General features: G+C 39.6%; 1 protein-coding gene and 1 pseudogene across 1 annotated transcript; one reads left to right on the top strand and one right to left on the bottom strand.

The window, feature by feature from the left end:
• Positions 1 to 63,097: 63,097 nt before the first annotated feature.
• Positions 63,098 to 81,179, bottom strand: LOC109082192 (sodium- and chloride-dependent GABA transporter 1-like). The gene is made up of 16 exons (XM_042713957.1): positions 80,983 to 81,179; positions 80,586 to 80,805; positions 79,959 to 80,260; positions 79,712 to 79,843; positions 79,285 to 79,385; positions 79,039 to 79,148; positions 78,780 to 78,912; positions 78,377 to 78,511; positions 78,193 to 78,296; positions 77,673 to 77,797; positions 77,446 to 77,558; positions 76,601 to 76,732; positions 76,393 to 76,495; positions 74,535 to 74,616; positions 65,225 to 65,489; positions 63,098 to 65,128 (listed from the first exon to the last, which is right to left on the bottom strand). The coding sequence occupies exons 3-16, from the start codon at positions 80,191 to 80,193 to the stop codon at positions 64,835 to 64,837; spliced, it is 2,064 nt and encodes a 687-aa protein (XP_042569891.1). The 5' UTR covers positions 80,194 to 80,260; positions 80,586 to 80,805; positions 80,983 to 81,179; the 3' UTR covers positions 63,098 to 64,834.
• A 22,972-nt stretch (positions 81,180 to 104,151) lies between these two features.
• On the top strand, positions 104,152 to 120,475 carry LOC109058501 (annotated as a pseudogene).
• The last annotated feature ends 23,704 nt before the right edge of the window (positions 120,476 to 144,179 follow it).

Genomic DNA, 144,179 nt, shown 5'->3' with positions numbered 1-144,179 from the left:
TGTCATTTCATTTAGGAAAACAGCATTTAGTCAGCCTTCTCTATTAAAGCTTCAAAAGAATGGAACAATATTCAAACACCAATCAATAGTTATAATGTATTCCGCTCATCATTTAAACATTGGCTCCTTAACAATCAAACATTCCAGCACTAAAATTCCACCGCCGCTCTTGTAGGTCATTTTGCATGTTTTTCTTATCTAAATTTGATACTGCTGCATTTTAATGTTTACTCTCCCTTTTAAGTTTTGTATTATAATTGACTATTGTTATTGATTGTGTCCTTTAATATTGATTCTAGCTGTTTTAGGAACTGCTGCTTGTGTTCTTATGTCATGTCGCCTCCAGCTGCATTCTCGCTTAAGCTCTGTAGCACATGAACTCCTTGTTGCATTTTTGTTATGGTGTCTTATTCCTGCTGCTGCAGCAAATGTGATGTTTATTGTATTTTGCCATGTGATAATCAATTTGTTTTACCTATTACCTATTTCTAGGGTGCCTACTGTACATCTGGCCTAGGACTACAGATGAAAACTAGCCTTCTGGCTAACTCTGGCATATTTTACAGTTGAGCTGTTATGTTAATGTGCACTGTCCTTGCAAATAAATAAATAAATCGTAAATCGTAAGATCTGATATAGTCTCCTGCCCCTTATCCCAGGTATGACTGTCATGGGTAGCACTCGAAGTAACTGTTCCAAGATAATGAGTTCTCCGACCTCCTCTTTGGTATGCAGATCTGGTCTCACTCAGTGCTGGTAGAGATTCCGCAGACGATTATACATTTCTGTTGGAGACTCCCCCCCGGTACTGTTTCTGCCTGTTGGCGGTAAGTCTCTGGGGAAATATTGAATATCTGCAGAAGTGCATCTTACAGGTTGACATAGTCATCTGCTTGCTTCTCATCCATGGCGAGGTATGCCTCCAGTGCTTGGCCAGTCAACAATGGTACCAACCGACAGCTCCATTCCTCTCTTGGCCATCCCAAGTCCTAGCCAGCCACTCAAACCGCCAAAGGTAGTTCTTGAGGTCGTCCCCCTTCTGTAAAAATGGCAATGGCATCTCCATTTGACATGCTGGCGAGTACTGCTGAGTAGTAGCTCTGGGTCGGAAGGTTGGATCAGTGCATTGTCTGTGGGCACCCTTGGTAGCGCAGGTGTTGAGAGCTCCATCTGCAAGCTCCCGAGGTCACTCGGGGGTCAGTGGTAGAGTCTGGACCATCTGCAGAATCGATTCTTTTAACCCACGGAGCTCCAGAAGATACCTCTCCACCCTTAGACTCTGCACGCTGAGAAACTCTTTCATAAGACTCACCATCCCCTCACTGGAAGCTGATGGGGCAGCTCCACTGGATTGAGCTAGGCCTAGCTTGCTCAGGGCCCTTGGAAGCTCCACTGATGACTCATCCTCTTCCTTAGAAGATGTTCCCAGTGTAAATAATGGCTCAGCCTGTAGATGCACGGAAGTGCAATGTAATGTTTATTTACAGTGCGTCATTGAATGGAAAAAGCAATCCAGTACTGAAATTATTTACATAAGTGCTCACTTCAAAATCAAAGTACCATATACATACACTCACCTAAAGGAATATTAGGAACACCATACTAATACAGTGTTTGACCCCCTTTCGCCTTCAGAACTGCCTTAATTCTACATGGCATTGATTCAACAAGGTGCTGAAAGCATTCTTTACAAATGTTGGCCCATATTGATAGGATAGCATCTTGCAGTTGATTTGTGGGATGCAAATCCAGGGCACGAAGCTCCCGTTCCACCACATCCTAAAGATGCTCTATTGGGTTGAGATCTGGTGACTGTGGGGCCATTTTAGTACAGTGAACTCATTGTCATGTTCAAGAAACCAATTTGAAATGATTCGAGCTTTGTGACATGGTGCATTATCCTGCTGGAAGTAGCCATAAGAGGATGGGTACGTGGTGGTCATAAAGGGATGGACATGGTCAGAAACAATGCTCAGGTAGGCCGTGGCATTTAAACGATGCCCAATTGGCACTAAGGGGCCTAAAGTGTGCCAAGAAAACATCCCCCACACCATTACAACACCACCTCCAGCCTGCACAGTGGTAACAAGGCATGATGGATCCATGTTCTCATTCTGTTTACGCCAAATTCTGACTCTACCATCTGAATGTCTCAACAGAAATCGAGACTCATCAGACCAGGCAACTTTTTCCAGTCTTCAACTGTCCAATTTTGGTGAGCTCGTGCAAATTGTAGCCTCTTTTTCCTATTTGTAGTGGGATGATGAGTGGTACCCGGTGGGGTCTTCTGCTGGTGTAGCCCATCCGCCTCAAGGTTGTGCGTGTTGTGGCTTCACAAATGCTTTGCTGCATATCTCGGTTGTAACGAGTGGTTATTTCAGTCAAAGTTGCTCTTCTATCAGCTTGAATCAGTCGGCCCATTCTCCTCTGACCTCTAGCATCACACAAGGCATTTTCACCCAAAGGACTGCCGCATACTGGATGTTTTTCCCTTTTCACACCATTCTTTGTAAACCCTAGAAATGGTTGTGCGTGAAAATCCCAGTAACTGAGCAGATTGTGAAATACTCAGACCGGCCCGTCTGGCACCAACAACCATGCCACGCTCAAAATTGCTTTAATTACCTTTCTTTCCCATTCTGACATTCAGTTTGGAGTTTGGAGATTGTCTTGACCAGGACCACACCCCTAAATGCATTGAAGCAACTGCCATGTGATTGGTTGAATAGATAATTGCATTAATGAGAAATTTAACAGGTGTTCCTAATAATCCTTTAGGTTGGTGTATATATATACAAAACATTTGGTGCATATTTATGAAAAACATGTTAATAAACACATAAACATCATCAAACATAATTATCACACAAACAGAATAATTTGTTGCCACTATGAACTAAGAATTATAGTATAAGGCTGCAAGCATATCAAAATGTGAAAAAATATATAGTGTCTGAATACTTTATGAATGCACTATAAGTTAAAGTATCAGTATTGTGTAAAATACTTATTCAGTTAAAAGTTATAGTTTCTAACCAAATTTACTTGAGTGAAAGACAAAAGGGTTACCCCATTTCATAAATATATTTATTAATTTTTAAAACTGATGGATGAAATTATGATGGTGGAGATTTTCCCATTAATGTAATTTTGATGCACAAAGGTAGCTTACTGCATTGTTGTGGTTTTTAAATAAGTATGATTCTGTTCTTTGTATGTTGATACTTTTTGATACATTATTTTAAAGGGATAGTTTCACCCAAAAACAAAGATGAAGGATCTGGAACACAAGGAAACAAGGATGTACAAGAAGAAAAGAAAAGCACCCTGTATTAGATTTCACTAGGTTACACTATTTACCCAATTGCCTGAATGAGCCAGCAGAGGTCAGTATTGACTCATTCTTTCCAAATATTAAACAAAGTAGCCATCACCTCATTTCGAGCTTAAACATTTTGTCAAAATCCACCAAGTGTTTACAAATCATGCATCATGGTGTCTGAATGAATAGCTAATTTACACGGTTTGAGGTTTTTGGTGTTATTATATATATATATATATATATATATATATATATATATATATATATAGTGAAATTGTAAATTATATTTTAAGAAATTGTAAACTGAAAACACATTAAAACTTTTTATATACTTTTGAATATTGAAAAGAAAAAAAAATCTTTCATTATTATTTTTTCCCACTCAATGAACAAAATGACTACAGCCTCTCCAAAATCAAAACTGATCCAAACAAGCTTTCCTGTGAAGTGTGCTATCTGAGGATTACCCAGCAGGTTTGCTCATTTTCTCACTTCGTTACAAGATTCTTTACAAGTTTACAAGGGACAGGCTTTGGCACATTTCTGCAAAGGACATAGATAGACAAGCTTAAAATGGAAACAACACTTTGGGGTCATTGAAATTCAGGCCCATGTCTTTATATACTATAAAATCTAGACAATGTATTAAAACACACACACACACACACACACACACACACACACACACACACACACACACACACACACACACACACACACACACACACACACACACACACACACACACACACAGGGTGGCAATCCACTAAACTACTTTATTAGTGTTGTGTGTTATGAAAGCACACTGTTAATTATTAGAATGCTGCTTGTAATTTGAGGATCGCCTAAGGTTTTGAATGTACAGCTTTACTATCTCATCATTTCCAGGCTGAGACAGCAACTGGATTTGCATAATTCCTTGTAGATTATTTCAGCATTATCTAGCATTTTGCACACCCCCCTTCTGAAGAGGATGTGGCCCCATCCTAAGGGCAAAGCGAGTCTAAAATAGATCATATAAGTAAGTGCAGTACATGCAGAAATGTGGGACTGTGCCTGCAGAAAATCTTGAGTCATGCTGGCAAGATCAGACTCCTGCGGATGACAGCATACCGTGCCCTATTGCTAAACACATCATTTCCACAGCTAGCTGTGGTCACCACTGCTGGAAATGAAAAAGAAAGGTTCACAAACCTTATGTGTTGGTGTATACAGGGAAGCGTTGTGAGGTTCTTAAAGAGGACTGACCTGATAAGGAACTAGAGCTTCATTCATTGTGTCAGCCCCACTGCTGGCAATGGCATAACCTCTACAAGACAACACGGTCAGTCCTGATCACAGTCTAACCATGCACACAAACAGAACCTGTCAGCCCATCTTAGCATCAGGGTTGGTTTCACCAGGCGTCACTGTCCATCGGTCATTCTTCATCCACTCTCGTGCCATATATTTTAGCATTGGGCATTTGTGCAGACTACAATATTTTATAGTCATAGACGTATTGATTGAGCTATTTTGGATTATATCATAGAGATCAAAAGCATTAAATCTTCCTTTCAAATTTTTCACATTTTGTTGTGTTGTAGCCTTTCGTTAAAATTGGTCGACACTCCATACCCCATAATGACACCACATTAAACAGACTGGTGATAACTTTATTACAAAGATAAAAAAGGTAACACTTTAGTTTAGGGACCAGTTCTCGCTGTTAACTAGTTGCTTATTAGCATGCCTATTATTAACATATTGGCTATGTATTAGTACTTAAGCATTTATTCGCCATGACCATATTCTACAAACCTAATTCTACACAACACCTAAACTTAACATCTACCTTACTAATTATTAATAAGCAGCAAATTAGGAGTTTACTGAGGCAAAAGTCATAGTTAATGGTTTGTTAAAAACCAAAATCGGACCTTAGAATAAAGTATGACAAAAAAAAAAAAATTATCTGGATCAAATTCAGATGACTGAACATGATTTGGAAGGCTAATACCTGTCTATATAAGGTCTAACAGCTAAAATGTATATCATTAAACCATGAGGTCAAAAGAAATGCCTACAGAGTTCAGATATAAGACTGTGTTGATCTGGGATCTGGGAAAGACTACAAAAGAGAAGGAAAGCTGAACAAAGCAAAATAAAGAGATAATATAGAGTATAATGACCCTAAGCACACAGCCAAGACAGTGCAAGGGTGGCGTAGGGATACTGTAGCTCTGTGAATGTCCTTGAGTGGCCCAGCCAGAGCCTGCACTCAACCCTAATCAAACATCTCCCCAAATCCTACCATTCACCTGCAAAAATAAATAAATAAATAATTATAATAATAATAAAATATAGGCCTGGTTTCATTGACATGGCTTAGGTTAAGACAGGATTAGGCAATAGTTCAATTAAGACATTGAAGTAGTTTTTATAAACATGCCTTATGAAAAAAACAAACAACAACAACAACAACAAAACAATACTGGTGTGCATCTTGAGACAAAACAAAGGCACTAACATATTTTAAGATCAGTTAGTGCAAGTTTATTTCAGTCAAAACAGCTCAGAATTACATTTTAGTCTGGGATTAGGCCTAAGCCTTTTTTTTGAAAACGGGGGATAGGAAATTTATTGTGGAGTTACTTTCAAGTAATTATGAGACCAATTCTCACTATTAACTTTTAATAATGACTTTTGCCTCAACAGACTTTGCTGCTTATTAATTGTCAGTAAGGCAGTTGTTAAATTTAGGTATGTGTAGGATTAAGGGATCTAGAATACGGTCATGCATAATAAGGCATTAATATATGCTTTATAAGTACAATAAACAGCCAATATGATAGTAATATGAATGCTAATAAGCAGCTACTTAATAGTGAGAATTGGTCCCTAAACTAAAGTGTGACCTATGAAATTTAATCATCTTTTAGTACTTGACATTGTTGTGCTGTTTCAAATTGCATTTTTTTCCTTCTGAGAAACAAAAGATAATTTGAAAACTTGAAAACATTTTTTTCATACAATAAATGTATGAATGCTTCCATCTCATTATGTGTATGCACCCAAAAAAAATAAATAAAATAAAATAAAAAAATATATAAATAATAAATACCTTTTTTAAATAAATTTGAATTTTACATTTAAATTAAATTGACTTTTTACAGATTCTTCTGCCTTTGACATGATATGTTGACAGGATACATGCAAGCGAAAGTCTTGTGCACAACCTTGTGGTGCCATCATGCAATTGTGATAATATGTGATGTTTATTGTCAGAATACAAGATGATTATTTAACAGCAGATCAATGCTGGCTCTGCTTTAAGAAATGTTCACTATCCAGCAAGCTGGTTAGTGTTGCTCCGCTTAACACTTCTGATAAGGAAAGTGACCCAATGCCAATATAAGCAGCAATGTTTCTCCTCTCACATCTCTCTGTGTTGTCTTCTGGCAGTCACACACTCGGGCATGTGTGCCAAAGATGTTGCATAACCCATTCACTCATCAAAGACTCGCTGTACAGCAGGAACACGCTGCTCTTGTCAGCTTCTTCTGCATTTATTTACCTCATTACAGCACTAAAACAAGATAAACACCCAGCTGTGCTACAAAAGCATGCACATCTATAAGATACACACTGTATGTAGTTGTATTTTTGAAGATTTTAAGTAGCACAATTAATAGTTTCTTTCATTTGTGCTCAAAATAGTTTGACGTGTGAAGTGTGAGTCATCTAATGCAGTGTTGTGCACTAAATTAATGTGCAGTAAGGTAATGATACGGCATTATAGTTAATTAATAATGACAAAGAATTTGTAATTTATTTTTCACTTGTGTGGGTACTTACACCCACCATGAGGTACTCAAATTTCTTAATTACTCCTTTTATTGACACAAATTCTTTAAAAAAAAACACTTCCATACATCCACACTCATGCATGAAAGGGCATAAAGCAAATAACATATCCTTTAAAGAAAGAAAAAAAAAATCAAATAAACTCCAAATAATATAACCCAATAATTCAACTACATAGGACCAGTGTTGGGCAGTAACATATTACTTAGTAATGTGTTACTGTAATTTGATTACTTTTTTAGTAACAGAGTAATTTAACGCGTTATAATTTTCAAAAAAGTAATTAGAGTATAGTTACAAGCCAAGGTCTCTGTATGTTACTGCCGTGTTACATTGCTGACAGAATGCAGTGTTTTATAATCTAGAGATTGTAAAAAGAATGTAGCACACGCAGTGTGAGTCAAGTGCCAGGGAATTAAAGACCTGAGCAATGCAGTGCTGAAATTTGGATGCTCACGAATCCTTTCATTATAACACACGAATTGTAGACATTATGAAAGATTCATTATGCATATATTTGTTGTGTTATAACAGAGATTTTTGAGATTGTGAAGAACTGAGATGTCTTTTAGAGATTATAAATGCAGCGCTCTTGAGATCATGTGACCCTTCGACAGTGGTGCATGCACGGTCCTCCGCTCTGTTCACTCTGTCAAATATTCTACAACCCTGATAGTAAATTTCGAACCACTCTCTATCTATTCCATCATGAGTACTTCAACAGTCAAGGACAATCGGAAAAGAGTGATTGAGCAATCACCAATAAAGAAACAAATTAAAAGATTCCACCATCAACAAAGAGGATCTCGACGCCGCCATTGCTAATGGTATCAAGCTAGCACTTAAAGAGCAGCAAAGTACTTTGGATTTGGTTGTGGCCTCAACAGTAAGAGATTCTATAGACTCTGTACTGACCCCGGTATTTCGTGACCTACATACGGACATACAAGCAACCAACAATTCTGTAAAAGAGCTAAAAGCAGAAGTTGAAAAGCTAACCATCGCAGCAAAACAGACACGTGACTGGGTCAATTCCATTCAAGCAGCTGCACCTTAGGATAGGAGGACTGTCATGAACCTAAGAAAGCTGCTAGAACAACTTACCGATAAAGTGACGAACATGGAAGATAGGAGCAGGAGAAATAATGGATAACTGGTGGGGTTGCCAGAGGGGGCGGAAGGCTCCGATGCAGCCGGTTGCCAGAGGGGACGGAAGGCTCCGATGCAGCTGGTTTCCTCAGAGATAATCTTTCCGAGTGGATTCCTGCACTGAAAGGACCCAATATTGAGATTGAGTGGGCTCATCGCATCTAGGACAGAAGAAAAAGTACTCTTATCTTTCGTGTGCTGAGATGGCAAGACACATTGTCTAGTGACTGATAAGCTTTGAAATCTTTTCTTGGAGCTAATGGAGAGAAGGTTTGATTACTAGTTCTTGACACTGTGGGCTTTTTGGGGACATGTTTTGCATTGGAGTGGATCGGTCACGTATCCAAACATTTTTCTATTTTTTTTTTTTCTTTTTTAGGCAGACCTATATTCTCGGTAATGTGCGGTCTGTATTGGTTCTTGTTCAAAGTTGTTTGTCGTTCCTTTTTTTGTGCTACTTTTATTTTATACAACAGACATTAATATCTTTATTTCATTTGAAAGGATTGCGAACTCGGGTGGTTTGGCATATAGATCTCTTTAAGGAGATCTCATTCTATGCGGGATTGAATTGCGCCATCTTCTGGTCGACCATCTGTTTCCTTGGTGTGTGTGGTGGAATTGTTGATCACATTACAACGCCTTTCTCTGTCAAATCTATTTGGAATCGGGAAATATCTGACCTTAATTTGTCTGTCGACTTGGAAGAAAGTGTGGTCTAACATCAGTTTAACCTCTAAAAACTTGGCTCATCGTCTTATATATTTCAAAGTTATTCATAGAGTATGTATAATAACTCCTTGCAAAAGATTCAAAATGAAACTACAACCAAATTACAATTGCCATTTATGTAATACTGCATCAGCAGGTACTTTTCTTCATATGTTTGGGGAGTGCCCTATTCTGTTAATAATCTATGGACACATGTAAACTTTATTTTATCCTCGTTACTACACACTGATTATATGGTTAAGCCAAGTTTATGTCTCATTAATGTACAGCAGCACAAATTGATGGGGCCGAGCCGTTTGGGCAGTGTTCTTTTTCTAAAGCACTGGATTATATAGAGGATGTCTGTTGTTGTTGTTTGCTGTATGTATAAAAATAAATAAAAATTTTATCACAAAAAACAAAAAACAAATGCAGCACTCTTTGCTGGCATTCTGCCATGCCAAACCATGCACTCAACAGCTTTAGTTAAAAATAACAGTGTTCTATGAATGTGGACGCTTTAATAACAAATATTTATCAGGAGCGTGTATGCTGGGATTTCATAAATTTCATGTAAAAAAAAAAGGACACGTAACAAGTAACGTAACTAATTACTAATTACTTTTGAAATAAAGTAATCAGAATAGTAACGTGATTACTTTTAAAAGGAGTAATCAGTAATCAGTAATTTGATTACATTTTCAGAGTAACTTGCCAAAACTGCATAGGACATATTAAATCAAAACCGAGGCAATCTGTTAAAACACCATCATTACACTCTAGCCGCTCTGGTTACTAGGGTTCTCAGAAGTGCTCGCAATCTATTAAAACACCAATACTGGGGTTTTCAGGAGTGCTTGTAATCTTATTCTCTGTCAGCGCTGTATTTGCGTGACGTCTTTACCACATGTTTGGTCCCACAAGTCAATTCAAGTCAAGTCATCTTTATTTATATAGCGCTTTAAACAAAAAAGATTGCGTCAAAGCAACTGAACAACATCAATTAGGAAAGCAGTGTGTCAATAATGCAAAATGACAGTTAAAGGCAGTTCATCACTGAATTCGGTGATGTCATCATGCAGCTCAGTTCAGTTTAAATAGTATCTGTGCAATAATTTGCAATCAAGTCAACGATATCGCTGTAAATGAAGTGTCCCCAACTAAGCAAGCCGGAGGCGACAGCGGCAAGGAACCAAAACTCCATCAGTGACAGAATGGAGAAAAAAACCTTGGGAGAAACCAGGCTCAGTTGGGGGGGCCAGCTCTCCTCTGGCCAGACGAAACCAGCAGTTCAATTCCAGGCTGCAGCAAAGTCAGATTGTTCAGAAGAAACATCTGTTTCCCGTGGTCTTGTCCCGGTGGTCGTCTGAGACAAGGTCTTTACAAGGGATCTGTCTCTGGGGCTCTAGTCCTGGTCTCCGCTGTCTTTCAGGGCTGTAGAGGTACTTTCTAGGCGCTTATCCACCATCTGGGCTGGATACATACTGGATCCGGGTGACTGCAGTGACCCTCTGACTTGGATACAGACTGGATCTGGTGGCTACGGTGACCTCGGAATAAGAGAGAAACAGACTAATATGAGCGTAGATGCCATTCTTCTAACGATGTAGCAAGTACACCGGGTGTTATGGGAAGTGTTCCCGGTTCCGGTTTACCTAATTAATGCAGCCTAAAAATCCTTTAACGGATTTGGATATTAGAAGTGTATTAGTATGTTATGTGTAAGCCAGGTTAAAGAGATGGGTCTTTAATCTAGATTTAAACTGCGAGAGTGTGTCTGCCTCCCGAACAATGTTAGGTAGGTTATTCCAGAGTTTGGGCGCTAAATAAGAGAAGGATTTGCCGCACGCAGTTGACTTTGATATTCTAGGTATTATCAAATTGCCATAGTTTTGAGAACGGAGCGGACGTGGAGGACTATAATGTAACAAGAGCTCGTTCAAATACTAAGGTGCTAAACCAATCAGGGCTTTATAAGTAATAAGCAAGATTTTAAAATCTATACGATGTTTGACAGGGAGCCAGTGCAGTGTTGACAGGACCGGGCTAATATGATTATACTTCCTGGTTCTAGTAAGAACTCTAGCTGCTGCATTTTGGACTAACTGGAGTTTGTTTACTAAGCGTGCAGAACAACCACCCAATAGAGCATTACAATAGTCTAACCTTGAGGTCATAAACATATCAAATAGCACACCTAGGTTCCTAACTGATGACGAAGAATTGACAGAGCAGCCATCAAGGCTTAGACAGCGTTCTAGATCATTACATGCAGAGCTTTTAGGCCCTATAATTAACACCTCTGTTTTTCAGAATTTAGCAGTAAGAAATTACTCGTCATCCAATTTTTTATATCAACTATGCATTCCGTTAGTTTTCCAATTTGGTATGTTTCGCCGGGCCGCGAAGAAATATATAGAGCTGAGTATCATCAGCATAACAGTGAAAGCTAACACCGTGTTTCCTGATGATATCTCCCAAGGGTAACATGTAAAGCGTGAAGAGTAATGGCCCTAGTACTGAGCCTTGCGGTACTCCATACTGCACTTATGAACGATATGATACCTCTTCATTCACTGCTACGAATTGATGGCGGTCATATACGTACGATTTAAACCATGCTAATGCATTTCCATTAATGCCAACAAAGTGTTCTAGCCTATGCAAAAGAATAGTGTGGTCAATAGTGTCGAACACAGCACTAAGATCCAATAGCACTAATAGAGAGATACAACCACGATCAGATGATAAGAGCAGGTCATTTGTAACTCTAAGGAGAGCAGTCTCAGTACTATGATACGCTCTAAATCCTGACTGGAAATCCTCACAGAGATGCCATTTTTCTCTAAGAAGGAATATAATTGTGAGGATACTACCTTTTCTAGTATCTTGGAAAGAAAAGGGAGATTCGAGATCGGTCTATAATTAACTAGTTTCTTTGGGGTCACGTTGTGGTTTTTTTGATGAGAGGCTTAATTACAGCCAGTTTGAAGGTTTTGGGGACATACCCTAATAACAATGAGGAATTAATAATAGTCCGAAGAGGATCTATGACTCCTGGAAGCACCTCTTTTAGGAGCTTAGATGGAATAGGGTCTAACATACATGTTGTTGGTTTAGATGATTTAACAAGTTTATACAATTCTTCCTCTCCTATAGTAAAAAAATGAGTGGAACTGTTCCTCAGGGGATCTATAGTGCACTGTCTGATGTGATACTGTAGCTGATGGCTGCATGGTTACAATTTATCTCTAAACAGTATCGACTTTAGAAGTAAAGTAGTTCATAAAGTCATTGCTGCTGTGATGTTGAGAAATGTCAACACTTGTTGATGCTTTATATGACCTGCTCTTATCATCTGATCGTGGTTGTATCTCTCTATTAGAGCTATTGGATCTATTGAACACAACATTCTTTTGAATAGACTAGAAAACTTTGTTGGCATTAATGGAAGTGCATTAGCATGGTTCAAATTGTACTTATATGACCACCATCAATTTGTAGCAGTGAATGAAGAGGTATCATATCGATCACAAGTGCAGTATGGAGTACCTCAAGGCTCATTACTAGGGCCGTTACTCTTCACGCTTTACATGTTACCCTTGGGAGATATCATCAGGAAACACAGGGTTAGCTTTCACTGTTATGCTGATGATACGCAGCTCTATATTTCTTCGCGACCCGGCAAAACATACCAAATTGAAAAACTAGCAGAATGCATAGTTGATATAAAAAAAACTGGATGATGAGTAATTTCTTACTGCTAAATTCTGAAAAAAAATGTAAAAAAAAAAACACAAAAAAAAAACACAGAGGTGTTAGTTATAGGACCTTAAAATTCTGCATGGTATAACCTAGAACACTGTCTAAAACTTGGTGGCTGTTCTGTCAATTCTCCGTCATCAGTTAGGAACCTAGGTGTGCTATTTGATAGCAATCTTTCCTTAGAAAGCCACGTTTCTAGCATTTGTAAAACTGCATTTTTCCATCTCAAAAAAAAATCTAAATTATGACCTATGCTCTCAATATAAAATGCAAAAATGTTAATCCATGTGTTTTATGACCTCAAGATTAGATTATTGTAATGCATTATTGGGTGGTTGTTCTGCACGCTTAATAAACAAACTCCAGCTGTTCCAAAATGCAGCAGTTAGAGTTTTTACTAGAACCGGGAAGTATGACCCTATTAGCCTGGTGATTATTTCTTATAAAGCCCTAAATGGTTTAGCACCTCAGTATTTGAATGAGCTCTTGTTACATTATAGTTATAACATGGAGTCAAAGGCGTGCGGATCCATTTGCAGCTTTAAGCTTTATTTAATCACAGTCAGAAACAGACAAGATCAATCACCAGCGTCAGGGATAACACAGATAATCCAGAGACATAGACGTATTCCAGGCAGAGGTCGGGGCAGGCAGCAATCAGCATAACAGAGTCAAAACAAGAGCAATGGTACAAGGGGCAGGTGGCAGAGAATCACAGGCGGTACAAACAATCCAAGATAATACACGGCAGGAACAAACACAAGGAAACTGCTCAGAAATGTCAGACTAGGCTAAACAAGACTTTGCAATCACTGAGAGTCCAAACACAGTATATATATAAGGGAGTGGAAATGGGGAACACCTGGTGGTGATCAGCCCTAAGCACGGGATTATGGGAAATGGAGTTCAGACACCAAATGCAAGAGTCCTGAGTGGAGTGCCCTCTACTGGAGTTCATGGGCACTCCAGCTGACGATCATGACAATAGTCCTCTATGTCCGCTGCATTCTCAAAATTCTGGCAATTTGATAATACCTAGAATATCAAAATCAATTGTGGGCAGCAGATCCTTTCCTATTTAGTGGCCAAAACTCTGGAATAGCCTAGCTAACATTGTTCGGGAGGCAGACACACTCCTTCAGTTTAAATCTAGATTAAAGACCCATCTCTTTAACCTGGTTTACACATAACACCATAGACATTTTTAATATTCAAATCCGTTAAAGGATTTTTTAGGCTGCATTAATTAGGTCAACTGGAACCGGGAATACTTCCCATAACATCGATGTACTTGCTACATCATTAGAAGAATGGCATCTACCCTAATATTAGTCTGTTTCTCTCTTATTCTGAGGTCACCGTAGCCACCACCAGATACAGTCTGTATCCAGATAAGATGGTCACTGCAGTCACCCAGATCCAGTACATATCCAGCCCAGATGGTGAATCAGCACCTAGAGAGGACCTCTACAGCCCCGAAAGTCAGCGGAGACCAGGACAACTAGATGAGCCCCAGATTTCCCTGTAAAGACCTTGTCTCAGACGGTCAACGGGACAAGACCACAGGAACCAGTTGAGTCCTCTGCACAATGTGACTTTGCTGCATCCTGGAATTGAACTGCTAGTTTTGTCTGGCTAGAGGAGAAACTGGAGGCTTCTCCTGCAGTGGTCCACAACGGCATTAACTCCAAACAATGCCCATTCTTTGGGGGATGTGATCGATCCACTGGAACTACCTTATACACTGCCTTGTCCGGGTCCAATTTTTCCAACACACAGTTAGGCAAATCCTCCCAAACATCCTGGATTTTATTTCTTCCTCTCACTCTTCTATTACACTTTACACCACATTACCTGGATTCAAACCTGCATCTTTGACTGCCCCTTTGTCGTCATTGTCTCTGTGTCAACCTATATGTCTGTTGCAGTTTTGCAGATGTTCAGTCACCCAGGTCTCCACTATACCTTCTCCTCTCTTGTCCATTTTACCACCACTCAAAAAATGGTCAATTGGGAGGTGCGGGCTGCTGCCAAACCTCAAAAAGCATGGAGGAAAATCCAGTCGTAGCATTTTGAGTAGTATTATATACAAACACTACTTTATGCAAGTACTCATCCCACCTAACTTTCTTTTCAGGAGGAAGGGCCCTGAGGAGGTCAAATTAAAGTTCTATTTAAAACGTTCAACACTGCCCGTTAAAATTGGGGGGTGAAATGCTGTAGTGTTTCCGGCTCTTCTGTATGCCCTAAAATTTTATACAACTGCTGCACAACTTCAACCTCATCTGATCACAGCGTCCTCCATCCTCCTGTTGTTTAATGTTGTTCTTCTTTGTTAACGCTGTTGAAAACTGCATGCTTTTTGAGGTTTGGCAGCAGCCCGCACCTCCCAATTGACCATTTTTTGAGTGGTGGTACAATTGAGAAGAGAGGAGAAGGTGTGGGTGGAGACCTGGATGACTGAACATCTGCACAAACTGCAAACAGGCATATAGGTTGACACAGAGACAATGACGACAACAGAAAACCAGGTCTCCACCATACCTTCTCCTCTCTTCAGTTAACGTTGTTGAAAACCGCAACACAAATGACATCGCTGTTGACCGGCTTCCATCACGCCCTAGTAACACTCTCAGTGCGAATGCAACCCTTTAATGGGTACTGGGAAAACAGTTCACGCAAAATCGTCCCAGTACTTTAGTACTGTGCATTTAGTACTGGAAACTAAAGCGGAGCTAAAGGCCCCTATTGAGGGAATCCATTCCTTGATCAGCATCTTTGCCACTGTTATGGCGCTCTGATCAGCTGTAAGTAGGGATACTGTGATTTTAGTAAATACATCCATTATAACAAGCAAATCTTCTTTTGCACTTTGATAATGTTCCAATACCATAACAATCCAATGCCAACAGCATCCAGGGGTTTGGATGCTTTAATACTATTCATCATTGTTCTTACTTAAGCTGAAACATCCTTAGATACAAGTACATCAAAGACCATTTTTGTAGAAATCCTGAACATCCTGGTACATCAAGGCCAATAAAAAGCATTGACGTACTACTTTAAATGTTTCAGTCAATCCCCTGATGACCTTGATAGTCATGCAGCTGACTAAGAACTTCTTGCTTTAAGACTTCATGGTAAGACCAGAGCTGTTTTACAGCCCCCTCTAGCATCTGCAATGACTCTATAAAAGATGCATTCATGATCTTCCACTTTATCACACTGTTTTAACAGCGTTAAGTGTGTCTTTTGTCTCCTCTTTTTTTTCTTTCTTACCTGGCTCGTCCCCTTCACTCCAATAGAAACTTAAACTGGGAAAATATCAGGATCCTGTTCTTGCAAACTTCGCAGATCTTATACCTGAAATTTTAGGGAAAACAGGAAATTAACATCCACTGTAGTTACTACAGATTGTAGTAAAACACCCCATTGACCCAATCTCCAGTCAGTGAAGTGCAGGGGTCACTTAACTGATACTTCTACACTGTCCTCCTCCTGCCAAAAAATTTGTCAGCGATTTCCATTATTGTTCCCATTTCAAAATCAAACATGGCCAACTGCGTAGTACCCCATCGCTGCTCCCACAGCCCCAAATTTTAGCAGTGGGTTATTATCAGGAAACCACAGTAAATTTACTCACAATTAAATAATCTCAAAATTCTCTGTTACTGCCCATAAGGGTTAGAAAACTCCAGATTCATGTACTGTAATTATCCTATTATGTTCAGATACCCTCAGAGGACTCTTCTACTAGCATAGGGCCACTGGCCTCCGCTCTACCTCCCCATGTCCCCGGGAAAAGCAATGCTCTGAGTCCGTATGGCTGGATCTATTTCAAGCAGAAAAGGGCATAATGACAGTCAGGCTAAGCTAAACGGACAGGAGCAGATGTTCATTTCATTTTCAGTATTTGAAAAGCTTCTTCACACTTGTCATCCCACCTCTGTATGAATTGTTCGATACCCTTAATTATACTCTTTTCTTTTCTTCTTACCATTTGGTATTTCCCCAATGAAGGCCAACTGATTGTAGCGGTGCTTGCTGCAATCCTGGCGATATCCTTGAACCAAAACAACATCTGTAATAGCTTGCAAATCCCAGGAAAAGATCTTAAGCTCTCTACTAGGTCTGAGATTTCGCTTATTCTGGCCACTGGCTTTAAATCATCTCAGGGTCTGTCACCATCCTATTCATAGAAATGACATAGCAACGCAGGTAAAATATCAATTGTTGGAAAAAAAAACTACATTTTACCATCTGGCATTAACTTTGAAAGGCCATGATGCTGAACTTGTTGACACAGACTTTGCCCGAGTCTCTCCAAGTCGGTGTTGCAGACTACTGTTGACAAAAATACAAACACATCATCCAAAAATAAGAGCAAACTGGACTGAAAGCTTGATCATCACTGCATATACGTTCCCTTCAGGCATGGGAAAGTACTTGGCCCATTGGATACAAACCATTTATAGTAAAAGGGGTATATTAAATCATGGCCAAACAGGGTACAAAAAAAGCAGTCTTTTGTTTATGCTTTTCTGCCACTGCCAAATTGATATATCTGTTTGCCATGTCTAATGTGGGAACAAACCCAACTCGTAGAACAATGTTTTGCTATGTTGGGAAGAAGATGCAGCGGGAAACCGGGCGAACATTCAAAACACTTTAACATAAAAATAAACAAAAACACAAATAAAGTCCCAGGCCAAGACTGGTCCTCTCACGCGTCAACTCCGTCACTTTTAGCCTTCACAAGAGCTACTGACGTGGGACATTGAGACCGGGTGAGTGATACACCCGGTGAGAGAATCCGGCATTACGCATTTGACTACCCCCGGCCATCAGCGCATCTGGTCACTAAAGGCTCTCGGCCCTGCCCCTTTTGTTCACATACCCCCATCACCCCTGCAGGCACAGGGGGTAGAGCGAACAGACCAGAACGAATGCTGATGAGAAAAGGAGACAAGAAGGGGTGAAGAGAGACGGATCCCCGGAGAAAAAAAAATAACAACTTCTTGTTACACAGATCCAAAGATCCACACTGACCACTCACGAGCCACTCCCCCGCAGTGAGAGGAATACGAATCATTCCACTTATTATATTTTTATGTAGCAAAAGGCTTACATTATTCGCTAAGCGGCCAACATTATAAAAAAGTTCACTTCAAGAACATCAACCGAAGGCAGATTATTCACTATTGACTTCGGGTGGCCTTCCCTGCCTGGTTTCCAAATTTCAACACTTGTCAGTAAAAAACAGAACAAACTTTGTTCTCCCCGCGTCCTTAGTAAAACTTGAAATGTTGAGTCTAGGAATACCCACTGTTTTCCACGTATACACTATTAATCGCTTCTCTCTTGATACAAATATTCCACATCGATATCTTGTTTGTGTTTCGTTCAGTGCCCCACAGTCCATTTAATGACTTATGACCAGTGCTTTACGTGACAGTCTCTCATTGTTCAACTGGAACCGTTTTAGCCTTCTTTGCTTGCTCCACCGTGGGTCTTTCTCTATATCGGTGTCCCCGAATATAGTGTCGTAATTGTTACATATAGAACTAGAGTTTGTGTCGATATGGTTGACCTATGTATATAAACTGGGTTGACCCGTTATCACAAAGTAGGGTTATATGAGTTCTCTTCTTCGGTGCGTTAGACAGACCGAAAGATTATAAAAACAACAAGGGACTCCTGTGCAGTTTAGTTTATAAGAAATTTTAAGTAGTTGTCTCCAGGATGGACCCGACTATGTCACACGTGCACGTTCATGACAGAGATAGGAAGATTTCTCATTCGCCTGATTGATAGACACGGAAGCGGGACACGAGGAAACATGTACACCTTATAGGGACCCATAGCTAGCATGGAAATTCCTTACCTAGTTTGGTGGTTCAACGAATGCTAGTAAGAGAGGTCGTTTGTAATAATAAAAAGCTTGATAAACTGATATATTTTCGCCACCCCGTTTTATATGATGTTTTCTTATTACTCTCTGTTTTGTGTAACAAAGGTGTTAGCATACAGTAAAAGTTTTATGGTCAACTCCTCATAAGTAATACAGGCGGTCTATAGTCTTGCGCATAATTTGAGTTTAAATTTTTACCACCTTACATCAAGGAATATTTTCTAGTTCATCTTCTACTAAAATGTCTTTGTGATGGTGGATATGTCGTGTGGAATGAAATGAGTGATGCTTCTTTTGTAAAAATTGAATATCGATGAATAGTATTCGATGTTGACCACAGGACAAGAACGAAGCACTACTTCTGTATATGGAATAGAACTGAAAATGATTGAGATCAGTAAACATAAATAAAAACAAAAGCAGAGACTAACAGGTCTTGCCAGCTAATCCGTAAAGTCTCCTCCATTGTGACCCTCTGTGTGGGCTGAGTAGAAAACACCAGGTCCATAGCCCATATTTGCCAATCTTGCTCTGTCACAGTTAACTAATAAAAAACCCTGAAAAAAAAAGAAAAAAATTAACCCCTACATTCGGGATTTTACCACATGCCACCTTCGTCAAAAATGCTGTTGTGTGGGTAACTTGCAACTGTCACAACATGAGGTGTAATCCAGATTGTACATAATAATGCATTCCTTATATCTGACACACATAATTCTTTACAACCCCCATATAACAGAACATTCCACCACACATGCAGGAAGAGGCATAATACGCAACAAACAACAATCCTTTAAAGGATGTAAGAGTGAAAGAACTCATGGGCATTATGCCCACGTATAGGGGTAAACCCCAATACTCACGAATTGGTGTTGCTGCATTTAAACCGCGATCCGACGTGACATACGCAAGCAAGGCAAGTGAGTAGCAGAACATGAACACCATGAGACACACACGCGCGGAACCGAGGGCAAGTTCTGTGCTCCCACGCCACCGGGATCTGAATTGGGGGTTCTAGCGCCTGGGCCAAGGCGCGCATTTCAGCCTTGGATAAGGTCGAGGGGGCAGCTGGATAGCAACGAGTTCATTAACTCCCACGTCCCTGCCGGCACGCAGAATTCAAACCGCTGCGGAACCTTCCGGTACCCAAATCCAACTGTCTCTACACCATTAGGCCACCGTAGCACCCTGAAAAGGAAAAGGGGGAGGAACCTACCATTACAAATAAACTAAGATAGAAAAATAAATATAAATAAAGATACACAAGCAAAAGACAAAAAAAAAAAGTAATAAGGGGTCTCCTCCCCAAACATCCTCTCACCCCCCAACTCAAATCAGCTTACCTCACTAGGCCACAAATAAATCAAGATACCAGGGGCAAATATGTTTTAAAAACACCAAAATGAGTACACTCTAGGCCGATATGGTTAACCGGGACGATCGAGACTTAGGGACGCGCAAGCTTGTCAAATACTATCCTCACAATATCAAAGCATGTATTTGCCCTGTGGCGTTCTTAACCGAAGGTGTTTAGGATTCCCTCAAATGAAAATAATATTATGTGTGCCGCCCATTAAGTATCCGCACATAGTTCGTGCCCCGCAACCCTGCCTAGCCAGAGCTCATTGCCACACACTATAAATAACTCATTAGTGGATGTAATGCTAGTAATTGTTTGTCCGGAAATAACCGCATTGTTGGATCTGAGGCGTGGAAAAATGCCAATCTGTAGTGCTGTGGTGCTCCAAGGATGGTCTGGTGGGCTCACGACAGTACATTGAACTCGGCATCAGAATGACAGAGGGACTAAAATAATTGGACGATAGATGGCCAACAGTATTGCTATACAACTGTTTAGCAGGTGTAATATGGGAATGTGATGGTACAAGAGACAATTCAAATGACGTGAAACAGAAGACTGTTATGGGAAGTGTGACCGCGTTATGGGGTGATTCCTACTATACGGCACCACTAACACTGCCTACCGGATGTTGATATAGAAAATGTAAGTTGTTCGTTGTGTCTAGTCTGTGTGTCAGGTTAGAGAAAAGTGGGTGCATTAATCTACGAATGTCACAACCTCACAGCGTGAATGTTCTGGCCCATGCCCAAAAACATCGCTAGGGGATGGAATCGGTTCCATTGTATCCTGAAATGTGCAGAAAGCGTAGACGGAGCCGTCATGTCGCAATCGTCGGTCTTCGCATCCCACTGGGAAGGTTCATTCGGATCAACCCGAGTCGTCCTCTCCTTTCCCGCCATACTAAAAAGTCTCGTTCATTTTTCCTCCTCCTCCACTTGCACGTTTGCTGGGGGGGCGGTTAGTAGGCATGAACCGTTCTTCCCGCTCCCCCCTGTCGCAAATGAGAATTATTCCCCTTAAGCACCCTCTTTACTTAAGCCCCCTTCTGCCAAAGCACATTCTGCTACTAGAATCATTGGCCTCCCGTGCCCCTGTATCCCCACACACTTTCACACCCAAAGTGTGCACACGATTTCACTTGGGGATACTCACGTATGAAAAATTCTAAACTTGACACATGGTCAAATTCAAATTTACGATATTGAAGAAGAAGTGGAAGAATGGATGACATTTTTCTTAAACCTTCGTATATCTAACTAACGGGTTCTCCCACCATGCCCTCCAGAGATGTTCACCTTTACCGAGTTGTGTGCGATTCGGATCTTCGTGATTAAAACATGCAAACAACTCACACCACAGACACCAACATTGTTTTTTATATGGCTAGACTCGGAGAATTGAGTGCACTAACCACCACTGCATAGCTGACTCCAGGTACTGCAACAAAACTGCCCTAAACCAGGCAACATACTGCTACCGCATAGAAAGGCTTTGATCATTTATGATGCACACTCAGATAATGAGTCTGCGATGGTATGTTTTTAATTTGATAACTCAGAATGCGTTCATTATTTAGATTTATTTGGATGGTTTTTTATAGAAACAAAATGAATAAAAAAAGATTTAAATGGCACACTTGGGATGACAATTGTATTTTTTGGTTTTTTTATGTATAACTTTTTTTTTTTTTTTTTTTTATTAAAAAATGTTATATAGTTGTTCCGGTCTAAATGGAACTCTCTATGACCGACAGATACATACAATAGATGTGACTAATGTCCCAGCATCCTTCGTTGAAAAAGAATATATCGATATTTTAGATATGGGCAGTGCAAACAACAAGTGTATTATTGGTTATTTTAAGCTGGTCCTTTCTAAAATGAAAAGCAGTAGACTAAGACAAACTAAGAAGACCGATTGATTTTCTTACATGCTCATAGGATAATGGTGAAGAACAGCCTGTGAAAAACGAAAAAGGGTTGATGTATTATCGGTGTAGAGATGGAACTGATATCACGTTCTAAAGCACTGGACGAACGAGTTGGGCATGGAGCCAGACAGGTCATAGTTGCAATAGCAGAAGGCACATTGGTACCCGGCAGAGTTATAGCATATGAACCTACAACTAACTCTTTATCACACTTGAACTATTTTCTGTTTGGGGGGTCAAGCCTGCAACACACCCTAACGCATCAGACCACTGGGCGCGAGTGTAATGGGGACATGCATGTCTGGACGAAGCACACTTAAACCAAGTTGTGTGTAGATGTGTGCTTGTAATTGACGATTTATGCAACGGAGACGAGACCACAGTGGTTAATACCACCAGTTCTCGGGTTTCTGTGGTATACATTTCTCTCAAAGACTACAGCAAAAAAAGCAGCGGAGGTGCCCCTCAGAGACGTGATATGACAGCTCACTCAGTGTTCTTTAAGTGATACACATGATGAGTCAAAGTCAACACAGCCCAGAGACCACAACGTGGACCATGCTCCTCTACAGTATTTGCACATTTTTTTTCTATTCTCATGTATATCCAGTTGTTTCCATTGTGTATGTCCTATCATGCACAAAATAACCCGCATTAACACTTGAAAAATCTAAAAAGTATTTTTAAAGAAGTTGTCTTCCACTTTCACTTTCCCTCTTCGGGATAAGGCCGAGCACACCAAAGGATGTATAATCAAGAGCATGATTTGAGTATGGTTCCAACGAGAAGGCAATGCAAAGCTGATCTTCTGGTTGATACACCGGAGGTTAGTGTCATTTACCACAAATTCCACTTACACTATGTTACAGTTGTTAATGGAGCTTGCGTGGTGGACTTGACTGCTGGTGCTATGTACGGTCTGTTATTCACTAGCGTTGCCATAAGCCGTACCGCTCTGTTATTCTACAAGAGGAAGAACAGCAGACCTTTCTATAGCTAAGATTCAGTACAAAGGTATTGTTCATACGATGGCAATGTGGAAATATGAATGCTATCTGCACAAAAATAGCGAAAACAATGCATGAATATGCAAAGACTCTAGACAGGGTGGGGCTCTGGTGTGGCAGGGAGGGAGAGTTGCTGGCTGACAGGCTCTGACTTACACACAAGCAACGAAAGCGTACTATTTAACAAGGTTGACACCAAACAAGCAGGTTTTTACGCAAACGAGTTTAAACACAACATTCTTGAACAATATGCCTCCATCTTTTTTCTTTTTGTATTTTTGTTGAAACACTATAAACACTAATCCATAACTTCCACTCCAATAGACTCCATAACTCAATTCCCCACACTTACCTATTTTAAGGTCCAAAAATGAAAGCGTCAAAAACTAAACCCAACTCACAACTCCAACCCGCAAGGTCAAACTTGCCTGAAACAAAACCAGAGTTTGTCGGGTCTCAGACAGTGACACACACAGGCTCTCCGCACAGTACCAACCATTCAAGAAGTGCACCACACACACACACCACACACACACCCACCACCCGACCCCCCCACCAAACCCTCAACTCAACAGCAACCCTACAACCCAGTTAACGTCTATGTCGGTTTCAATCATCCCCACAATACTACAAAAAAATGGACCTAAATTATAAGATTACGAGATTGTAAGGTTCTTGGCTCATATACTTTTAACCTGTGTCAGCAGACAAAAAACCACGCACGACACCGTCTATTGGGAAAGGGCGAGTATGCGGGCCGCTGCACACGCATCCCCCGTTCAAAAAACCCTGGGTTATTGCGTAAACCAGTCACGAACCAGTGCGCAGAGTGCCGCTAACATCTCATGCAAGTTCCCACGGAGGAGACACGATTGCGCCGACCCGCGGGGCCATTATGCGTCTGTTCCTTCCATATTTCTTCTTACATTGAAGTCAAGATAAAGAGCCCCGAGCCACTCATCAAAAAAAGATAGATCTCATGGGGCAAGCAGAGGCTTCGGCCTTAATGGTCTACAGATATTTCTCTGCCAAACAACATTACTATACACGCACATAGAGGAGGTATGACTATATGTCGACAGACAGGATATTTTTATAGTGTAACCAAAATGCGCAAGCCCACCACGTAGCTATATTGTAAGATCGCACGGTAGCAGTTGTACGTGGACAATCAAACATGAAAACCACACTAGCCACTACACTTTACCATTCACAGAACAATGATAAAGCTGAAAATATTCCCAGATGAGTTAGGTCTTTGAAACAAGAATTTGCTTTTGTCATAACTGCAGCCCCCAAATATGCCACTGTTTCATCCTGAACCTGGCTTTCGGCGGGAACCAGTTGCGCATCAATTGATGGAGATTCCTGATCCATTTATCCCTCTAAAATGGTTGAATTGTCTTCATCATCGACGTCCTGTTGAATCGTATGCCAAGCAGAGTACAATTGTTGAGCACAATGAACCAATGTTTACCAGCTTAGCTTTCTTGCATCCTTCTGAGCCAAAAACCGCGCTTTGCCTTGGCCTTTACCAGCGCTGCGCTCATGATTCTGTGTCCTACACAAAATTGAAAGTATGCGTCACATGGTAACTGTAACACACATCCAGAAATATATATCTGTATGTGAGGGGCCAATTTGATTGCAATTCTTTTTATTACACGAGCACGTTATAGTGCAAAACACCCCCCAGTTACAGTAAATGCTATATGTTGTATAGCAGAACAGAGTTACAGTACGCTCAAACATCTATCAGTGATGTAGACCAGGTCTGAAATCACACTGTGCATGCCCCTCTTGGTAAGATTCGCACGACATCTATGAAGTGTGAGTAGCGAGGCGACGGTAAAAGTTTGGTTTGGTATCTCGGAGCCACCAGCCTCCCCTCTAATAAGACCATGACCTGGGACAAGGGACCCGTAGGTCAACAAGAGTGGTGATGCACTCATTCTGTGACTCTTCTTGCTTCATGCACCTCGCCCTTCCCATTGCCTGCTTCCTCTTTTCATGTGTCTCATCAATACAATCATCCTCCCTCTCTGAGGGTGTCACATGCACAGCCCTTCTCTTTACACAATACTCTTTGAAATCTATGTTATCAACAACACCTGAGTAATTAGCTGACTTTGGCCCTTTTATCGATCAAATAGCGAACGGTTCTGGATTTGGTCCAGCAGATTTGCCTTTATACAACAGTAGGAAAAGATTAGCACCACTTCCTGTGCCAGAGACAGAAGCCACCCAACTTCATTCGTCCACAGCGAATCTGTTCTCTCCACAGCACTGGAGCTATATATAATGACGTCTCCTGGCAGGCCCTTCCTGCAATGTAAACTATCAAAAAAGCTAGAACAAAACTGATCAGAAAAAGAATGCCTAGCAGTGAGGGTTGGATCTTCAATGAGCCAACAAAAAGAATCACGTTACTTCTGTACTCATGTCAGGTACCCACTGGGCTACCAGTAGCCGCCTCACATCAAATGTCAACTGTACCGATGCTGCTCTACAAGACGACCACTGGCACAAGGCACCAATTATACCTAAACTCACTAGTTCAAAACATTATGCCCCGCCAGAAGCTTGCGGTTCTGGCAAGTGAACGGTTGCCTTGTGGGTGCCAATGCCCAACCCAAAGAGGTTTCACAATAACTCGACTTCTCACAGAACCTTTTCCTGGACTGTTGCCTGGCTGGTGGGTGGAATGAACTCCCACATATCAATTCGAAACATCACGAGTCTTTAACTCATTTTCAATAAAAACATCTAAAAGACTACAAAAAACTTTACGCACCAGGCAACTTTTGGCCCAACTCAATACTAGCACTTACCTTTTCTTTTCTTGTCTATCCTATTCTTAAAAACTAATAAAATAAAAATAAACACCTTGCTATAGAGTTCTGTGCTAGACCTAACTGAGATGGTCAATGGGCACTTGGTATACTGTTGTTGTTCTTTCATTGGTCTGACGCTGCTGCTATGTTCTCATTGGTAAGTCAGATTTGGATTAATAAGCGTCCTGCTAAATGATTAAAGGATAAATGTAAATGTATACATGGTCTGTGATAAATCAAACTGTGCTGACTTGAGTGAAACAAATATTGAATGTTGGTGCTTTCTTAAAGGATCACATGGTGTTAAGCACTGAGAAACGTAGGGATTTATGTAGGTAGAGTATTTTGCAAGAGTAAAGTAACCGTCTCACGCAAATTGGAGCTCATGTGTCAAAGCATGGGAAATCGCATTTATAGTTTAGGGAAATGGGTGTGCTTTTGATAAATGGCATAGGTTCTTGAAATTTTAGTTCAAAAAGCCTGGTTATAGTGTTTTAGCAACCTGTAATAATTTAGGTACTGGCCAGACCTGATATGCATGTTGTTGCTGATACGTACTCTACACAAATAGACATACAGATATACCCCCCAATAAGGCTGCCGAGGACAAACAAAAGATAGGAGACGTGAACTGCCCAAAGGAATTATGAAACACCTGTTTACTATCACAGTTTGCTTAAACATCGCATTATGTACTGTAGATTTTGTGCCGACAAGGTAACTCACCATCAACTTGTCAAGTACCACTCAGCCTCTGTGTTCCACTTCAGGATACTTGCTTGTAGGCCAGTTGGCTATCTAGTTCAGCGCCCAGAAATATGCAACACTGTAATGAGAGATTCAAGCTGATATTAACCCTTGCAGTCGGTATTTGGAAGAGTAAAGTCCGCCTTTCGTCCGCACTTGCCCTTTTCCTGAAGAATTGTACGACAGTGCCAAATAGAGAGATTAGGTGATCACATTTCAACAATAACTTTCAGATAAAGACATGTACGCATTTGATGATGTCATGTCATATGGTCATTTCTCATTGGCTATCAAGACCAAAGGGTCTCTTAACCTCTACATTAAAAGAATAAAATAAAAATCATAATAAATAATAATAACTGTAATCAATACACAATTTATTTTGTATATAACACTTTTTATATTTCCATATGGTTTTTTATATTAAAAGTGGGTGAAATAATTGTTTTCACCACTTTAACAGTCTTTTTTTACTCGTGTTTCTTACACATTGCAGGGTCCTAGGGACGTGAATTTTCTAGTGAAGACAACTGAATAACTGTCAGTATTAACACAATGGGAACACAAGGGAAAGATCAGTATAACAGCAGGTTTATTGAAGGCAGTGGCTAGGAGAAGACAAGACACAGCAGCGAGACGGGAAGAATCCAGTAGTGAGCAAGAGTATAGAGTAACAGTTAGCTTGGTGGTTTATTACTTTCTTCGCAGGTGTGATTCCTGCTGAGCAGAGGCTTGTGGATCGCCTGAAAGAACTGGCAGGCTAAGTACACATATACTTGCATAGAGTGAGTAAAGCATCAGGAACTGCTGGACGACCCATGGAGCAAATAAGGCAGTACTGTGAGCTGTAGTTGATGTTCTCATTATAGGGACGGCTTGAGAGGTTGGCAGGCGACAGGTGAGGAGGATTTTTACTGATAAGCCATCAGATGTCTAGCGATTAACGGGGAGTACAGGGTGAGGTGGCAAGAGGGAGTACTGGGTGTGACAAAATTGAGTAATGTAGGGGTTGATTATTAATAAATTATTTTAATGTTAAGCGTGAGATGAACCGAGACCCTTGTCGACTACGGCCACCCTAAATCAATCAGGGAACATAGTTCAAAATGAACCGCAGCGAAGTTAACACATCAGGGCTCACACAGGGTTTGTGTGTGCAGCATGCCAAGGTCAGATGTGCATATCAGCCCGAATCAATATTAGTAATGGGGTCCTTGTTATTTGACGTTACAAAATAGTTCAAATAAGTATGCTTCTTTAAAAAACGCCCACTCGTAGACAGCTACATGTACAAATATATGGCAAATTTTACAAAGAAGAGAGATGTATCCACAGAGAGGGCAGTATGAAATAGGGCCATTAACAGTTTCACACACGGCGTAGGCTACTCTACAAAAGTGGTCACGCCACGAGCAGCACCAACAGGCAAAGCGAAGGTCACATAATCCGCCTGTGCCACGTCTCAGTCATTCCTGTGTAGAGGAAAACAATAAACAGCTGAGCATTTGGTGTAAAGACTCCCCAAAAGATAAATAAGCAAAGAAAGTAGCACAAGCCAAAATACAAGTATATAATAATCAAGGTCGGGCGACAACACAATTTTTTTTCAATAAAATAAATAAAGTAAATAAATAAAAAGTACACAACTGAGTTTTAAACTACAGAGAAAAGCAAAAAAAATAACAAAAGAGCTTGGACAGCACACACACACAGCGACACGACCACACACACTTGCTCTCGTACAACTAACAGGCAGTTGTCAGTAGCTTTTTCTATCACTCTAAAAGGAAGTAGAACAATACAACATCCTGTTAATTTGTTAGCTGGCCCAGCACTGCGCTAATCCACAGTGCAGCGTGCGGAGGACTGCGCGCAAGAAGCGAACCTGTGGTTTGTCAAGGTGGACTCAGTCCCAATACAAAGCACCATGCACTGAAATTTAAAACGATGGGGAGATCATGTCCTAAGACCAGAAAAACGTCCCCTGGAGGGATGAGACGGAAGAAGACCCACCGCCTCACGAATGCCAAAAAAGAAGTAAAGGGATATCACCCCATGTATACATTATCCCACAGGCTACTGTTTTAACAGGCATATATCAAAACCGCTGTCATTAACTGAAGGGTCAGACGACCCTAGTACTCATGAGCTATCAGGGTTCGTGAGATGCACCCATTCGGAAAAGTACTGATGGGAAACCAAACCAAGAGACGGTAGCTACACTACACTGTGGCTAGAGTGACGCTACGCTACAACCCATTGGTTCGTGGAAGATGGTGAAACATTTCTGAATGCTTGACCTAGAATCTCGCTACTCCCTCACGTCCTTCTTTCTTACTCACTTCTCTACTCCACTTTCACTAATCCCAGAGACGCTGGTGGGAGGGTGGTACTTGAGGCGAGATGAGAGAGTCTGCCTTCCAGCTTGTCAAATGGGTACTCCATATGACCTTCCTCCAGGTCTCGGAAGAGGCTATATACCATCCCCCCGTGGAGGGGGGCGAGGGCTGTCTAGACCACCCATCTGTACAGAGAGTCTAGAGAACCAGACAAACAAGTTTCCCCCCCTCTCGGCTTTTCCCCCTCCGGTGGTGGGGACACTCATCCATATCCGCTATAAAAACCCACGAACTATCATCAGTGCAAAGTCAGGGGGAGGAGGGGATACATACACGAGGCCGAGTTTTCAGCAGCAGGATCGGTGCACAATGTATTGCTCAACCCTTACTCAATCATCCATGAGTGCAACCAGTAATACACAACACCGCCTTCCCATGAGTGCATATCCAACACATGTCTCAAGACCAGAGCGGGAGTACTCTAACCCAGCAAAATCCACAACCAAAATCTCGTATTAGGCAAATAATAAATGCCCCCCCCCCCATAAAACTACCAGGGGTGGGCTGATGTAGCCTTAGCCCACTGTCGATACCCGCTCCGTCACACTCCTGACACCAACGATGCAATGTCTTGCGACATCCCAGTCCAGTAACAGCGCTGACCGGGCACCAGCTGTCCTGTGCATTCCATCCCCTGGTGCCCATGCTGGAGGCTTGATAAAGTTGAGTCGCCACCAGCAACAATACTTGGAGGATCTCCTCACCGGAGCCGTCCGGTGAAATACCCACAGTAGCAGCACTCCCTCAATCTCCATGAGGCAATCCCACTGCCGAAGCAGGACCACGGCCAGCCTAGAAAGCGCCTTATGATCTTCAGAGCTCGGAGGCATCCCTGTCTTCTCCAAAATACCAACAGCTCCTGGATGGGTTGGTCGGCCTTCTGTTGAGGCACTGCATATCACTCACAGAATGACAGGGAAACAGAGTCATTTGGTTTACCCTGTGTCACCTGTTCCACTTTGGGCGGCACGACTGTAAACAAGGCTGGGGATCAGTGACTCGTGCCCAAAACAAAAAAGAACAATCCTGCCCTCTTCCGGAAACAGAGTGTATTGGGCGCTGATAGACTCATCGCATTTCCGTTGGCTCCTTCCTGACCTATATTTGAGCTCGAAATCAAAAGCTGCCAACTGAGCAGCCCAACGCTGATCCAATGGCACCTAAACTTCGCTGGCATTCAAGTAGCTAAGAGGGTTATTGTCGGTAAACACTACACACTTATGCCCCAGGAGGTACTCCTGGTCTCATGTTTTTTCGGTTCATAAGCCACACTGAGCTGCCAAAAAAATCCAGTTTCATTGAACTGTAAGTAGATGTATTTACGCTCAGTGGGCTTAAGGCTAACGGCTACCATACGCTATGGGACTACTGTACCTTGACCGCTGTCTATTCCTTTGAAAGTGACTGCCCCTTAGGCTAGCTGCTATAGCTGGCATCCACCTCCAGATAGAGGGAGTGAAGTCAGCATAACGCCAGAGCACTGGGGCAGTGGTGAGTTACTACGTTTAAACATCAAAGACCTGACTTTCACACGTCCTCAGACAGCAAGCTCTAGCAAAGCCCTCCTGCCATGTGGCTTTATATTCGGAGAGGTGCCAACTCCGCACCGAACCGTGATGCGAAGGGGCCCCCGCCAAACCTGGAACTAACACGCCTCCAAAAAGCGGTGGGAGTGCAGCGTGAGCAAACACCCAAAAATAGCGCAACTCTGAAACACTAGTTGGGACACACTCTCATTGCGCAACTCCGTTGATCTTATCCAGGGTCTGTCGAGACTAGGAACCCATCTGGAGATATCACATGCCCCAAATACCGTACTTACTGGAAAAGGCACATTTACCTCATTTTGACCTTCAACAACCCCTTCTTTCTGCATGGCGTTTTTAACACAACCGCTATATTGACGGACAAGAAGTTTGCCTAACCAGAGGAGGCAAACACCAATCAAGTGTGTCCATCTAATCTACAACACTGCAAGGACTGACAATTACATTGGTCCACGCAAACAACGCTGCGTCCATTAGGCCACTGAAAGGATGCTAGGAGCATTGCACAGACCCAAATCGGCATCCTAATGTTTCCATTCGAATAGGCCAAACGTTGTACAGAAAGCAGCCATTAGGCTTGTCTAAGCGAATCCAATGTTCTCCTCAATAACGAGTAAGAGGAATGCATCCCGCCTGGTCTTCAGAATTTACAATAACAGTAGTCTACACACAAGCGCAGACTACCATCCTTCTTCTCTGACCCAGGACGATAGGTGAGCGCATAGGACTACAGCTTTCTCTCAATCAACCTGTGTCTCCAACAACTGACTGATTGTGCACTTGACCACACCTGCACTACCTCTGAGGTACACGAATCCACCTATAATGCTGACACACCAGAAACATCATCCCCAATAGAGGAATGCCATGGGAAATAAGCTAGGTGCAGCCCAAATCCCCATCATGCATCCGGAAAACACAGACAAATACTTCTCCAGCAACGCCCACAGACCTTAGCCTGTTCTTCCAAAGGTAACCACAACGACAAATCAATTGAACCTTATCTTTTCCTTGTTCCATGAGAGTAGCCTGTGCGACCCGTGCACTCACCCGGGCAGTAGACGATGAAAACTTCACCACCACTCTGGGGTGTAAACTGACCATATGACATGGTCCAAGGAAGGAGATTGTCAGTACCCATAACCGTGCTTGCATAGCGTACCACAATCTGCTTGTACCAACAATTACCTACGGGCACATAGACGGTACCATAATTTACTAGTTCACCAGAGCAGCCAGAACCACAGCAAACCATCTGGGAGGCCCTGACTCTACTGGTTCAAAGGAGACAGCACTGTTCCAATTGCGAGTACTGGACAGAGCATGTTGCAGTGCGACCAATTTTCATGGTGCCGGTACCTGGAATGCGACTAGCAACCCGACGTCCACCGTAGTCTGGTTACAGCTCACGCCCCCTTGGTTCCGAACCTGGCTTGGTGTCAACGACGATGGCAATAATGCAGGGCCTGAGTCACACACAGAACTAGGTGCCTTGAGACACAATGGTAAATCAAGAAAGATCGGCTAGGTGCCATACTGGCCAAAGAGTTTCCCGATAGCAGCGTGGCTCAGGATGTTCTGATTCCCAGAACCCCATGGACCTGAGCACACAAACCCCCATGGGGGTCTTTGAACGCACCAGCACCCCAATACAGCCAAGACCAGCCCCCACAAAGTTCTATGTCCAAGTGTTCTAAATAACCAATGCAATGGATTGAGAGGCCATTTTGCAGGCTCGGACGTTGTAACCAGTGGCACGACCTGAAAGCTGTGGTCCTGGTCCCAAGATCCAAAATTTTGTCCGCAAAACAACTCTCGCGGTAATGGTATGTTGTATGACCCATATAGAACCGGGTGTCGACCAGGCAAGTTGCTGAACCATCTTGTGACGCTCGCCCATGGGATGCGCAACGACGCTCTAGAGTGACAACGTTGACATGGACAAAGCGAGACATAAAATCTGAACCAGTTGAAACACGACACAGCAATGTAGCGTGTTTCCCGCAACCAACAGTGCGCCCTGCCAACTTAGATGGGGTCCACTGTTTTTCTGATTGAGTTGCTCCAGACTGAGACTGCCCACCCCTCAATGGAGCTAAACCTGCACGAGCTCGGCGGAAAGCCGAGAAGGTCTACGCTTACCTCCCTAGTCACACATCACTGGCAAAATGGCCAGGCCGTAATGTGACAACGTCTAGCAAAATAATTTGATTACCCTTGTGGGATCGAGTAAGTGACTGGAGAATTTGTGGAACGTTGGACCGATACCTTGGGTTAAGTGGTGATTCAATTGCTTCACTGTGTGTTGGTTTCATCAACATTTCTCTGGCCATTCACAGGTTCAATTTAAACAGCCCTGTCGTCCTGCTGGTGCCCCTGTACCCCATACTGGACTGCCATAAGCAGACTGGAAAACCTGATTGGCTTAGAGCCGCTCTAAACCCCAAGCGGTCCCTTTCCCACTGAAACCCGCAAATTGTCTCACTACGGATATCCAACACATGGAGCAGTGGGCTGACGACGAACTAATTGTTTAGTGTTCACGTGTGGCAGAGCACCATCACTCATGTACTCAACAAATTGATCACGCAGTAAAAGTTTAGCGTTAGGCAATAGCCATGAGGCAATTTGCGCTTAACCTTTTCCAAGGATGTTCATTTAGAGTAGGAGAACTAACGTCCATAATGTGTTTCCCGCCTCCTCGCTGTCTGTCTCCCTGGGGAAAAAAAAAGACTCCTGAAGAGGCTACCATATGATTGTGTACACCCATACAGATCACGCACTGCGTAATAATTTGTTGTGGTCCCCCATCTCTTCCTCCGACCTATATCGAATCTCCTGCCTTGCCCTCCTCTCCAAGAATCGACAAACAGAGTAAATGCCTGATCAGTGATAGAGGTGCGAACCCGCATACACCTGGGCCTGCCTCCTCCCACCCACTCGTTGATTCTAATGCCCAAACCTACCACTAAATTTTTGGCCCTTTTGGTCCCTATGGTGGTTTTTCTGCATGTTAATAAACAAACTTCCACTGTCCAAATGCGCAGCTAGAGTGTTTCTTACTAGAACCAGGAAGTATGAACCATATTAAGCCCCGGTTCTGTCCACACTGCACTGGCTCCCTATTAAACATTGTATAGATTTTAAAAATCTTGGTTATTACTTATAAAGCCCTGAGTGGTTTAGCTGGCATTATAGTCCTCCATGTCCGCTGCGTTCTTAAAACTCTGGCAATTTGATAATACCTAGAATTTCAAAATCAACTGCCTATTTTCCTATTTAGAACCAAAACTCTGGAATAACCTACCTAATATTGTTCGGGACTTAAACATAACACACTAACACATTTTTAATACTCAAATCCATTAAATGATTTTTAGGCTGCATTAATTAGGACAACTGGAACTGGGAACACTTCCAATAACACACAATGTACTTGTTACATTGTTAGAAGAGTGGCATCTACACTAATATTAGTCTGTTTCTTTCTTATTCTGAGGTCACCGCAGCCACCAGATCAAGTCTGTATCCAGATCAGATGGTCACTGCAGTCACCCAGATCCAGTACATATCCAGCCCAGATGGTGGATCAGCACCTAGAAATGACCTTGACAGCCCTGAATGTCAGTGGAGACCAGTACAACTAGATGCGCCCCAGAGACAGATCCCCAGTATAGACCTTGTCTCCTAGATGGCCACCGGTACAAGACCACAGGATCCAGATGAGTCCTCTGCACAATGTGACTTTGCTGCAGCCTGGAAATGAACTGCTGGTTTCGTTTGGCCAGAGTAGAACTGGCCCCCCGACTGAGCCTGGTTTCTCACAAGGTTTTTTCTCCATTCTGTCACCGATGGAGTTTTGGTTCCTTGCCACTGTCGCCTCTGGCTTGCTTAGTTAGGGACACTTAATATTCAGCGATATCGTGGCCTTAATTGCACAGATACTATCTAAACTAAAATGAGCTGGATGATGACATCACTGAATTCAATGATGAACTGCCTTTAACTGAAAATTGAGTGTTTACGATTGTCATTGGGCATTATTGACAAACTATTTTTCTATTTTATATTGGAAAGAAATGCTTTGACACATTTTATTATTAAATGCCCCTATATAATAAAGTTGACGTTGACTTGTTTGAACTTGGACTTATGACTAATTGCAGATTCTTGGGTGTTAACTTTATGACAAGATCAGGAGATTTTCTGAGCTCAGTCCTGGAGAGGAGGATCTTGGCTGAGCTATGGCATGAGAGCCAACATGGCGTACATGCTCCGAGGCCGAAGCCATAACTGTGCTCAGTAGATTAAAACTGTGTCCCTGGCACTGGTGTTCAGGAACAGAAGGCCCTCTCCATGCTAGACTCAGGACCTGGAACATTCTCAGGGTATACCTCAGAACCTTGACAGCCAGTTCTCGCCGAACTACGGTTCACATAGGAAATAACTGGTGCAGGGTGTTAGCAGGTGGTTGTGCAACACTACAGCGCTGCGCGTGTGGCACACTTCATCTCCAGCCCGATACATAGGCGAGTTGGGCACAAATTAACGCAAATTAAATAGCAATATCAACAAAAGTGCAGTAGATGGGGCCTGTAGCCTGCGAAAAAAAAAAAATAAAAAAATAGAGTGGAATACTAACCAGAGTGTGTCAACCTTGCAGGGGCCTAAGTGCAGCAGGCGCTCGAGGCCCGGATATTGGGGTGCACATGCGCGGCAGAGGCATAGATGAGGACGGCCCGGCCATTGGCTGGATTAAGCCCTACTTGTTATTGCGTCGAGGGTCAAAGTTTTGGACACCCTTGCCTATTACTATGTACCATACTCGCAAGCACCCGGGGGGAGGCCCCAAAACAGCAAAACAAAATTTGCAAAACATAATGGCCATGGAATTTCTTATTCGTTTTCTATTGCAGAATCCCTTGCTGATTACAAAAAGTCATTTTAATTTTAATGTGTAGTAAAGCGACCTTTAATATAAAGGGTCTTTAATATGCCAGACTAATGCAGTATGAGAGAGAGAGAGAGAGATTAAGCATGAGCAAATTTACAGAGTACTGTATGTCCTCTCAGCATTTTTGGTAGAAGCATTTCTATAGTGAATCTGTTAGCTTAACTTAGTCAAAAACAGCGACATTACTACATAGCTAGTGAGAAAATGTCATGTAGCATTCCAGCTGCAAAACTATTTTACTGTTCAAGTTGCCGGTCAGCGCTGACAAGTTTCTGGTGTGCATGTTTTGTGTCCACGTGTGCTTGCGATGATGAGGACGACATACATATTTATTTTGTCCTATGCTCCTGAGTCTCCCAACGGTTTCTGTACTGTATGCGTTTGTAGGAGAGAGTGAGAGAAAGAAATAAAGAATGGTGGTGAGAGAGAAATGGGAGAAAGGACAGTGTGCTTTTCATAGGTAATATAGTAGCCTAATTTTGTGGGGAAAATAACATATTTCCAATATGTATTAATTCCCGATTCCAAACAGATTTGACAGAAAAAAGGCATTGTGAATGCGATCACAATTCCACACACACAGAGGAAACAGATGGTCAAAAAGTAACTCAATATACTGTACTAAACCACCCGAGTGCGCAAACCTTTTTAAAATTCAAATGAAATAAATAAAGCTATTAATGTCCATTTGTATAAAATAAAAGTAGCACAAAAAAGGAACGACAAACAACTTTGAACCCGAAACAAGGCAGAATGCACATTACCGAGAATATATGGTCCGCCTAAGAAAAAAAAGAACCGAAAAATATTTGGATAGGGTGACCGATCCACACCACGTGCAAAACCTGTTCCCCAAAAGCCCAGTGTCAAGAGCTAGTAATCAAAACCTTCTCTCCATTACCTCCAAAAAAATAAAATAAAAAATAAGATTTTCAAAGCTTATCAGTCACTAGACAAAATTTGCAGGATAAAAGATCACAAGCAGAAAAACGTAAGTGTCCATGTCCCCCTTGTTATTCTCCTCGTTCTGGGCATTTAAGATGCTTCTTCTGTGGCAGTGAGCTGATAAAAATCCTCCACTTTCTAAGAAGAGTCGAACATAATCTGCTCACCATTGTGCCATATTTTTGAATTATTGCCAGATGAGATGAGAAACAGCCGCAGACACCAGCGCTGCCATCCTCCCAAGGGTAACCGGTGCCTGAGGTTCCCCCTCCTAGCAGACGTGGGCTGGACTGAAGTCAGGAAAAAACAACAACGTGAACATTATCCTGCATATATTTTACACCGGGTATGCCTGCCGTGCACCCTTCAGGATCGCCGATTCTGTCCCATGCCATCTCAGCACACAAAAGATAAGAGTATGCTTGGAGTTACCTTTGTCTTCTGTCATACACGCGATGAATGCCCGCGCTCAGATCTCAACTATTCGCGTCTTTCAGTTCAGGAATCCACTTGGAAAAGATTATCTCTGAGAAAGCCGGCTGGATCGGATCCTTCCAACCCTCTGGGCACCCCAACTATGAGCACATTATTTCTCCGTCCTCCTATCCTCCATGTTTCGTCACTTTATCAGTAAGTTGTTCTAGTTGTTTTCTCAGGTTCGTGACTGTCCGCCTATCCTCACATGCAGCTGCTTGATACTGAAATCGACCTGTGTCTGTTTTGCCATGATGGCTAGCTTTTCAACTTCTGCTTTTAGCTCTTTTATAGAATTGTTGGTAGTATTTCCATATGTAGGTCACGCAATACATTCAAGTCAGAGAGTGTCTATCACATCTTTTACTGTCGAGGCCACAACCGAATCCAAAGTAATTTGCTGGTCTTTAAGTGCTAGATTGATACCATTACAATGGCCCTGTCGAGCTCTTCTTTAGTGATGGTGGAATCTTTAAAGTTTTTTGTCTTTATTTGCGATTGCTCCAATCACGTCTTTTTCAATTGTCCTTGACCCCTGAAGTACTGATGATGAAGTAATAGAAAAGTGGTTTCGAAATTTACTATCAAGGGATTGTAGAATATTTGACAAATTGAGCAGAGTGAAGGACCATGGCGTGGCGCCGAAAATGAAATGTGACCACCATGTCCTCAGTAGTCTATGGAGACTCCTATGTTCGTTGGTGCATCCCAACACACATGACAGTTTTAATGGCTCCTTTAGCATTGACATTGTATCTCCAGCAGCTACAGCAAGAAAACATAAATGGCGCACTACTGCTTCTCTCAGTCAGGGACTGTGTATAGGGCAGAGAGCATCACAAATGGGCGGGACTTTTCCACAGAGTATGACGTCATAGTCTGGAACTGTTTCGTGTGGAGCAGACTGTTTTATGATTTTTTTTGGGATTGTAAAACAATGAGCCTGAGCGGATTTTTACCATTATAGGCTGGTTGTGTTTTCCACACAGCGGCCACACAACTGTGTTCAACTTCACCTTATAAAAGTGATTTTTGCTTTCTATGGCACCTTTAAATCCCTTCATCCACCCTTCCTTCTACTCAGTCTGCTCAAAATGATTACATGAAAATGCCAATGCAAGTGAACTAACAGTCATATCTGGTATCATTTGAAAATGTGCAACTGGTACAAATGGTCTCATCTTACACAGAGGAGACTAAAAGATATTACAGATCCTAAGAGTATACTATATTTGCTTACTGTTACTGGGAGAGCCCTTTCCCAGGGTCTTCCATGCAAATTACCTTCTGTTCCCATTCAGGTGTAAAACGCATATGCAAATGTTTAATGCAAATTCCAATTGTTTGTACATGCTGTCCATTTTTGGATTGCAGCAAATGGGTCGGCGCGATTCTGTAGCCAGAATGAGCCCATAGTCAAGTTAAGTCACCTTTATTTATATAGCTCTTCAAACAAAACAGACTGTGTCAAAGCAACTGAACTACATTAACAATTAAGGAAAACAGTTGTGTCAATAATGTCAAAATGACAGTTAAAAATGCAATTCATCAATTGATTCAGTGATGCCATCATGCAGCTCAGTTCAGTTTAAAATAGTATCCATGGCACATCATTTGCAATCAAGTCAACGAAATCGCTGGTAAGTGAAGTGTCTCGATCACCAGCTGCAGTATGGAGTACCGCAAGGCTCAGTACTAGGGTAGGCCGTTACTCGCACACTTTACAATGTTACCCTTGGGAGATATCAATCAGGAAACACGGTGTGTGTAGCTTTCACTGTTATGCCTGATGATACTCAGCTCTATATTTCTTCATGGGGCCCTGCGAAACATACCAATTGAAAAACTAACGGAATGCATAGTCGATATAAAAACTGGATTGACAATTAATTTCTTACTGCTAATAAATTCTGAAAAAACAGAGGTGTGTAATTATAGGGCCTAAAGCTCTGCATGGTAATGACCTAGAACACTGTCTAGCCTTGATGGCTGCTCTGTCAATTCTTCGTCATCAGTTAGGAACCTAGGTGTGCTATTTGATAGCAACCTTTCCTTCGAAAGACACATTTCTAGCGCATTTGTAAAACTGCAGTTTTTCCATCTCAAAAATATATCTAATTAAGGCCTATGCTCTCATATGTCAAGAATGCAGAAATGTTAATCCATATGCGTTTATGACCTCAAGGTTAGACTATTGTAAATGCTCTATTGGGTGGGTTGTTCTGCACGCTTAGTTAAACAAACTCCAGGTTAGTCCAAAATGCAGCAGCTAGAGTTCTTTCACTAGAACCAGGAAGTATGATCACTATTAAGCCCGGGTCCTGTCAACACGTGCACCTGCACTGGCTCCCTAAGTCAAACATTGTATAGATTTTAAAATCTTTGCTTATTACTTATAAAGCCCTGAATGGTTTAGCACCTCAGTAGTTTGAACGAGCTCTTGTTTTGACATTATAGTCCTCCACGTCCGCTTCTCGTTCTCAAAACTCTGGGCAATTTGGATAATACCTAGAATATTCAAAGTCAATCCCTGCGGGCGGCAGATCCTTCTCCTATTTAGCGCCCAAAACTCTGGAATAACCTACCTAACATTGTTCGGGGAGGCAGAGACACACTCTTGCAGTTTTAAATCTAGATTAAAGACCCATCTCTTTAACCTGGCTTACACATAATAACATACTAAATACACTTCTAATATCCAAAATCCGTTAAAGGATTTTTAGGCTGCATTAATTAGGTAAACCGGAACCGGGAACACTTCCCATAACCCCAATTTACTTGCTACATCGTTTGAAAGAATGGGCATCTACGCTCATATTAGTCTGTTTTCTCTCTTATTCCGAGGTCACCCGTAGCCACCGATCCAGTCTGGTATCCAAGTCAGAGGGTCACTGCAGTCACCCGGATCCAGTATGTATCCAGCCCAGATGGTGGATAAGCACCTAGAAAGGACCTCTACAGAGCTAGAAAAGGACCTCTACAGTGTTCGAACGCAGCGCTAAGATCCAAAAGCACTAATAGGAGGACATACAACCACGATCAGAGGATAAGAGCAGGTCATTTGTAACTCTAAGGAGAGCAGTCCCAGTACTATTACTATATGGTCTAAATCCTGACTGGAAATCCTCACAGATACCATTTTTCTCTAAGAAGGAATATAATTGTGAGGATACTACCTTTTCTAGTATCTTGGACAGAAAAGGGAGTTTTGAGATCGGTCTGTAATTAACTAGTTCTTTGGGGTCAAGTTGTGGTTTTTTGATGAGAGGCTTAATAACAGCCAGTTTGAAGGTTTTGGGGACATTAATTAATTAATAATAGTCAGAAGAGGATCTATGACATCAGGAAGCACTCTTTTAGGAGCTTAGATGGAATAGGGTCTAACATACATGTTGTTGGTTTAGATGATTTAAAAAGTTTATAAAATTCTTCCTCTCCTATTGAGAGAATGAGTGTAATTGTTCCTTAGGGGATCTATAGTGGACTGGTCTGATGCGATACTGTAGCTGACGGCAGCATGGTTACAATTTTATCTCTAATAGTATCAATAGAATCGCGCATTAAACTAGAGCACTTTCATCAGGTTTCTCAGGGGGTGCTTTACTGAGTGGAGAGAACCTGTTTAATGTGTTTTTGATCGAAATGGAAGGATTTTGTTTTTTGGTGTGTTGTTTGTGACCGAAATGCGGCTATGCCACCGCGGCTCACAGTCAACCAGTTGCCCTGCTGCAGAGGCGCTGTTACCAGAACCAAACAATGTACAGGACTCCCTGAGCTAGTCACATCCAAAGCCGTATCTGAGCACTAACATTCTTACTGTAGTCAATTAAAAGTTTGGATGCATGTCTCTAAATTCTAAAATTCTTCTCTGTCAGATTCTACAGAAAAACAAAGCTACACGGAAGCTTACTGATCACAAACCCGCAGCACGGCAAACAGGAAGCAGGAATAACACTGTCTGTCAACAGCGACACCGGCAGGACGAAGTTTCCACACACTCCCATTATGTATTTTTCTAAAAGCCAGGTATGCATCTTAATCTTAGATTCTTCTTTGAGACGTTGATGTCTTGGTATTGATTTGATATCTTTTGAATGTGGCTATCTGTAATTGGTCATAAACATAAGGTACCTGACGGATGAATAAAATTGTTACATTTTTCATTCTATTTTTGACTCGTACTTTGAAAACATATTTCTCAGTAGATTAAGTGAAGGTATACTGTTCCGCATATCTGCGGTCCAGGGTTAAATGCATACTAAATCTCTCGGGTTAGATAGAGCATAAGGCAATTCAGGTGAGGTTTTAGATTTCTGACTTAACGCTCGTCTGGACTTTAGTTAATTTGTTACTCCGTTGCAATCCCTGGGGGTGAGGGTATATGGGGGGTGGGGGAGGTGCTACTAGTCATAGCACCTGGGTCATAACTGCTGGTTATTGTCTCAGCTTTTATACATTTAACTTTCATGCTAGACAAATATAGCGCTAGGCAAAACTGCGATTGTTTTCACGTTTTTTGAATTATAGTTTTATTCAAGTTGTACGTAGTTTTTTCGAACTATTGGGGGCTAGACAAAAATACTATTGAAATATTGACATACCCTCTGATTATGGTGTTCTCGGCTTTAAATTGTTACATGGTTATAATAACTGTTGAGGGCTAGACAAATAGTACCTAGCATAAACACTGATTGATTGTTTTGAGCTTTAACGTTGTACATGGGTAACTGTAGGGGAAATAAACAGAAATTACTACTTAAAGAACGGTAAGAATGGGCGACCTATTAAAATAGCATTAGTCATAAAACTCTGGCTAATGAGCAGACTGGAAAAGTTTTGATCGTGGAGACCCACATAAGTGGCTGACGTGAGGCACTCTGAGCAACAGATTTCCTAATGAATTAGTAAATATAAAAGTAAAGGAGTTAACTAGAATAAACAAATATCAGAATAATAATAAAAGACAGACAAGCAACCAATTTGCCTTTCAACCCCTAAATTCGGGGTCATACTAAAATTGAGTCAGATTAGAATCAAACTTAAAACTGAATTACGTCGAGCCACTAGAAAAGACCAAACATGCAAGAAACCTTAAGTCACAACTGGATACCTATGTGTGGATCAGTGCATGGCCCTTAAGGTTTATAGTGAATGCCACTATAATTTTTCAGTTTGTTTTATACTTAATCCTTTTTTACTTTTTTTCTGTTCTGAATACTGCTAACTTTAAAGGATTTTGTTTTGTAATGAGGGGAATATAAATAAATGTTTATAAATATTTAGTTTATTTTACAATTTCTGAATGAAATGATAATGTTTCTTATACATCACTCAACTTCCACAACACCAAATGCAAAACTTATCCATGTCATAACAGATGCTTCAAAAAATAAATAAATAGAGATGGTACAAGAATAGAAATCTGCACACAATGTATACACAGCACGGAAGCGACAGTAGTAAACATGGGGGAGTGAAAAGTAATTGTTGAGAATTTAAAAAAAAAACGGTGTGTGTTGAGTTACCAACACTGCAAATTTTAGCCATTTAAAAAAAAAAACACATTCATTGTTATAACATATTTTTCCTATGTGGACCCCCTCTCTTAAATTCAAAAAACTTGATTTGGCCCTTGAGTCAAAAAGTTTTGACCACCCCATTGTGTTAGAGCCTTCTCGACTCTGGTCTGGGGGCTAAGAGCAAGCTCTTGACTCAAAAAGATTTTAGGTCCTTCCCTATACCGTAGCTGAGTTCTTAAACTCTCCAGTTCTCAGGATAAAACTAGGTCCTCAGGACAGCATTCCTTGGAACAGATTCCTGGACGGGGCGGCGCCATACCAGATTGTAGGAAACGGATATAGTTAGAAGCCTTCTGGGCCAAGACACAGGAATGTAGGCCCTCCCCCCCCCCCCCCCCCCCCCCCCCCCCCCCCACCCCGGACTAGCTAAGATTCAGGATCAGGAGCTGAACTCATGAGGGGACCGACGCACTTTTCCTTTGCCCTCCATCTTTGGAGCTGAGGTATAATGAGGGCAAGGCCTGCTAGAATGGACAATTGATGGAAAACTGAAGCAGATCTCATGGCTGAAACAGGTTATAGATTGGAGTCTGAAGCAAGAATCCTCCCATGGGGCTGCGGCGATGGCGGCAGGAAATTCACTAGGGCTATTTGAGGATTGAGGTTACCAGGATGCCATGCTGCTCACACCAACCCTCAACAGTAAGGATCTGCCACACTGGACATTAGTCTAGTTCTGCCTTAGCCCAAGTTTCTATCTTACTCATGGCCAGGGCCTCAGGTGCAACGGGTCATTTTGGCCAGGGGAATCCAGATGAATTCTGAGGCAGGAGGTGGATTTGTCACTGGCCTCTGGCTACCAGGATCGACTGATTACTGGACTACAGGGACTGGACGTTGGGGGCAGTTCCGGAACTGATTCAGGTGAAGACACACTGGAGCGGACACTGATTGCTTTCTTCCTCCTTTTGGCAGAGGTAATAGGGGCGCGAGCAATGGTCTCAGAATGTATTCTGGGCTGAAAGCCTAAGCAAACATATGGACTGTAGTTGGACTCTGGGAATAGAGACTCAAGGCATAGACGCAGACATGAACAGGGTAGCTAGTGACAGAGTGGTGATGGGGGTTTTTTTCCATCCAACCTCACCAACGGATGAAGGAGGAAACTGCACAGCCAACGTACCACACAGTCAAGCTATACTGAGCGACTGTGGTGAGAACAAAAATAGCTACTGTAGGTACTGACCAACAAGATATCGTCATCGAGTTCCAGCCAGAAAAAGAGGTCTTAATACATCATTCCTGGGCACCAGGTGAGAGAGTCCGATAAACTCTACCACATATTCCGATAGGGTAGCCATCTTGAATACTAGTGAGTAGAGTAGGTTTCAGCAGGAATCCCATTAAATGGAGCTCCTCACTGCTTGTGGTTGTAGGTTGTTAGGTATGGTCTTCTGTCAGCAAACAAAATGGGAACCAAGGGCAAGTCAGTATAACAGCTGGTTTATTGAAGGCATTGGCAAGAGAAGACAAGACACTTTTAGCAACACAGGAAGAAACCAGGTTAGCAGATAGAGTTAGAGGTAGCTTAGCTTGGTAGATTTACTTAGCCTTGGTGGACGTCTTCCCCCCAGGGTTTGATTGCTGGAGCAGAGGACCCATGGGAGCACTGGGAGAACATGCCAGGTTACGTAAACATAGACTTGGCTAGGTGAGTAAAAGCATTGGAACTATACGAGACCAGGACTATAAGCATGTGGAGTGAGTGTTCTCTTATAGAGGCTGATTGGCAGCGATTGGTGATGCAGGTAGTGTGCAAGAAGGATAGTGGGAAATGTAGTGCAGAGGTGAGAGATAGTGGGAAATGTAGTGCAGAGGCGTAATGACAGTTAAAGGCAGTTCATCATTGAATTTCAGTTGATGTCACTCATGCAGCTCAGTTCAGTTTTAAATAGTATCTGGTGCAATAATTTGCAATCAAAATCGCTTGTAAATGAAATGTCCCCAACTAAGTCAAGCCAGAGGCAACAGCGGCAAGGAAACCAAAACTCCAATTGATGACAGAATAAACCTTGGGAGAAACCAGGCTCAGTCAGGGGGGCCAGTTCTCCCTCTGACTCAGACGAAACCAGGCACAGCTTTCCCTGTGGTCTTGTCACGGTGGTCGTCTGAGACAAGGTCTTTACAGGGGATCTGTCTCTGGGGCTCTAGTTGTCTGGTCTCCGCGCTGTCTTTCACGGCTGTAGAGGTTCCTTTCTAGGTGCTGATCCACATCTGGGCTGGATACGTACCGGATCCGGGTGACTGCAGTGACACTCTGACTTGGATTTAAAGGACTGGATCTGGTGGCTACGGTGACCTCACAGAATAAGAGAGAAACAGACTAATATTTTTTTAGAGTTTTAGATGCCATTCTTCTAATGATGTAGCAAGTACATCAGGTGTTATGGGTAGGTGTTCACCGGTTTCTGGTTTACCTAATGAATGCGACAAGACTAAAAATCCTTTAACGGTTTTTTGGATATTAGAAGCATTATTTAGTGTGTTATGTGTAAGCTAGGTTAAAGAGATGGGTCTTTAATCTAGATTTAAATGGCAAGAGTGTGTCCTTATAACAGTGTTTAAAATGACAATAAAACAGTGTTAAAAATGTCAAGCAAGCAAACTCATTTGGCTGCAGACTAAGCAGAAGCCAATCAGCTTGCACTATGTAGGTATACAAACATTATTGCTAGAGTAGAAAGAAGTTACATGGCACAGAAGTATCCTGACTGAACTTTGGATCCAATTCATTAATTAATTAATTCATTCGTCTAGGTTGGGATAGGGAGTATGTGAAACAGGTTAACTAAAGCTGATAAGGGAGACATAATGGAAGAAAAAAAAAATGCGTAGAAATCACTCCAGTCTCTTCTGGTTTCAGAGAGGTAAGATAAACACCATGAGTTGGCATGTCTTCAGGAGAGGTGCCTGGCCAAAACAGCAGATAAAACACAGGCAGCTTTACTAACAAGAGGAGTACTAAATACCTTTCAGGTAAAAGAAAAGAAATCAACAACAAAATGCTTTCCTTAACTCCCGCTCTTAACAAAAACAAGGGATAAAAACTTGAGTACAAATCATAAAATGGACCCTCTCCCTACAGCTTCCAAATTAAGCATAAATACTAACAAACCACAAAAGTTACAATACCTTGATCTTAACAAAATAGAAAGTTTAAGTAAAAATCACACTACCCAAGATAGCACACATCTGGAAATCATCTGCTGTGTACCAACATCTGATAGACGTCTTTGTCAGTTTGACATACATTCTAAATCATAAAACATCTTGAAGACATTTTCTAAACGTCTGTTTGACATCTAGGGAACGTCGTATAGACGTATTGTAGATAAGCAAATATGTCTTGCATATGTAATTCAGATGTCAAATAGATGTATCCCATGATTTGCGTGTGCTATCAGGGATATTTGTAGTTTCAGCACAACACTGCTGGTCAACAGGAATACACTGTAACACTCAAGAGTTATCATTCAATGGGTAAATATTCAAATTTGCACCACATGCAACAGATAAAGATTTAAGAGTTTGCACACAAGAGAATCACCAAACTCAAGTCTGGAGCAGAAGAGAAGTGGAACCTCACTCCACATTGTTTCTTCTGCTCTTTTGTCTGGCTTGAAGTCTCTGCAGCACACTCTCTGATGAGCACCACCTGCCAAGCACAAGAAGAGTGTGAGAGAGATAGAGAGAGAGAGAGATGAGATGAGGAGAGGAGAGAGAGGGAGACGTTAGGAGAGAGAGTAGTGAACACACATGGAAACATAATTAAACCCAAAGGGCTGGAAAACAGGCCTCAACAAGAATATGAATAAACGTAATACATCCATCCGTAGGATATAACAATTGCATGCTTTCATTCATCTATCCATCCATCCATCCATTCATTCATTCCATTTTGAATCCCAGATACTCAATCTGTAATGCATTTCAGAAGTGTGGCATGTAATATTATCCTTAAATGGAAGAGAAGGTCAACATATTTTGCTCACTGTCTATAATGGAAGCTCAAGTCCGAGACTTCAATGTGAAGACCTGGACTTACTTTGAATAAAGTTAGTTAGTATAACTAGACCATGAGAGTGAAACTGCGATGGAGGGAGGGATACTGAGGTCATTGAAGAGGCAGACAAGAGAGCTTATATATGAAATTTCATCTTATATAGTTCGTTCTAATTATTGGGGGTGGGGGGGGGGACTCGTCCCCCTCAGTGTCTGTGGGTGGTTACAGTCCATTATGCATAACAACACATAACAGTTTTTAAATCAAGATTAACAATAAGAGCAAAACTAATCAATATAGTGTGAATGAATATTCAAGATGTGTATAGCTTTAATTCGCTGAGGAGAGACTGCTGGTTTGTTCCCTGACTCAATGAATGCTGACGTCAGCAGGGATAGAGGAAGGTTGGTCCGAGCACTGTCACCACCCCCCCCATCAGTGAGTGCAGATGTAAAACACACTGACAGACAGGAAGAGAATGCGTCTCACTACACTCACAGCTCTTATTCACTGTGCCTCCAGTGATGACCTGTCCACAGTGTGTGTGTGGTTGGTTTGTGAGGATCGATGCATCTTTCGAAGTGAAGTGTGTATGTGAGTGTGTGTAGATTATTTGAAACAGCCCTGTGCAAGTGTGTATGTGCAGTATATGGACATTTTATACACAATCCAGTGACTATTGTGACACAACTTATCTTTCTAATGATTTCTAAGATCATTATAACTATTTAAAGAAATAGTTCTCCTAAATATGAAAAATTCACACTTTTTACAAAGAAAATAAAAGTTTCTGTTTATTGTATCAGGTGTAATCAGTAAAAGGGTGACATTATTATAGCTTGTCAAGCAGGGGCGTAGTTTGCAGGGGGGTGGAGGAGTTAATCACCTTATACTCTCACGCTTTCCACCAGTGCACTCGAAAATTGTGATACACGAAGCTGATGGTAAAATGTGTGATCTATTTGAATTCCACTGAGAAACTGCCACTTTAAAATGCTACGGAGAAACATGTCGGACGTTATCTAAAAAGGCACATAAACTAAAAAGACTGGTGAAAAGAGGAGGGGGGAAAAAAACATAATCTTGGCACCAGCACTAACATATTACAATCTTTTTAAATGTGCTCTCATGACCACCTTTTCTAGAATTTTATTCACCTTCATCAACGTTTTATTGTAGGCTTATTTATCGTGGTAAATTTTGTCTAGCTTGTTTGCAGAATTTAATAACAGGTAATCTGTTAAGGTAATAAATATTTCCCTATAGATTTATATTAAAAACGTGGCTTGTAGCTATTTTTTTTTAAATGTGTTGTTTTTCATAACAAATTCTATATATACAATTGATAAAAAAAATATATAATTATGGCCTGGTACTGATAATTGGCTAGCCTTATTAATAACAAAATGCTGAAGTTACGAACTATGGTACATTTTCATAAGAGGAAGCACAAGTTAGAATTTAGAGCCATGTGTAAAAAATGAGGTCTAATGATAAGTGATGGACAAAACCTGGCCGTAAGATATATCTAAGAATGGCATAGAGATGGCATCATAAGACCCTAATGAACTGTTAAGGAGTAAAAATAGCACAATATAAAATTTAGAAAATAGGCTTGACTTCCCATGGGTAAGTTGAATTAGAATATCCTGTGCACACTATATTGTAGCCTAATGAGTGCCTAAAAATATAAAATACATTATGTATCCTATATGTAAACAAGTAATTGATAACTAGGCTAGTAATTTTATTGCAGTTATGTTCTTAACCCAACCATTGCAGGTGTGGAGATATAACACAAAATATCATTTTACAAAAATAAACAATATAAGCAAACAAACAAATAAATAAACCTTATCAGGGATCATGGCCCGGGACTGTCCACTAAAAACAGCTCCCACTTCAACCCCCCAATGTTCAAAAACCAAAAACTACACCCTTGCTGTCATGAGCAAGATTGAACAAACATTTTCGGCACACAAATCATACAGCTTAATATTTTTTATAATAGGCTACTTTTTTTTTTTTTTAGCTTTTTTTTGAGCTTGAAAGCATTTAGTTCCATTCCACTTTTTCATTGTAGGGGAAGAGAGCAGCTCAACATTCCTCCAAACATCTTTGTGTTCCCTGAAATAATAGTGAGTCATATATTTTGGTGAAAAACATGGTGAGTAACTCATAACATTTTTTTTTTTCCCTCTCCTCTCTCTAAAAGGTTTTCTTTTCATGCTCTATTGGGTACATGATTCAGTTCCAAGCAAAATTATTTTCTAGAATAATGATTTTGCATTTATTAGCCATGTCTTTTATAAGGCTTTTTTTTCAAATTAATTGTTGAAGCTTGCTTTTTCCCCTAAAAACAGAGTTGCTCATTTCTTTACACATTTCATCTGCCCATCATCATTCTGCAGATTCCGCTTCATATATTTTCTCTGATGATACAATGCTTTTTATTCAGTCCTGCATCCTTTCTGCAGTTACTTCCTGAGCCTGTGGCATTACGTGGAGACATTATAAGCTGTGACACTATGAGTTCAAGCATTAGCACTCAAAAGGTCCACTGCGAACAGTCCACTAATTAATATAGCGCTATTGGAAACACGATATTGCAATTGATGAAATGTGTTTTTAGAGTCAAATTTTGATTGGGGTGAGAAATACATTGAGAAGTAGTTCAGTATATTTCATTCAAATAGGTTGTGGCTTTGACTGAACTGGACTTAAAATAACTCTAATCTGGTTACTTATCCACTACATTACACTGTACATTAATGGTACAGTGGAGTATCTTAATATTTTTTTTGGTTTCACTGATACTGACAGAGGGGTGCTGGATGTACAGTGAAACAGCTTGATGTCTCAAGAATGTGATGGCCTGAGGAAAGTTCTGTCCTTTATTTGCTGGATCACAGAGAAAGAATGGTCAAACACCCCCCAATTATAAAACACAGAACTATGCAAACATCAGTACAATCCCAAAAAGGTATAGGATCATGATACAGATTTGATACAGACTTTTTTAAAACCCATAATATATAAGATGTTCAAATCAAGGCATGATATTGAATGTATGTGTGTATCAATATTATAATTTTTATTATATTATTATATTATATATATTATTGTAAATTTTGTTTTCAAACAAGCTTGTCTTAATGGCAAATTTAAAACATTAATTAGGCTGTAGTCACAATACTGCATAAAACCATCATGTCAGTTTATGTCTGAATGCAGTTCAGCACCAGTATATATGCAGTATATCGTGGTAATGATAAATTGGCTTGAAAAATGATGGACTGAACAATAAAATGCTGATGAAAGAAAGACAAAAGTTATAGTAATATATGCTTAATTAATGATGCTATGTCTTGTTACATTTAGTTAATGGATTGGGAGGATGAACTATTGTAGGATAAGCTTCTGGTATCTCATCATGGATCAGTAGTTTGTCTTGTTGTGCCCTCTCCTCCGGTCTCACTGCAGGCAATTCTTCACTTTAAAAATAGGGTCCTCCACCACATCAAGGAAATGCTACATAATGAACCGTGTCCCTCTATTTACATTTTCAAATTCCTTTGCTCCCGGCAGATTATCTGACATTATGCAATAGACTAAGCCTCAGTCATTTATGCCCCTTCTTAATGTGGAATTTGAATGTGATTATTTGCTGTCCAAATGATTCGCTTGTGCACTGTTTTTGAGTGTTGGGGTGGTGTGTGGTGGGGGTTGGGGGGGCAATGCGCAACAACACTAAAACCACCGCTTTTCAAGGCTAGAAATGTATTTAACAAGAATGAAGTCATAATTCAGCATTTTATATGAGAATGAGTTGAAACTTGGATCAAATCCTACTGGGTATGGTAGGATAAAAGTGTTTGGGGGAAGAGACACTAAACCAGCAAATTAGAACCTTAGAAGTTCTAAAGTGGCTGCAGATCCTGCAGAATTACTAGTGATCCTGACCTGAATACCTGGACTAGCTGGTTCAGCATGTTTAATAAAGATGGGCAAAAACAAAAGGTTTTCAAATGGCTTAAAGAAATCAGGGCTTTCTTAACTCTGTATAATTAATACAAGAAATTAATTTAAATTCTTTCCATTGTCATACAGTCAATAACAGAGCTTTTGCATAAGTATGTCAAGCCGGATTGTTTAAAGCCATTGCTAGACTGTATTCAAGCATGATGGATGGTGTCAAACATAGTTTACTTTTTAATCTTAGCTTTTGATGCTTATTCCATAGGATTTACGCTCTTCTCTGTACATGTACAGTACACATTGCAGTATGCATATTGCAAGGATTTGCACTAAATGATCTGAATACTTCAAAAAGTTGTGTGAGTGTGCAAGTGGCAACGCCATATGCAAATTCAAACTTGAGTCAAGTCACCTTTATTTATATAGCGTTTTAAACAAAAAAGATTGCGTGAAAGCAACTGAACACATTAATTAGGAAAACAGTGTGTCAATAATGCAAAATGACAGTTAAAGGCAGTTCATCATTGAATTCAGTGATGTCATCATGCAGCTCGTTCAGTTTAAATAGTATCTGTGCAATAATTTTGCAATCAAGTCAATGATATCACTGTAAATGAAATGTCCCCAACTAAGCAAGCCAGAGGCGACAGCTGCAAGGAACCAAACTCCATCCCATGACAGAATGGAGAAAAAACCTTGGGAGAAACCAGGCTCAGTCAGGGGGCCAGTTCTCCTCTGACCAGACGAAACCAGCAGTTCAATTCCAGGCTGCAGCAAAGTCAGATTGTGCAGAAGAATCATCTGTTTCTTATGGTCTTGTCCCGGTGGTCAGTCGTCTGAGACAAGGTCTTTACAGGGGATCTGTCTCTGGGGCTCTAGTTGTCCTGGTCTCCGCTGTCTTTCAGGGCTTTAGAGGTCCTTTCTAGGTGCTGATCCACCATTTGGGCTGGATACATACTGGATCTGGTGGCTACGGTGACCTCGGAATAAGAAGAAACAGACTAATATGAGCGTAGATGCCATTCTTCTAACGATGTAACAAGTACATCGGGTGTTATGGGAAGTGTTCCCAGTTCCGGTTTACCTAATTAATGCAGCCTAAAAATCTTTTAAACGGATTTGGATATTAGAAGTGTATTAGTATGTTATGTGTAAGCCAGGTTAAAGAGATGGGTTCTTTAATCTAGATTTAAACTGCAAGAGTGTGTCTGCCCTCCCGAACAATGTTAGATAGGTTATTCCAGAGTTTGGGTGCTAAATAGGAGAAGGATCTGCCACCCGCAGTTGACTTTGATATATTCTAGGTATTATCAAAATTGCCAGAGTTTTTGAGAACGCAGCGGACATGGTGGACTATAATGTAACAAGAGCCCGTTCAAATACTGAGGTGCTAAACTATTCAGGGCTTTATAAGTAATAAGCAAGATTTTAAAATCTATACGATGTTTGATAGGGAGCCAGTGCAGTGTTGACAGGACCCGGGCTAATATGATCATACTTCCTGGTTCTAGTAAGAACTCTAGCTGCTGCATTTTGGACTAACTGGAGTTTGTTTACTAAGCAGAACTACCAAGCAATAGAGCATTACAATAGCCTAACCTTGAGGTCATAAACACATGGAACATGTTTTATGTTCACACTGTAATTTTTTTTATAACTTTTACAGAAAAGAATATATGTGTGAATGCTACAGTGACAACCTGTTAACTGTAAGATATCTTACTACAGGGATCTCCAACCCTGTTCCTGGAGAGCTACCATCCTGCAGACTTCAGTTCCAACCCACCTGTCTGTAATTATCAAGTAGGGTTGGAGACCACTGTCTTACTACATACAGTGAAAAATGATTGGGGTTGGAGCTGAAATCTGTAGGACAGTAGCTCTCCAGGAGCAGGGTTGGAGACCACTGTCTTACTACATACAGTGAAAAATACAATTTACAGTGAAAAACAGTTAAAAGGACGTTTGTAGAAGTTCTTGTGTGGCACATCATCAAATCTGATTATAATTTATTTAAATAGTTTTGTATCTTATCAATATGTTCATTGGGCTGTTTTGCGTTGCATTTTATGTTATTCAGTTGAAGTTTATTGCAATATTTCAGTGTTATATGTGTTGCCCTGATGGTGTTTTGTCTGAGTGTTTTAACCTTCTGCACTGTCTGTATAAAAGTATTGGCCTTGTTTTACAATGAATTTTAATTTATCATGTGTCTTTACAACCTGTATCACCATGAGGATAGTCAGGTTTAGACTCTGTTCCATGTTTTGTATGTGTTTTGCTTCCTATGTGTTTCCATGCCCATGTTTGGTTTTCCTGTTCCTGTTCCTGTTCTATTAGATCCACCTGTGTTTATTAATTATCCTCATTAGTTCTTGGTTACTTAACCTTGTGTCTGCCCAATGTTTCTTTGTTGAGTCTAAACGTCATTCTGTGTTTGTTTTTCTGCGCTTCTGATGTTAGTGTTCATTTCCTTTGGTTTCTTTATTTAAAGTCTATCTCGAGGAAGTCATCTCCTCGTTTCTCTCAACTGTACCATTACAACAAACTCTACAACCCAAAAAGATGACTGCAGTTGAGGACGCACTGTGGGGTTTGCGGCAGGGCGGTCTGAGGTTGGAGCGATATGTGGAGGATTTTCTCAAGCTCTCTAACCGGGTGAGCTGGCACGACGATGCTCTAGGTGTGTGCTTCCTGCTGGGATTGGATGACGGGGCAATTCACTGCGATCTTCCCATGTGACTTTTTTTTTTGTCTTTTTTTTTTTCTGATCGAGCTGATTAATCTCATCCTTTTCTTAAACCATTACCACCTTGAAGTTGAAGAAGTAATGGAACATCCCAGCTCCCGCTGAAATGCACCGCTTCTCCTCAGTTCACCCAATGCTGAGAACCCCCACATACCTTTCCTACAGCTCCTACCGCCTGCCCAACCTCAAAATTCCCCAGTATCCTTCGAAGCTCCACCCTCGTCATCAGTCCAGTATGGCCGGCCGTGGCTCACTCAAGCCCACCGGCCGCTCCGATGTCAAGGCCTCTGGCCGCTCGGAAATCAACATTGCCAGCCCCCCCCCCTACCTCACTCAAGCCCACCAGCCGCTCAGCAGACAAGCCCGCCGGTTGTTACAAAGTCAAGCCTGCCGGCCCCCCATACCTCACTCAAGCTCGACGGATGCTCCGCAGACAAGCCCGCCGGCCACGCTATTCACCCGCAAATGGAAGGAAGAGAAGGTGGCAAAATGGATGGCTCTCGGCCCTCATCCTCACTCCAGTGTCTTCTCCAGCCCCAGAGCTCGCTCCAGGGATCCACCATGGCTCCCCTAGCTGCCTGATCCACCATGGGTCCTGGAGCGTCCACTCCACCACTCCGCTGGATGTTGTGTAGCGCGAGGATGCACCTGCTCGGAGGGGGAGGGGGAAGTAATGTCAGACTCAGTTCTGTTTTGTGTGTGCATTTTGCTCCCCATGTGTTTCAATGCCCATATTTGGTTTTCCTGTTCCCATTTGATTTCTATTAGATCCACCTGTTAATCATACTCATTAGTTCTTGGTTATTTAACCCTGTGTCTGCCCACTGTTTCTTTAAGTCTAAACGTCATTCCATGTCTGTTCTCCTGCAGTCCTGATTGTAGTGTTCATTTCCTTTTGGTTTCATTTAAAGTCTATTTTGTGGAAGTCATCTCCTTGTCTCATTTCCCTCCATAGTACCATGACAGTAACCAAGCTCATTAAATAGATATGAACACATTCCTTATTAATCAAATGCCTTATATGCTGAAAATATTTATTGTCTAGTCACATTTACAACCACATCAATATATTTATCAACATTTGACAACCACCTTACTAAGCAGTAATAAGGAGTTTGAGACAAAGTGGTAGTTAACTCTTTCCCTGCCATTGAGTTATCTCATCATTTCGAAGATGCTTCCCCACCAAAGATGAGTTTTTATGGCTTTTCTTGTTTTCTTTGTTATATACTCAGGGGTGCTATTACACATCTTCTGAATGAGTACAAAACCTCCCGAACAAAAAAACACATGTGAACAGGATGGGAAAAACTAGCGATCTCTTATGTAAACATGCATATGATAAATAATGCGATCATCAGCAATAGAAAAAGCATATAAATGAAAACTGCATGTTATGGAGTAAAATGATGATCCAGGAAGTGGTATATGCCTGTGCAAGCTTTGGAGGTGTTGATGGAACTGATTTACTGGATTTATGTTTTGATAATCGTACTGAATATTATCCAGATGGAGTTTTTGATAAAAAATATGATTTTCTCACCTTTTTGCTCAAAACTATAATTTTTTTTATGAAACCTACCTATATTCAAGTGTTGATAAAAAAGCATGCTTTAAGTGCTAGAATAATGCTAGAATAAAACAGATTTTTTTTTTAGAATAGAGGCTTTGATCTTTATTTTGGTTTATTGCATATTCAAATATTCATACAGCAAAATATACTGTAGGGCATCAAATTTTTGTGAAAATCATCAAAATCGCTGGCGGTGGCTGGCAACTTTTTTCAAAAACGTTGGTGGGGAAAGAATTAATGGTTAATTAATAGCAAGAATTAGAACTTAAAATAAAGTGTGACCGTAGTTTGCATCACTGGTGGTGCAATTTAGCAATCTTTAATATTGGGGGGGAGGGAAGAGATGGGGCACAACTGTATACACTTAATGAGTACTGTTTGTGACTATGTAAGTAAAATGATAACAATGTAAATATATGTACTCGTTAAGGTATACATGAAAACAATGCTGAATGCACAGATATCCTAAGTGGTTTGGGAAGTAATTAATCCATAGGTATAAAAACCTAAACTCTTCGAACTGTGAACTTTAGACTATGCAAATACAGCAAGTTGCACACCAGAGTGATCATACTGTGGGCGAACAGCCAATCATGGCACTGGAACTTGAAGGTGCCAAATTTGCAAGTTTTTGAGCGCTATGTGTTCAAGGCTGTTGAAATGGAATCCAACTCCTTTCTCTCTGTAACGTGTATATTCCTGTTTTGGTTTGTTTCTGTTTTTGTTATATGCTTGTGTGTGGTGACCTGGTTTTCAGTCTATTTATTTGGTTGTTCATTATGTCACACCTGTGATTCATTAGGTTCTTAGTTTTTAAGCTGTACGTTTGGTTCTGTTCATTGGTCTGGTTTGTTTTTGTGTCCTGAGTCTTCAGTGCATTCAGTGTTTTGAGTTTTTTGTTTAATAAAGATATTCACTTCCTGCAGTTAGATCCAGCCCCATTTATTCCACAATTGCAACCATGATTGTTGTGACAGAATAGCGCCTAAATTCTGGAATAACCTACCTAACATTGTTCGGGAGGCAGACACACTCTTGTAGTTTAAATCTAGATTAAAGACCCATCTCTTTAACCTGGCTTACACATAACACACTAATACGCTTCTAATATCCAAATTCATTTAAGGATTTTTAGGCTTCATTAATTAGGTAGACTGGAACCGGGAACACTTCTTATAACATCCCGATGTACTTGCTACATCATTAGAAGAATGGCATCTACGCTAATATTACTCTGTTTCTCTCTTATTCCAAGGTCACCATAGCCACCAGATCCAGTCTGTATCCAGGTCAGAATGTCACTGCAGTCACCAATTATGGATCGAGTGGCGGAGAACACCGTCCTTTCCTCAATGGATGTTTAAGGAGTATGTGGACTGGGTACTCTCGTGTAACAGTTCCCCCTTTACCATTGATGAGAGTGAGGAGAGTACCAGTACTGTTATCCTTATGGCTACACTGGGTTTCCTCATCCCTCTTGACTCTGCCTTGGTCAATTGTTGATGGTTCCACCTCGGTTGCTCATCTCTGCAGCTCCACCCTGCCCTCCAAGACCTTCAGTGTTGCCCAGTCCTGTCAGCTCTTCAGCTCCGCCTTGGTCTCCACCACCACTGGCTCAGTGTCAGTCTCTCATCGCCCTGGTTCCAACGGCAAATGTCCACCATGGCTCCTCTCTTCCTCAACTCCACCTTGGGCTTTCATTCTAGGATATCTGCTGGGGGTCTACTTTGCTCCCTCCTGTCTCTGTGTCCACCCTGGTTCCTCCCACCTTCATCTCAACCCTAGCCCTGCTTGTCCAATGTCCCTGCTCTGCTTCCCCCACCTAAGCCTCATCTCTTCCTCCTCAGTTGGACTACGGTTGCAGTGTGAGGACATGCCTTCCAGGAGAAGGGTGTCCTGTAACGTGCATTTTCCTGTTTTGGTTTTAATACTGTTTCTGTTCTATGCTTGTATGTATTGACCTAGTTTTCAGTATGTTTACCTGATTCTTAGTGTTTAAGCTCTGCGTTTGGTTTTGTTCATTGGTTTGTTATCATCATGTTTTACCCAGTTGTTCTGTATCCTGTAAGTTTTGTCACAACATTTAAAGTGTCAGACGACCCCTTCTCCTCAGGACACCAGCTAAGGATACAATTTGCACTCTGCACCACTTTACCTAAATTTACTACTTCAGACTTATGTGTCCTCTAGAAACATGGGTTCTGCAAGTCAACGGCACATCCCAAACAAGCACAAAATCACTTTTACCGACTTTTACATTAACTGTTTTCTCCGGGTGGAATGACCTGCCCAACTTAATCTGAATAACTAAGTCCTTAGCCATCTTCAAGAAACACTTCTCTTCCATCTTCGTTTGACCCTCTAACTCTAGCACTCTCTATTCTAGTTCTAAGAAGAAACAATAAAAAACACTTGACCCTCTAAAACTTGCACTCTCTATTCTATTTCTATTCTAACTCTATTCTCTAAGTCTCATATCCAAAGAGATATTCTTTATAAAAGTTAAGAGTCAACCTAAAATGGCTCATTCTAACACGCCCCCACATGTTTATGTCACGATGTGGGAAGATTTGCATAACACCTAAATGTTCATGCAAAGAAAGGAGACTTTCTTTGATTCTAGCTGTAGTATTGTTACTGCTTCTGCTGCCATTGTGGAGACGCTGTGTGTTTCATTGTGAAAGCGAAACTACTTTGGCCTTCCAAAAGTGGACAATATCTGCTTCATCATGCCTAGAGCTGATCCGTGCTGGTCGCTGAGAAAATACATCAACTTCACGCTGTGAATTGGCGGATCGGCTTTCACTGTGGACAACAAAGCGGAGTCCAACCTGGGGTTGTCACATGTGGTTGCTAGCCAGCCGGCCGCTACTTCATCGAATCCGCCGGCTGCGCCATTCTCAAGTCCACCGGCCGTTCCTCACTCTAGGCCGCCATCCGTTCCTCAGTTCCAACTTTGCAAGGACAGTCTGGCACTTCTGACTCACAGCCTGTAAGTTTTTTATTTTTAAAGAATTTGCCAATGATGATTCAAACACGAGTTTTGAGCAGTTGAGAGTGGCGTTTGTTGTTTGTCGTTTCTCCAGACATGGTTTTATGTATATGCAATGCAACTCGTAAAAAGACAGTAGTAAAAGTCATTATAATCAGTAATTATGTCACCATTGGATGCAACAAATGCCTTGTTTATAATGGATTTTATTGTTTTTGTCTTGTCACACTGGGACACAGCGCATCACAGTATGCTAAGGGGCATAACATTTCCGTCACACGCTTGAGGTATTCAGCCAATCACAAACGCACTGGATAGCTGGCCAATCAGCGTACACCTCGCTTTTCAGAACGATGATCTTTGTAAAAAATCAATGCGTTTCAGAAATGCGGGGCATAGAGGAGCAACAATAATGTACATTATGTGGAAAATAATGTTGTTGTTTTTTTACCTTAAACCGCATAAACACATTGTATTACAATAAATACACAACATAATATTCTTTTTAGCAATGTCATATGACCCCTTTAAAAAAAGAGAGCCTCTGTCACTAGCATTCTCTATTCTTTTTTTTATTATATCTTCTTGTCACTTAGTAGATCCACGCGTTTAGGCAAAACAGCCTTCTTCAGGACACATAAATTGCTCAAACAGTTATTCTTAAACTAGTGTTAATTAATGAATCATCAAAGACAGCTGGTTAATATGCTGATATGGCTAAGACTAGCCTCTTCGTACAAAGAGAGAGAGAGCGAGAGAGAATGAAAAAAGGGGGAAAATGAATAATAATAATAATAATTTGATAAAAAAAAAATAATGTGAGAGAAAAAGGGAAAAATGAATAATATATAATAATTATGTGAGAGAGAAAAAGGGGGAAAATAAATAATAATTATAATGTTAGAAAAAAATATGAGAAAGAAAACAAATATAAGTGAGAAGAAAATAAATAATAATAATAATAATAATAATAATAATAATAATAATAATAATAATAATAATAATAATGTGAGGGGGAATAAAACGTATACAGTGTAGATATAGAATTGAGCAAACAGTATAGATATAGAACTGTACATCATCAATAGTGCAAATTAAAAAAAAAATAAAAAAAAATAAATTTCTTCATTAACTCTTGGAGATTTAGTCACCCAGAGCATATGAATCCAAAAAGTCTCTTGTTGTAGAAGCTGTTTCTGTCTATCTAAACCTCTTATTGAACATTGGATAGATAAAATTCCAATCATTTTAAGGGAACTCTCAGTGACATGACCCACCTCATTATAATGCCTCGCCATAGGATTCAACATATTTTTCACACGAATAGTACATTTGTTACCCTGGACCACAAAATCAATCTTAAGTCGCTGGGGTATATTTTTTGCAATAGCCAAATAAACATTGTATGGATCAAAATGACTGATTATTTTTTTATGCCAAAAATCACTGGGATATTAATTAAAGAGCATGTTCCATGAAGATATTTTGTAAATTTCCTACCGTAAATATATCAAAACCTAATTTTTGATTACTAATATGAATTGCTAAGAACTTCATTTGGATGACTTTAAAGGTGATTTTCTCAGTATTTTGATTTTTCTTTTTTTTTTTTTGGTACTCTCAGATTCCAGATATTCAAATAGTTGTATCTTGGCCAAATATTGTCATATCCTAACAAACCATACATCAAAGGAAAGTTTATTTATTCAGCTTGTATAAATCTCAATTTAGAGAAATTTACCCTTATGACTAGTTTTGTAGTCCAAGGTCACATTTGTGTTCATCCACTCTTAAATGCAATTTCCTCTTTGTTTGACCTACATAAAAATATCCACACTCACGTTCTAGCCTGTAGACCTCATACAAGGAATTGCAATTAAGAAAAAACTTAATTGGATATACTTTCCCAGAAGACACATCAGTAAAAATATTTGTTCTTACCATATTAGCACAATGTTTTCACAATGCTTAGATCATGGAGGATTGATTAAAAAAAGTACATTTGAGGGAGTTTGTCAGTTGAAGGATTTATGAGATATTAACTTGTATGTCCTCTTACTGTATTATCAACACAAAGGAGACTGTCATAAAAGGAATCATATTAACAATAAGACAGAGAAGAGTAACTAACACAACTTTTAAATACCATTAATGGATAAGGAGGTAAAGTACACAAGATTGATAAATTGATAAATCTGATTAAGTTGTATGTTACTATGGCAGTTACATCTTATGGGGAGAATGACTGCCGTTAACTGATATCAATTAAACATCTAAGGTAAATTAGGAAAAAAAAATACCTGGTTGCAATTGTTGAAATGGTGTTAGATCTAAATGGTGAAAGTCTTTATTAAAGCAAAGCAAAGCAAAACAAAGAAAAAAGGCACTGAAAACTCACAACATTATTTAATGCCACATTTATTACAACTACAGTATACATAATTTGTGAACAATAGGTTGTGAAATTTACCATGAGTTTAGAGTTGTTCTAATACATCATAGACGTCTCTATGGTCTGAATCTTTAGTGCAACCTTTTGATCCCTTGCAGTTGGGCAAACACAAACTTTTTAGGTACATGAAGATTTGTAATTCTCTTTTAAATAAAAGAAGTGGGGTGGCTTGACACCATTCTATATCCTCTCTATATATCTCTACATATCATAACATATCTTCTCTTCAAGCATCCTTACTACTGACTTGTTTTTACTGTACTAATGTCTTACAGATAGAATGAGAGCATTGTTAAGGAGTGGAAAGCTGATGTAAAAAAAAATGCTATAATGTTAGTAGGGGTTTGTAAAAAACAGTCGTGTCATGTCTTCAAGTAGTATTGAGCTGCTCTGTTCCACTTTTTCATTTAAGAAAATGATTGTGAAAGTGAAAAAGTAAAAGTCGTGACATTTGCCAAGTATGGTAACCCATACTCGGAATTGGTGCTCTGCATTTAACACATCCAAGTGCACAGACACAGCAGTGAGAAGTGAACACACCGTGAACACACACCCGGGGCAGTGGGCAGCTATATCCAGTGCCTGGGGAGCAACTGGGGGTTCAGTGCCTTGCTCAAGGGCACTTCAGCCATGGGTATTGACCCCCAAAGATAACTCTGTTCATTAATATATATATTCCCATCCTTAAATTAATCAATTTCCGACAGTAGTTTTTTGCAATCTTATCCAGTTATGTGGGGTTCAGCAATAAATCGTCATCACTGTCCTGCATTCTTGTTGGCTTTTTCTTTTCTTTTTCTCTTTTTTAATTTCCTCTTTTATTGTGAATATTATTTTTATTGTGAATCAGTACTCTTGTCTGTTTGTAAAAACAAACTGCCAGTGTAGTTATTGATTAAAAGTTAGTTAATTACTGAATTATTGATTGATTTGTTTTGTTTTGTTTTGTTTTGTTTTCTAATTAATCAATCAAATGTTTAGTTCATTTCATTTAAATTTAAGCCTGATATCTTGTCAAAATGAGTGTTAAAATGCCCCAATATATTGTTACAATTGTACAAGTAATTGGGAGAACTGTAAAAAACTGCTTGTCTTCAACCATTCCATTTTTGGTAGACAGGTAAATGCATGTTTATTTTAGCCATTGTTTGTGTACAAAAAGGAAAAGAATATTAAAAGACTAACTGTACTCAGTTGTCCCTATATTTTCTCCTGAATTTTTCTGCACATGTCTGCTCTAGCTTGTGTATGACTCTGCTTTACACTAGAAACCAAGTGCATTGTACTGCGATGCGAGTATCACTTGCTCTTATGATAAACTGCTTGTGATGCTTTTCATATAAAAGTTACTTTGGATAAAAGCATGTCATGAATAAATGCAAATGTTACCACTACTTGTTATGGTCACGCTTTATTTTAAGTTCCAATTCTTGCCATTAAAAAAACATTAACTTTGTATTTTGCTTCAATAAACTCCTAATTTGCTGCTTATTAATAGTTAGTAAGGTAGTTGTTAAATATGGTCATTCTTTATAAGTACTAATGAACAGCCAATGTGTTTATAACAGGCATGCTAATAAGCAACTACAATTAGTCCTTAAATTAAAGTGTTACCCTTGTTATCTTATTTTACTATTTATGTCTTTTTTTATATTTAAATATACAGTATTAGGATAATACTTGTAAACAGGGTGTTTTTTATGTTCTACTTTGGCTTTCTGCTCTGTCTGAGTGTGTTTGGCAAACGTAAATTATAAAACATTTTGGTGAAGCTCTTGACTAGTCTGTTCAATTTACAACATTTCATCCACATGACAGTTTTTATCATGAATTTTGTACGACAAATGCAGATATTCCCTTATCACAAGCACACAAAAATACATGATCTTGTCATGTTTATTGTCACGTTTTTTTTTTTCTTTTTTTGTATCTCCATTTTTAATATCCTATTTTTACCCATTCAAGCAACAAATTTTAATTAATGAACCTGATATGACTTAGAACATTTTTTTTTTAACAAAATCTTTTTTCATCAGACTTATTAAACTGAACTGTTCAAAATAATTAGTTTTTAACAAATGAGACAGCATTATTACACAGTACAGCTAGTTTAGCAATCAGCATGGACATAAACTTGAATAAATGATTTCTTGACAAAACAACATATTTAAATTATTTTAAAATGAAAGGATGGATTATACAGTATTGCATCATTCTGCCACAACAACTGGGTCCCTCTTTTGTGAATAGATATACTGTATAATCAACAAAATTACGTTTGGATATATAATAAACTGAATCACATACAGTACACTCTGAAAATACATGGTAACAAAATGAAAATCACTGATGTTATAAACTGACAGTGTTAAATTCACTGACTTCCAGAGAGCATGGTTCATTTGTTTCGTATTATATTTGATAACTGTTTAACTGATCAATGCATTTGCTGAAACCTAAACACTACTCTTTAATCTGTATAACCTTTCTAATAACAGTTCCTCATGGGATTTTGCAGGTGCAAAACAATAGAAAGAGCTGGGCTGCATTTCTCAAAAGCATCGTAAGTTGATCATAGAGACCATTGGTGGCTTCTACGATCTACTTAGGGTTACAATGCTTTTGGGAAACGCAGCCCTGAAGTTTATGACTTTGGCATGCCCATTCATTAGGACCTCTTTATTTTAACATGTTCATTGTTTTAGTCCAGCTAATTACTGCTTGTTGGTTATTGTAGTGCATTCTTTTGTGTCTTTATTTGTACCATTTTTAAAGGGATACCGTTCAAAACAATAAGTTTTGAAAATTTTAAAATTCAGGCTTATAATAAATGGCTTTTAGTAAAGACTGAAAATCAACACAGATTATAGACTACGAATATTTTCTGTTTATTCATTCATTTTACATAACAATCGTGCTTTTTTGTATGACACCATTTAAATACGTCCTATGTTATAATTTTAGGCAGTGTAACAGTTAAAAATATACAAAACAATATTATTTCTTACGAGACATAAGTTCTATTTGTTTATAATCCTTTTTATAATCATCTTCACTCATTATTTTCATTAGATATGTGCTTCAGAGATCAAAATATTATTGCAGAAAACAGCAATTGTTTTTCAAATGTCAACATTTAGACAAAAACATAATGGAGTACAGACATTCACGGTTACATGTTTCACACAATACAATTTTACAATAAAGTTCCAGATAAAACTGCAATAAAATAACTTTGTACAAAATTCAAAGGACATTTCACATTTTATGTAGGTACGTATCTCCTCTTAGTAAACATGTTTAACATGTCCAAATGCTTTTCACATTTAGCTGCCTTTGATGCAAACTGTCACCACATCATTGCCCTAGCGTTGGAGAAGTCTCTGTACTTTTAAGTTTTGTGCTTTTGGGGAAGAAAGGGCCTAAACCTATAACTAATATACCACAGAGATATTTTGTATACTTTTTCAAAAAAGTATGGCACAATAAAATAGTGTAAACCGTTGTTATGGAGTGGCCAGTTTGTGTGCGTTTCTGTTTTGTTTTAGCAATGCACCTGTTCAACATTTTGGCACATGAAGTAACTAATGGTCATGCAAATCACGACGACATTAATCACATACCTAATGAGCTGATATGCACTCAGGGTCAGAGACATATCTTTTTTTTTTCCTTTTTTTTTTTTTTTTTTTTTTGGATATTCCTGAGGGCACATGTAAACAGAACACTGAATTGACAGTACTCTTCAATAATCTGTATAATAATCAGCAAAAATGGTCACCTTGTGTTTTGTTGTGTTTTCATTTTCTGTATTTTTGTACCCTGTGCTTTACAAACTACACACTGGCAGGCATAGATTTGGTTTTGCTCAAGTCTATGATTTTGGTCCTTGGTTTCAACATTAAAGTACAAAGCATTCTAAAAATAATTCTTAAACTGTTTTAATCACATACAAGTATTTTTTTTTTCTTCTTTATCTCAGAAAAGAAAAAATTAAATAGTAACAGTCTCTTTCAACAAAAATATTCAACAACACGTGATGGGTCATCCAAGGGCTCGACCGATTAGAAATTATTTGTGCTTCAGACACAGGGCTTGCTTGATACACCCTGGTTTTCCCAAATGACCCAGAATGTAACATACTCTTGCCCAGTTTGTCATTGATACTCATGGATTCCCGCTTTGTCCCCAGTGCAACATAGAAACAGTACATACCTGACATAAATAGCTTATGCACTGCAAAACAATGCACTGTCCTTAAATCTAACTCACAGTATAACCTTAGTAGAGACAAATTCACATAATACATAGTACAAGTCATTTAACATTGACACTCTTTGCTTCACATTTGGAAAGCTTACAGAATTTGTGTCAGTTTCTCAAATGCAAGTGTTTTTGTGTGTGTTTTAATATATATATATATATATATATATATATATATATATATATATATATATATATATATATATACTTTTTGCTTTTTCATGTTTAGTTTGATTATGTATGACCCCTGGAGGTAGATGATTCTATTACTGTATGAACATGGAAGTCTTCTGTGTTGTTAATCTTTGATTGCTCTCTGCTGGGGTTCAATTCTACTGGTTTTAGACATTGGCATCATTGCCAGGTTTAGTTGAAGAAGAACTATCTGCCTGCACCTGCGGCTGTGGCTGCGGTGGTTGTTGTGGTGATTTTGGTTGCTGTGGTGCTTGGTCTGGTTGCTGCAGTTGCTGCTTTGATTGTGGCTGCTGCTGTGATTGCTCCGGCTGCTGCGCTTGTTGCGGTGATTGCTGCGGTGATTGCTCCGGCTGCTGTAGCTGTGTCTGCAGCTGCTGTTGGTCTGGCCCGTTCTCCTGAGCACGCTTGACTGCTGGAGGCTGCAGCATTATCCTGATCCGCTGAAATGAGCCCAGAACCAGCTCCAGTGAGCACAGACACACCATCTATACCATTCGTTATTGTATTTAATTTCAGCTCTAAATGAAAACAATTACCTCCTTATATGTGCCCTTCAGGGTGAGGAACATGTAGCCCATATAACCAGGTATGAGAACCATAGAGGACAGAGCCATGAGCCAGCCCACTCCTTGCCCCCATTTAGGGAATACATAGTTGTTCATTGTAAGAGGAACCATTTGCACCGCGCTGAAGAGGAACACGCCCTGCAGAGAAGCTCTGTTTACAAATACTGAAGTTTTCACATAATTACACATAATTACAAATAAAAGTGTTAAAACACTGGGATCAAATCTGGTAGTTTGAGATTAAGGGGGGCCCATAACAAAATCAGTGCAATGGGCCCAGAATTCCTAGCGACTGCACTGCTATCAGATGAGAACACAATTTTAACTGAATCGAGCTTGATAATGACACTAACTTTGCAACACTGTCAGGGCTATTCAACTGAACTGAATCAACATTATCTGACTTGAGCTGAAGAATGAAACTATGGACATTTGTAGAGCTGCCCTTACCAAAAAGAAGCATACTTCAAGTCTATTTCATTAAGTATACTTAAGTAAAGTTGAAGTATATTTTTACGTATACTTTATATAGTAAGTATATAAATATCAGTGTACTAGTAGCATACTTGTAAGTGTACTATTTCAATACTCCTTGAGACTAAATTGGCCCACTTTCTAGAATTTAAAAGTATACTTTTAAGTATACTTTAAGTATAACAGTAGTAAACTTTGAGTACAATAGAACTAGTTTGCATCTATGTTTTTAGTTTGTACTGCAACTATACTAAAAGTGAACTTATAGGTATTCTGATGTTTACTAATTAAATACTTGTAGCATTTTTAGTACACTCTGAAGCAGTCTCAGTAAATTACAAGTTTAGTAGTTTTAAGTAGTTGCAAGTATACTCGTAAGTTTTAAGTGAACCTTACATCATACTTTAAGTATACTACTATGCTGACTAAGTCAAGTATACCTAAATGTCATTTTAAGTATATTTCTAAGAAGTACATAAAGCACATTTCTGAGAAGTACATAAAAAAGTAGACTGAAAGTACAATATACTTTCCTATTTTTTTAGTTTAAAAGAAGTATACTAAAAGCACACTTGTATAAATTCTTTTTTGTAAGGGTGCTTATAGCTAAATTGAACTTGTTTCATAAAAGATAAACTTTGCTAAATTGACAGTTATTTTCCTGTACATTAATGTTACATTGCTCTGAGAAAACAACAAAATAAAAAAAAATAATAAAAAATACATGTATTGTAATAAAGCACTATATAAACAGAGGTGGACATAAGTGTAAGTGTGGAGCAGGTGTGCATGCGCGACCAAAATAAAAAATGGATACCGACATTGACAGCTGTTAATGCACAGTTACCATTTTGATCGACAAACTGTAAAACTGTATAAGATTTCTATTAGAAATGAAAGCATAAATCTGCTGCCGTTTTCAAAACACAATGCAAAACTGTGACATTTCACGAGCCGGACGACAGTCGCACTTTTAAACACATTTTAGTTTTGCTATAGAAAATCTACAAATTCACACTCTGATTACACAGAGCAACAGCAGGAAGCACGTGAGGTTGTTATGGCAACCAGATACACTGAATGCAAATTAGGGCTGCATTTCTATTTTGTCACACTAAACTTAGCAATAAACACGTTGAAAATAATGCACAATAAACATGTCTGTCAAAACGATCTCAAATGAGGCTTTTATTAAGCAAATCAAGGAGTAAATTACTCATCCACTGCTTTAAAAAAATAAAATAAAAATAAAAAAATAAAACCTTTAGCTGAGTTTCCACAGGCAGGAACATAATTATCTACAGTGTATTGAAGCCAAAGGATTTTGGGTTAAGGTTCATAATGTTGAACATTTATAACATTGTATGCTGTATGTGCATAGGTAGCTAGCAAACAAGGAATACAGCTGTTAAGCTAATAGTCACATTTAGCTGAGTAAGATCATGATTGAGAAATGTACAATGTACAACCCAGTGCATGTATACTATTTATTATTTTAGGTTTTTTTTTTTTTTTTTTTTTTGCCCCAGTGAAGCATTTCTATTAATACAACTGATTAAGTAGTCAAACTAATTCTATATCAGCAAAATAGTGTGTTACAGAAGGTCTATGTCCATAGAAAATTTTCTGAATGAATTATGTTACTGATACCTAATGGCCAAAAGCAATAGCAAAAGTAAAAGGTCAATGTTATTAAATTGCAGACAAAGATTTTGAATAGCTAGGTTGGCTTGTACACTATATTGCCTAAAGTATTGGCACACCCCTTCTAATGAACAGGTTTGACTAATTTAGTAAATTCCAAAAAACTTAATGTTTAAGCATATAATGATATTCTAGAGAATTGTGTGCTTTAAATTTATACCAGTAGTTTGGACAGGACTCTCTTCTCTTCTATTCTAACACGACAAGGTTTAAGGGGGTCATATGATGCTTTTTTAAAGATCATTATTTTGTATATTTGGTGTAACAGAATATGTTGACATGCTTTAATGTTCAAAAAAACTTTATATTTTTTCAAATACTGTACATTATTGTAGGTCCTCTATGCCCCGCCTCTCTCCAACATGTCGTTTTCTACAAAGTACCTGCTTCTGACAAGCGCAGCCTGCTCTGATTGGCCAACTGACCCAGTGCATCGTGACTGGCCGAACACCGCAAGCACTCGTTGGAAATGTAATGCCCCTTTCCATAATCACGAGCTTCTTCTTTCAAAATAAATGTAAAGACTGTTAGTAATGTCCTTAGTTTTACCATCAGTTCAAGCCCGAAAGGGGAAAGGAGTCGCATGCAGACACACTCGTATGTCTCTGCAGTGCACAAGCCACGGACGGTTAAGACAGCTGACTCCTGTGTGTTACCCGAGCGGCAACCTCGCGCTCTTTCTCGTGAAGCCAACAAGGAAGTGATTAAAACTGCAATTCATCGACTGGCCGCTTGAGGCTGGCTGCAGAAGGGAGTCAGTCCCATTGACTCCCCGTGTTAAAATGCCCAACTTTACAGCAGAAAAAAACATGTTTACAGCCTGGTGCAAAAAATATTTTGGTCTATATAACTAATTTTGCCCTTCATGACAACTGTGAGGGGAGTGAATTTTTTTATAACTCATCCGTTTAAATTATATTAAGCCTTAAAGTTCTGCATAATTAAGGGCGTGGCCACGTGAGTGACAGGTGGATTGCCGCTGCTGACTACAACTATCTGTAAATGCTGTAAATACTTTTGTGTTACTTTTTGTCACCTGGACTGAGCTTGCTTTGTTTTTTTTTATAACAAAATAATAATAATAATAGTAGTAATAATAATAATAATAATAATAATAATAATAACAAAAAGTTCCATTTTTGGCAACTATAAAGACCCTTACATCAAAACTGAAATTAATAAGCTTCAGGCAATAGGAAGTGCCTCTGCATGTTACTCCCAAATTCTCTCAACATGGGGAAAGGAGAGCTGTCAGTGAATAAATGGGAAAACAAAGGAATTCAGATATTTCATTGTAAATTTAAAAGTAATGCATAACTTGAAAAAAGTAACATGATTAAGTAACTTGTGTTAACTGTAATGTGTCACCCCCAACACTGGTCAAGTTTGTCAGTTGGCATTGCTAGCTGACAGATTTATGGAAAACTGAAATCTGAGGATAATTTTAAAATAATACAAGCACACAAGCACAAGGTGTGATTCTGATGCTAATACATGTACAGTATCTATCCATCTATCTATCTATCTATCTATCTACAGTAGGTAGACATCCAAAACGTCGTTTCTACCGCCGCTCGTACCGCCGCCGCGGCGTCTGCAAAGTGCATTTGCAGCTTTTGACCGCTGAGTGGCGCTTTAATCACAGGTTTTCAAACAAGCGCATCAAAGCACATTTTCGCAAAAAGACGTCAGCTTTGCCTCACCGAAGTGTTATATTTGATTGCAGTCGGGGAAAATGAAAGAAAAAAATATTTAATATTCACAGATGAAAGTTTAGTCCTTATGAAGATATGTGCGTTTCTTAGAATGAATTCAAGCAGGATAAATGTCAACCCTATGAGCCTTCGCTTATATTTTTCTCTACACCATATTTTAGATTAGACACATTTAAATAGTGTACAGTATTATTAATATAATATGAATTATGTGTTATATTATTAAAAAGAAAATGTGGTTTACTTTGCATCGGAGCATTAAAAGTGGTAGCCTATTGTGAGCTAGGCTTGCGTGTTTTATAAATTAGTTTCTTTATTTTAGTAAAACGTAAGGCACTGTATAATTTCGCTCCCATTATTTAGGCCTAATTAAAACAAGAAACGAATAAATTAAACCTGCACGATTTAACTAAATCATTGCAACTCTAAAGAATGGATGGATTAATAAAACGTCCTCACTTATCAACAAAGTGCACACGATGTAAAAAAAAAATAAATAAAAAGAGCTTCATTAATTGACAACTTCAGTGATTTTAAATGGAGTCTTCTTTGCTTGCTTTCATATAATTTAAGTAAAGTAAAAAATAAATAAATAAATAAATAAATAAATTGCAGCCGCATTTAAATGCAGGTTTGTATAATATTCTGTAAAATATCAGTACAAGATTTGCTCTGCATGATGCTGAGTGCACGCAGCATTTATTCTTATTTGTCTACATATTTTATCTTCATTACAAATCTTGTTTTGGTTTTTATTTTGGATAATTGCATGTAAAAAAAAAATTTACTTTGTAATGCATATGCAAAATGTGAATTATTATTTATATTCAAGTGTTTGTGCAAAAATTATTAATGCGCATGCATGACAGGGAGGCGCCCTCTAGATCACGTAATTTTTTTACTAATAATGAAATAACTGAAAATTGTGGCGTCTTACATACATGAGAAATATATCTACAGAAAGCTTAAAATGTATTTTAAACGAATCAATTCAAAACGAAAGCATTATGTAATCTGTGAAGGTTGTATTTCTGTTTAAAGGCGCGTCCATGTGGAGAGAGTCAGCAATGTGAATTTCATCTAGCAGCCGACAAGAAAAACATTTGTTTATTAATAAATAATTAAAATGTCTCCTTTTCCATAATTATTAGGCTACTTCTGGCTGTGCTTTGTGACGAACTTAATGCATGTTCTTGAGCGTGGAATATATTAAGGATGGATTATAGTTGTAAATTTAATATAAACTTGCGATTAGTTGGATAATGACAAATGAACGACTAGTAACTAGAAAAATCTTACGTGTGAAGCAGACCTATTAAATACCATCTAGACATCTCTGTTAAAGTTTTTAAAGAATTTTATACGCATTTGCATAAATTCTTCCTTCAGAACGGTCTGTAATGGATAGATGCCTTACTGATTTTTCCTCTGAAACACAAAAAAAACGAAAATCGAAATAAAATAAATATTTAATGTTTTTGAGAATGATTGGGCTCAACCCTCCCCGCGGGTTTGAGACACGCTGCCGAGCAGAGTATGAGCAGTGCGGTGTTATTCTGACTGAAGAGGAGCGGATTTTTTTTAAAGTCAGGAGCGTCATGGTTTTCACTCGCTCCAGCACCGCTCCATCACGAGTACAAGTCATGCCAACAGCCCGTAATATAACTGCATATTTAGCAAGAATTCACATGATAAACATATTTAGCTATAGCTTGATACTCATAATCTCTCCGATCAGAAGACTATAATGACGGCAAGTCGAGCGGGATGTTACAGGCTAGTTCTCAAGGAATTTGTCTTCCTTTTACTGATTATTTTCGGGTTAAAGCATGATTTAAACAGATACATCACATTCACACTTAATCGATCTGTAGATAAAATAACTGATTTAAACTGTTATTTTCATCACAAACAAAATTTGCACAGCAGAAAAGCAGCAATTATACCTTTTAATGCTGACAATTTTATTAGTTTGGCGTTTGGAAGGACAAAAAGTTTGCACACAATAGCCTAATCCCCTTTGAAACTCTCCTGTAATTTTATTTATTTATTTATTTTTTATTTTTATAAGCTATTATGAACATAACATTTCAACTTTAGCCACGGAGTGAAGGCGGAGCAGTGTTTTCTGGTATCAATGAACCGCGGAGCTTAGTGATTATTAAATGCTCGGAGCGCGGAGGGAAATTGTTGCCGCTCCACTCTCACATACTCTGCTGCCGAGTGAGAGAGATGTGTTTCGCCCTATATGAACAAGGGCCGTCCGGTGTAGACACAGTTAGACAGTGTCTGCTATATTTACAAATAATTGATATAAGAAATAAAAATAAATAACATAACCTAAACCAGCGGCATAACGAGAAGAAAATATAGACTAGAAAACTGATTTAGGCCTACACTTGGTCTGTCCTCCGTCCATGACACTGATTCACTGCGGAGCTGCCAGTTTTTAATCTGAACAGCTCTTAACGCCGAGCGGACATGGCCATGATGGGCTAGTATTAAAAAATAATATATTTTTAGATTTTTATTGAACCAACTTGTTTTTTTTTTCTTTTTTTTAGAACAATGTTCTTTGTCCGTTGAATATTGATTTTAAGTAGGGAGGCAAAAAAAAAAAAAATAGATTTAAATTGTAAATCGGATTTTTTTGTGGGAAAAAAAATCGGGGGGATTTTTTTTAGGCCATAGGCCTATCGCCCCGCCCTAATGCAACAGGTTTTTTTTTTTTTTTTTATGTTAAGTGAAGGCACCTTCCTCTGAAATTAAGTTATATAACTAATAAACTTTTACTGCGCTTGTACAGTAGTCAACATTTTGAAGTGATCAAACTTTCTTTAAAGTTGTCCTAAAACCTGTTCGCAAGTTTGAAACTCATACGACTGTCCATACAAGAGTTGATGTACGTAAACCTTTGGCTTGATCAAACCTTTCTTTAAAGTTGTCTAAACCTTGTCCTGCAAGTGTGAAACCCCTCATACGACTGTCCATATGAAAGAGCAAGAGATTCACACCTTTATCTCGACCTCGACCACAAGTTATATAGAACTACCCCAGCCCCCTCCAGCTGAACCTGAACTCGGTCTTGTTTTTAAGCTGTGAGGAACGTGTGTTGTCATGTTACTGGGTTGAAACATGCCTGCACTCACAGCAGCCCCTTCTCTTTTTATTCATTAATTTCCCACAGCCCATATATTATTCACTAGACCAAATAATAACAAAAATTATCAATTGATAATTAATCAGTATTTTTGCCAAAATCATTGTTATTTGTGAACGTAGGCGTTTGCGGAAGGGCTTTAAGGACCAAGACGGAATCCTCCGTCAGCTGCTCCGCTTCACAGAGCACGGGACCTCGCGCAAACTGACCCAACATTTAGCAACAGGAAAACCTTCTGCCTTAAGGAAGGACGTATTTAACAGTTACAAATCAAGAGTAAAAAAAAAAAAAAAAAAAAAAAAATCCACCGATGTAAGGCTATGAAGGGAGCTCATTATATTGAAGTACAAATCCAAACACCCAGAAAGCTACCACTCTCCACTTTTTAGATGCAGGCAGATATAGCCTATATTATTGTAGATTACAAATTCCTTAATTTTATTAAAAAAAAATTTTCTTCAAATAAACATTATAAATCAATAATTTAAAGAAAAAACATTAATATCCTTAGTAGTTGTAGGATATCGAAGCGATTAAATTTAAAAAAGAAAAAAGTGGGTGCTTTGGTTTCAGAAAATGAATACAGCTCGTAATAATGCTATGATGAAAAGTCAATGCTAACTTATTAATTCATCAGAAACAATTTAAATTAAAAAACTGTTTTTCGAGATTCAAGCCTACAATACTATTAAACTGACTTTTAAAATCTCAAGGAGTTTATAACGGTAAAATGTCACAGTGCATGCTATCCTAAATGAACTTGTATCTGGTATAGTATCCCGAAGACCTTGATGCATGTTACATAAAACTAACAATAATTTTTTTGATTTGATTTTTTTTTTACTGATTGTATAAAAACAAGCAACCCTTTATATCACTATTTTGAAATCGTCCACAGCTGAGTCATCGCGGAGGCAGATCCTGAAGTTATATTTGTTTTGTTCACGAATTGAAATGTGATTCACAAAGTTCATTTTTAGATGCAATGAAAATAAAGCTGGATAAAAACATACACTAAAACACTCTAAAAATAAATTTACATTTGTGAGGTTGCATTTTTATTACTTGCAGAAATAATAAACGGCAGGCCCTATAATGCTAGGCTAATGTACCAACAAGGACATTTAGTTCCCGTCACCTTTACCAACAAATCCCTTTAAATTTAAACAATTATCAGAACAGAACAGGACATTACAACTATATAATTTCTAAATGGATAAATATAATTGCAGCAGTCTATTATATATAATAATATAGGCTTTACACACAACAAAAATAATAATAATTAAAAATACTTTAAAGCGATAGGCTACATTATGTTGGGCTTATCTCTCTTCTTTCGGGACAAATCCCAAACCATGTTTTTGCACAATTTGAAAGCTAAACCTCTTATGTCATTAGGTAAAAATAGGCTTTGGATTTCCCACACATGTTTTCAGTAATCGACGAAAAAAAATAATAAGAATCATAATTAGCCAAAATTATTCCAAAGTTGGCCCTCTGGCATGGCTCGGATGAAACGACGGCTGTTTCCAATGAATATGTTGTGCATGAGGCACCAGCGCGATCAAAGTCACAAATTCACATTTATTGGTCACACATAAAGCATATATTCCAAAATATCCAAGTGTTAGCATTTGAAAAAATCAAGAATAATAACAAGTTAATAAAGTTATTTGTAAAATGCTGGACCGTTCTCATTTCGCTCTGGCAAATGAACCTGAAAGATTATATAGTATTATTATTATTTTTAAACCAGACCATGAAACCGAAATGAAAACATTTTAATCCGTAGTATATGCTATAATAGATATATATAATTATAATGACTGTTTAAAAAACATAGCAGCATAAGAGGCCTTTGTGTAAAGTTTTTGGTTTTTTTTTTATTTTTTTGATGAGTTAGACCTGTAGCCTAAGACTCTCCCTATTTTTAGGGGGCTTTTAAGGATGTTATAATGTATATTATAATGTTTTGTTTTTTTTTACGTGTCTTCCTTTCATTCTACAATTAATTGCATTTCGCAATCCGTCCGCTTTTCGCCACCTGGCGTTAGTTTCGCCGAATGATTTAACTAACACGACGACTGGATGGCAGTTAACGCCGCGGCCCTGCGGCGGCGGTACGCGCGGCGGGGCAATACTCAATTTTGGTTTGTCCTACCATCTGTATCTATCTTATCTATCTCTAATGTTCACAGGGTGAGGGACTGCACAAATCCACTACAAGAAAACCCAGCAGAGTTTCCACCATAGACAAGGCTTGTATCCAATCATTTCCTGGATGTTATCGTAAAATTTGTTCACACCTGAAATTAGATGAAATTTAAAAGGGACTGCATTAATTCACTGCAACTATGTTACAACAATGGGATTGATGGAATAGACTGGAATGCATCTTGCAACTTTCTATCTGAAGCAGTACAAAGGATTCAAGGGTAATCAATTAAATCCAAATCACTCCTAAGTGACTGTGTAACATATGTGTATAAAAGCTTGAAATGATTGGTTATTTTAAAAAACCGAATGTGTTAAATGTCTGCAACAGAACCGTGTAAAAAAAAAGCAAAAAGATAGCCAGAACCTTCACTCCCCTTCAGTTCTTAACTGTTGATGTGTGACATTTGAAAAGGACGATTGACAAGTAAAACATTTGAATGCATTTGAACAAGGAAAAAAAACTGTACAGACATGCACAGAGATGCATTTATTTTTTCTAAAAGGAGCACCAAACTTTGTGTTTAATTTGTACTGAGATGGCTGTGATTGTTAAAGAGTGGTAACATTATGCACCACTATAAATCATCAAAGCATATGCAAGTTCACCCATAGAACATGGAGGTGATAAAAAAAAAAAACATATCCAGATGAGAGAATCATATTGGGTATGATGTTGTGTTGGTAAATGGACCACAAAGACTTAAACTTGAGTACCCCTGATCTAGAGCAGATACGGAAATGTAAAGAGGGTAAACACATAATAAGGACAGAAAGAGTCGAACTAGATTCCAAATTGTGAAGGCTTCATCACATATCAGACACGCGATGAGCAGCCAGTACAGTTTCCCAGGCAGCTGCTGATCCAAAGATTGGACTAAAATTGTAAAAATACAAAGATTTTCAATGGAAAAACAGGCCCTTCACTGCAATATCACACAACCAGACAGTGAAGGTGGCAAACATTGAGAAATCAACTGGCTTTAGTTTAGGACATATAGAAAACAGAAGCACTAATGACAGCAACAGACATAATGAGGGACATGCTGTATACAAAGTCAACAATGGTTACTCAAAAAATTACTCAAGGTCCAGACTCTAAAATAAAGCAGAATGTAACTAACACTACATTCACAACCAAGTCATCAAGAATAATGTCCAGAAACTGGCAGAAAAAAAAGGCAGGGATAATGTATCAATCCCAAATGATAGTAGCATCACCAAGGAAAAAAATAAAAACTATAGGCAAACCAAGGTCAAAGTAGATCTGCTAATCTGCTTTGCCATAACAATGACTGACATAATCTTCAACACATATTTGCAACCTAATCTTCTATAGGAACACAATTTTTATTTTATGGTTGTGGTTACTAACTTTAGTTTAGGTTTCTGTGTCGTACATATATGTTGATTGCATTATATTGGATGATCGACAACCCTATTTTTTATTTAACCCTAAAATTCATCACATGCAATTAGCAAAAATAGCTCAAATTAAAAGTAAAAGTAATACAATTGATTGTTCTTCATCGTTAATGCAAGCGTTTATATATATATATATATATATATATATATATATATATATATATATATATATATATATATATATATATATATATATATATAGCAACAGTAATGGCGTTGTTGTCATTTTACGGGCCTGTCCCACTGGATACACTTTTTATTTTTGTAAAAATATTTTATTATAAAATATTTTTTTTTATTTATGTATGTTTATTTATGACATGATTATTTATGACTAATTATGACTAACCAAAGTATTTCTGTCAATTTTTATAATGCTATGCAATGCTAAGTACGAGCACAATGCAAAATACAGATTTTAAGAGGACGTAAAAAAGACTCACCGTAGCACCAGGAGATTGAGATACACTCAAAGAACACCAGGAAGAGCAGACACATTCCACTGGCTGAGTAATAATCGAAGAGCTTAAACACATAGAGGCCACCCTAAAACAAAACAAGAAAATCAATACAAGGCCCTGCAGCCTGCAATCATATTAATATGCAACCTCTGGTCAAACATCTCATCATCTGCTTCATTCATTGATTTACCTGTGTGATATTGGACAGACCAATGGCATAGGATACAATGCAAACACATGCAATGAAAATCTCTCTTCTTTTCCTGAGCAGCCGTGGGAATTCATCCACCAGAGCAGTGATGAAGCCCTCCACTGTGCAGAACTGAAAACAACATCAACAATGTTGTTTTGATATGGCCTCTTTTTTTTTTTTTTGAAAACATTGAAACATTCTGTAAACTGATGGTTGCATGAAGAAAATATAGCAATACCATAGATCATGACTGAAAATTCATTTTGTTGTTTTTAAACATAAATGTGAAACCAATTTTCAATAAGAAATAAACAATAATAAATATCTTGAGCAAATTAATCACAACAAACAATTAGGTTGCGTTCAATAAATCTGTAAGCACAGGTGTGTGTGTGTGTGTGTGTGTGTGTGTGTGTGTGTGTGTGTGTGTGTGTGTTTCAGTTATTCCATAACAACACTGAATGTGGCTCATCCAATCAAAGTTGGTTTGATATGACTTTGCAAAAACACAATTCATTAAGGGAGAGGACATAAAAGAAGTACTAAATACTATATTTTTTGGTGCCACAGGGCTGGTATCAATACTACCCCAGTTTGTTTTTACAGAAAATGTAAACATTGCCACTAACATCAGTTTAAAATCATCAATGCACATAGCCATAAAGGCAGAAATCATGATCAAAAGATTTTATTGGGCACAAGGCCAGTTGAGTGTTTTTAATGTTCCTTATGTTTCCTTGGTCACCAGGGACTCCGCCACTGATGCTGGCAGATCTGAAGTAACTACCAGATCCCGCTTACTTCTGTTTCTAGGTCAGAGCTTGAATATGTGATATTCTCACCTGACTGTCGATTCCCAGCATCAGCAGCATGGAGAAGAAGAGAATAGCCCACAGTGGTGAGATGGGCAACTGCGTCACAGCTTCCGGATAAGCTAAAAATGCCAAACCAGGACCTGTGTAAGCCATGAAAAAAATTAGTTATCTGAAATGAACACATTAACTGAAATATCCATACTTCAACTGATATAAAAATTTGAAATAGCAAAACTTCAAATTGAACTGATTACCTGATGCAGCTACATCAGCTATTGATCTCTTTGTCACATGTGCCATGAAGCCCACAATAGAGAAAATCACAAATCCAGCAAACATACTAGTGAAGGAATTTATACAGCACACAATGATAGAATCCCTGCAATAAAAGGGGGAAAAAGGATTCTGTCTCAAATGTGCTATAAACGTCTTTGTCATACTCCTAACTGATCTGAAAGCTGCGTATTATTTTAGCATTTAAGGAGAAGATGGATTATGTAAGTGATATAGCAAAACTTCAAATCAAATTTGATGGTAATTCTCGCTATTCATATGCTAAAATGTCAAGTCTGAAAATGGGCACGTAATCACAGTCAAACACAATTAAAGACATGGCTTGTTCAGACAAACATCATTCACAGCATCCAAAAAAAAAAAAGAAAGAAAAAAAAAAGAAGTTCAAAGTTCAGGGGCCTGAAACACTGAAACAGGGTTGAGTTTTCTAACTGATGAAATGTTGTTTTTTAAAAGATTATGTCACTGTATCATTCATACCTGTACACATTGTTATTGAAAGGGTTGTAGCTGCCTAGAGCAATAAGAGACCCTAGACCCAAACCATAGGAGAAGAAAATCTGTGTTGCAGCATCCAGCCAAACCTGAGATGGAAAATGAAACTGTTTAGCAGCTAGATTTAGTTTGTTTGATCCTGCTTAAATGAATAAACATGTAAAATCACCTCAGACTCCTTCAGCTTCTCAAAATCAGGAGTGACATAAAACATGATTCCCTCTTTAGCCCCAGGCAGGGTCACTCCACGGATAAACAAAATGAACAACATGAAGTATGGGTAGGTGGCAGAGAAGTAAACAACCTGCAAAAATAAAATAAAAAATAAAAATTGATTTCTCTATCAAACATGTTCCCATGTGCATTTGTTCAGCATGAGAATGTCTGTTAAAAAATAATGCAGGAAATATTGCACATTCCTTTCATAGGACAAAAAAACCCCACAGAGCATTTTTGCTTCCTCCCACAAAGTTAATCGCAACCATGTATGCTTTACATTCAACGTGGTGAAATCTTTACAAACTCACTTAAATTCCAGACCGAATCCCCGAAGACCAACAAAGACATCTCACCTTTCCAGTCCAGCTAACACCTTTCCAGATACAGAAGTACACGAGGACCCAGGCAATGGCCAGTGTTATTGCAAGTGGTACACGAATTTCACCAGGTTTTTCTAAGCCATCAGTCATTTGATGCACATTGCGTCTGTATAAGCACATCATGCAACACAATTACACTTCACAACAAGACACTTACCGGACACATGTATTATGTATTTTCATGTACAAAGATTAAAGAAGGTCATGCACATCAGTTTGCCCAAAATCTTACTCCCAAAACTCCATGACAGCGCTGGTGAGATTGGTGGTGTCTACAATGCTGTAGTTTGTATAACATCTGTCTGAGTTCCATGGATTGTTACAAGTTTTCCATGGAAGCTCCTACAAAGAGCAGAAGAATGCTTTATATTTTTGTATTATTATTTAAAAAATACCCCAAGAATAATTACATAAACATTCCAAGTCTTCAAATGACTTTTTTTATGGCATGAAAGCGCATGTGACAAAGAATGCTTACAGTGGTAAAGGAGTTGTACAAGTAGTACAGGGCCCAGGCAATGATGACAATGTAGTAAATGTTCAGCCAGAATGAGAGAACAGCAGCCGCAAGACCAACACCTGTAGTTATGACAGTGTGTTATAATTTACATTCAAAGCAGCATGTGAATAGCCTGGTCAAAATGTCCTTTATTTGCAGACTACTTTATTGCATAATTGTTCTTCAACTTTGAAGATCAGAGGGTACATTAGCATCTTCAGAAAAACATATCAGTCATAACAAACTTTCAACACATAGCCCATGCCTTTAAATCTACTCATCCAATTTTGCATTTACTGGGTCTCACACAACACCAACATTGCATACTTCTAGAAACCAAGTCGTATTTTCAGCATTAAGTATTGGGGCAGACAAGAAAGAAAGGTGCTGAACAGAAATCATATACCTTTAAACATTGGAGCTAGTTTCCAAACCCCAAGGCCGCCAATGGATGTGTATTGTCCAAGAGCGCATTCAAGAAAAAATAGAGGAACTCCCGCAAAAATAAGCGTCAAAAAATAAGGAATCAAGAAAGCCCCTGGAATCACAGAAATACATGAAAGCACCCAGTGGAGCTGTGCACAGCAACACAAAGCACACATACATCCTGACACAACATCTCAGACTCTTGGAGAAGCTCAAGCTGCTCTTACCTCCGCCGTTTTTCCCGCACAGATAAGGAAATCTCCACACGTTGCCCAATCCGATGGCGTAGCCCACACATGACAGGAGAAAATCAAATTTCCCACCCCAAGTTTCTCTTTCTGGAATGTCTTTCTTCTTTTTCTCTGGTTTGTCGTCCTCTCCTTTGGGTTTGTCGTTAGTTGTGATCTCGTTGAGTTCCGTCACAACTTGTCCATCGTTGCTTTTGGTGTTGTTTGTCGCCATGTCTCTGATTTCAGACAGCACCAAAGATCCACCACGCAAACACGCGATCGAACCCGACACAATTAACCTGAAGACACCGAATCACACGAAATCATTGTTTTTTCCCCCCGTAAAGGCAGTCCGAAGGCGACACACAAAAAACAATAAGAAATCTGCCGTCTCTAATTGAGACAGAATTGTCTGTCATGACAGTCAATTTAAAGATATGTATTATTTATTTATTTTTTCGATCGAATGATCTGCCAGCGTGTCAGTTGTTTCAAAAGTGTTTTGGTGCATTTACTATTGTTATACCCATTTTATTAAATGCATTTACACACACACACACACACACACACTGAAGACATTTTAATGAAATTAAAATCATTTCTAACATTCTCGTATATACTTACAGTGAATTTGGCTTCTTTCCCAAAAGCAATATACCCGTGCGTGATGCAGTGAGGTATCCGTAGATTCCTCTCCAAGTTGTAAACTTCCAGAATCACTTGGCACATAAATGAGCCTTCTGTCCATGTAAAGCGGTCCTGCGGGAGCTGTCCACGGGCGAGTGGTGCTGAATCCAACGAGCAACGACTGTCTGAGATCAGCAGCTACTCAACATTTCCAGAGCTTCAATGTCATGTGAAAGTCAACACCCCCCAATGGAGACACACACACACACACACACACACACACACACACACACACACACACACACACACACACACACACACACACACACACACACTTTCAGGTCAGGCACGCAAATCTTTACCTTACATGTGCGTGTGTTAACATTATACTCACGTAAAATTAGTCCGATATCTGTGGAATATTCATGTTTCCCTTTCTAAAGGAAAAAAAAAAAAAAAAATCTAAACCTGAGCACAATTCTTAAGATGCAACAGCATATTAAGAACATGGGCTATTTCTTAGTTCTCTCAGATGAGAATGAGGAGCAGATGAGGAGCAGAACAGATAAAGCCTGACACAGCATCAGGTGTGAGCAGGAAATATCATCTCTCATTTGAAACTGATGTCACTTAAAGAAAGAATGCCTCAAGAAAAAAAAAAGTAATTCTTCTGAATTACAGATTTGTCGATGTCTGTAAACACTTGTTAATGAAAAGTTAATGAACCCAATGTGGGATTTGGGTCAGAGTGGTATAGATTTCACCTCCTCTCAAAGCTTGGCTCAGAGTGGAGAACTCAATTGGAAGCAGATGGTGAACCAATGAGGGGTGAACTAACCTACTAATGATACTACACAAAATGTAACATTTGCACTCCATCTGGCTGCATCTCCATTTGGTTACGGGCTGTGAAAACATGACATATTTATGCACCTGCTGTGGACACTTGAGTACTTTTGGCTTGCTGATGACACCCATATTATTCCCAGATAGGCTAATTTGAAGAGATACATGCAATAATCAACATGCTATCAAATACATTTAGAATAATTATTTAAAATGAACAATAACTGGTCAAACTGTGGTAGTTTTGGAACATGTTGTTTTGTGTTCTGAGAATGTGTTTGAAAAGACTGATGAACAAGAAGAAACTGGTTTTACCTGATTTGACTAGTCAGGTTTATTCAGTCATATGAATTCATTCTTGTGATATTAAAAAGAAAGAAAGAAAAACTGTTAATTTCGATGTTACCAAAAGAAGCATAACAAACTTTTATTTATTTATTTTTTTTTTTAATTATTATTTGTTTTAAATATAATTTAATGCTTCCAAAAAGGCTGGAAAAGCTGGAAACTTGGGCTTGATTTTGTTTTAATTGAAATATGCAAATCCTGTCAGTTATAAGAGAGTAATCAGCCCTTCTTGTGTCATTACTATTTGAGAATGCTTGTGTTCAGTGTCTCTTACTTTGTCTTGAAAAATTGACAATAAATGGTTGGTTACGAGTACATAAGAACCGGGTTGTTTGTGAGCACTGCAGACCTGCAGGTGGGCTGTATAAAAATATACATCCCTCAAAGCAGTATGGGGCATCTAAAACGTTTTAAAATTTTGTTCAAGTGTTGCTAGGCAACAGCAAAATGGTCTCAGTCTCCTTGTTATATTAGTGTTTCTGCTGGGGTTTGCTCCCATTGATATCTTCCCTTTTTGTATCCTTTTATAAGCAAATATAACATTTTAAATTTTTCTATTTTTTTTCATGCCTCAAAACTGCACTTGAGTTACAGAAAGGCCTAAATGTTTAAGCTAGCATTTAACTGGCTTTATTGTATATTCTTACAACAAAGAAGAACAAAGAAGAAGAACAAATTCTTGTTATAGATATTTATGCAAACAAATCATTGTACCCAAACACATATAGTGTGTTTAATTATATTAGACTATTATTCATTTCTAATTAACCACTAAAATGTAGACTTCTGTTCTGAAGATACAAGCAGATGCACAGAACACTATGAGCACAGTGTAACACAGAGCAGTGTAACATACGTCACATTGTCTGCAGTCTCTCCTCACTACACTGTGCTGCTAATCTTCTGCATTCGCCGCAATCACTATGGAAACTGACTTGACACAGCCGCTACTGAAACAGACATGCAGCAAATGCTGTCAGCGATTGTCCACTGACATATGATTACATGGAGGTCTGAATCAGTGTTTCTTGTAGACCAAAGCAAAAGTATATTTCTGTTCTCTAGTTATAACTACATGGTAAATTGTCCAATAAATCCTTCAGTATAGTAGTGTAGCATATTTTAAGGCTGAAATTATTTCTGTGCAAATTCTAAACAAGATCCACAAAGTAAATTTGACACTGTAGTCCACAGACGAAACAGCAAGAGCTTTGTTATAGAGGTTTGGACAAAAAGAGTACTTAGCGAACACATCAAAACCCTTTTAATCTAACCACCTGCCTGTAGCTAAGATGTATGAAAATGCTCTTCATGGTTTTAATGGGCTTATCTGCTTCAAAGACGGAGGGCTGACGCATCGCTCCGACCGTGCAGTCCTCGAGCCCTGGAAAGAATGCGCTCAAGCCTTTGGACAAGTTTCTGAGCTCAGCCCTCATTCAGGGGAAAGTGTTCTTTTTTTAAATCTTTACATATGGCAAATTTACATGTGCTGATGATTTCAGCTCAAATTCAACACACCACTTCCCCCCTCAAAAAAAAAAAAAAACAAACATTCACAAAAATAAAGCATTTTCCTCTTGAGTACAAAAGACAGTGAATCATGTCTGTCAGAGATGTAGAATGCATATTATACTGTAGCATCATTGTTGTATTTGGGTTTTATGTGTTATTGGTTCATGATTGCAGTGTAACACAACAAAATGCTGAATGCAAATGGAAGTGGGGGGAGGGGGTGACTGCTAATAGATAATTCTGATTGGTTATAAAATGGCATGTGTATATAATGATAGTGTTCCGATTTTTGGAATAAAAGCACAAGGGAAGCATCCTAAATCTGAAGAGAAAATGATCCTTCCCACTTTGTGCATGTTGCTGTCACCCCAGATCTTTTCATAAAACCACCACGAGCGTGCCTCGCATTTGAATTAGGCTGATGAGTGGAATCTGTGCCCACAGAGAGGCCAGCGGCAGTTTCCAATGTTACATGATGCTTAATTAGGGATTCTTCTACATTATAGGGCTGGAATTCTGCCAAATGTGTATCAGTTGTTTCAGTCAATGCACTAATCATTACGCTCGCTGCCTTCTGAGGTGTATCGGGGCTGCATTCTCTCAGACAGAAAAAAAAACCAGCAGTCGAGGCTGTGTCGAAACAGCCTGTGAAGGTAAATCTAATTTTAGATTTGAAGTTCACTTTGATGATTATTTGAATACTTGGATACGAATCTCTCACTCTTCTGTAAACAAATGGCGATAGTAACCAGCAACATCTTGCTTTTTACAATATAGTGTAAACAAACAACACTTTAGAGAGCTGGTTGCACTTCTCACTTGACAGACAAGGAGATGGTAATTACCCTAAACATCTATTATGTGGGTAATGGGATGGATTAGGAAGAATATTTTTTAATGAGAAAAATTAAATTTGAAAGGATTCTACAGTCATTATTAACTGAAAATCTCCCCATCCAAAATAGCTATAATTTGATCTGTGTTTCAAAAATTTTCGACGTACTGTACAAACTGTACAAAGAACCAATGGCATCTGGAGTCAGTGGTGTGATGTGACGTGGCATGGTAAGTTGTAATCTTGCATAAAGCATAAAGTCACCGTGTCACTGCTTCTGTCGTTAGATGCTCTGGTCCCTATCAATCTTTATCCTACACCCTATGACCTTTGCATGAATTATGGGAGTAACTTCAGTTAAACTGTAAACAATCAATGAAAGGTTCCCTCTATGAACTCAAAAGAAGCATTTTCAAAAAATGGGTACAGTGAAGTGACATTATTCTACTAAGCCTTCAACCATCAAACAATAAAAGGAATTTTTTGAAACGTGTAACAGCTTTAACAAATGACTTTCAACAGACAATGAATAACCCTAAAATTTTTATTATTTCTACAGCAATATTACAAATTATATCAGTTAATATTACTGAAGTAATATATGTCTATGGGTATATTATGTAACATATGATGCTTAAATAAATACAATTATGAGTTCCGTCAAGTGAATCCCAGGAGAAAATTACATTTTAAATCATTCATGTGAAAACAAACTTGCAAAGAAATTATTTGTAGAGAAAAACAGTCAAGATTCCTAGAGCATTCAAGTGAATTATTCATGAGAGATGTTGTAAATTAAATCAGGAGAGCAGACCACACATATGCAATGTATGCTGTCTTTTTCCATACTGTTACAGCAGGGAAAAAAATTAAAATAATAAAATGCCAAGTGTTACGTTATTCTACTGATGTCTGAAAATAGAACATGAAGAAAAATGTACAGCTAGTTTAGTCAAATTGATGAACAAGGATTATGTGTAGTGCAGCCTTATGATTTGAAATAATTGGTTTCTGTCTTTTTGAGTGGAACGTCCCCAAACCGGAAATGCCTCCTACAGTTCAAAACACAGTAGGCTTGTTATAAGAAAAACAACAGTTGGTGCTATGAGACTACAGTAATTCATGATTTTCTTTTTTATTTAGAAGATGGGATTTCTTACCCCATATTGCTCTGTGCACTTTTCCTCATTCATAGTAATATGAGTGAACCACCTTGGTATGTATACAGTCTTTGCAGTGACTTCATTCGTAGTAGCCATGGTACCAATTACTGTGGGTGTTGTGTGTGGAAGTGAATAAAATATTCATTATAAAACATCAAATTATTGGTAGGTCTTAGGTCTTAGTCTGTGTCTCAGAGGCTATAGGCTTTATCTGAATCTTGGTGGGTCTGGTCTGGTCTACACTTCTGGGTAACACTTTTATGATAACTTTCAATAATAAATAATTAGCAAACATTATGTAATGCTTAACAGATCATTAGTTAATATATATTCACATTACTTATTATTACTAATAAACTTATTAAACATTACCTAATGATTAACAGACCATTATTTAATGTAAATGAAAATGCTTACAAATGTCATTAAACTTTCAATTGAATATGATCATGCATTAAAAAAAAAATCAAATGATTTTGTCAGAAACTATACATTGATTGAAAGCTTATTTGAATCTTAACTTCAGTTCACATATTACCTAATGCATTTTTTTTGTAACATTTATTAATGTTGGGGGGGGTTTGATTAGGGGTTGATTAGTCAGGTTTCTCTTTGTGAGGTTTGGTTAGCAGTGACTGAAACGCAGCTTTACACACAACTGTCAGTCTGCATGGAGAGGATCTTGAGGCACCAGTAGCTTCAAACGTCAAAATGTTCAAACGTCTTCTGCTCAGCAGTGGCTTTTTTACAGCTGGCATTAAAATACAGTTCATTTGTTTGATAGAAACTTTCCTTAATAAATCTTTATCTGACCAAGATCTTCTGTGCTCTCAAGTCACTCAAACATCTTTTGACGGTGCAATAATCTCTATTTGCTTTTCACAAAATAGTGTTTGTTTTGATGCCTTTTGCCTTTTACTTTTCATCTTCAGAAAGATCTTTCTTCCTCACCATATTTCATGAGAACTGTGACTTGCTTAATAATTTGGAACAACCTCTTTAAGTAGGGTTTCCATTTCCCCAAGAAGACCTGGCAAACTATTGAACAAACCTGTCTGAGATTGATACCAGTTATCTAAAAACCACACAAATAAAAATCTGACACTTTATTGTACCAAAATCCTATTGATATATCACTTGCATAATAATTTGGGTAGGTAAATAAATCAGCTAAATTCTGAAAAATCCAGAAATAGAAAAAATGGCTAATGTTAGAGTTTTAAAAACAATACGTGACTGTACAGGAAGCCAATGCAAATTATAAAGCACGCCTGTGATATGCTGACCTGATGGAGTATATGTGAGAATACAAGCTGCTGAATTCTGGATATACTGCAGGCGTTTGATTGATTTAGCAGGTAAGCCAATGAATAGTGCATTACAGTAGTCAATCCTGGAAGTAACAAATGCATGAATAAGCCTTTCAGCGTCAAGTGGAGTGAGGAAAGGCCTAATTCTTGCAATGTTTCTGAGGTGATGGAAAGCAGATTTTATAATATTCTTAATGGGAGAGTCTAGTGTCAGATGAGTGTCAAAAATCACTCCAAGGTTACGAGCCTGAGCAGATGGAAGTACTACACTGTCATCCATAATCAAATTAAGATTGCTACCCTCACGCTGGTGTGCCAATGAGTAGAACCTCTGTTTTAGAACAATTCAGTTTTAAAAAGTTATGGTGCATCCACGTTTTTATTTCCAGCACACACTCTGAAAGAATTGTTGAGGTGAGAGTAGGATCAGACTTGGAGCTGATTTAAATTTGGGTGTCATCAGCATAAAAGTGATACCCCAAACCCATATTTCCTAATAATTTGTCCCAAAGGAAGCATATACACACTAAACAATATAGGACCCATTACAGATCCCTGAGGAACACCATGACAGACCTGTCCAAGTTCAGATTTGTTGTTTCCCAAGGCAACAAATTGGGTACGATCAGTGAGGTAGGATTTAAACCAGCTAAGAACTGTACCAGTGATACCAAGCCATCTCTCCAGCCTGTTTATCAGGATAGAATGGCACACTGTATCAAATGCAGCACTAAGATCCAACAAGACCAGGATGGTGGAGGCTCCAGAGTCAGCTGAGACAGGCAGATCGTTCATAACTCGAACCAGGGCTGTCTCTGTACTGTGTCCCTTTCTAAACCCAGACTGAAAAGGTTCAAAAAGCTTGTTGGACGACAAGTGTGAGTGGAGTTGTGCCACAACAACATGTTCCAAAACTTTAGCAAGAAAGGGTAAGATAGGTCTGTAATTAGATAGCTCTGACTTATCACATCCAGGCTTTTTAAGGACTGGTGTAGTAGCTGCAACTTTGAGGGCTTTTGGAACTGTACCAGTAGTGAGGGAGGTGTTCACAATGTTCAAGATGAGGGGGACTAATTGAAGAGAGACACCCCTTTAGAACAGATGTTGGGATTGGGTCGAGAGTACATGTAGTTGTATTCATTGCCATCACTAATTTCAGAATACAATCATTAGTGACTATGTTAAAACTAGAAAATGCACTTTCAGGAAAACTAGGTGGAAAGATCACAGGAACTGCAGAGCAAGGTACCAAACTGATAAACTTATAGATATTTTACATTTTTTCCATGAAGAAACTAAGAAACTTAGCACAGAGGAACAAATTGGTGACTTGATTGGTGCAAGAAGGCTGTTGATCGTCTTAAAAATCTTATTAGGGTTTGGAGCACCATCACTAATGATAGATGAATAGTACTTTGTTCTTGCTGCTTTGAGTGCTTCAGCGTATTGACTCAAATGACCATCATATATAAGCTTATGAACAGTTAAACCTGATTTCTTATATTGGCGTTCAAGCTGCCTGCTTTTCATCTTCATAGCCCTTAACTCAGTGGTGTACCAAGGAGAAGATTTACCAAATGAGACAACACGTTCTATCCTAGGGGCTAATTCATCCAAAGCAGATGACAAAATAGAATTATAGTGATCAACAGTTTCAACAGCTGAGTGCTCTGAGATCAGGCAGGAGAGACTGTCAAAGTTAAGATTCTTGACATTTCTAAAACTAATGACCCTTGTTTGAGTACCACATAAAAGTGGAACATTTAAATTAAAAGTGAGAAGCTTATGATCACTGATACACAAGTCACTACTATCTAGTTGATCAATGTCCACCCCAACAGAACATCCCAGATCAAGTGTGTGACCTTTATTATGAGTGGGAAATTTCACATGCTGAGTCATGTTAAAACAGTCTAATGCATCCATGAAATCAACTGTTAGATTACTATTAGAGTTATCCACATGAATATTAATGTCTCCAGTCACAATCATTGCTGGACAAACAGCACTAAGAGATGTAAGTAGCTCTGTGAGTTCAGTAAAAGTTCAGTTTTGGAGGTCGATATATGAGCACAGTAAGGTCAGGTGAGACACCGTTCACTTTAAAAGCAATGCACTCAAATGATGATACACAGGGAATGGTAATTTCCGTGACAGATATATCAGCTCTGTAGATAACAGCGAGACCGCCCCCTTTACCACTTAGACGTGGCCTCTCAATATATGTATATCCCGGTGGAGCACTCATATTTAAGTTTATAAAATCATTTGGCTGGTGCCAAGTCTCACAGATACAAAAGAAGTCCAGAGCATTGAGAGCAGTTTCAATTCGCATTTTCTGACAAGTCAGTTGCTGATAACACAAGTTTGCATGCCAAACACCACGTAGAGAATGCTTTTGTGTTTCAGAGTCCTTGGATAGAGAACATAAAACTTTAATGCCAGTCCCAGTAGTATGAACATTCCGCCGTGATCCTCTGTGTAAATATTTCGGCCGACATAAAAGCCGACATGATTTCAAGGTCTTTTGAACACAGACGTCCGGAAGTAAATAATGTTCCAATGAGAGAAGTTCAGCAAAAGAGTACCTTATCATGATGAAATCCAACTGTTGTTGAAGGACCCGCTCTCCACGAAGTCCAGACAGGGTCAAACTAATGATGATGATGATGATGATGATGATGATGATGATGATGATGATGATGATGATGATGACAATGCAAAGCAAAGGAATCCGCATGATAGGAGCAGCACTATCCAAATTGAGTAACTTGAAATAGAATCCAGAGGCCTTGTTATCACACTGCAGCATATGAATAGCTATCACACAGGGCGCAACGTTCCCAGTTAGCAGGATCAACAATGCTAACGATGTTGTGTCCAAAACCACGAGAAACTCCACAGTAGAACTCCAGTGTCAATAAAACAGCATACAAATACCAAATAATAAAATCTCTGCTATTTAAAAACAAACGAATGAGGTAATAAATTAAAATACGGACGGAAAAGCGGCAGCCAATGTGCGCCAACGTTCTCTCCACCGGATGTCACATATCTTAAAGTGGAAGTGGACTCTCTAATCAAAAGAAGACCTTAGGTACTCTCCACACTTCTGAACATTTTGCCGAACATTACCTGCATAACCTGAGGCATTTCCTTTCGAAAGGGAACTTGCGCTGCGTCCCCTAGAGGGCTCTATGGGTAACGGTATACCCACGCTGCGATGCTGAAGAGATGAGTGCCTTATTGGCTCAGCCATAGACTCAAAGGAGTCCTCATCCCTGCACCAGAAACTCGATCATAGACCGGAGCTTTTCAAGAATGGAAGCCTCAACAGGATAGAGGAAGCCTAACTATGCTCATATTCAGACCAGCGTCCAAGGATGCTCTCATACCGCTTTTCCACCAGAGCTGGTGACAGAGCCGGAGCCCAATTGAGAACCGGGCTGCACTTTTCCACTCAAAAACATCCTGGGCTGGTGCCCAGATCCTGGTTCCGAACCAGCCCCGAAACCTTGCTGGTCTCAAACAAGGGAACCTACTGTATGACAATAGTTGGAGGAGTTTCCACTACCGACCTCAGTTTGAAAGGCAACATTCTTAAAATCCGTTCTGGGTTAAGGTAAATTAACAGCCTCAGCAGTAGCTGAGGAGGCTCAGAGAGAGCCTGAAAACCTAGCTAGCTACTGGCCAAGCTCTAGGAGCGGAGGTCTTAACATGACGACTCTCTAAACAGAGAGGACACCTAACCCTGCCCCACACTCAGGATATTTTGAAAGGAGGCTAACAGAGAGCGTACTACTTCCTCTTTTTTACAGTTAAGATATGAGCCTGAAATAAGAAGTTCCAACATAGCAAACAGTAACTATGGAGGCTTACTCAGAGCCTACTACTTAGTATGCCATTCACATCGCTAATGCATTCACAACCAGCCCCCCTTTGTTTATTTATTTTTTCTTCATTGAACCATCAGTGAAGCAGATGATGGAACAAAAGCATGCTGCCAGAAAAATCATCGGTTCAGTGTAAATTGTGGCCATACATAATTTCAGGATGGGACCAGTGTGGTATAAAAGTTTTAAAAGCTGCGGAGTGCACCTTTGCCTCCCAAACCTTCCCAACCACTTTCTCAACAGATGTTCCAAAGAGCTCATAAGGCGAAACGAGCATATCGAGGAGAATAATTTTCTCCTTCTCCCCGATGTCAGCCAGGTTTACCCAGAGATGTCTCTTCAAAGCCACCATGGCCACCATGGATCTATCAATCATGGCAGCAGTTTGTTTGTGGCAAGGAGAGACAAATCTGTGGTATGGCACAGCTCCTCCACCGCCTTTAGGGGAGCCCCTCACGCTGGTCCCAGGTCCTTCAGCAAATCAACCTGGTAGGCCTGCATCACAGCCATTGTGGGTAAAGCCACCCGAGCCTGACCAGCTGCCACATATGCTCTACCATTCCGCCATGATGTAACATGCAGTGGCTTAGTTGGCAGAGACGGGGACTTCAATGCAGATGCCTTACGCATAAACGCATAAACATATTCCCGCATTCCCTCTGCATCAGCATAATTAGCTTGTGACAAGTGAATGTGGGCAGAATATGGCTTTCCCTAAGATCTCCGCACCTCAGTGTGAAGATCTGGGAGAAAGGGAAGACTAGTATGGGGTGGGCATTTATGTCTTTTTGAGTCTTTAATAGTTTAAGTCTAGTTTTAGTCAATGAAAAATCATTGAATTTTAGTCATTACTTTTAGTCAAATTGCAGTTACCAACATTCACTTATTTTGGTAGCTATTTTATATGTAGTCTTCAAACAAAAAGACTACATCCCAAAATGAAAATTTTGTCATAAATCACTTACCTCCATGTTGTTCGAAACCCGTAAAAGCTCTGTTTGTCCTCGGAACACAATTTAAGATATTTTGGATAAAAACCTGGAGACTTGAGACTGTCTTATAGACTGGCAAATAAATAACAGTGTCAAGGTCCATAAAAGGTATGAAAGTCGTCATCAGAATACTCCATCAGATGTGCAATCTGGGTTATATGCAGCGACGGGAACACTTTTTGTAAACTAACAAAACAAAAAAAAAGACTTTATCCAATAATTCCTTTGTCAACGGTCTCCTCTGTCTCTCATTATCACCGTATGCTGTGTATGCTCTTCTTTGTCATCCACGCCACAAGGAAGCACTGTTTCTATGTTATCTTAATGAGTGCTGTCCCTGTGCTGTGATGCGGTCGGAAACCAGACTGTAAATTGTCCAGGTATCCATTTCAGTTTAAGTATTTGTTCAGCTGATTAAAAACTACCTTTTTTTATAATTTTGCCTATAAAAGGAAGATTTGATATTGGTCTATAATTGCTCAAAATGGTGTTATCAAGATTGCTCTATTTCAGGAGGGGCTTAACAACTGCATTTTTTTAGGGAGTTTGGAAATGTCCCAGAAAGAAGTGAGGCATTCACTACTTCTAAGAGATCTGCTTCTAAACAGTTAAGCACACTTTTGAAAAAAGATGTCGGAAATGTGTCAAGATAGCAGGTTGACGATTTTAGGTGCTGCACTATTTCTTCCAAAATTTTGCTATAAATTGCTTCAAAAATAGACATTGCAGCCGAATCTGTCTGACCACTGCATTACTTGAGGATGTGCTAATAGCCTTCCTGATATTGATGATCTTCTCAGAAAAGAAGAAAGCAAACTCATTGCATTTGCTGTCGGAGAGCATTTCACTGGGAATCTGATTTAGGGGGTTTGTTAGTCTCTCAACAGTAGCAAAAAGAGTGTGAGTGTTGTTTAAGTTACTGTTTATAAGGTTTGAGAAGAAACTCTGTCTAGCTTCGGCTAGTTCCACATTGAGAGCATGAAGGCTGTCTTTATAGATGCTATAGTGAATTTCAAGTTTTGTCTTCCGCCACATCCGCTCAGCTTTTCTGCATTTTTTTTTTCTTTGAACTGCTGTTGATTTTCTCCAAACTGATTTGTCTGCTAATTTTCTTATTGACTATTACAGGAGCAATATCATCAATAACATTCTTAACTTTTGAGTTAAAAGAATCAAGGAGAAGATCAACAGAGTCTGCAGATATGCTTGGTGTTAAAGATATAGCCTACATAAATAGCACACTAGTGTTCTCATTAATGCATCTCTTTCTGACAGAGACAGATCTAGATATAGTGGTAGCAGAAATCAATAAATCAAAGAAAATCAGATAGTTCTACGTCCTTAATAACAATGGATGAAATGTTTAGACCCCTACTGATGATTAAATCTAGAGTGTGTCCACCTTTGTGTGTGGGTCCATGCACATGCTGAATCAGGTCAAAAGTGTTTAAATCATTATCATTTCTTTTGTAGTTTTGTTTTCTGCATTATCTATGTGAATATTAAAATCCCCTGCAACAGCAAAACAGTCAAACTCTGAGGAAATCATTGATAACATTTCTGTGAACTCTTCAACAAAGGCTGGAGAGTATTTTGGAGGCCTGTAAATAATGATAAACAGAATGCGTGGAGCACCTTTCAGCACAATCCCTAGATATTCAAAAGACAAATACTGACCAAATGACACTTGTTTGCATTGATAGACATCTTTAAATAAAGCAGCTACACCTCCACCTCTCCTTACAGTCCCGCAGACACTCATGAAAGTAAAGTTAGGAGGGGCTGTTTCATTGAGGACTGTTGCACTGCAGTTGTCTTCTAGCCATGTTTCATTTAGAAACATAAAATCCAGATTGTTTGTGGTTATTAAGTCATTGATTAGAAATGATTTATTTTTAGTGAGCGAATGTTTAAAAATGCTAACTTGATGGCAGTGCTTTGTGTCTTTACAGCAATCTTAGTTTAATGCATAATAGGCCGCAGATTAGATGAGTTAGCCCTTCGGCTTGAGAAAGCCTTAGACTTTCTACCACATAATAAAACAGAAATAGAGAAAGCTACAGGCACACTGGGTTCCCGCTTGTTCTGTAAACATTTGTGAATGTTGCTGCTATTATAGCGGGAAGCCAACATATATCACTGAGAGTTGCTATCAGCTGTTTTTGGTTTACCTACAGCAGATGGAAGGTTTGGGCCCTGGCGTTGTGGCAGCAGTCGGAGAGCTCTCACAGGAGCAGGGTCCACAGGCTTTGGTGGTTGGGGGGCCCGCTATTTTTTAGATATCTGGGGGCTTGCAGCAAAAGAGTGGGAGAGTTTGGTCCCAGCATACACCAGTTCCTCATTTTCTGTGAGAAGCATAGAAGTGGAGATGCTGGAGAGAGGGATAATGTGTCTGCTGAGATGGGCTGTGTTTCTGGTGGCTGTGATATGTTGTCTTGGCTTCCCTGGCTGTATTCTAGAAAGTCATCCTTGGTTGCTGAGTATTGGAGCTGTTTTGATACGTCACAGTCTGTCTGTGATGAGCTTTGTGGCCAGGGCTCAACCGGGATAGTGTCCATGAGCAGTGCTTGTTGTGGCTGCGTGATGTTATCAGTGTCCTTGTAGGATGTGTCAACCACATGATGACTCGGACCAGGAGTGTGTGTGCTGAATGGATTGAGACACTCTGCTGAAGGATGACGGAGGGAGAAATTGATATTGTCCTTAAGCACTCTAGCACCAAGTATGTTTGGGTGGAGGCCATCCGGTTTAAACAGTTGTCTATGGGCCCCAGAAAAGATTGAAGTTGTCGATGAAATTCACTCCTTTTATTGCAAGATCTTTGTAGCCATGTGTTCAGCCCAAGCAACCATGAAAACATATTAGTTCCCCTGGCTGGGAGTGGTCCACTGATGAACTGTTAGTAGCGATGTTAGCAGCTGGCTGATCCAATCCATGTTTAATCACATTTTGGGATTCCTCACCCACATTCATTAATGCTTCAAATCTGTTCTCAAGATGTATTGGGGGGTGGTAGAATACCAGTATTCACAAGCCTTGTCATAGTCGAATCTGGGGTAGAGGATGCTATGGCAGCAATATGAGAAACTCATGACAATCTGATGTCTCGTGTGCCTTTGGGTCTCGCTCCCTATTTGTGCCATCGATTAGTGTGGCGATCAGTTTCGGCTTGTTCCTCTACACTTGGTATAAACTGTTGAGATTCACTAGATTCATGTGACTCACCGGCTGTATGCTTAGAGGGTCTGAGAGGGTCCATGACAACAGTGCTGAGTGTTCCGCCTGTTTTGGAAGTTCAACAAGTAACTTTGTTTCAAGAACCACAATCCTTTGTAGAAGTTTGCAGCAGTTCATGCAACAAGTATATTCAACGGGAGGCATTCTCTCTCTCTTCTGTTTGAATGTAGGCAGTTGTTTTCCTGTCTCTGGAATTTAAGCTGCTGGCAGTGGGAGGCAAAGTCTTCTTTTTGTAGTATTATTCCAGTCCCAAAGAGTTTTTAGTTTTAGTGTTTGTGCCAAAAATATGTAGTTTGAGCACTGTGCTGATCTGCTGAAGTAAAAATCTTAGAAAAATCCAAGAAAAGTACAGAAATAAGAAGCAAAGTGCAGAGCAGTAAGCAAGAACGTCTGAACGGTAGCGAAGCCGAAAGCTGCATGTAGATGCATGGCAGACGCACTCATAATGGTCACTGTGGGCACGTGGTGTGACATGCTCATTTTTTGCAGTCACGTCCACGCCACATAGAATAAAAACATTTAAACTTTTCAGAATGCCACAAGTGCACCGCGGGTTGTGTGACAAGAACCAACCAATCAGCTTCAACCTTTCCCGTAACAACATTGAAAGCTCAGCCAATATGAAGGAACAGCTGATCATAGCTGTACAGGGATAGCCCATTTTAACCGCCAGTTAACATTTTGGTAGCCTATCCATCCACTGCAGCTGCCATACTGGACTAGATATGCAAATGCCCGATTATCCAGTTGCAATCCAATGACAGGGAGACACATTTTGAAGGGCAAGACAGTAGCCTATAGGATGTATTTTGAATGTCTGGTAGTCCTCAAATAACATTACAGTCCTGTCTTGTCTTGTTAACGAAGACGTGGCATAAAGTTTGTCATAGTTTTTATTATCAGATATTAGTTTTAGCTCGTCGATGTCTCGTCTTAGTCAAAGAAAAAATGTTCATTAATGAATATTTTTCGTCGTTGTCTTCATTGACAAAATTAACACTGATGTGGGGCAAGCAGGCTGCTAGTCCTCAGAGGCATCCTTGCTCTCAGCAGCCTCTTCCTGCTCATCTTGGCTTAAGGCAAGGAGTGGTCTCGCTCTCATCAGCTGCCAACAATCGAGTAATGCTCATACCTTTATCAAACTTGTTGGTGAGCTCCATCTGTAAACCCCATGATTGCAGTTTTCTACCAGCCTCAGCTGCAGCAGGTCCTGAGCCTTGAGGTACAGATGGCTGTCCTGATTCCCTCAAGAAAAGGACAGACGAGAGTGAAGTATCCTCAATGCAAAGTGCTCGCAATGTACGCAAACTGCCCCCTCAAGGACTGAGTGTACATACTCCTCGCCCATGAACAAAACACACATCTCATGTGTGTCATCAGGTGTCAGGAAACACTGACACAGGTGAACAAACTTTTTGAACTCATTAGTGCAGGTACTAGCCATATTTCTATTGCCTATTAGACACACTGAAACAGACGGTCAACTGAAGACAAGAAAGAGTATATCGTGTTTCACAGGTGCCCTTTTATACTCAAGGTCACTCCAGTGATGACATCATAGGCTGCCGCCTGCCTTTTTCAATTGTCATGACTAGACTAAAGGTCTCTGCACTATCTGCACTATCAAAAAACTGTATGCCTTTTTTCGTATTCGAAATCCTAAAAAATTGTCACGCACAGAAGCTTTGCACACTGAGTCTGATGCATATTAATTAATCTGGTGCAAAAAAATTGCAAACCAGCACTAAATGGAGTCTTCAGGGATGTCAATGGCTCAGTTTGATGTTTTTGCTAGCGATACTAGAGGCACATATTAAAAAGAAGACATCCGATTTCTGTGAACTCATTGTGCAAGGATCTATATATGGTGCATTGTGCTGCAAGAAGAAGTGAATGACCTTGACAATTACCATTCTGGATTTTGGCGTTCACTTGTACAGTGGCTCTGAATAGTCAAAACACCTCTCAAAATACTTGCTACGAATGAGAAAAACTGAAAAAAATCAAACCCGTTCCAAATTTTGTAATGACGGATGAATATTTCGGAGGCAGTGTGTAAACGTGATTGACATAACTTGAAGTTGTATTTATTATTAACATGCAAATTTTTGGATGAAATTTCTGACTCAGTGACTTCGGACTCAGTGTGCAATGACCTTAACTCTTCAGACACCGGCCATGCCTGAGGCATTCCCCATAGTGCCCTCTAGGGGAAGAAAGCAAGAAGCATGAGTTCCCTTTCGAAAGGGAACTACATGGGTCAGGGTTAAGGTTAGGTTTAGGGGTAGGTTCAGTTATTACCCAGTTATTGTAATTGTTATAATAATTAGATGGTATATACACTGTACACTGTATATATGAACAGGACTGTAAAAAAAACTGCAGTCCTGAGCATACACATCATATATCACTATGAATGGATGAATGAATGGTTTGACATTTATATAGCACTTTATTGTGTATTGCTGTACACCCAAAGCACTTTACAATCATGTGGGGCGGTCTCACCACCAGCACTATCATACTAATAATCATATCGTGGCTGATTTAACTATTCTTCAGTTTCTGCAAAGTGGCCTAATATATATTTTTGGAGGTGCCTCAAGCCCCAGCCCCTTTAATCGCAGATACTAAAGTGCCCTTTTCGTCCAATCTAGGTACCCCAGACATCGATTTGTAATGAGCAGGACACCCCCATTACCTTTGTTGCCAGGAGAGGGTCTATTTTCTGGTGATCTTAGAGTCTTACAAAAGGAGGGCATGGGGGTGGATGGCTATAGACTGTGATGTGCTGGACTTGAAAAGTCAAGCCCCTGGGTGAAGGTGCTCAGGCTGGATGTAATAATGTGGCTGCAGTCTCATTTTAGGTCCAGTGCAGCATTATGAATGTGAGCCAAAGCTGCAGCTAGAGCGCATGCTCAGTGACTGATAATTGTGGTGCACAACGCCTTTGTGGAGAGATAAAAGTGCCTTGAGCTATTCTTCCTGTAATCCCTCATTCAAACAGGCTGACAGACATTACATAACATTACAAAACTAAGGACTTGTTGAAAGTGGGTAACATTAACTCTTAATTGTTTTATATATTTAAAAAGACTTCTTTATAGTTAGCATAACACATGCAAAAAACAATATGTTTCTTTCCACTGTACTAGCATTAACACTACTGCTAAGTGAGTAACACAACATACACTAACAGCGTTGCCAGGTTTTTCAAGAGAAATAAGGGACCTATTCTTAATATATATATAAGAGACTGCATAAGGCATCCCTATACACCCTATGAAAGGGAATTTGTTCCAGTTTCTTTCTGTTTGTTCTGCCAAAAACAGTGTTCATTTGTTGTCCTCAAAAACTCATAAAACATCTCCACACAACTCCAGACACTTTATTTTCCCTGACTATCAAGATATCTCTGGCTAAATAAGTTTTTTATTTACAAGTATAATATATGTGCACTGATTGATTGTCTTACTGTTGCATTACATGTAGCAATGTAATGAAATAAAGATGCTACATCAAATTATTTTTGAATAATTGTAAGGTCTGTTTTGGGTTTTGTTTCTTGTTCATTGTTTTCATATCTTTTTATTTTGTCTCTTGTCTTCATGCTATTGGTTCCTCTTGTTCATTGTGTCATGTTCTGATTGGTTGTCTTAGTCATGTGTCTTGTTCCCCATTGGTTTGTTCTTGTCATGTGACCTGTATTCTTTGTTATAAGTAGTCATGTTTTTGCCATTGGGCCTTGTCGTGTATTAATGTTGTAACCTGCTCTCGGTGAGTCTAGTCTTGTTTCGTCAAGTCTGTTCAAGTCAAGTCTCTGTTTGGATGTTTGGAATGAACCTTGTAAATAAACTGCACTCGGGTTCTACTATGCCCGCCTTCAGTGGACTCGTTACAGAATACATGACCCACAAATATGAACCCAGCAGTTGTTCGTCTCCTCCACCTTCGTCAAGGTAATCAGGCCATTGAGGATTATGTTCAGGACTTTTGTGGATTGTGCCATTTGGTGGCTTTTAGTGATGTGGCCCTTAAGCACATTTTTTGAGTGGGTTTAAATTAACCCATTCGTTCTCAGTTGCCTGGGGGGAAGATTCATTGGTCACTGGAACAGTATATAGACTTTGCTTTGCGCATGAGTGGATCTACTTTTTACTGTGGGTGTTGTGGAGGAGGAACACAACACTTCCTCAAAGTCGGCTCACATCATGCCTGCCAAGCCAAGGTCAACTCACATCACATCTGCCAAGCCACAGCCTGCTCACGTCATGTCTACTACGCCAAAGCCTGCTACTCCAGGACCTGCTCACCACATGCCAGTTAAGTCACAGTTTACTGATATCATGTCTACCAAGTCAAAACCTGATCACGTCATGCCTGCCAAGCCAGCACCTGTTCATGTCATGCCTGCTACGCCAGAGCCTACTCACATCATGCCAGTCTCTCAAGAGATTTTCCAAAACATTGAAGAGCTTTGTCGCAAGATGGCCACCACACAAGATTCTCTTCACAAAATGGCCGCCCTTCTAGAGTCTCGACACGTCGCAGCTGATCCTCCAGAGTCTTGTCACGACATGGCCGCCATTCCAGAGTCTGCTTACATCATGCCTGTCAAGCCAGAGACCCCGGTCAAGATGGCCGCCATGCCGGAGCTTGGGTCAGGACTGATTGCCAGTATGATGGGCCCACCATTGATGTCGGTGCGAGCAACTGGCATCCCCAGGGCCTCAGCACTGGCTGTCACAGAGACAATTCACCTGACCTCAGTGCTTCCTGTTATGACGGTCACCATTTTGAGCGTGTTGACTGCACACTGCACTCCAGAGACCTCTCCTGTCCAGGAGTCTGCTCCTGAAGCCTCTCCTGACCGTGAATCCACTCCAGAACCTCTAGAGGTGGTGGCTCCCACATTTGAACTCTCTGCCTGTCCTGTCACGGCCAAGGTGGCCATCCGTGAACTCTCTGTTTGTCCTGTCACGGCCAAGGAGGCCGTCCACGAACTCTCTGTTTGTCTCGACATGGCCCAGGAGGCTGTCCACGAACTTTCTGCCTGTCCCGTCATGGCCCAGGAGGCCATCCACGAAACTCTCCTGTCCACGAGTCTGCTCCTGAAGCCTCTCCTAACCGTGAATCCACTCCAGAACCTCCAGAGGAGGCAGGGTCCACTATAGAAACCTCCCAAGGTGGTGGCTCCCACATTTGAACTCTCTGCCTGTCACAGCCAAGGAGGCCATCCGTGAACTCTCTGCCTGTCCCATCACGGCCAAGGAGGCCGTCCATGAACTCACTGCCTGTCCTGCCACAGCCACGGAGGCCGTCCACGAACTCACTGCCTGTCCTGCCACAGAGGCTGTTCATGAACTCACTGTCTGTCCTGTCATGGCCTCGGAGGCCATTAAAGATCTCTCTGCCTGCTCTGTCACAGCCAAGTGGTCCATTCATGTCTCTGCTCCGCCATGGCTTCCTGCTCTGCATGATCCGCCATGGCTCCCCGTTAGGCCTTTTCCACCATGGCTCCCCACTAGGCCTTCTCCACCATGGCTCCATACTGCTCTGGATCTGCTCCACGGCCCAGGTCCCCCTCTACTTCATTGTCTGTCATTGCCTCATGATCCGGATCCACCACTGCTCCTAGCTCCAGGCCTGCTATTGCTCCACCCTCCAGGTCCTGTTCTTTTTCACGGGCCTGGCCCTCCATCCCCTTCCCCTGTTCTGCCTCCGCTCCACCACCCTCCTGAATTTCTTGGGTTTTGTTTGTTTGGGCGTCAGGAGCTGCCTTTTTGAGGGGATAATATGTAAGGTCTGTTTTGGGCTTTGTTTCTTGTTCATTGTTTTCATGTCTTTTTTTTTTTGTTGTTTGTTTCATGATGTTAGTGTCATGCTTCCCTTGCTCTGTTATCTTCATGCTATTGGCTCCTCTTGTTCATTGTGTTATGTTCTGATTGGCTGTCTTAGTCATGTGTCTTGTTCCTATTGGTTTGTTCTTGTCATGTGACCTGTATTGATATAAGTAGTCATGTTTTTTGCCATTGGGCCTTGTTGTGTATTAATGTTGTAACCTGGTGTCGGTGAGTCTAGTCTGGTTTCGAGTTCATGTCTAGTCTGTTCAAGTCAGGTCTGTTTGGATTGCACCTTGTAAATAAATTGCACTTGGGTTTATCTACGCTCGCCTTCAGTGGACTTGTTACAATAATTGGAATAATTTTAAATAAAGAAGTAGCAAAATACATAGTATTGTAATGTTTAAATGCATTTTGTTCTAGCACAAATAACAGCACGATTTCAATGAGAAAGAGGAGAACGCTTAGTTGCCTTGACACCACAGCTCTCATTCAAACAGACAGTGATTGCCATGGCATTGACAGAGAAGTATAATCACATACTAAATAACAATAAAGCAGTCATATATTTAGTCCCATGGACAATAACCAATAACAAGCCTAATAACACACCTGTTTTTTTTTAGAAGTAAGTCCAAAAACACAACCCATGCTGTCTAAACCTACTGAAAGTCACTTGTAATAGGCAGTCTTGACAATATTCAGAACTACTTTCAATTTGACTGTGCTGACGCTTTTGGATGAGAACAAAACTTGAACTGAATCGAGCTAGATGATGACACTATTGTCTTCTGTAAAGCTCATTTTTAGCTGAATCGAATTCAATTTTTGTAACCGTGATAACCAGGCAATCAAAATGAACAATAACATGTACAAGATCAGACAGAGAATGAGTGTGTGTGCTTGGTTTAGTGCAGTCCTTGATTAGCTGGTGATTGACAGTCAGGTGATCAGTAGAGTGAACAGTGTGAAGGAGAACAGGTTTCAACCGTGACAGCAAACCCTCTCCTGTTGACCTGATACCTCAGAAAGGGTGCAGCCAGAGGACGGGAAGCCGGCGTGGAAGCAGAGTGATGCCTGACCAAGCCAGATCCGGAGAGATGAGGGAGTATCCCTTAGGGTCAAGGTGGAGAGGTGGAATCCTGGGCTCAGAGATGGAGCTGTGGGATCTGAGCACCTAGGCCTAGCTGCAGACTGGGCAGCCTGAGGTGGAACTGGGGAGCTTAATAGAGCCAGCAGAAGGGGAGGAGCTGAAGGCAAAATGGTGGGAACTGCCTCTGTTTCCCAGTGGCTATCCAAGGCTCCTCACTCAACCATTCCAAAATAGAAATGATGGTGGGCTCAAACTCTGGGGAGGCACTGTGGCAGGCTCTAGGTCCAGGACAGACATGCTCTGGGTCCGTGGCCTCTGGTTCTAGGTTCAAGGTGGCCGTGAACTTTTGCTCTGTGTTTGTGATGGGCATGATGAGGAGTGGGGACAGACTTAAGAGGATTTCAAAGGCTCTGGTTGTTCAAGTCACTTTGGGCAGAGCAACATGGTGATTAATCTTTTATTATTTATTTATTTGTTTGTTTGTTTGTTTGTTTGTTTGTTTTTATTCTACATATACAAAATGATGAATAAAGCAATGCAAAGGCAATGTTGGGAACTAAAAATCCACTGCCTGGTTTCTGTTATTGCAACAGAAATGATTTAGAAATGATCCAAACACGAATGGATTAAGTAAAGTTAATTTTACATATTTAAGTGGATTTAAAAAAAACAAACAATAAAATTTCAGAAAATGTTCAGCAGTTATGTTGCTTTATCTTGAAATAGGCATTTTAGCAATAAAATTTTAACTTATTTCCCATATATAATGTTCAGAATTCATAATGACATCTGCCATTTTACTCAGTAATAGGCTATTATTCAGGACAGATGCCATATTTAAAAATAAATAAATAAATAAAATATATTGAATTTTAAACAGATGAAAATGAATCTGTAAGAGATAGAATTACCATCTTTATAATGGCATGTGCTGTATAAAGGCCTTAGGTCCCATGTCATTTTCAAAACTCACAACTTTCAAAAGTGTTTTATGTCTTCTGAAATGATTTCATCTACTAAAAGTCTTTTAAAAGTCAGTTGAAACGGTATGTTGTCAAACAACCTCACAATCCATTGTACACACTGTACTTCTATCCCTTACAGTCTCGCTTTTATTACTGTCATAAACTGAAGGTCTATTTTAACAACGAACAACATAGTTACATAAAACATTACTCTTTCTTTAACCTCAGCACAAGCTCCTCTTTTAACTACAAAATTCCAAAAATTCCAATAACAGAAACAATGCAAATTATGCAAAGGACTGTAAATCACTTGCCCAGTATTGTTATATTGATTCAAATTGATTTGATTTAAAATTCTTATGGATTCAATTTGAATTTGGACTTTGCACCACATAATTACATTCTCATTTTAAGCATACATTTATCAAGAATGATAGGTGACTTTTTCAGAATTTAGCACACTGAGCAAGATTAGTAGTAGTAGTGATCTTCATTAATAGTTTGCTGGTCAAATGATGATCCTTTGACATGGAGCACTGTGAGGACATGAAAAAATATTGAGATATAATATTTTGATGCTGATGCATGGGCCATAAAAAAATAGCAAATTGTATTATTATTTCAATAACAGAACATGTCTAATCCTAAAACAGGCTGGAATGTATGTATGCATGCATTTTTTCCTCATTCTGCTGTCTTATGTTGTTTTCTTTTGTCCTTTCATTTGAGGACACAGTGTGAGAGGAAATTGCTGTGTTCATCTGTGCTCTGCTACTATATGGTTCCTATGGCAACCTCTCCAAAATGATGTGCTCTGAATGGCGTTTCATGAGATGTGGGGTGATTACAGTCTAGGAAGGAAGACTGATGTTTCTGTTAGCCATCGCTGTAAAGGGAAGTGTGCAGTGCTCTAATAAAAGTACACTTCCTGTCTTCATTTATGGTTCTGCTACATATCCTCTACATGTCAGAGTAAATATTTGAATCTACTGCCCCCTTCAGAGTGCACAGAATGTATCATTTGTACAACAATGTGCTTCAATTTGTGTGTTGTTGTACATGTATAATGTAAATATTTAAAACTGATGATCAGTTTAGAGTCCTGGGGTCACATTTATAATCAGTTTTGATTCAAATTTCCATTGATTTGATTATATATGTTAAATGTGAGGAACAATGTGTTTTGGTGAGTGACAGTTGTGCAAATTATTGGACGAATGCAAGGAACTATCTTTCCTGTGCTCTAGAGGCTATAGCATCTGCTGAAAACTGTCAAATAAATATGTTATAATTCAGTCTATGCTCAAGAAAGGTCCATTATGGAGCACACAACTGGATTAATAACAGGTCAGTGGTTATGCCTCAACTTATAGCTTTATTATTATTTAAAATAAGCCAATTATGCTTGCCTACTGTGTTCTCCACAATGTGCCCTTGAGGCACGAACTTAACATTGACCCTGAAAGCCAGATGAGCAATTCAGTCCAAAATAACCTGGTCATGGACAAACCCACAACCATAAACTATAAAACAGTACTTTTCTATACCCACAAATTTGTAGTGTTTCCTCTTCATTTGGAAATATCTGCCCATTGATACATCTATTTTCCTGACTCTGTAAAGCTTTGACACAATCAGTATTGTATAAAGCGCTATACAAATAAAGGTGGCTTGATTTGACTTTAGGCATAAATTTGTTAGCATTAGGGCTGATTATTTCCTAGATAACATTTGCCTTTGAGTGTTTATGTGTGTATCCAATTTGCCAGTGTTTCTCCTTTGTATTTAATACTGGAGCTGTTCTGCTGAACTGATGCAGTTACAATATTTAGTATAGTGCATATTGTGCATTTAATATAGTGATGCCTTTGTCTCTGTGTCACTCCTGAATACATGGCAGAGAAATGCCTACAAATGACACACAGACCCATTATTTTATTTTATTTTATTTTATTTTATTTTGCAAGTGAATTTCTTTGCACAGTAACAAGGATTAGATTAGTTTGCTGATAGTCTGCCCTTTCATTTTTGACTCCCACCCCCCATCATGACCACATAGCTGTTTTATCATGCTCAAGTGATGGACTGTCTCAAACACAGTGGGGCAGGAGGGAACAGGCTGTCCTGCTCCTGCTATAAAGCTCATTTAGCACTGTGTTCTGCTCTCCACTCTCCACTAGTGCCAGCACTTCGTCTCCTCACAGGTGACACAATGAATGATATCTACAAAGCAGCAGTGAGTATATGCATTTGTTTTTGTTTTTTGTTTTTTTTCTGGCAAATTTTTTTCCACAGAGAACTTTCTTGGCTTTCTTGACTTTAGTCAAGAGTTAAAAGTTGTAACATCATAATATTTACCTATTCATGGCTGCACTTTTGAAGAATAGGGTGTTTTCCTTGACATTGTCTTGACAGTGTTGAATATCAATCTTTTTTGTGTCTGTTTATTGATGGATTTGCGGACACATTCATGTTTTTAGAATTGTGGATTAAAATATGTATTTGTTATGACGTAAAAAAGATAAAATTAGACCTTTGGGGCAAGACATCTTTCCCAGAACTGGCACAGAAGGCCCAGAGTGGAATGTTGATAGTGATATTATTTTGTTTAATTTTATTCTTATTGTCATTTCATGGGGATATTATTCATTAACTGTACATTTACTTTGATTCATTCATTAAAACCTATAATCTAATTGAATTGAATAAATTGCTTGAACGTGAGTCATATACTGTAATAAATTTACCTTTCAATACAATCTCTTTTACTCAAATTCTGCTTTGTTATCATTTATTCAATTGTTCAACTAAATTCTAAAAACTCAATTTTAAATAGAGTAGCTTATTTAGTATTTTACATTAATGATACATTATTATAACTATTACTATTACTATTGCGACAACAGTGACTAAATAATTGCAATTATAATGTGTTTAAATGTTAATCATACATACACCACTCAAGCCGGCCAACTTTATGCCATGAGCCTTAAAAAAGGCAGCTCAAAATACCTTGACTCTTGAGTATTATCAGAGTTAGATAGGAGCTACTCTCGAGAGAGAGCAGAGACACTATCATTCATGACTACACATGGAGCATCTCCTACCTCCCATGGCTAATTTTGGCATGCTTTGCTCAGCCATGCATATATGTCTTCATGCTGGAAAAGCAGGCGCTTAAGATAAAACACTCAAAGTCAGATTCCAGCATTGATTGAGTGTGTGTGTGTGTGTGTGTGTGTGTGTGTGTGTGTGTGTGTGTGTGTGTGTGTGTGTGTGTGTGTGTGTGTGTGTGTGTGTGTGTGTGTGTGTGTGTGTGTGTGTGTGTGTGTCTTCACTGATCTCTCTGAGATATACATGAGACTATAAGTCTGGGAGGAACATCCTGATGCATGTTTATGTATCACACCAGTCTGGTGGTTTGTGTCGGATCCAACATGGGACTCATAGACAGTAACTTACTTAAAAGCTGCTTACTTAAGCAGCTGTCTCATGAGTTAGCTTTGCCGGATTACGCATCCATTGTTATTCCACCTCATATCATGTCCTTTATCTGCGGTTTGTTATTTTTAAAACACCAGAGTACCTTTATCTGCTGTGTGTTATCCACATTACTCAGATCTAACCAACCATCCCTTTGGATAAAATATGGGTTTGGGACTAAAGCAAACATGTTGCTAATGAGGACACAACTTTTAAATATCCCATACGCAAATGTAATACATGTACATATATTAAAGGGGGTCATATAATGTTGCTAAAAAAGAACATTATTTTGTGTATTTGGTGTAATGAAATGTGTTTATGTGGTTTAAGGTTCAAAAAACACATTATTTTCCCACATACTGTACATTATTGTTTCTCCTCTATGCCCCGCTTTCTGAAACGCATATTTTTTTTTTTACAAAGCTTATCGGTCTGAAAACCGAGGTGTGCTCTGCTTGGCCAGCTATCCAGTGTGTTGTGATTGACTGAGAGATTTGGACTTGTAACCAGAAGGTCGCAGGTTCGAGTCTCGCTGGGGCCAGCTGTGGCCTAATGGTTAGAGATTTGGACTTGTAACCAGAAGGTCGCAGGTTCGAGTCTCGGTACTGGCAGGAGTTGTAGGTGGGAGGGAGTGAATGAACAGCGCTCTCTTCCACCCTCAATACCCTGGCTGAAGTGCCCTTGAGCAAGGCACTGAACCCCCAGTTGCTCCCTGGGCAGCTGGATATAGCTGCCCACTGCTCCGGGTGTGTGTTCACTTCTCACTGCTGTGTGTGTGCACTGTGGATGGGTTAAATGCAGAGCACCAATTTCGAGTATGGGTTACCATACTTGACAAATGTCACGACTTTCACTTTCATACTGTAATGCTGTATCCGGGTCAGAACACTGGCACTACAAGGCAAAAAACAATATAAAACCCATTACAAACAAACCCATTTGTTGCATCCAGTGGGGACATGCATATTTTGCATGTCTCTCTTTGTTAACACACCTGATTCAGATAATCAGCTCGTTAGAAGTGAGCGCTCCCATTGAACATGGTCCCTACACAGTGTTCATTGCTCCCTACTCCCTGAGCAGGGGAAAATCTGTTGAAGTTTACTTCACTTTGAAACATTCATTCATGGATTTGCGCTGCTCAGTGTCTTCACACACGGACAAATGTGTCATCATATCCCTCTGTAAATAAATACAATTTTAAATTCATGTCTCGCTAACTTCAGTTCACTTTGAATGGAACATATACGTTCACTTTGAACTGGAATCATGGCGGAATATACTGTGACGTCCACTTCTTCACAGGGCACTTACGTTCAAATAGAACAAAACGTCTGAAGCCATAAGAGAAACTACAAAATATGCAGAGCAAAGGGGGCCGCGAGGACTGGAATTGAGAACCGCTACTATACACTGCTCAAAAAGCTCACATTTGAATCATCAGTGGCAATCCTTTACATATAAAAACGGTACCTACAGACTGTGAGTCAGAACAGCCGGCATTGTAGTCTTCTCTCAACACAATTGAGTAATTGTGTTCCTATGGCTCAGTGGTAGGAGCATTGGATTAGCAGCACAAAAGGTTGTGGGTTCAATTCCCAGGAAACACACATGTTAGGTAAAAAAATGTTAGCCTGAATGCTCACTGTAAGTTGCTTTGGATGAAAGTGTCTGCTAAATGCATAAATTGTGTTTTTCCCCCCCCCCTGTTTTCTCCCAGGATCAGGGAACAGTCCTCCATAAAATGTGCTGCACACATCTAAATATTTGGGTTAAACTGTTCTGGAACAGTGTTGTAAATACAACTTAACCACTGATTTCTAGTTGTGTCCTCTTTTGGAAGGCCCAAACAAAGTATTTTCACTTTCAACAATAAAACAGTGTCTCCACGACATGGGGCTGGCAGCAACAGCGAGAATCAAGATTATGCCTTCTTTCTTTGCGTGAACATTTGGGCAGCGTTATGCAAATCTTCCCACATCGTGACGTTGACATGTGGGGGCTTGTTTAAATGAGCCATTTTAGGAGGGCGGTGTGGAGGGATCTTATCTATTCACAAACAGCTAGTAACAGGGGTTTGAGACTTTAGTCTTTGCAACTTTTACAGATCTTCTTTATGCACAAAGAGCTTGGAGACGTTGCCACAGTTCTTCTGGATTGAGTCTGTCTCAGTTTCTTCTGTTTCTTCATGTAATCCCAGACGGACTGGATGATGCTGAGATCAGATCTCTGTGTGCAGCACTGGCTGCTGACTGACAAATATCTCACTGGATTATTACAATTAATGACAAAAGAAATGTTTGGAAATGTAAACCTGATATTTCCTGCTGACACACTACAGCAAAAGATAGAAATAACTGACTTAAAACAATTTTATTTATTTATTTATTTATTGTTTGTTTATTTGTGAAAATACTAATGACCTAAGACTTTTGCACAGAAGAATATAATAATACAAGTTTCACTTTTTGAATGGAATTATTGAAATAAATCAACTTTTGGATGATATTCTAATTATATGACCAGCACCTGTATATATATATATATATATATATATATATATATATATATTGCTCTTCTAAAACTCCTTCTTTGTATTGGTCTTAAGTTATATTCTAATTTTCTGAGATACTGAATTTGGGATTTTCCATAGTTGTCAGTTATAATCATCAAATTAAAAAAAAAAATAAAATAAAACCTTTGAAATATATCAGTCTGTGTGTAATGACTGAATATAATATACAAGTTTCACTTTTTGAATGGAATTAATGAAATAAATCAAGTTTTTGATGATATTCTAATTATATGACCAGCACCTGTGTATATATATATATATATATATATTAAAATAATATATATATATATATATATATATACAGGTCCTTCTCAAAAAATTAGCATATTGTGATAAAAGTTCATTATTTTCCATAATGTAATGATAAAATTTTAACTTTTCATATATTTTTAGATTCATTGCACACCAAACTGAAATATTTCAGGTCTTTTATTGTTTTAATACTGATGATTTTGGCATACAGCTCATGAAAACCCCAAATTCCCCCCCTATCTCAAAAAAATTAGCATATTTCATCCGACCAATAAAAGAAAAGTGTTTTAATACAAAAAAAGTCAACCTTCAAATAATTGTGTTCAGTTATGCACTCAATACTTGGTCGGGAATCCTTTTGCAGAAATGACTGCTTCAATGCGGCGTGGCATGGAGGCAATCAGCCTGTGGCACTTGCTGAGGTGTTTGTGGAGGCCCAGGATGCTTTCATAGCGGCCCTTAAGCTCATCCAGAGTGTTGGGTCTTGCGTTTCTCAACTTTTTTTCTCTTCAATATCACACACAGATTCTCTATGGGGTTTCAGGTCAGGAGAGTTGGCAGTTTGGCCAATTGAGCACAGTAATACCATGGTCAGTAAACCATTTACCAGGTGGTTTTGGCACTGTGAGCAGGTGCCAGGTCGTGCTGAAAAAAAAAACGAAATCTTCATGTCCCTAAAGCTTTTCAGCAGATGAAAGCATGAAGTGCTCCAAAATCTCCTGATAGCTAGCTGCATTGACCCTGCCCTTGGATAAAACACAGTGGACCAAACACACAGCAGCTGACAATGGCACCCCAGACACTTACTGACTGTGGGTACTTGACACTGGACTTCAGGCATTTTGGCATTTTTCCTTCTCCCCCCAGTCTTCCTCCAGACTCTGGCACCTTGATTTCCGAATGACATGCAAAATTTGCTTTCATCCGAAAAAGTACTTTGGACCACTGAGCAACAGTCCAGTGCTGCTCTCTCTCTCTAGCCCAGGTCAGGCGCTTCTGCCGCTGGTGTTTCTGGTTCAAAATGAGCACACGCCTGTGCACGGTGGCTCTGGATGTTTCTACTCCAGACTCAGTCCACCTGCTTCCGCAGGTCCCCCAAGGTCTGGAATCGGTCCTTCTCAGCCACAATCTTCCTCAGGGTCCGGTCACGCTCTTCCTCTCGTTTGTGCAGCATTTTTTGCCACACTTTTTTCTTTTTTCCTTTCCCCAGACTTCCACTGAGGTGCCTTGATACAGACTTGCACTCTGGGGAACAGCACTCTGGAACACAGCCTATTCATTCGAAATTTTCTTTCTGTGTCTTACCCTCCTTTCTGTGTCTTGAGGGTGTCAATGATGGCCCTTCTGGTTTAACCTCTTACCCATGACTGCGGTTTTGAGTAATGAACCAGGCTGGGAGTTTTTTAAAAGCCTCAGGAATCTTTTGCAGGTGTTTAGATGTTAATTAGTTGATTCAAGATGATTAGGTTAATAGCTCGTTTAGAGAACCTTTTCATGAATATGATAATTTTTTGAGGAATTTTGGTTTTCATGAGCTGTATGCCAAAAATCATCAGTATTAACAAAAACAATAAAAGACCTGAAATATTTCAGTTGGTGTGCAATGAATCTAAAATATATGAAAGTTTAATTTTATCATTACATTATGGAAAATAATGAACTATATTATATATTATATTATATATATATTATATATATAAATATATATATATTTATTTTTTAAAGGTATTTCATTATATCAAAAAAATTTACATTTTTAAAATTGTTTTACGTTATTTTTATTTATTATATATATATAGGTCCAAAAAAGTACTGTACAAATGTGTGTGAATAAAAGACAGAATGCATTATGTGTACGTTTCAAATTTCAATATTTTATTCACAATACAACATAGATGACATATCAAATGTTTAATCTGAGAAAATGTATAATTGTAAGGAAAAAAAAATCATGGCATCAATCTCAAAAAAAAAGTTGGGACAAGCCATGTTTACCACTGTTGTGGCATCCCCTCTTCTTTTTATTTAACAGTCGCAAACGTCTGGGGACTGAGGAGAGCAAGTTGCTTAAGTTTAGGAATAGGAATGTTGTCCCATTCTTGTCTAATACAGGCTTTTAGTTGCTCAACTGTCTTAGGTCTTCTTTGTCACATCTTCCTCTTTATGATGTGCCAAATGTTTTCTATGGGTGAAAGATCTGGACTGCAGGCTGGCCATTTCAGTACCCCGGATCCTTCTTCTAACGCAGCCATGATGTTGTAATTGATGCAGTATATGGTCTGGCATTGTCATGTTGGAAAAGTGCAAGGTCTTCCCTGAAAGCGACGACGTCTGGATGGGAGCATATGTTGTTCTAGAACTTGGATATACTTTTCAGCATTGGTTGCCTTTCCAGATGTGTATAGCTGCCCATGCCACACGCATACCAACAGAGAAGCTTCTGACTGAGCGCTGATAACAACTTGGGTTGTCCTTGTCCTCTTTAGTCCCGGATGACATGGGCATCCCAGTTTTCCAAAAAGGAACTTCAAATTTTGATTCGTCTGACCACAGAACAGTTTTTCCACTTTGTCACAGTCCATTTTAAATGAGCCTTGGCCCAGAGAAAACGCTTGCGCTTCTGGATCATGTTTAGATATGGCTTATTTTTTTACCTATAGAGTTTTAGCCGGCAACGGCGAATGGCGCGGTGGATTGTGTTCACCGATAATGTTTTTTCTGGAAGTATTCCTGAGCCCATGTTGTGATTTCCACTACAGTAGCATTCCTGTATGGATGCAGTGCCGTCTAAGGGGCCCGAAGATCACGGGCATCCAGTATGGTTTTTCCGGCCTTGACCCTTACGCACAGCGATTGTCCAGATTCTCTGAATCTTGGGATGATATTATGCACTGTAGATGATGATACTTCAAACTCTTTGCAATTTTTCTCTGAGAAACACCTTTCTGATATTGCTCCACAATTTTCGCCCACAGCATTGGTAGGGAATTGTTGATCCTCTGCCATCTTTACTTCTGAGAGGCACTGCCACTCTGAGAGGCCTCTTTTGATACCCAATCATGTTGGCCAATCGACGTCTAATAAGTTGCAAATTGGTCTGATATATGTACATTTAACTTTTCCGGTCTCTTATTGCTACCTGTCCCCAACTTTTTTGAAATATGTAGCTCTTCATTAAATCCAAAATGAGCCAGTATTTGGCATGACATTTCAAAAATGTCTCACTTTAAAACATTTGTGTTATCAAATGTTGTGTTACAAAACATGTTATCTATATTCTATTTGGTGAATAAAATATAAGTTTTATGAGATTGTAAATTATTCCATTCCTTTTTTACTTACAATTTGTCCCAACTTTTTTTGGAATTGGGTTTGTACTGTATATTGTTTGTTTTGTTTTGTTTTTTTGCCTCCACTTATTTGTGATTTACACAAATTATACTGAGCAACAGTATAATGCATACTGTAATGCATGTTTTTGTTAATGTACGAGAGTATATTTTGTGTGTATACAGTATGTGCTGACTCTGTCATGACTATTGACTAAGGATGGTCTTCAACAGGTAGAGCAGCTCACCGAAGAGCAGAAAAAAAATGGTATGGTATAATACTATGCAGCAAACAGCATTGGACTCAGAATGGCATTAATATTATATGATAGGCTATATGTTCTATAATGTTCTATATATATTCTATAAGATTAAAGCTTTTTTGCTACCTACAGTGCTGTGACAAAAGTAAGTTATACAACAATGTAAAAATAATAACGAAAAAATGAGAAATGGCCCACTTTAAGTCCACACAAACTATTTCAGTTGGATTTGAGACCTGGGGCCTCATTTATAAAATGTTGCGCAGAAACAATCCTAAATTTGATCTTACGATCATCTCTCAGATATGCACATGAGCATACACACAGAAAACGCACATGCTCTCTTTCAGATGTAAAATCTATGAATCGTCGAAATCATCTTGAACTTGTGCAAATGGTTTTTCATGACCTAATTAATGTCATTAATATATAAACGAATCACCAGTCATCACATCCAAATTCTTTCATTTAGAATAGCAAGCCGCATAAACAGCTTACATATTTCCAAAAACCTGCAGTATTATGGAGCTTATAATATGACAAAACTAATGAATTTGTATTGTGTAAATTTGAATTATTGACAAGTGTCATTTGAAAAAAACCTGAATATTACGTGGCATTTAACATAGTTCTGAATTAGATTTGTTTGTTGTTTTTTAACTTGAATATTAAACATCTGAAATTTAACCAACAAACTTAATATTTTTATGGCAGAGTTTTATAGACATGTATTTTTCAAACAGCAGTTTGTTTGTTCTGAGATTCAAGTTTTCAAGATGACGAGGAAAATTTGGAAACATCAAATTCAATATTCTTAAATTCAATATGCAGAAATTCAGAGAGATTTATAGAAAAGGGAGGGGATCAGAGTTAATCCACAGGGAAGAATAGATGATCTCCAAAAAGTCAAACAAAGCATTTTGGACAAATTAGTAGTTCTCTTCAGGAAGGAGATGCTGCATTGGAGGACGCTTTTGGGAACACCCTTCAGCGTGACCTGGATCTGAATCATGTGTAAGTCATCCAATGGATGGGCGAGATGTCACAGGTGGGGTGACGCAGTGACCAGGAAGTTAAAGCCAGCACGTCGCGGTGGATACCGGACGTTTAGCCTTTCTGTCTTTCAAGCAAAGAGCTCTGTGTTCTGTGTCAGTCGCTATCTGTTTGTGAATCGTTATTTAAGTGTTGTTTGTCCACTAATAAGACCTTCCATTTTTTTTTTTTTTTTTTTTTAAAATGTCAAAGCTTCAGTCAAGAGAAGTTTTTGGGCGAGAGCAGACGCAGAACGTTCAGGCTGCGTTTTTTTTTTTCCCTGCCCTCAAACAGAAAAAAAATTTGGCTAGGGGAACACACACAATTTGTGTGTTGTTTGCTTGAGGGCGAAAAGCATCAGATTCAGCTCCCGGGGGATGTTGACGGCCCTGCGATTTGCAAGCATTTGTTACACTGCTTTACTTCACCTCAAGAAGGCTCTCTTTGAGGGAGGAGCCTCACTGGGGTTTCTCGCTAAGTGCGCGGCCCGCCTTTCCTCACCAAGGCGGAGCGGTGGCTGTGCTGCGGGTTTCACTTTCGGATCCGGTGGAAGGAATGTAGACGGGCGAGTCGCTATGCTTCTTCCTCAACCACCAGATCCGGCATCCACTCTCAGGGTTTCAGAGAGCCGGCACTGTGGTACTTCCCCCCGGGGAGAGGCGACGCATGCTCTACCTGTCTTTATCTCAAGATGACGATTGATAGGGAGGGACATGATGAGCAGCAGTCCTGTGTGTGCTATCCACAAGCTATCCGCCCGTGCTAACACCAACATATTATGCGCTGATATTATAATGAGAAGCATAAAAGGAGGAGTGGCGCTCACAACACAGTCGGCTCTCGGGGGGGAAGGCTTTCCCGCTGTTAAAGTGAGTTGCTCCGCTCTCCCCTCGGGGCACGCTCCGAGGGCAGTGTGTCCGTGCATGTGAAATCTTGCGGTTGCGCACAGCGGTCCGCTGCTGATGAGGCATGGCCAAAGAAAGGGACGGCACTGTGTACAAAGATGGCGGGGGCGAACAACACAGAGCTGAATCCCTGGCGGACGGGTGTGGAGACAGGCGGCGTCCTATACCTCCATCCGTGTTCCCTAGAATCTATAGAGCTCGTTCTCGAAGCTTGGAAGCAGCCCACTCTGCAGTTTCTTCCCCCTATGAGTGAGAGCTCGCTGCAGCATTCAGCTTTCTCTGAGGAGATTGATGTTGTTTGAGGCAACGCGTATATAAAATCATTTCAATTTTGAATGTGATCGAATTTTTCTACACCAGACCGTGTTTACTTCTTGTCTGGTTTGTTTGACTACATTTAATTCTGAGGAATAACATGAAATATTTAGAATTAGACTATGAGAAATTAGATAATAAAATAAAGGGGGACTCTTGGGATACAAATTTCCTCGACGTGAGAGCACGTGTTTTACCTCTCTTTGAGGTTGAGGATATCAGCAAGGGCTGCGGGGGGGAGCAGTCCCAACCCTTTACCGTGTTGTCTAGCCCCCTCGTGCTGGGGGTGTCACTTCTCATACTCCGCAGAGTCTAGAGTCGATTTGGGCGCTCCCAGGCAGAAGGCTTCTAGTGGAAGGTGGTTTCGCGCGACCGTCATTCTCCCTGGATAGTCTTTGTCGTAAAAACGTCCTGGATACTTAGGCCAAGAACTTTTTGAGGGCCAGCTCCCTCTGGGGAAGAGCGGTGTACACCGCATTACACGGTGCCCGTCTCTCCTCAGTGCCCTCAGGAGAATCAGTCTGCCAACCCTGCCGTGATACCACTTGGCCTGCTGCACATGAGACCCCTACGGTGGGTGGCTCAAGACCAAGGGGTTCCCCCCGAGGGGAAAACCCACTTCGCATCATCAAGGTCAGCGGCGATGCATACGTGCCTTGGGCATGTGAAAGAAAGCCTTGGTTCTTGCCTCAGGGCCCAGTGCTGGGAGATCCTTGTCACCGTTGTAATGCTACTGCGACAGACGCATCCCTCCTGGGGTGCGGTCATGAGTGTGTCACCACCATGCCCGTGGTCTGTGGAGTGGTCGCCATCTGACATACCAGATCCTTGTGTGGTCCCAGGGGCAAAACTCCTGGGCATATCTGAATATGGGAGCAGACATCCTTTTTAGGGGAATGGATGCTTCACCCCGAGGTGGTTGAAGTGAAGCAGATATGGAGGAATTTTTGGCCCAGACTCCCAGGTGGATCTGTTTGCGACTCGATAGACATTGCACTGTCCCCTCTGGTTCTCTCTCTGACTCAAACAGCTCCATTGGGCTGAGGCTTCATCTGTACGCCTTTCCTCTGATTGATCTGCTCCCGGGAGTCTGGTTCGTGGAGAGAGGTGAGAGTATGGTGAGGAGTATGGTTCTCGGACTTGATTTCCCTCCTAGACGGCTCCTCTCCAGGGGGAGATTCCCATCAGGATCCCACCGTGTTTTAGCCTACTAGGAATGAAAGCAAGCGCTGACAGGGATGCCTCGGAAGTATGGCTCCTGGGACTCAGCGTCTCTTTCCCCTCGAGGAACCATGGTACATTCGTAATCTGAGACGTTTTCTGGCGTGAGTGTGCGGTTTAAGATCTACCTGATCATGAATCGGCCAGAGGTAGGTTTAGCCTAAGTGATTCTTAAAACATTTATGGTTTATATAATTATATGTTAGGTTAGTATTCTCAGAATGGAAACCTTTGTCTATGTGGTCTCTGGTGTTTGTTTTAAAAGTATATTTGGTGTTAAAGTGATTTAGCATGCCACCGTGTCTACAGAGAAGTGTAAGCGGAAAAGTAAAAAAGACAAATAGAGCCCATTGATTATAATCAGTGATATTTCCTACACAGGATGCGCTGCGGTTGAAACACTTCGGGCTAGACATGGTTGTAAGTGTAATACATAAGTCGTGTTATTAATGCTTTTCTGACTTCATTCATTCCATGATCGGAAACCGTGCTTTTGTAAACGTGTTTTTTGAGCAGAAGGCATCGTCAATAAACATTACAGTATAACCATTCATTTCGCTTAATATTATGCACATTAATATTAACATATATAATCATAATTTGCCCAGATATATATCGTGAATAAATTAAATATATATATATAAAATATTATATATATAGGTTTGTAGGTTCATACAGTGTGCCTCTGTAGTCCTTGTACTCCCTCTGTGTAACATGCGTCCAGAATAGATTATTTTTTATATGAATAAATAAAATCACTATATAGGCTCATTTCAAGTGTTTAGTATCATCGCGCTTTACTGTGTATGACAGGATCAATCCTTTATTTTTATGTTTTTCCTGTGGCAAAAGAACTTAAAATTAAACGTGTGACTAGTTGAACTAGAAAAAAAAAAAACTTTAGTTGGGGGCAGGCTTGGCACAAGGAACCTATCCATTTTTAAAATATATGCTGACATTATGAATGACTGCAAATACCGTATTGCATATCTTACAGTATTGATAAAAAGTATTGCATTGCACGAGTTATCCATGTGGGAGTCAAATGTTTTTATTTTATTTCATCTTTTTTTTTATGTATGGGGGTGTTAGCCCCTAGCGCCCAACCCCGTAAAAGACTAATTATAGTGACAAACAGGAGTCATAGGCGTGCATGTGTTGTCTGTTATTACTGATGCACAAACAAACAGTGTATCTGCACTCATGTCGCTGGTGGATGGCTAAAACATCATATTTCTTGCTTGAACACAGTTCTGTATATTCATGTAGTTGTCAAAATGTATGTATAGCAAGTGTTTTATAACAGATACTAGTTTTGGAGAAGTTTCTGAGGATCAGTTATGTACATATGGACATTCAAATCCTCAAATTCACTATTCACTGGATGACATCGACCCCTTTGTCTCTTTTGATCACTGAGTCTCCACACACATTCAGAATGTTTTTTTATTTGTTTCAGTTGTACTTTGGGTGTTTAGTTATTCTGCAATGGATCTGCGTATCTTCTCCCTGTGGTCTTGTTTGGTATGGCAGGGTAATTTGTGCTTATTTATTAAAGTTACTGTATAATTAAGGTTTATGTACTTTTAAGTAGCTATTTTTAAGTTGTAAAGAATATCTGTTGTGACATTTTTACAAAGTATGTATTGGTTTGGAGAGGAGGGGGGCCTTCGGGGGTAGGAGTAAAAAAGGTTGGTAGAACCACTGGCTTTAGACACATGGTTCACATGGCTGAGAATGCTAACCTAACATAAAAGATAATTATTAAAAACCATAAATGTTTAAGAATCACTTAGGACTTACCTCTGGGTGATTCAGTTCAGGTAGATCTTAAACCGCACGCTCATGCCAGAAAACTACTAATTGTCCAAAATGCTTCGTTTGACTTTTTCGGAGATCATCTACTCTTTCCCTGTGAATTAACTCTGACCTTCTTCTATAAGAACTAGAACTGAATTTCTGCAATTATTGCATTTTTAGAATATCGAATTTGATGTACCGCATTTTTGTACCCGCTTCTTCATCTTTAAAATTTGAAGCTGTATTTTTAAAAACTGGATATTTGCAGTCTAATATTTCAGAACAAAAAAAAAAAAATCGCTGTTTGAAAATACGTCTATCAAAACTCTGAAATAAAATAATATTCAGTTGTGTTAAATTTCAAATGTTTAAATATTTAAGTTCAAAAAAATCAAATTCAGAACTGTTAAATTGCCCACATAATATTCAGTTTTGTTAAATGACACTTTGTCAATAATTCAAATTTACACAATACAAATCAAATTGTTGTGTCATGTTATAGCTCCATACAGTACTCCAAACAAGAAAAAGTGCATAAGTCTGCTCAGACCCTGACGTAACGCTATATAGCACTTTTCCCATCAAAGGCAGTTTCTTTATAAAATATGAGCGCGCTAGTGTGGATTTAAAGCGTATGCACACTCTAAGATCAAATTTGTTGCGTACGCACGCTTTTAATAAATTAGGCCCCTGGACTTTACGTTGGCCATTCCAAGTCATTCGTTTGTGGTTTTGCATTATTTGGGTCATTGTGTTGAAAGGTCCACTTACAGTACACTTTGGCTTTAACTTTTTTAACAGAATGGCCTCATGTCATCCTCCAAGCACTCTTTGATATAATGTAGAATTCATAGTTTATATTATGATAGCACGTTTTCCAATTTCAAAGGTAAAATACAACACAAAAAATTAAAATACTCTGGTATTGCTTCACAGTTGGTAAGAGGTTATTCTTTTTTCAAAAGCAGAGTGGTTTTTGCCAAACGAGATGTTTGAACTCTATGTTAACTCATCTGTCCATAACACATTGTATTATAAGTTTATTTTGGTGTGTTTGGGACAGCATCTTCTTTTTGTGAAGCCTCTTTCTAATGGTTAATTCATTTTACATTTGTTGTGAAGAGCTGCCTGTAGATCTTACAGTATGATGACACCCTGGGCTTCTTTTGAACTTCCTGTAGTATCTCCACGCTTTGCTTTTAAAGTGAATTTGGGTGGGATGGCCCAGCCTGGAAAGATTTATTCTGTCAGTGTTTTCAAAGCCATCTCCATATGTAGATTATATTACACACAATGGAAGATAGAATAGCTTTTTCACAGTACTGTATGTTTTTTAAATTTGAAAACCTGTAACATTGCAGCACACTACCAATGAAAATTTTTTTTCTTTTTTTTTTCTGCCTGAAATTTTTTTTTTTAACCCCCAACTAATAAAAATAAAAACAATAACAATAACCTGTGTGCAATAATGGATTTACTAAACTGACCCACAATAGAATATCATTAAGTGGTTCATGAGAGAGAAACTGTGCTGTACTGTACACAACAAATAGCATCTAAAGATCTACGTTCTGTTCTGTTTTGTAGAGTTCCGCGCAGCATTTGATATTTTCGTTTTCAGGATGCTGAGGATGGCTGTATTAGCACTAAGGAGCTTGGGAAAGTGTTGAGGGATGCTGGGCCAGAAAAGGACCACGCCAGCCGAGAACTCCCAAGGAGAATGATTTGATGAGGTGGATGAGGATGGTAAAGTCCAGAACAATCTAGAATAGTAACGTTCCAGGAACCCTAATTTGGTAATGAAACCTAACTTCATTTACTCACACTCATGTTGCTGGCAAACTTAGCAAAAAAAATAATCTGTATAACTACCCAAAGTAGTTAGTTATTTTTTTTTACCGACTTGTTTACTATTGATACTAATCTCCATATTTTACTGAATAATATATTTTGTAATAACTGAAAAACAAAAGGAACATTCTACAGGAAAAAAATTAATAAAAGAAGTGCAGAAATTAAAAATGTTCTAAAAATTAAATGTCAGTGGAGGTACTGTCATTAAAATAAGCTTGTGCTAAAATAATTGTTGGTGTACTTATGCAGGCAGTGGTACTGTGGATTTCGAGGAGTTTTTGGTCATGATGGTGAGATGCATGAAAGATGATTGCAAAAGGGGACGGAAAGTCAGAAGGAAGAACTGGCAGAACTCTTCCGTATGTTGTATAGTATGTTTGTTTTTTTTTCTTAAACTGAACTGAGAGAACTGCACCTTTGGTGGGTGTAGGGGTTTTTCTAATGGGTGTTTGAATTGTACCTGGATAGGAATGCAGATGGTTACATTGATCTTGAGAGAACTGAAAGCTGATGCTGGAAGCTACAGGTGAAACCATCACTGAAGATGACATTGAGGAACTGATGATGGACGGAGACAAACCACTGATGGATGGTAAAATTGATTATGATGGTAAGCAAGCATTGTGTTACAATCAGTTTAAATGGAAGTAAAAAATAAATAAATAAAATATAAATCATTCATTTAAAAAAGCAACATAAAAATAATGCAGATGTATCCCAATGTGTCCCTATCTACAAAACATTTCCACTATCCTTCTATTGCAGAGTTCTTGGAGTTCATGAAAGGGGTTGAAATAAATAATGAAGAAATGTCTTAACCCCGGTGTTTCTCTCCACATGTATTGTCTGTATATACAAAGGAGAGTAAATATTTCAAAGCTTGATAAGAAAGGTCAACAGAGAGAATCGTTCCATCAGTCCATGATGTATCATTATTGTGCTGCTATAATTTTCAGGGTCAATATTTTCAGAAGATTTGGTTATTTTACCTCGTGTAAACACTGATGTCAAGGGCAATTTGTGAAGACTTTGCTTGGGTTTAATTTGTCTAAGTTAGACTTATAGCATTAAACTTATAGCATAGTTTTCAGTGACAGTATTTATTGGGCGGGTGTGGTGTGTTGTAGTGGCTGGTTTTTTTTTATTTGCCTGAAGATTCAGTCCCCTAAAAAAGCAAGCAATGAGACATACCACCCTGACCAAGACCACTAAACCTCAGGTTACTCCAGGAGGACTTAACCTGTAAGAAGTGAACTTCCAGAAACAGTTCAACCCAAATATTCAGATGTGTGCAGACCATGACTAAATGATGGGTGACTAGAAGTCAGAAATAAAAAGAGAACTACATTTTTGAGCATGGTTTTCCGGCAGGATCTAAAAGAACAGTTGGCCGAGATGACTACCAAAACAAACATAAAATCCAAGATGCTACTGTTCAAATAGAGGAAAGCCAGACATTCTTGAAGACATCTGGCTTTCAGGAAGGCATCCAGGAGAAAACTGATGTTTTCAGGAGAGGAACAGAGGAGAGCGGACTTTTGTCTAACCCCGTCACGTAGAAAATGGTTGAACTATACTATACCGACTGTTCATTATCAGATTGCAGAATTATAGCTATGGGAAATTATTATTAATCCCCCTCCTGACATGAGAGAAAATGTACGGATAGGGGAAATACTGAATAGTGTCTGTATTGTGGTTAAAATGAGCTTTGGTCACATAAATAATGACTGATATAAGTAGTGCTAACTTGTGCACCACGATTCATAGTTTTGCCTTTTTTTTTTTTTCTTTTTTTTTTTTTCATTGGTGATTAAAGTCCACGTCATTGTCACAAATTTTCCCTCTTGATTTAAAAAAAAAGTGTTGTTTTCAGGTTTATGATATCCTATCTCTAAATGTGAATGGGCTATATTTAAAGGAGTTGCCTGGCAATTTAAATTAAAGAAAGAGAACATTTATTTAGCATTTTTGCACAAATTTTCAATGATGAACAATTTACACACTTTTACAATATATACTCATGGATTCAAACAGGGATAAATGTTATTGGACCTACGGGGGTAGTTGATCTTATCTTGAGGGTGAAAGTAGCAGACTGGAAAGCTGTATGTGAGACCCCATTCTCCTAACTCAACCTGGGAAATGTAGTTTTTAAAGATGCCTATTGCTATATATTAGTCTGGCACAAAGACATAAAATTAACCCTGATCAATACTGCAATACATATAATAGCTCTAATGGAACTGTTTTACACAGTTTTTGGGAATGTTTTATGGTCTTAAACTTTTTGGTCAGATATTTTGCTAGAAAAGATTTTCTTTTGCTCATTGCAACTAAGGTCTAAGGTATGCTTTCTGGGACTTACACAGAAACTTTCTTGTGATTTTTGTTGTGTTGAAATATTTTTACATTGTGCTTGCAAATGTACAGTCGTGGCCAAAAGTTTTGAGAATTACATAAATATTAGTTTTCAAAAAAAGTTTGCTGCTAAACTGCTTTTAGATCTTTGTTTCAGTTGTTTCTGTGATGTACTGAAATATAATTACAAGCACTTCATACGTTTCAAAGGCTTTTATCGACAATTACATGACATTTATGCAAAGAGTCAGTATTTGCAGTGTTGGCCCTTCTTTTTCAGGACATCTGCAATTCGACTGGGCATGCTCTCAATCAATTTCTAGCCCACATCCTGACTGATAGCAACCCATTCTTTCATAATGACTTCTTGGAGTTTGTCAGAATTAGTGGGTTATTGTTTGTCCACCCGCCTCTTGAGGATTGACCACAAGTTCTCAATGGGATTAAGATCTGGGGGAGTTTCCAGGCCATGGACCCAAATCTCACCATTCTGGTCCCCGAGCCACTTAGTTATCACTTTTGCCTTATGGCACGGTGCCTCCATCGTGCTGGAAAATGCATTGTTCTTCACCAAACTGTTGTTGGATTGTTGGAAGAAGTATGCTGTTGGAGGGTGTTTTGGTACCATTCTTTATTCATGGCTGTGTTTTGGGGCAGAATTGTGAGTGAGCCCACTCCCTTGGATGAGAAGCAACCCCACACATGAATGGTGTCAGGATGCTTTACTGTTGGCATGACACAGGACTGATGGTAGCGCTCACCTTTTCTTCTCCGGACAAGCCTTTTTTCCAGATGCCCCAAACAATCGGAAAGGGGCTTCATCTGAGAATATGACTTTGCCCCAGTCCTCAGCAGTCCATTCACTATACTTTCTGCAGAAGATCAATCTGTCCCTGATGTTTTTTTGGAGAGAAGTGGCTTCTTTGCTGCCCTTCTTGACACCAGGCCATCTTCCAAAAGTCTTCGCCTCACTGTGTGTGCAGATGCACTCACACCTGCCTGCTGCCATTCCTGAGCAAGTTCTGCACTGGTGGCACTCCGATCCCACAGCTGAATCCTCTTTAGGAGACGATCCTTGAGCTTGCTGGACTTTCTTGGACGCCCTGAAGCCTTCTTTACAAGAATTGAACCTCTTTCCTTGAAGTTCTTGATGAACCTATAAATTGTTGATTTAGGTGCAATCTTAGTAGCCACAATATTCTTGCCTGTGAAGCCATTTTTATGCACCGCAATGATGGCTGCACGCATTTCTTTGCAGGTCACCATGGTTAACAATGGAAGAACAATTGATTTCAAGCATCACCCTCCTTTTAACATGTCAAGTCTGCCATTCTAACCCAATCAGCCTGACATAATGATCTCCAGCCTTGTGCTCGTCAACATTCTCACCTGAGTTAACAAGATGATTACTGAAATGATCTCAGCAGGTCCTTTAATGACAGCAATGAAATTCAGTGGAAAGGTTTTTTTGGGATTAAGTTAATTTTCATGGCAAAGAAGGACTATGCAATTCATCTGATCACTCTTCATAACATTCTGGAGTATATGCAAATTGCTATTATAAAAACTTAAGCAGCAACTTTTCCAATTTCCAATATTTATGTAATTCTCAAAACTTTTGGCCACGACTGTATACTGCTGCAGTGAATAATGGATAATGGCTGAGATTATTCATGTTGTAATACATTACTATCAACTGGGTAGAATGATAAGTCTCTGCTGCTGGAGTACCTGTAAATACAGCTGAACTTGGTGTAGTGACTAGTAACATGACCAATATCTTATCTAGCACTCTAGATACGGTTGCCCCCATCAGGTAAAAAATAAAGTTAGAGAGAAAAGTCCTGTACCGTGGTGTCATACTCATGATCTCGACAAAGCAACTCCTAACCTTCATTTTTCATGCCAAGAGTTATTAAACAAGATTAATAAAAATATTTTTCAGTTTTGGTCTAAGTGGGAATAAGTGGTTCTCAAAAAGTATTCATGAATATTATTGCCCTAAGTGAATGCAATCAGTTGTTTAAAAGGCTGATGATAGTTCAACATTTTTCAAATTTAATCAGCAATCATTTAAGTAATTTAAGCCATGGCCTAGTGGTTAGAGAGTTTGACTCCTAACCCTAAGGTTGTGGGTTCATGTCTCGGGCCAGCAATACCATGACTGAGGTGCCCTTGAGCAATGCATCGAACCCCCAACTGCTCCCCGGGCATCGCAGCATAAATGGCTGCCCACTGCTCCGGGTGTGTGTTCACGGTGTGTGTGTACACTGCTTTGTGTGTGCACTTTGGATGGGTTAAATGCAGAGCACGAATTCTGAGTATGGGTCACCATACTTGGCTGTATGTCACATCACTCACTTTACTGTGAAAAATACTGTGAAATATTTTGGTCAGTAAAGTGGCTAGATTAAAAAAAAATAAAAATATATCAAATGAACCAAATATTCCACAGGTTACTAGTAACAATTTTCTTCACAGCTATATATTTTGATATATTCTGAGACTAGAAAATCATATTGGTATTCAAAGACAGGCAAAAACGTCTTGGTTACATATGTTAACCCTCGTTCCCTGATGGAGGGAACGGAGACGTTGTGTTAAAGTTCTGACACTATGGGCTGCACTTGGCAGTCCAGACACCTCTGACATCGAGAAAATTTTAAATTGGCAAGCACAATTTGCCACGCCTCAGAAATCCAGATATAAATAAGTAACCAAGACGTTCCCTTTCAGTTGGTCACTTCGACGTGGTGTCGAAGTTCTGATACTAGGGGTCCAGACTGACTGTCTGTCTAGGGGAAACACTGAATCCTACGAGGAACAGAGCAATGGACCAATACACACATGGGGCTGCCAAAGGAAGCCACAACATATGGAGCACTAATCCATTATGAGAGTTTACTCAAGGTTTACTTACTCGTTATGGATTCTTGTAGCGAGTTCCTCTGCTAAACTCAGCTATGTAAGGGAGTACTTGGGTGATGAAAGGGTAGTCCAGGGTTCATAAGAAGGAACTGAAATGTTCTCAATAAGCGTGCATTATCACCTCAGAGAGGGGAAGGCGCTAAATGTAAGCTCTACATCCTATCAGCCACCTGAGTTCTCAAATGAGGATCCTTCCCATGGGAAGAACAAAAATTCATGAAAATGCAACACTTCAGGTCATATAGACGCCTTGTAGAGGAAGCCCTAACCTGCATAATCGTATTCACCACTGCAGGTTAGTTTCTCCTGGTCGCGTCCAGGGACCAGACATGGAGATTCTAGAGGTCTGGGTGCCAGATTTTTCCCTTTTCCTGAGAGAGAAGGTCCCTACTCTGGGTAGTCTGCCAGGGAGGAGCTGATGCCAACAGCATGAGTTCCGAGAACCAAGTCTTGTTGGGCCAATAAGGTGTAGCAAACAAGAGTTGTTTTATATCTTCCCTGATTTCCAATTCTGTACAATGAGGCTCACTGGGGACAATGCATATTCACGTAGGCCCCGGTGCAGCTGTGCATCAGTTTGTCTTTGCCGAGGGGGGCCTCGGTCAGGGAAACCCCAGAGAGGAATGAGTGGATTCTCGTGAGGCCAACAGATCTATCTGCGCCTGACCGTATCGACTCCAAAACAGCTGGGCCGTCTGGGGGTGAAGCCTCAACTCGTCTCAAAGCATGCCCTGCCATGAAAGGGAGTCCGCCTGGAATGTGAGTGGCATGCAGAGATCTGAGTCTCTGCTGGCTCCACAGTAAGAGATAACGGGCGAGATGTGTGCCTCGGCACCATGCCCATCTCAGGACTCGGTTATGAACCCAGTGCTTAACCCTCTGGAGTCGATTAACGCGGATAGGTGTTTTGTGGCATATTCTCCTGATAAGATCAAAAAGAACTTAAATTCCACTTTCAGTTTTGATTGTACAGATAAGAGCAATACATCAATTAAATCTGTAAAGGGTCTACTTTTATTTGTATACACACATAATAACAACAAAACTTTGTGCATTTATAAAATAAAGAAAACAAACAGAGTGCACTGTCTGCCGCCTTCATTCTGCGTGATCTTCATTTAGAAACACGTTATTAAAATGAACTGTAACTCAGCAAATACTCAACACAGTGACATGAGAGATAGATCTATAGAAAGTTTGAAATGTCTACTTTTAAACTGAGCAAATCTGAGCAAAACAAATATTCTGTGATAAAGTAATCCATATGAAAACAACGTGATGTCCAGTCTTTCACTTCTCCCTTCATTATATCTAATGCGACCACGCCCATGCGCAGAGCGTGCTATTGATATTAAAATGGTCCACATGAAGCTCACGGCGGGTTACTGCCCACTTCACAGCAAACAAAGCAGCGAGACTGTACTTCACGTTTTTTAAATGTTACTGTTCGCTATGCGCTGAGAGGAATAAGATACAATTCATCTCAATAAGACCGCTGAGAGGAATAAGATTTGGATTACCTCAGAAAGAAGAATGAAGGCTTGACCCAGCAGAGATAATAAACATGAGTAAGTCTTTTTTATTATTAATCTACTTGTATTAGTTTTCATATAACTTATACACATTTTTTCCAAAATGTAATTCCTGACTAAGTGTATAATCAAGTTAAACATTATGAAGTTTCATTTACATCACCTCAATGTTTCATGAGGTCTAGGGGTTTTTGGGGGCCTGGAGAAGTTTTGACATGCCCTGACTTTTGTGCTTTTTTTCAGTTGCTTTTAAACATATACATGGCTAAAGTCTGAAAACACTGTATTCAGTACAAACTGGGCTACAATAATATGTAAATAGCATGTATGTACATGATTTTGTTTTTGAGAAAACAATGTTTATGCGTGGTTAGTGAAAAACTAGAATTTTGGAGTCACTGAAATAAGGTCATAAAACACATACAGAACATTTGTTCACAAGACTGTCAAACCTAGAATTTTTGCTTCAAAATGATGTGAAAATCATCTTGTTTACTCACTCACAGAAAACAATAGATTGATTTAAATTTTCTAAGACACTTTTTGTTTCAAAAGGGCATATGCGAGTAGGCGTCAACTATCATGAATATTTGTGTGATTCACACCTGAGAAGACAAAGCCCCGCATAATGAGCTGCATAATGAGCCTGTCAGTCAGGTGTGTGTATATATTTTTATGTTTGTAGTTTATTTAGAATATATTTAATTATTCCACAAAATAATTTGAGATTCACTTGCAAGTGCAGTTAAACAGTTTATTAGGAGCAATCAAAGCTGACTTTCAAAGCTGAATTTTTAGCATCGTTACTCCAGTCACACGATCTTTCAGAAATCCTTCTAATATTCTGATTTGCTACTCAAAAAAAAAAAAAAAAAAAAAAAAAAACATTTTTATTATTATTATTATTATTATTATTATTATTATTATTATTATGTCGAAAAGAGCTGAGAATATTTATGAACAAGTTTTTTTTTTTGATAAATTGAAAGAACAGCATTGTTTGTAACATTTATCGTATGAATTGTTTTTATTTATCATGAACATCACATAACTAGCATTTCCAAAAGTCTATATTGTTCTATATTGTTTATGTGCTCTCAAATAAACTAAATGATAAACTGCATTATTAACATTATTGTGATGGTCACTGATACTAGTAGTACAGTAGAACATTTAGATGATGTGAATGAAACTTTATAATGTTCACTTGATTATACATTTAGTCAGGAATTATAGTTTGGAAAAAGTCTAACTAGTAAAATGTGTACACGTTATGTGGAAACTAATACAAGTATACAGGTGCTGGTCATATAATTAGAATATCATCAAAAAGTTGATTTATTTCACTAATTCCATTCAAAAAGTGAAACTTGTATATTATATTCATTCATTACACACAGACTGATATGTTTAAAATGTTTATTTCTTTTAATTATAAAAATAAAATTTGACAACTAAGGAAAATCCCAAATTCATTATCTCAGAAAATTAGAATATTACTTAAGACCAATACAAAGAAAGGATTTTTAGAAATCTTGGTCAACTGAAAAGTATGAACATGAAAAGTATGAGCATGTAGAGCACTCAATACTTAGTTGGGGCTCTTTTTGCCTGAATTACTGCAGCAATGCGGTGTGGCATGGAGTCGATCAGTATGTGGCATTGCTCAGGTGTTATGAGAGCCCAGGTTGCTCTGATAGTGGCCTTCAGCTCTTCTGCATTCTTGGGTCTGGTATATTGGATCTTCCTCTTCACAATACCCCATAGATTTTCTATAGGGTTAAGGTCAGGCGAGTTTGCTGGCCAATTAAGAACAGGGATACCATGGTCCTTAAACCAGGTACTGGTAGCTTTGGCACTGTGTGCAGGTGCCAAGTCCTGTTGGAAAATTAAATCTGCATCTCTATACAGTTGGTCAGCAGCAGGAAGCATGAAGTGCTATAAAACTTCCTGGTATACGGCTGCGTTGACCTTGGACCTCAGAAAACACAGTGGACCAACACCAGCATGGCACCCCAAAGCATCACTGACTGTGGAAACTTTACACTGGTCCTCAAGCAACCTGAATTGTGTACCTCTCCTCTCTTCCTCCAGACTCTGGGACCCTGATTTCCAAAGGAAATGCAAAATTTACTTTCATCAGAGAACATAACTTTGGACCACTGAGCAGCAGTCCAGTCCTTTTTGTCTTTAGCCCAGGCAAGACGCTTCTGACGCTGTCTGTTGTTCAAAAGTGGCTTGACACAAGGAATGCAATAGCTGAAACCCATGTCTTGCATATGTCTGTGCATAGTGGTTTTTGAAGCACTGACTCCAGCTGCAGTCCACTCTTTGTGAATCTCCCCCACATTTTTTAATGGGTTTTGTTTCACAATTGCTTGTACACTTTTTACTACCACATCTTTTCCTTCCCTTTGCCTCTCTTATTAATGTGCTTGGACACAGAGCTCTGTGAACAGCCAACCTCTTTTGCAATGACCTTTTGTGTCTTGACGTCCTTGTGCAAGGTGTCAATGGTCGTCTTTTGGACAACTGTCAAGTCAACAGTCTTCTCCATGATTGTGTAGCCTACAGAACTAGACTGAAAGACCATTTAAAGGCTTTGCAGGTGTTTTGAGTTAATTAGCTGATTAGAGTGTGGCATCAGGTGTCTTCAATATTGAACCTTTTCACAATATTCAAATTTTCTGAGATACTAAATTTGGGACTTAGTTGTCAGTTATAATCATCAAAATTAAAAGAAATAAACATTTGAAATATATCAGTCTGTGTGTAATGAATGAGTTTAATATACAAGTTTCACTTTTTGAATGGAATTAGTGAAATAAATCAACTTTTTGATGATATTCTAATTATATGACCAGCACCTGTATATATATATATATATGTGTGTGTGTGTTTATGATCTCTGCTGGATAAAGCGCTTCATTCTTTTTTCTGAGGAAATCCAAAACTCAAAACCTGAGGTAATCCTCAGCGCATCTTCTTGGGGTGAATTATGTCTTATTCCTCTCAGCGGGAGGCAAACAGTAAAATTAAAAGAAAAAACTTGAAGAACAGTCTCGCTGCTTTGTTTTCTGTGGTATGGGCGTTTACACACCGCGAGCTTCATGTGGAACATTAGATATAATGAAGGGAGACGTGAACAATGGACATCACGTTGTTTTCATATGGATTATTTTATCACAGAATATTTGTTTGTGGTAGCACTTGCTTAGTTTAAAATTAGAAATTTGTCAAGCTTTCTATAGATCTATCTCTCATGTCTCTGTGTTAAGTATTTGCTGAGTTACAGTTCATTTTAATGACGCATTTCTAAATGAAGATCACCGCAGACCAAGGCTGCAGACAGCGCACCTTGTTTGTTTTCTTTATTCTATAAATGCACAAAGTTTTCTTGTTATTATGTGTGTATACAAATAAAAGTAGACCCTTTACAGATTCAATTGATGTATTGCTCTTATCTGTACGATCAAAACTGAAAGTGTAATTTAAGTTCTTTTCGGGGTTATGAGGAGAAAATGTCTCAACACGCGTATACGCGTGAATCGACGCCAGAGGGTTAACGTGTTTGAGGGTTAGCATTCTGTACAAGAGCTTGTGAAAGGCCCGGTTCAGCACCGTTAGGTCCAAGATTGATCTGAGCCCCCCCACCCTTCTTGGGTACAATGAAGTAGGGGCTGTAAAACCCCTTCTTCATCTTGGCGGGGGGTGGGGGGGAGGTCGGTGCAGGCTCTATTGCGCCCTTCACCAGAGAAAAGCAGCATTCTTGTCTTCCACCCAAGTAAACACAATGCCAATGAACTTCAGCAGACTCCTGGCAAACTGAATCACATAGCCGAGCCAAATGGTCCTGAGGAGCCATCAGAAAGGACTGGGGAACTTCAACCAAGCATCCAGACACCTTGCCAACAATCTTAGTGGAACTATGTTCAACATAACGTAATACTAACTTGATGACTTACCTGTTGCATCAAAATATGAGGAGGCAGAGAATGTGTGTACAATCACATTCTCAATTCCTGGCCGTCGCACATGGAAGGGCCAGAAAAACCGGGTGCTTTTTTTGTGAGTGTGACCCAGGGAAAGCAGAAATAGCACTTTCAATAACCAACTGCTCTACCATGTGGCAGACATCCAGAGGCAAGTAGGATCAACGTCCCATACCCCCGGAGCAAGTGGAGCTAGGCTGATCAGCTGGTGCCTCCTCCCTGAGTCGCCTATCTCAGGTTTGCTTTGAAGCCTTTCGTGAGTTCTTAGCATACTGATGACAGGCTGGCGGTGCCACCTTTTGCGATTGACTGGCCGTAGTTCAGGCTTGACTGCCGGCCCAGGTTGCTGCGGGGCCTCAAATACTTCACAGGGGGCCTTCCCCGGCAACAAATAGATGGAGACTGTTGCTTCAGGGTGCAGGGGTAGAACCTGACCTACTCTGAGGCTGGATGTGTTTAATGGTCTCCGTTTTTTACCCATGGAGAATTGCTGAGCATTTCTTCAGCAGTGTCACCAAGAGACAAATCTCAGAAATGGGGGTGTCGAGAAAGCGCACTTTCTAGCATCCCGCATCTCTACCAGGTTGAGCCACAGGTGGCGCCCCTGGATGACTAATGTGGACATCACCCGCCCCAGAGCCTGCGCCGTCGCTCAGTCTCCAAGATCCAATCATGCAAGTGAGAGTGCTTAGGACAGACTGGAGGTGTCCGCTCAAGTCTGGTACACTCTGCTGCCCAAGTAGGCATGGCTGCCATCTCAGCATCAGACTCAGACTGACACACAGCACCCGGAAGTGCTGGTTTACTCGACCCATCTGCTTCCGATCAGTCAGACCTGCCCTTCAATGGTGCAAAAGACAACTCATCCTCATCATAAGCCCCGAATGAGAGATTGAACCTGCACTGTGGCGTGCTCTCAAACTCATCTAACAACTCTACTGGAGAACATATGTGTTTGGATGAACGAGAGGTTCACAGGAATTCATCTGGTGGAACTGCTCCCACAACATCTCCTTGCTCTCCTTCAGTGTACATCATCGAGGCTTCGTACCTAGAAGTAGAAGGGCCAGGACAGGCTTTTTTAAAAAGATCATGAGTCATGAGCATAATGCGCCGATAGCCATGTCCTCACAAGAAGGACATAAACCATCCACAAAAGCTGCTTCAGCATGAGCGTGGCCCATAAACTGAGCACAGCAATTGAGTCTATCATAGGATGAGATGTACAAACCACAACCAGAAGGACACAGATAGAAAGGCATGTTGTAAACACACACAAATCCATTCGTGAAGCTCTTTTAGAGAAATTGCTCTTTACACATATCTGTGCATGGGCAAGGGAAAAACTGTTGCTTGTGCCATAGATCTAACAACGAGGATATTGAGAGGTGAATGCATCTCCCAAAGAGACGCTGCATCGGCTCCGAAGAACAGAAAAAGTGAGCAAATGCTTCACTGGCCTATTTATACCTGGATGTCCAGTGCGTGACCTGCTCGCTAATTTAATTTGCCTTTTCTCAATGATGTCAGAGATGTCTGGGTTCCCAAGTGCGACCCCTAGTGTCAGAACTTTGACACAACGTCAAAGTGACAAACTGAAAGGGAACTTAACTATTACTAATGTAACTATATTAACTAGAACAACAGTATCATTGACATCTTTTACGAGCATATGCATAGAAAACTCTTCGCTATAATCTTTAACAGCAAACATGTTAGCTGCACTACCTAAAGAAAAAGTTGTCAGCAACATGGGAAGTAGTAGTAGTATAAAATTTACACCACTGAATGTACAGATTTAGTATTAAATATTTACTACTGTATGTAGCAGGGCTGCATGATTCTTGCTAAAATGTGAATCACATTTTTTTTTTCCATGAGAATTGAGATCACGATTCTCTCACACATAGGGCTACAAATTTTACTTGCATTTATTGCACTCAAAAAAATGTAGCATTTGGACCAATCAAACACACCTATTTGTTATATTTAACAAATAATATCTAACGCCCCTTCATCTAACCAAAGGGCCGACTATGAGGGTCTATGGACCCTTCCCCCGAAATGCAAGGAACACCTAAAAAGGGTAGAACAGGCCTCTGGTTACCTTGGTAACAAAGACACACATCAAGATAAAGTTTCCACTATAGATTCACTTTGAAACAGACAAATGTACCCTTGTACTATACTGTCCATCCTAATTCTATCTCCCTCTAGATATAACCACTTGAAAAGTTTAGGGAAATGTACCCAATTTTCCCCATCTCATTATTTTTTTCCACTTATAGTGTATTGCTTACGTACTGATACAAACTCTTAAAAATTAACATTTTAGAATTGCGTACTACTCAGGACTCTCTCTTTTCTAGCATTCTAAATACAGTTGCTCCTTTATGCTTAAGGAAGGTTAAGGAAAACAGTCTGACACCGTGGTATAATGAGCACACTCACACCCTAAAGAGAGCAGCCCGGAAAATGGAGCGCAGCTGGAGTAAAACAAAACTAGAGGTATTTCGTATTGCTTGGCGGGAAAGTAAACTATCCTACAGAAAAGCATTAAAAACTGCTAGATCTGATTACTTTTCGTCTCTCTTAGAAGAAAACAAACATAACCCCAGGTATTTATTCAATACAGTGGCTAAATTAACGAAAAATAAAGCATCAACAAGTGTTGACATTTCCCAACATCACAGCAGTAATGACTTTATGAACTACTTTACTTCTAAAATCGATAATATTAGAGATAAAATTGTAACCATGCAGCCGTCAACTACAGTATCGCATCAGACAGTGCACTATAGATCCCCTGAGGAACAGTTCCACTCATTCTCTACTATAGGAGAAGAAGAATTGTATAAACTTGTTAAATCATCTAAACCAACAAGATGTATGTTAGACCCTTTTCCATCTAAGCTCCTAAAAGAGGTGCTTCCAGAAGTCATAGATCCTTTTCTGATTATTATTAATTCATCATTGTTGTTAGGATATGTCCCCAAAACCTTCAAACTGGCTGTTATTAAGGCTCTCATGAAAAAAACACAACTTGATCCCAAAGAACTAGTTAATTATAGACCGATCTCGAATCTCCCTTTTCTGGTCCAAGATACTAGAAAAGGTAGTATCCTCACAATGATATTCCTTCTTAGAGAAAAATGGTATCTGTGAGGATTTCCAGTCAGGATTTAGACCGTATCATAGTACTGAGACTGCTCTCCTTAGAGTTACAAATGACCTGCTCTTATCATCTGATCATGGTTGTATCACTCTATTAGTGCTATTGGATTTTAGTGCTGCGTTTGACACTATTAACCACAAAATTCTTTTGCATAGACTAGAAAACTTTGTTGGCATTAATGGAAGTCCGTTAGCATGGTTTAAATCATACTTATATGACCGCCATCAATTCGTAGCAGTAAATGAAGAGGTTTCATATCGATCACAAGTGCAGTATGGACTTCAAGGCTCAGTTATCATCAGGAAACACGGTGTTAGCTACATGTTACCCTTGGGTGATATCATCAGGAAACACGGTGTTAGCTTTTACTGTTATGCTGATGATACTCAGCTCTATATTTCTTCGCGGCCCGGCGAAACATACCAATTTGAATGCAACAGAATGCATAGTCGATATAAAAAACTGGATAACGTGCAATTTCTTACTGCTAAATTCTGAAAAAACAGAGGTGTTAATTATAGAACCTAAAATCTCTGCATGTAATAACCTAGAACGCTGTCTAAGACTTGATGGCTGCTCTGTCAATTCTTCGTCATCAGTTACAGGGGTGTGTCTAGATCATTTTAAATGAGGGTCAAAAGAGGGTGGCCGGGGGTGGCCGGGGGTGGCCGGGGGTGGGGTGTATACAGGTTATGGTTTGCGGCACGATGTATGTTAAAATACATCGTGTATACACTCACTAAACAAAGAGTGACAGCTTTTTTAGTGGTAAAGAGCACTCTTTGCAAGCTTTCTAGTCTATAATCCATTTAAAATGTAGAACTTTGTTTTTCAGCCACACACACGTTGCAAAGTTTCGGGAATGACGTCTGCATATTTATGTGGGATTCACTCTCGAAGTAGCAGTGATTAACACAATGATGACCAAAGCAATAGACGGGATGTGAAAATGGGCATTAAGACTAGAGCACCCTCAGTGATTATTTCTGAAACCTGGTAAATACGCTTTTATTGCAAAACTATATACAAAAACAACAAAATACAAATGCACTTAATAAAACAATTGAAAAAATGCATATTTATAAGTTAAGCACCTAACTAAAATAAGTAGGCTATTAATAAAATAAATAACTAAAGAAGGCTGACTATAATCAGCTTGCTTCCATTTAATGAGATAAGCCTACTCCTCATCTGAATTAGAAAAAAAGCGCTTCTAGTCTTCAGTGATGCAAGAACGTTTGAGCATACATGTAATCTCTGAGCAAAAGCAGAGCCAATTCATAAAAGAACAATGTATATTTAAAAGCACACATCCAGTTTTGTGTGAGTGAAGGAAATCCACTTGCGAGTGGAGATTCGTGCTCGCGCATTACGTGGATCACGTAACATTATGCGCTCTCGATATCTGTCAAATATCACGCTATAGAAACTGCCTAAAATTAAGTATAAAGAGGAGAAGAAAGCGGCCCTAGACTCCACCTCCTCCCAGTGACCAGGTGATGATGCTGACCCCGGACAGCGTGAGGAGATCCTTCAGCAGGATCAATGCACGCAAAGCTCCGGGTCCTGACAACATTCCTGGGCGTGTACTGAGAGACTGTGCAGCAGAACTCACTGATGTCTTCACAGACATTTTCAACATCTCACTTAGTCAGGCTGTTGTTCCCACATGCTTCAAAGCTACCACCATCATTCCAGTCCCGAAGAAGCCATCTCCATCCTGCTTCAATGACTACCGTCCTGTTGCACTTACTCCCATCCTCATGAAGTGCTTCGAACGGCTAGTCATGCACCACATCAAGTCTGCCCTCCCCCCCTCCCCCCCTCCCTGGACCCATTCCAGTTTGCATATCGGTCCAACCGGTCGACCGATGATGCCATATCCACTACCCTCTACTCAGCACTCACACATCTAGAGAAAAAAGAATCATACATCAGAATGCTGTTCATAGACTTCAGTTCAGCATTCAACACAATCATCCCTCAACAGCTCATTCACAAACTGGTCGAGCTGGGGCTCAACACTTCGCTGTGCAACTGGCTGTTGGACTTTCTGACTGGAAGACCTCAGGCAGTACGTGTCGGCAGCAACACATCCAGCACCGTCACACTGAACACTGGGGCCCCCCAAGGATGTGTGGTGAGCCCCCTCCTCTTCACTCTGCTGACCCACGACTGCACACCTCTTCATTAAGTTTGCGGATGACACGACTGTGGTGGGTCTCATTAGCAACAGAGATGAGACAAACTACAGGAGCGAGGTGAGCCGCCTGGCCGGGTGGTGCAGTGACAACAATCTCTCTCTGAACGTGGAGAAGACGAAGGAGATTGTTGAGAGCGTGAGCAGCACCAAGTTCCTGGGTGTGCACATCACAGAGGACCTCTCCTGGACCGACAACACTACAGCACTGGCCAAGAAATCACAGCAGCGTCTCTACTTCCTCCGCAAACTGAGGAGAGCCAGAGCCCCACCCCCCATCATGTACACCTTCTACAGAGGCACCATCGAGAGCATTCTGACTAGCTGCAGCACTGTGTGGTATGGAGCCTGCAACGCGTCCTGCCAGAAGACTCTGCAACGCATAGTGAGAGCAGCTGAGAAGATCATTGGTGTCTCTCTCCCCTCCCTCCAGGACATTTATGGAACCCGTCTCACTCGCAAAGCCCTCTGCATTGCAGGTGATGCCACTCACCTGTCACACAGCTTCTTCAGTCTGCTGCCATCAGGGAGGAGACTGCGGAGTCTCCAGGCCAGGATCAGCAGACTGAAGGACAGCTTCATCCATCAGGCTGTCAGGAAGCTGAACTCACTCCCGAACGTGCACCCCCGTCCCCCTCCTGCCCCAGGCACCACTGAACTATGAACCCCCCCACCAGATCCCACATCTCCAGGTCCTTCCACCCCCCCCTCCCTCTAACATACGATGACACGCACCAGTCACTTTGTGCAGCATTGGTCTGCTCACTACCTCATTCACCATGGAACTGACGTCATTCTACCACCTCATCAGTCAGTTTTAAATAAAATAACTGCTCTTGAGCCCTTTGTCACTTTAATCAGACTGAATAAGCTATTTTTTATGCACTAAAAATCTTTTTATCTGCACTGTTTGTTCACTGGTTTGCACTCTATCTGCCATGTGCCTTGCGCTGCTTTTATTTAACCTTATTTTTATTGTATTTTTTCTATTATGTCTTTTTTACATTCCCTTATTGTATAGTTTTATCTTATATTTTATATTTGATCTAGATTTTTAGGCTCTACTGTTAGTGTTATCTGTATGCACCGGGGGGTCTGAGAGTAACGCAATTTCGATTCTCTGTATGTATGTACTGTACATGTGGAAGAATTGACAATAAAGCAGACTTGACTTGACTTAGAAATTTACTAAAAACAACACCACTCTAATCCGTCAAGTGGGGGGGGGCACCTGGGGTGGCCAGCCAAATTTCAGGGGGGGGCCGGTGCCACCCCTGGCCACCACGTAGACACGCCTCTGATCAGTTAGGAACCTAGGTGTGCTATTTGATAGCAAAATTTCCTTAGAAAGCCACGTTTCTACCATTTGTAAAACTGCCTTTTTCCATCTCAAAAATATATCTAAATTACGGCCTATGCTCTCAATGTCAAATGCAGAAATGTTAATCCATGCGTTCATGACCTCAAGATTAGATTATTGTAATGCTTTATTGGGTGGTTGTTCTGCACGCTTAATAAACAAACTCCATCTAGTCCAAAATGCTGGAGTTCTTACTAGAACCAGAAAGTATGACCATATTAGCCCGGTTCTGTCAACACTGCACTGGCTCCCTATCAAACATCGTATAGATTTTAAAATCTTGCTTATTACTTATAAAGCCCTGAATGGTTTAGCACCTCAGTATTTGAACAAGCTCTTGTTACATTATAGTCCACCACGTCCGCTGCATTCTCAAAACTCTGGCAATTTGATAATACCTAGACTATCAAAGTCAACTGCGGGCGGCAGATCCTTCTCCTATTTAGCGCCCAAACTCTGGAATAACCTACCTAACATTGTTCGGTCACACTCTTGCAGTTTAAATCTAGATTAAAGACCCATCTCTTTAACCTGGCTCACACATAACATACTAATACACTTCTAATATCCAAATCCGTTAATGGATTTTTAGGCTGCATTAATTAGGTAAACCGGAACCGGGAACACTTCCCATAACACCCGATGTACTTGCTACATCGTTAGAAGAATGGCATCTACGCTCATATTAGTCTGTTACTCTCTTATTCTGAGGTCACCATAGCCACCAGATCCAGTCTGTATCCAAGTCAGAGGGTCAAAGCAGTCACCCGGATCCAGTATGTATCCAGCCCAGATGGTTAATCAGCACCTAGAAAGGACCTCTACAGCCCTGAAAGACAGCGGAGACCAGGACTAGAGCCCCAGAGACAGATCCCCTGTAAAGATCTTGTCTCAGACGACCAACAGGACAAGACCACAGGAAACAGATGATTCTTCTGCACAATCTGACTTTGCTGCAGCCTGGAATTGAACTGCTGGTTTCGTCTGGCCAGAGGAGAACTGGCCCCCCAACTGAGCCTGGTTTCTCCCAAGGTTTTTTTCTCCATTCTGTCACTGATGGAGTTTTGGTTCCTTGCCGCTGTCGCCTCTCGCTTGCTTAGTTGGGCACACTTCATTTACAGCGATATCGTTGACTTGATTGCAAATTATTGCACAGATACTATTTAAACTGAACTGAGCTGCATGATGACATCACTGAATTCAATGATGAACTGCCTTTAATTGTCATTTTGCATTATTGACACACTGTTTTCCTAATTAATGTTGTTCAGTTGCTTTGACGCAATCTTTTTTGTTTAAAGCGCTATATAAATAAAGATGACTTGACTTGACTCTAATAAGTTTGACTAGTATAGCATATTGGATTTTTTTTTTTTTTCAATTAATTGTGCAACTCTAGTGTCTAACATACTTTAGTATGCTACTGCACACTAGTAAGGATTTTTTTGTTTTAAATTTTGGTTATGTTGCATGCATATGTGAGCAAAGCACACTCCAGATTCCCCATGGTTTATTACTTTTCCAGTCGAGATTACTGGATGTATTTATTTATTTTTTTAAATCATTCTATATACAGTGGATTGCACTCACAAAAAAGCAATTTCTAGTAAATTTAAAAAAAAATTAAACCGAGCATAACAAGAAAATTTTTCTTTTCATATAGAAAATGTTTCCTATAGACTTGAGACCATGGGACCCATGAAGTCTAGTTGTCTTTGGTTTTACTGTTTCAGAACCTACCTGGAAGTCATCAAAAGAGATCTGCCAGTCATTGGCATTGTCCTTGTCTGAGTGGGGTGACAGCTGAGAGTAGCGAGAACTGCTCAAGGACTCACAGCGGTACGAGTACTCAGCTGGGGCATAGATGTAACGGCTGCCATTGAACATGGCATTTTTCCCTTCATACGCCAGATGAACCAGATCCATGGTGAACCAATGGCGGGCAAAAACCTTATAGTGACGACGATTCATTACAAAACTGAGGACAATATAGAACACAGTTCAAGCCCAATACAGAGATATAGAACACAGAGATTGTATTTGTGTGTGTAAATGAAAAAATGAGACACTTACATGAGCTTAAAAGAACGGTAATTCAGGACGTCTTCATAATTCAGAACCAGCCTGTATTTCAAAAGAAAACTGAACTGCCAACATATACATTTATATGTTAATTAACGCTTTACACTTTAATTGTCTTCTACATCATTGTCGTGCCATGCTGTCTATACTGAACGCATCAAAGCGTAAGTTCCAATTTGTCCTGTTGTCATAAGTATTGCAAGTCCATGGAGTATGTGAGAAATAGAAAGGGGCACTGATTCAGTGTCGGAGCACCATTACATCCCGCAACTAGTGTAAGCAGTCTGGTCCAGCGCAGACACAGTGTAACCCCTGCTGTCTCAAAAATTGACCCCTCTAGAATGCATTAGTGTAAACGCATTACATTATTTTAAGAATTATTTTTGCCAGAAAATGTGAATCTAAATATTCACACCCCTATCAAACCTTGTACTATACAAGAGTGTAGAGAGCAATTTAAAGTCCCCTTCTTTGCTCTACTGTGAATGGTCCAAACATTGAAGGCCGACTCCCACAGTGCAAATAAGAAATGCGATTGGTCAAATTTACATGTCAATGGCTATGTAGTGGTGGGGCACTGTTACTATTTTCATATGGTTAGCAATCATCATAAAAACAGTAGTAGTCTTAAAGTTTACAGTAATTTCATCTAATTCTCAAAAAGGGGTGGAAAATTGTCATAGCTAATGATAATGAGATAATGACTATCCTGAAACTAACATTAGAAGTGGATATCGGGGGAAATAAAATACCGTAGAAAATGGTCCCTTTAACTTAAACCTCACATGAAGTTCAGCACTATTTACCGGGAGTGAGTCTCATTGCACGATGATCCAGACAGGTTGGGTGCCACACCTTCACAAAAGGTTTTGGGGGCAAGGTCATGCCTCTCCCACTTTCCTGAGAGATACTGACTGACCACCAGCTTCTCCGCCCACAAGAGAATGCAGGTGAAGCCCTTCTCCTTAAACTTCAAAGTGGATACGTAGCGGTAAGCTCCTCCCGACGGGACTGCAGTAGGGATTGTGACCAGACAGACTGCACAGCTGGAGACACCTCATCTATCACCTGAGACAAACACAGGCCATCTTAAATTTACTGTGCTCTCATTAAACACATTAAACATTAAAAAATTCAGCAGTTGTTCAGTCACAGGTATTGTACGCATGCATACTCTGCAGTCCTCCAGAAAAGCACACCCTGCCTGTCAGATGGAGCATCTCAGTGCAAAACGTTTTTGGTAGTCTTGTGTTGACAAATTAATCTCTTTTGAATTCAAAACTGTCCATTTTATGTGGGCACATTTTCGAATATGACTCATTGAACTTAGATATTACAGTGGAAACTCTTTTTAAAAATTATTAGTTTTTACTGGTTTTACTCTTTCGTTTTCAAGCGCTTCTTAATGTGTTATGTTTTAAGCTTTAAAGTTTTTTGTTAGCATTCCATTAAGTTTCAAATAAAAAAAAATAAATTTAAAAAATCAACTGAGACTAAGTAACTTATATGAAAAGTATTTAACTAAACTAAGGATTCTATTATTAGCATATAAACCATTTTCAGTTAGAATAATATTAAAATTACTGCCGTGTATATCAGAACAGTAATATAAAATTACTCGTATTCTAAAATAAGATTTTGGTCACACTACCAACCATACCTGAATGTGTATATGTGCATACAGGGGAGTTGCAGAGAAGTCTTACCCCTGAGGGCCAAATTGCAGTAAACACTGCAGTATACGGCACAGACTGAGCCTTCATGATGCTCAGCACCTGACCAATCACCTCATCTACAGCAAGCAACATAGTGTCATTCATTTGCAGGAAAACAATTCATTGTATTAGTATCTTGGCTTGTTTTACAATAATAACAATTGTTGGAGCACAAGGCTTTTGCAATAGGACACATACCATTTCTGCTGAGCACTTCTTTAGTAGACATCATATCAGCCCTTCAAGAAAAAGACAGCTTACAGTCCTCATAAGATCAAGAGTTTCTTTTCAGGTTTTAAAAAAGGGATTTTCATCTATTTACCCTGTATTTGTTTATGAGTTTCCAAATTAAATGAACTTTTATGTAAAGAAATGCTCACCCAACAAATGGAAAACAGTGGCTGTGTTCAGAATTGCATGCTATACTATCGTCACTTTACTATGGTATATAAGGAAATCAGAAAAGAAGACAGAAAATCAACTTATTGGGGGGATCTGTTGTTGGATTTTTCTCATTGTTCAGCCTTGCCTCTCTCATCCTTTTTATGTGGATTTCATAAGACACTTTATTTATTTCTCTACCTTTCACTCACTATATCAAGGTAACATACACACTGGCTACAGTTGATGGTTTTTAAGTATTATTTAGTTTTTATTATTATTTAGTTCATGCATTTAACCTCGTGTCAGTGCTGTAATAAATCCTTTCTTTTACAAAAATATGTGCATGTCCTAGTATCTTAAATTATAGTGAGATCCCATTAATGTCCCACATAGTTTGATATTCTAACTGTGCTTATTTTTCCATCATTGGTGGCAGAAGGCGTTAATAGAAGAGAAATTTATATCTCTTTCATGCATTTCAGCATTTAGCATTTACAGCATAAACCGCATTTGTGACATTACCTTGCACTGGCAAAAGACTTTGTAAATAATATGTTATGTAAAAATAAATAAATAAATAAAAAACATTTTTTTTTTTTTAGATGATAACTGGAAGGCACTCACTGAATTGCATTTATATTTACATTAAATCATTTAGCAGGTCACCACTTTTATCCAAAGCGACCTTACAATGAGAACAACAGAAGCAATCAGACCAACGAGAGAAAAACAACAGTATGCAAAGTGCCATGACAAGTCTCGTTAGTACCGAACGGTGCGTAGCGCGGTTTCTTTTTTTTTTTTTTAATGTGGCAATTTAGCATAATACTGTTTGGAAACATCCAATAGCCATAATGTATTTGTTCACATAGTAGTGTGAACGAAAAACTCTAGTCAGAGTACAGTTTTATTTCATTCTGAAACTCCACTCGGTGTCAGAGATTTGATTACCCGTATGTTTGCTTTTATGACATTGGTGGGGGACATAAACCCATATATCTGTCCGTATGCTTTTATAGGGAGCTAATAATAGCCATAGATTGCGCTTTCTCTTTCTTCCGTTTGCTCTGTTTTGGTCAAACACCTTCAAAAAACTTCAAACTCATCGATGCAACTTTGTTTAAAATCCTGAAGTGATACGGCACAGACTGTGAGCCGCGCTGGCTTCTCCTCCGGTGAACTATTACATTCGCCATGTATTAAATGCGCGTCATTGAAAGCGCACAGTTTTCTACATAAAATTCTTAGGTAATATCAATAGTATGTCATTTCAGATGAGTCCCGAAATTACAAAAAACACATCCAAATATTTAAATGTTGATCAAAATTACTGTAGGGAGGGACAGTTGTCTTGGCACTCGCTGGATATTGGTAGGGACACGTCCCTGGTGTCCACCCCCCCCCCCCCCGGCCCCCCCCCCACCCGCCCGGAATATATAAACACTTATAAAACGTGTTTGAGAACGGTTGTTGTCCAGCAGATGGCGGTGTGGCGGTGTTCCGCTGTTAGCCGAGCGTCATTCATCAGCAGCAGAAGAAGAAACCTAACCGCTTCCGCGCTTTCGTTTTTGTACAGCTAGAGCTGTAAATAGAGAATCTAAACATTATTAACAGGTGAAAAACAGTTTTAAACCATCTTATCCTACATTATTGTTGTGTAATTTCCATAATTTACTCAGATAAAGTATTAACATTAGCGTTGTTTTTGGTCACGATGAATATTTTTTTTTTGTGTCTTGCGTTCGTAACACCAACAATGACAGAGAAACAGTTTCATGGTATTTAATCTTATAATAATTATATGTCTATACATTTTGTGTCTGTTTCGTGTGTATAGTATTCTCAGGGATCGATCGCTATGTCTCAGAAGAAGAAAGCAGTTTCATCTTCTCAGAACAAAACGTGCAGGGGTAAGAAACACATTACGACCGTCTTAAAATATACTAGTTTTAAAGTTATGAATGATGAAACTATAATGATTAAGTCATTCCAAAACCTCAGTGTGAGCGGACAACATCCATTTGCCCACCGATGTATTATTCATATGGAAACTTAATGTCCTCAAAGATGTTGATCTTGCTTTCAAAAATAATATTTATACAAAAGCGCAGTAAAGTAAAAAGGACACTACCTGATAGGGTTTTTTTTGGTTGTTTTGTTAATAATTCATCAGTTTTTAGAACACTGTGTTTGTTAATATTGGTGTTAGTTTCAGTGATGTAGTGTGTGTCTGTGTGTGTGGACTGCAGCGCTCTCAGGTGTGTCTGGATGAGGATGACGAAGATGCTCATTTCAGCCAGGATAACATCATCACAGGTCCAGAGAGCCCGAGAGCACTTCACGCCTGTTCCAGATCGACCGCAAGGTGCTGTGGGAATTATTTATGACACCAGTTCTGTTTTATCACATACTCTACTCTGCATGGGAGAGCATTGTCTGGTAATTAAAGATCTGTGCTAGTCTAACTGAAAAGTTGTGGTTTCAGCTCTCTGTAAAAGTAGATGTAGGGCAGGGGATGATCCTGTAGATGAAGGTGTTGACAGTTTATCACAGTGGCCCAGAGTGCTTGAGTACTTTCAACAGAGTTTTGAATGAACATTGGACATCCTACACTCAAACATGTTCAAGTTGGTTACCAAACTGTTTAGTGCTGCTAGAGTACACAAACAATCAAAAGTAAGTTTTTTTAGCTTTTTAATAGTAAATATGTTAGCCTTATGATTATCTATAAGCTAGTGTGCTCCAGAACAGTGACAAAATTTGTAGTTTTACAAGATGCATTCAGAATTTACA

Source organism: Cyprinus carpio, chromosome A23 (genome assembly GCF_018340385.1).
Source record: "Cyprinus carpio isolate SPL01 chromosome A23, ASM1834038v1, whole genome shotgun sequence".
NCBI classification, from domain to species: domain Eukaryota; kingdom Metazoa; phylum Chordata; class Actinopteri; order Cypriniformes; family Cyprinidae; genus Cyprinus; species Cyprinus carpio.
The sequence above is the reverse complement of the archived record's forward strand: the minus strand, read 5'-3'. Positions and strand labels throughout refer to the sequence as shown.

Coding starts and splice junctions, on each gene's coding strand:
- LOC109082192 (XM_042713957.1), bottom strand. CDS start 80,193: ATGGCGACAAACAACACCAAAAGCAACGATGGACAAGTTGTGACGGAA. Junction 78,913..79,038: donor GCTGTCATGGAGTTTTGGGA/GTAAGATTTTGG, acceptor GTGCTTATACAG/ACGCAATGTGCATCAAATGA. Junction 76,496..76,600: donor GTCTGTCCAATATCACACAG/GTAAATCAATGA, acceptor GTTTTGTTTTAG/GGTGGCCTCTATGTGTTTAA.